General features: G+C 44.2%; 5 protein-coding genes across 7 annotated transcripts; 3 read left to right on the top strand and 2 right to left on the bottom strand.

Annotated features, from left to right (window-relative positions):
* Positions 1 to 1540: 1540 nt before the first annotated feature.
* LOC310964611 (G-protein coupled bile acid receptor 1-like) lies at positions 1541 to 2548 on the bottom strand (the record flags this gene model as incomplete). Its single annotated transcript, XM_083937801.1, has 1 exon — positions 1541 to 2548. The coding sequence occupies one exon, from the start codon at positions 2546 to 2548 to the stop codon at positions 1541 to 1543; it is 1008 nt and encodes a 335-aa protein (XP_083793927.1).
* A 6235-nt stretch (positions 2549 to 8783) lies between these two features.
* Positions 8784 to 16267, bottom strand: aamp (angio-associated, migratory cell protein). Its single transcript, XM_083937800.1, has 11 exons — positions 16052 to 16267; positions 14669 to 14815; positions 14462 to 14581; positions 13368 to 13507; positions 12844 to 12988; positions 12660 to 12743; positions 12122 to 12237; positions 11934 to 12028; positions 11484 to 11574; positions 10623 to 10777; positions 8784 to 10515 (listed from the first exon to the last, which is right to left on the bottom strand). The coding sequence occupies exons 1-11, from the start codon at positions 16140 to 16142 to the stop codon at positions 10440 to 10442; spliced, it is 1260 nt and encodes a 419-aa protein (XP_083793926.1). The 5' UTR covers positions 16143 to 16267; the 3' UTR covers positions 8784 to 10439.
* An 11905-nt stretch (positions 16268 to 28172) lies between these two features.
* On the top strand, positions 28173 to 81735 carry LOC310964606 (histone deacetylase 4-like). 2 transcript variants are annotated; one of them, XM_083937795.1, is made up of 27 exons: positions 28173 to 28312; positions 30597 to 30921; positions 42757 to 42825; positions 51445 to 51755; positions 56274 to 56424; positions 57614 to 57737; positions 58997 to 59115; positions 65503 to 65631; positions 65741 to 65850; positions 66501 to 66635; positions 66770 to 66962; positions 69085 to 69308; positions 71927 to 72151; positions 72575 to 72770; positions 73389 to 73522; positions 73623 to 73725; positions 74192 to 74238; positions 74371 to 74478; positions 74665 to 74720; positions 75011 to 75098; positions 75199 to 75318; positions 75559 to 75656; positions 76092 to 76210; positions 76387 to 76520; positions 77143 to 77227; positions 77345 to 77489; positions 78494 to 81735. In XM_083937795.1, the coding sequence occupies exons 2-27, from the start codon at positions 30870 to 30872 to the stop codon at positions 78534 to 78536; spliced, it is 3318 nt and encodes a 1105-aa protein (XP_083793921.1). In that variant the 5' UTR covers positions 28173 to 28312; positions 30597 to 30869; the 3' UTR covers positions 78537 to 81735. The 2 variants fall into 2 exon arrangements, with proteins under 2 accessions (XP_083793921.1, XP_083793922.1); XM_083937796.1 differs by lacking the exon at positions 28173 to 28312 and adding an exon at positions 28426 to 28489.
* A 1773-nt stretch (positions 81736 to 83508) lies between these two features.
* On the top strand, positions 83509 to 92899 carry LOC310964491 (ribose-phosphate pyrophosphokinase 2). Of its 2 annotated transcripts, XM_083937627.1 has the most exons (7): positions 83509 to 83770; positions 88470 to 88653; positions 89712 to 89810; positions 90391 to 90515; positions 90741 to 90914; positions 91375 to 91534; positions 91786 to 92899. In XM_083937627.1, the coding sequence occupies exons 1-7, from the start codon at positions 83649 to 83651 to the stop codon at positions 91876 to 91878; spliced, it is 957 nt and encodes a 318-aa protein (XP_083793753.1). In that variant the 5' UTR covers positions 83509 to 83648; the 3' UTR covers positions 91879 to 92899. The 2 variants fall into 2 exon arrangements, with proteins under 2 accessions (XP_083793753.1, XP_083793754.1); XM_083937628.1 differs by lacking the exon at positions 83509 to 83770 and having other exon boundaries at positions 88620 to 88653; positions 89686 to 89810.
* A 1820-nt stretch (positions 92900 to 94719) lies between these two features.
* On the top strand, positions 94720 to 96187 carry LOC310964899 (thymosin beta-12-like). The gene is made up of 3 exons (XM_083938208.1): positions 94720 to 94867; positions 95922 to 96034; positions 96129 to 96187. Exons 1-3 carry the CDS (start codon positions 94752 to 94754, stop codon positions 96158 to 96160), a joined length of 261 nt encoding a protein of 86 aa, XP_083794334.1. The 5' UTR covers positions 94720 to 94751; the 3' UTR covers positions 96161 to 96187.
* The last annotated feature ends 21047 nt before the right edge of the window (positions 96188 to 117234 follow it).

The raw sequence follows: 117234 nt of genomic DNA, 5'->3' as shown, positions 1-117234 counted from the left end.
ACAGCTAGCCTGGTTCGGTCTTAAGGTTTCCTTTAAAACGTACCTATGAACGCGCTTTATCCCATTAAAAAAATAGCTAAATTTTAATTTTTACACTTTGATTTTGTACCGTTTACACAACCAAGATACAACCTGTTATCAATTCGCTCTGGAGGTGGTGGAGACTAGCTGTTTTACCCATAAACTAAGGCAACGTAGCGACATGACAGTGATTTAAATCTTCTCATTTCACCCTCAGAAAGAAAGCCAATAAGTGTATTTCTCAAAATGTTGAACTATTACCTCTACATAAAGAATCCAGACACAATTTGGGCACAGTGTGTTTGTCCCAGGGTCACTGTCTCTTGGTATAAGCGTTATAGGACGATGATCGGATGTGTCTAATGCCGTTTGGATGGTAAAAACACATTGAGCCATTGGAGATGTCAGCGTCAAATCAAATCCCACAAGTTTGAAGGAGCAGGTTTCCACTCGAACACCGCTGGAGCCTGACAGACTCTTCCTGTCTTCATTTTCCCCCTCCTCCTCCTCCTCACACAATATTCCGATGTGGAAAACAGACTGGAACACAAAAGACGTGCAGACGGTGTACCCTGACCCCATGATGCTATGCCATCTCTCCTAATATCCCATAACAGTTCAGAGCTCGTTGTTGCTCTTTAATCTTATTAAAGTCTGCTTCTCCTCTCCTCGGCGCGTCTCTTTTCCACCCACATACTGTACTCTATGAACACAGTTAAAATCGCACTTTGATCGGGGGAAACAAATAGCATAACATATTCTGTGTTTAAGCCTCAAATAGAAATATCTCTTTACAACAAATACAACTTTATATCTTGGAAAACAAGTACTGGGAAGCAGCAGTATTTTACCTTCCTGTAATCTAAGTATGACAGAAACTCATTTCCAACTTTAACACACAAACATGTTTTTTTCATCTCGTTTCTCTCCTGCATGTTCTCGCAGAAACTTCCTAGCGTCACGTAGATTAATTAGGCCCTGTGGATGCATCGCTCTCTCTGCTCCTCCGCTTGCATACCAGTATATAAACACTAGTGAGGGAAGTAGGAGTAAACATTGCAGGCAGGTGGGTGACAGAAGGAGGAAATTAAACTGATATCCAGAGCAGGCAGCACAAAGACAAATGAGGATATACTGTATGTCTGTATGAGTTATATTAATAGGGTGTACAACACTTATACAAGGGTAGTTTTATTTAACCTTTCTTCAGATATTACTATACCTGCTCAACATCAGCACGTCAGCATCGTGAGCAAGTAGCAGGGTGCCTAAGTCTTGTTTGAGACGACGACCGTCAGCCAAATTATGAAAATGTGACAGAAAGCGAACAGAAACGGGGAGTTACAGACATAAATTATATTTTCAAACCCAGTGGTAAAACAACTGATAAATAAATTGTGAAATTGCTACAATGCATTACTCCCTCCTGCTGACTTTGGTCCATATGCTGTAGATATCTTCAACCGGAGCAACATCGTTTTCTAGAGATTCATCTGCATAGAAGTTCATCGGTATTTTCTCAGACTGCCACCTCCTCTGACCTCTGCGTCCTTCGCCTCCACCTGTCTCGTAGTTTCTGGAGAAGCTTGTATGCAGGTTCTGTATACTGCCTGTTGGCCAGGCCAAGCACCAGCGGCACCACTGCCATGCTCCCGATACCGGTGCACGACAGCACGATGTGAGTGGTGGAGTTCCACTTGGTGTCACTGAGCAAGAACGCTATGCAGACGTGCATGTAAATGAGGTAGGGCACCCAGCATGCCAGAAACGTCAGCGACACCGCCACCACGCAGCGGGTGTAGCGCAGGTTCAGCCTCTGCTCTCTGTCTGAGGCCTGACTTCCCCGCTCCACGGAGCGATGGAGGCGACAAATGTCCCTCAGCTGGCCTCGGGTGATCCACAAAACACGGCCGGTCATGGCAGCGATGGTGAGAATAGCAGGTAAGACGAGTCCATACACCTCCAAGTAGATAAAAGCATTGGGGAACACTCTCCTGTACGAGCAGCACGTGGTTTTGTTGGTCGAACAGTTTTGGCTAATTGCACAACAGCCGTTCCAATCGGGCCCTGTCCAGTTGTTCCACCCAAAAGCAGGTAGCGATGCATACAGAAGTGGCGGCGCCCAAACCACGAGCAACGCCAAAGGAAAGCTGCGATGCATCCACAGGTTGTTGTAATGCAGGGAGTCAACGATGCAAATGTAGCGCTCGTAGTGGACCATCACCAGATTGAAAAGGAATGCAAGGAAGAGGAAGTTTGGGAAAATGTGAGCCACCAGGCAGGAGCTAAAACTCAGCTCCCGCTGCAGACCCATTAATGGTATGAAAGGCAGCGCAACGCCGGTGCACAGATCTGCAACTAACAGGCTGAGGAAGAAATAGTTGGGCGTGTTGTGGAGCTGACGGTTCCAGGCGATGCCCAAGATGATGATGAGGTTGGCCAAGATGATGGAGGTCGACAGCGGCACGGTGATGGCATAGATGAGATGCTCCCCAGAGAGCAGAGCACGGGAGTCGTTGCAGTCCATCGTGGGTGAGATCGGCAGGCTTCCTCCCCTTTGCAGCCTGGCTCCACTCCCATCAAGGTACAGCCACCCTGCAGGGGAGGAGAAGCACGGTTACAGTAGCTGGAGAAGCCACAAAGGCCCAGAGGAAGAGGAAATGCAATTGAGCGGAGATGACAAATGAGATTGAATAGATAATGTGGAGCAGAGTGGATTATCAGAGATTGATTGTAGAATCGAACCAGAAAGAGAGGAGGTGATGAATTGTGAGCGTCGTATACCTCAGATATTCAATAAGATACAGTCAGGGAAAAGCCAATCAACGCTAAAACAATCTCACAGTTAAGTTCACATCAAGCAACGTGGCCTTTCACCAAACTATCATTGGGAGTAAAGACAGAGAAACCCTCCTTTGGTGTCAGAACTTAACTTTAACCTGCTCTTTTCTTTTTCTGTCGTCTCTTGTCCCCTCAAACAAATTTCACCCCTTCAGCATCCAAGATTAGAGCGCGTGTTAACGGACGTGAGGCGTTCAATAATTCATCAGCTGCGACTCTGGAGTTACACCCCGCTTTGTATCTATTATCTATTTTAGAACTCGATACACACACTTGATGTTCTGGAAATCATTCAGTCCGGAGCGGCGAAATCCTCAAAATGAACTGCATTACACTTAGTTTTATGTCTATGTGCTTTATCTGTGAAAAGCAAACAATATATATGACAATGACCGGACGAATAAATAGTGCAATATGCCATGTCCACATATATTATGAACAATATGCAAGCAAGCTCAACGGAGGGGATTTTATGGTATCAAAGTCCTGTTACCGTTTCAGTAAATACGCCCTTTAAATGGCTTTTAAAGGGTGAATACACAGAAGCAAATTGGTTATTCAACAACACTGATTTAATGCCATTCATTTGACCTGTTCCGCCTGGTTTTGATGGATTTATCTGTATTTTTACAACCATTTTAAAGAACTTAACACTTGTAAAAGGAGCCGTTTTTTTCATGCAATAAATTCCCAATACAAATGGTTAAAATCATGTATGAATAAATAAGTAATCTCACTAGAAATGCACAATGATCTGTTGCAAAAAGGAAAAAAAAAGCAACCAACCTAGAAGCCTTCTTGCCTTTTTGGGATAAATCCAGTATCCTTTGACAGAGGAAATGCAAATGCAAAGTTTTTTATCACTCCCCTGACAATGTCAAGCCTTTCCCCCCGCATGTCACATCCGCACGGACCACAAACTCCAGGAGCTTTATCCCCAAAGATCCTCAGTCAAGTCAGCCACAGCATGAACTAGAAGGGAGACCAAGTGTGCGGCTGCTCCTCTCACATACTTAAAGGGGAAGTGCACAGTGAGGGAGGGAGGAGGTAGCAGCAGTTACTGTATATCTGTCCTTTCCTGATGGGGGTCGCTGGTCCACTCAGCCGCAGCGTCCACTAACCCTTCACCTACTAACATGTTTATTTTGTTCCCTTCTTTCACCCGTCAGCCCCTTGCACTCTTTATTAGCTGCTGTCCAGGTCTGGCGCTCGCATCCATGAATGCACGGAGGATGGAGAGCTGTTATCACTGCAGCCTGGACGTGATAAGCACATTCCTGGGTAACATCAGGAGGGGCCCGGCATGTGGTTTGCTTTCACACCCTCCGTGACGGCCCCCGGACGCTCCTGTAACAGATGATAAGTGTATGATCTTCAACTTCAAATCTCAGTTAGACAACCCGGGGAGGAACATGTCAAGTGGAAAAAGAAACATGTCGCTCCAGGAAATTTACATGTACTTTTCGTGAAAAACAATATATATTTTTAGAACATTAAGAAGCAGCACAAACACTATTTTCTTTATAAATGTGGACAGAAAGGGGGGTTTGAGGAAGTTGGGGGAAACTTCATTTTTACTTTTATCAGCTTCAAAAGTGACAAGGCAATAAATAAATGAACGACTAAATAAATGGGTATGATATAGAAGTGTATTTAAAAAAGGAATACAGTAATAGAATATTATCTTGCCCTTTTTAATATTGAATTATTCTTTTTTCTGCAAGATTTTTGGTCAAACTTTTGATTTATCGATGTATTTTCTGTGTTATTTTTTGTGAAAAAGTAACTAAACTAAAGTACTACAATGTGTGTGTTAGCTAATTGGAGTTAGCTTAGCATAAAGACTGGGTGCAAAGCCCAAAAGTGGTGGTTTTAGTGGAACTGTGGCCTGATGCAGAGACCTGAGACTGTAATGTAAGCTGGTCCAAACAAATGCTAAGATGTATTTTCCCCATTTATTTGGCCCTGGACTGACCTAAACACATACGTGCAACAGTGTGTACGTCAGAATTCATAACAGCTGTCACACATGCCCGCTGTTTAAACACAGCGTTGGATGGAAGGCCAAAACACGGGCTCCTTGACTGATTAGTCCGGAGCAGACCTGGTGCAGGCCGGGATGGACGAGCTCCAGTCAGATAATGGTTTTAAACAGAGATGTTCCTGAGCCTGGGAGCGTCTGGAAAGACACTACGCAGGGAGGACAAGCTGGACAGGAAAGCACAACATCTCTTCACATTACAAAGGAGAAAGACGGAGCGTTGGCTTTTCCGGGAACGCCGGGCCCTTTTCATTCATCTGTGATCTAATCTTTATTTTTTATACACAGTGGAAATTGAATGTGATATGATTGATTAAAGGTAACCTGCGGACCTCGGTTTGCAAAAGAGATCAAAGCTTTTAGCCGTTAGTTTAAAACATGAGACTTCCTGTCCTGGTACCATAGTCTCTGTGATGTCACCCAGAGGTTTCTGAATGTGGCCGTTGCATCCTGGCAGTGCCTGACGCCGCCGAACAAAGCCGCCAAACCTTTCATCATCTCATCTCATCTTCAGCCTCTTATCCGGGGTCGGGTCGCGAGGGCAGCAGCTCTATTAGGGGACCCCAAACTTCCCTTTCCCGGGCCACATTAACCAGCTCTAACTGGGGGATCCCGAGGCGTTCCCAGGCCAGTGTGGAGATCTAATCTCTCCACCTGGTCCTGGGTCTTCCCCGAGGCCTCCTCCCAGCTGGACGTGCCTGGAACACCTCCCTAGGGAGGCGCCCAGGGTTCATCCTTACCAGATGATCCTGAACCACCTCAACTGGCTCCTTTCAACGCAAAGGAGCAGCGGCTCTACTCCGAGTTCCTCACGGATGCTGAACTTCTCCCCCTCTCTCTAAGGGAGACTCCAGCCCCCCTCCTGAGGAAACACATTTCGGCTGCTTCTACCCGCGACATGGTTCTTGCAGAATTTAAAGCCTTTATACCATTTAAACAGGTGAGTTATATACAAATTCACTCCCTGTCCAGTGTCATAAACGGGAGAGTTAGCTGTAGAGGCCAAAACTGTTTTTTTGTACCTCACTGTGACATTTATTTCTACTGTAAAGTTGAGCTTTTGAACATGGAGGTCGATCAACATAGGCTTGTAGCTGGATCCAGCCTCGAGTGGACATCTGAGGAACTGCAGCTTTTGGCACCTCTGCGTTGGCTTCATTTCAGAGGTTCCCACTTACCTGGAAGTCAAATACAGTAGAACAAATACAATTTCTATTTAATAATAAAAAAATTACTTTCATTGCCTACACTTCCTTATGCTATTATCTTTCACCTCAGCTGGCCTTTCAGCTCCTTCCAGCACTTTAATTCTGACTGATGCATCAATTTTACAGCTTACTTGCTGGTTTTAACTCACTTTTTTTATACTTTATTGTCTTGTGCTTGTTTTAATTCGTTATTCTCTGTATTTAGTTATTTCTGTACTGCATGACGGCCTGTTTTTGCACAACCTGAAAGGAGGAGATTAACAATACATTTTCACTTGACTCCAAACTGGGCAAAGAGCGAGCCGACAACCACAAGTCCTTAGTACAAATGTATGTTTACGATATGCTCCTAACAGAGCACCTGAACCCCTTATTAAGAACATTTTTAACCATCTGTTGTCCTGATTTCTGCAAATGTCACAATGTGTTTTTGCCTCAGCCCGTTTTGTGTGAAGCAGATGTGTTTTTAATGGGTCTGTCACTTGCCTCCTCTTCCTCCGAGCGTGTTTACTTTGGCTTCAGCACCCACCTCTTTCTCTGCTCAGCCCATTTGTTCAGCATCTGTCGCCAGCGCAGCGGCCCTCAGAGAATATAAGCTGCAATTTAATGGGTCGGGCTTTGGCCGCGTCAAGGTCTAAAGGTGATAATGCTTAAGTCTTCAGCCTTTGTCTTCACGCAGGCTGACCTTTGAGGCCAAACACGCCGCTGTGACAGATGAGGAAAATATCAAGCTGCCACTGAACGCCACACTTGACAGGTGTTATTGTCACTGCAACACTGCTGCTTAAACGCTACTGGATGAGTTTCGTGCATCATATTTTAAAATGCAGAAACTTACAATAAAACATGCTGTGACTGCTTTTTTCTATATGTATATTTTCTGCTTCATCTTCTGACGTTTTTTACTTTCAAGAAGCACACAAACATGTTTGTGCGTGTAAGTGTTTTACCGCCTGCCTGTGTAGGGCTGGGTTACATGTGCACATTTAGACACACACACAATGACCGCGTGAGCTGAGGATCTAGGCCCGAGGAAGAAGCACTTGTGCACAGGATATCGATTGATGGATGTTTTTCCTCGGTGCGATGGACGGCCGAGAGGAGAGGAAAAAATAACAGAAGACAATGGAGTTAAAGCAACAGTTTAGGCCTTGAAAGACGACTTTAAAAGCTTTTAATTCAAGGAGCAGAGAGGAGTGCAGCAGCAGTGTTAGGAAGCCATACATTACACTGAAGCAGAGGCAGCTTCCTTTGTGTTTAGTCTGGTCTCCATCATTGTGTGTAACCAATCAAAGCACTGACTCCCCCCCTGAATTTCATATCCATTAACTGGTCACCGCATAAATATGTTGCAGTGAGTCACTGCTGAGGTGTTTCTGACGTAAGTGCAATAAGTTACAACTGAGTGAAACACGTTATTTTTCTCACACTGTCTGTCTGAATATACAGTAACTATATTCACCCTCTGTCTGAAACGCTGTCTCTTTAAGACTCCCACAGGAAAGAAAGCCCAGTCTGCTCTGATTGGTCAGCACTTCCGGGTCTTCCCCATGTACGCTCTCTGCACTGTCATTGCAGCAGGGGAATGACTGTAACTGCACTGTATTAGCACTTTCTACCTTTATATAGTGTAGTTGTGACATCACAGCTGTACAGAAGTCCTGGCAGCTCATTTAAAGACAGTTTCTGAATACGGAGTGTGTACATTTCTCAGTTTTGACGGGGGGCACGGTGATGTGGTGGTTAGCACTGTCGCACTGTCACAGCAAGAGGGTTCCAGGTTCGAATCTGGGCTGGAACAAGCTGTTCGGAGTTTGCATGTTCTACCCGTGTCTGCGTCGGTTCTCCGGTTTCCTCCCACAGTCCAAAGACGTGCAGGTGTTCGGTTCATTGGTGACTCTAAAATTGCCCGTAGGTGTGAATGGTTGTCTGTCTCTGTTCGTCTCTATGTGTCCTGTGATAGACTGGCGTCCTGTCCAGGTTGTACCCCACCTCATGCCCGATGTCAGCTGGGATTGGCTCCAGCCCACCACCTCCCAAATATTGACAAGGGGTTGAAGATGGATGTATGAAAATCTCACTGTTTTTAAAATATGGGACCTTTAAAGTTGATTATAAGCTGAGCAAAGAAAAAAGAAGCCATTGAAGTGAAAAGACAGTTGGATACATGAGGTATTCAACAGGAGTGATGATTTAATAAAGCTCCTAACAGGATCTGTGTGGTGCTGGAGACACTTGTGCTGGAGTTGACCTAAACTATTAAATGATAATAAATTAAATTTGGTATAAAAGGGCAGGGTTATAAGTATTCAGGCTTAAGTCTGCTACTACGGCTGTGCCACCTTCACATCTACAGTTTTCTACCTTGAATCCTCTCAGCTGTGGAACTTCCTTTAGGGTCCTGTCATCTCCACATTGACTCAACTCCTTCTCTTACTCATATCTGATCAAATAGATACAAAAAAGATCTGAGTTTAAACTGAGGCTAACAATAGTCTAAACAAGGGAAGAGAATTCAGATTTTCCCATCTCTACATGTCACCGTTACCCACAAAATGACACACAGACGAAAACAGATGCATGTATAAACTGCTTTGATGCAGATGAAGTTTTAAGACATGGGGGTGAGGCACAAATGACACAGTCCTTGGTTGAAGATGAATTGACATGCATTTCCAGAAGAAAGTATACTATTTATTAATTGTATTTACACTTGAGTTCGCATCAAAACCTTGGTGAGATAATCCCTGACTCATCAGTGTGTCTCGGAGCTGGAAGATCCCACGGTCACAACAAAAAACTCCAATTATGGGGAAATGATATTGGAGACCAAAGGATATTCCTCTTTTCCGTCTTGTGTTTGGTCTCTAAAACATCTTGGACAGAACATTAAAAGGGATGTCAGAGGAAAAGGAGCCTGTAATGAATCACTCTTTAGGCTCTTTTCCTCTGTTTAGTCTCTGAGACTCTTGAACAAGAGCACAGCCGAGTGAGTGATGAGGAACGCCACTCTTCACTTGAATGATCTTAAACTGATGTCCTGATGAAAGGAGAAAAAAGCATCTTTTGGATGCTACAACCCTCCTAAAGCGGGGCGGATAAGATGATGAAACCACGTTTTAAATGCTGAGGAGAAGGGAAACATGTTCTCCAGTGTGACGCTGCATTTCCACTGCACGGCTCAACTCAGCGCTGGGGCTACAACTAACAGTCAGTTTCATCTTTTGGTCAATAAAAGGTCAGGAAATATTGAAAAATGTCTGAGGTGATGTGTTTAAATGTCGTTTTCATCCAAATATATTCAGTTTAATACAATATAAAATGGAGAAAAGCATCTTTGAGAGACTGGAAAGAGCATTTTATGCTTTTTTTGATCGAAAATCGCTGTAACTATTAATCAATTATCAGAATAGTTTTCATTTATTTGAATTTGACTGATTAGTCAGCTAATCGTTGGAGCACGTGTTTGTTTTGTTTTCACAAAAGTTAGCAAAGGTTGTGGTACTTCTTTGGTAACCTTTGGTCGGCACTTTAAGGCAGCGTAACCGTTACTAAAAGGTGGAGTTAAAACCCTGCTGACCACTGATTGGTCACAGCCTGACACGGACACCCTGCACAAACCCACCGTTTTGGAATAACAGAGCTTGCATAAATAACCACCGCAATCTTTTTGTTCAGTCAAACAAGATCTTAAACTACAACTACAGCCTCTGCCAACCAGTTAAGTTGAAGTTTACATCTAAACTGTCCACACTTGCATAGTATGTGTAGTTAAATGTTTGAGAGAATTGAATAAAAATAATTTTAAGTGTATATTTTCTTCAGATCAATACAATCACCACAGTTTCAAGATTAGTCTCACCGATTTTGTTATCCCACTGAATGTCTCCAGGTCTGTTCCTGAGTTACTGTCAGAAAAGTGTTCTTGTAAAACATTAGGCTGTCACGGTGAAGTTGACCTTTGACCTTTTGGATATAAAACATCATCACTTTCATCTTTTTTATCCTATTAGACATTTGTTTGATATTGTGTCAGAATGAGCTTAGGAAGTCTTGAGTTATAGTGGGAAAAAAGGGTGTTTTGAGAGGTCAAAGTGTTCTTGACCTTTGACCTCCAACATCTAATCACTTCAGAAGAGTGAGATAGACGGACAATGTATGGCAACGTCTGAAAATGGTTGCAGGTGAAAAGATCCATCGTGTCGAGCCGAAACACACGGTGGAAATGGGGCTTTTGAAAACAAAAACTCTGTGGACAAAATGCCTCTGTTGTTTCCCCTGAAAGATTTCCTCCACTCCTCTTCCTCTCTCCTTTCTTCCTGCTCTCTTTACCGATCCGGTCTTTGGAGGCAGAAGACCTTCGCCTCGTTGTCTGCTGACCCGGTTACGGCGAGAGATCCTTCCCTGAAGCAGAGATGAACAGAATTTAGTGTTTGTAGAAACAGACTATGAATAACAGAAGAAATACATCAACGCACATCCATGACAAGTGTGGGTAACGACAGCCTTACCTGTTGATGGCGAAGCTGAGGATCTCTGCGGTGTGGCCGCGGTACTCGGACAACAAGCTGCCGGAGCGAGCGTCCCACAACCTCACCACTCCGTTTAAGCAGCAAGTGGCCACCACAGGAGAAGACTCTTCCCACTGCAGGCGAACAATACCGGCCTGGAGGAACACACACAGGGGTTTAAGGTGATGATGATATCTGCTGCTCGGGTAACTAAGAGCGCACTCACACTGTCCATCTGTACTGTGCCCAAGCATGTTTCACGGTACCCTTGCCGGCCACGGCCCGTTTGGGAGAGGTGGGCTTTAGTAAAGCACGTTTGCACATGTATGAGCACGAGCGTGCACACGTGTACGAGCACGAGGCCTACGGTGGTTCTGAGGTAATTTCCTGTGCGCCTGTTGGGACGTAGAAAAAAGAAGGAGGGACCACGCGCGGACATTTAAAACAATGGCGGTGAAAGGTTCACGTTGGTGTGATTTGGAGGTGGAGTGTTTACTGCAGATTTGGTCGATGAAAAGATTCAAAAACAGTCGACAAGACACACAAAAACTCAGAGGTCTATGGAAAGATTTGTAAACAAAGCCACGCATCGCCATGACGTCATCAATGCGTGTGACGTGTTACGGTGAGATGACGTATAGGCAGCAAGAAACATTCGTGCAAGGCCCAGGTAGTGTGAGTACAAACGGGCCTGGAGGGGGGGACAAGGACCCTAAAGCACGGGACACGGTATGGACGGACAGTGTGAGTGCGCCCTAATTCTCTTACAGGAGCCTCTGTATGTAAATGTTAGGACGTTCTCTGCAGCTGCTCGTGTACACAGTGATGACAAACGTTGGTATGACACGGGGAAGCTGTTACCTCATGGCTGCACCTGTGCCTCAGGACCTGCGTTGACATGTCATATATGGCCAGGGTCCCGTTCAGGTACGCCACAGCTACCAGAGGCAAGCTGGAGAGGACGACAGACGTTCAACTTTTAACAAACTTTCAAATGTGCGAGCATATTTTCTCATATTCGTAGTAAAACAGACATTTTTCTACATGCTTTTTTAAAAAACAATGAATTCATTTTGTGTATAAAATGTCAGAAAATGGTCAAATTGAAAAATCTCAGTCCTTCAGAGTCCAAAGTAATGTCTTTGAATTCAGTTTAATTTGATGTTAAACTGAATTTAAAGATTAAAAAAGGAGGAAATCAGGTTTTTGTCGACCGATCACTGAATCGACTAATCCTTGCAGCTCGAGTGAGGATACATGGAAACTCTATGCAGTTTATCATGCACACACACTCAACACTTCACAACTCACGTGTTGCAGAATCCCACAGATTCCACAGCGTTGGTTTCGTTCTCGTCACTTGACGCCGTGGCTTTGACTCCCTCCACCAAGTACTCGCCCACCACCTTTACACACGAACGACGCACATTCAAAGCTGATTAGCGACACTTAGAAAAAGTACAAAACAGGATATTTTACCATGTTGCTCTGACACCCACCTTGCCTGTGGCGGTGCTGATGAGTTTGGCAGCACCGTCCACTGAACCCGTCAGCACCAGAGAGCCGTCTTTGTTACATGCCAGGCAGGTGAGCGCCCTCTGGTGTTGGCTCTGACCTGTTGAACGAGATGAAACCAAATCCCTAACTATTTCAAAATCAAGGCTTAGGACTGCGATAGTCTTACATAACTAGTTCACAGAGTTTATTTTGGCTGCTCTTGACCGTTTTATTGGGCTGTAACTCTGTTTGACTAATGCCTGACACTCGCACAGTTTCACTTAATGGCTTTGATTTATTGTGGTCTTCTGTTTGTGTTTTCCCATTGAACCCTGACCTCTTTCTAACCCCGTCTCATCACGATAAACGCCAGAACGACTTTTCCCATGGAGCAGCAGAGTCACATGAAATGATCCTCGAACACGTTCTCGTCTTAAAAAAACAAATATCTGCCTGTTGATAACAAACATCTACGAAAAGCCTCAGATATAAAAGGCACCAGCGGGATAAAGCTACACCTGAGAGAGCTTCCACCCTCACCTTTGATGACGTGGACGGCGTTCCCCTGCTTCAAATCCCACACGCGCACCGTTCCGTCCCCGTAACCCACCACGGCGCGTTTACCTGGAGAGGGATTTCAAAAAGGAAAAACACACAATTCATTTTTTTTCCCCCACACACGATGACTTCTGAAGACTTTGTAGCTCGTGTTCCTGCCTCTTACCGTCGGGGAGGACTTTGCCGCTGGTGGACCGGTACGCAGAACTCTGGAAGGTTTTACAGTCTCCTGACGGGATCTTCCACATCCACACGCTGCCGTCGGTTGTTCCCGCCAGCAGCACCGGAGCGCAGGGATGCCACTCGAGCCACTGAGGAGGAAGCGGGTCAGACAACCGCACATTAACAGCTACTTTACGCGCACATTATTCCCCCAGGGCAGTTTCCTACTAGTGGCCAATGAGCAGATCTCATAATTATCGTGGGTTGTGCGTCTTGCTAAACTCAGCAGCTGCGGTCGCCGAACGGGAGAATGTCTGATCGTGTACTTCCTCCGCGAGACCACAGAGTCTCAGCCCGAGCGGTCATCCCCTCTAACTTTCTCATAAATTCCTTCAGCCCCAATAAAAAGACTTTACACAAGTGCTTACAGATGCACAAACTAAACACACACGTTCAGGCTGACGCAGTATTTTTGGATTACACACACACACACACACAAACACACACTCTGCACGGGAGCCCCATTACCTCCAGATCTCCCACTTTGAAGGACCAGATCTCCTGTTTGGTTTCTACTTTCCACACTTTGATAATGCCGCTCATGTCGCCTGAAGCCACCATGGAGGAGTCGTGGCTGAACATGGCGCACGTCACAGAGTCTTTGTAACCTGTGGAAACAAAGGGAAAACACCGCATTTGTAGCGTGGATGTAGCCTTGTATATTTATTCTCAATGTGGCTATCCAGAAAATAACACTGACTACATTTAAATGCAAAAATATTCAATATTGCTAATGATCCGTTTACATGGCCAAAGAAAAGAAATCTCATCTCATCCTTAACTGCTTATCCAGGGTCGGGTCGTGGGGGCAGCAGCTTTAGCCGGGGACCCCAAACTTCCCTTTCCCGGGCCACATTAACCAGCTCTAACTGGGGGATCCCGAGGCGTTCCCAGGCCAGCGTGGAGATCTAATCTCTCCACCTGGTCCTGGGTCTTCCCCGAGGCCTCCTCCCAGCTGGACGTGCCTGGAACACCTCCCTGGGGAGGCGCCCAGGGTTCATCCTTACTAGATGATCCTGAACCACCTCAACTGGCTCCTTTCAACGCAAAGGAGCAGCGGCTCTACTCCGAGTTCCTCACGGATGCAGAACTTCTCCCCCTCTCTCTAAGGGAGACTCCAGCCCCCCTCCTGAGGAAACACATTTCGGCCGCTTGTACCCGCGACCTCGTTCTTTCGGTCCTGACCCAGCTTTCATGACCACAGGTGAGGGTAGGAACCAAGTTTGACCTGTAGATCGAGAGCTTTGCCTTCCTCAGCTCTCTTTTCAACGGTGCGGTAGAGCGACTGCAGCACCGCCCCTGCTGCTCCGATTCTCCGGCCAAACTCACGCTCCATCGTCCCCTCACTCGTGAACATGATCCCGAGGTACTTGAAATCCTTCACTTGGGGTAAGGACTCGAGTGAAGGAATAAGGGAATGAGGGAATGAATCCTTACCCGAAGTGAAGAAAATAAATATTCCACTAATATTCAGCCGTGCAAAAGAGGATTTTTCGGGGGCGGACTTATTCAACCTCGCGGCCTCTCTTTCATTCCTAAAAAATAAAAGAAACTAAACTCACCTGTGCACTCGAACAGAACTTCCCCGTCGCTCACTCTCCACACGTACGCCTTATCGTCCTCCCCTCCCGACACGACCATGCTGTTTGTCGCAGGATCCAAACTCACGCAAAACACAAAACCTGCGCGGTGAAAAAGGGGAAGTTTAACCAACGGAATCTGCCTGGTGAGAATAACATCACAATACTCAATTGAAGGGGAGTTATCACCAGTGTGTTTGGAGAAGGTGAGCTCGCTGTCATCCTGCTCTGACTCAGCCTCCATCTCGTCCTCCGTCTCCCAGCTGTCGTCGTCTTCGTCGTCTGCGTATCCGGGGTCTTCAAAGTCAACGTCATCCAAGACGTCGGCCAAGTCGTCTTATAGAGAAAGAAAACTTCAGACATTATAAAACAAAACAAAAAAGCTTTAAAAGACACCCCTGCACCTTCTCCAAAGACAAATTCCGGACCTAAAATACCCCTTTTCGATCAACGAGAACCCAGTTCTAGGTCTGGGCTGGTGCTGGTTCACAGCTGGTTCAACCCTGGAACCATCTCACGACCCGTTTGGTTTTCCACAGGCTAGATAGAGCTGCGTCTGAGCCCGGAGAGCTGCGTCTGAGCTCCTTCCTTTGGTCCCTGCAGTCTTTTCTGAGCGTCTTTAATTTGTTGGCTATCTGCTCAACAGTTCTGCTCAACAGTTGCAGCCAAAACCTCCAAAACAGGTTTGGTTCTGGAAGCTCCCTCCAGTTTATTCTGGACCTGAGAGGAGGACCCTACTCCGAGGAGGCAGAACGTCTCCTCCTTGTTGTCCACTTTTTTTAGATGTTGATATCGATTTGTTGTTGTTGTCACGAGCGCTCACAACATTTCTGTTGCTGGTCACGATGACCGTGCCCCCCCAGACCTTGTTCTGGTGCCAGTTCTAGACCACTCCCCAGGAGCTGGTGCCATTTAGGAACCGGTTTTCCTGGCCGAGAGCAAAGAACTGGGTCGTGTTTAGGCACCGGCTCTGAACCGGACCTCAAAATTGGTTGATCGAAAAGGGGGTCCACAGATACCCCCTTTTCGATCAACCAATTTTGAGGTTCGGTGTGGATTTTGAGGTCAGTGGAATGGAGTGTGGACTGGTGGCTGGAGAGGTGCAAGTTCATCTCCTGGGCACTGCTGAGGTGCTGTTGAGCAAGGCACCGAACCCCCAAACTGCTCGGGGCGTAGATCCATGGGCAGCCCCCTCTTAATTGCACGTATATAGGTCCTGTTTGTAAATGGACTTGTACTTATAAAGCGCCTTTCTAGTCTTCTGACTACTCAGGGCGCTTTCACACTACTTGTCACATTCACACACCCATGCGCAGCACGGGGAGCCATTCGCGGTTCAGTGTCTTGCCCAAGGACACTTCGACATGTGGACCTGGGGATCGAACCGCCGATTTCTCGAATGCCGGACGACCCACTCTCCCACTGAGCCTGACTTTCTTTCTAAATGGAAAGTAACTTCTGTCAGAAACTAAGTGATACATTTAAGTAAATAACTAAATCAAATACATATAAATAACCTGACACGTGTTGCCAGAAGTGACTTGTAAAGTAGTGTATCGTAGCTGAACCCACCGGGACCAGGCTCGTCCCCGTCCAGGTCGATGACTTCAATGATCTCCTCATCTCCGTGGATATCGATCTCATTCCCCTCCGTGTTGTCCATGCTGTCACTTTACCCACTTTCACGCTAATTACGCGATTAAATGGCGCACAAACGTCTTCTATTGTGTTGTGTGAATGTTACTAAACTGTGGTTAAGTCTCAAAGTAACTGTAGCGCCATGTTTTCTTCACATGCTGCGGAGGAGAGAGACAGGCGCACAGTGATGACGTGTCACACCTCCAGCTGTAGTTCGCCGTCACATCCTGCAGGTGGAGCTGTTGGACAAATGTGGATACATGATAATACTCCTCAGGTAATACTGCATAAGATAGAGACATACATAGATATTAATTATTATAAGACAATGAAACACATTTAGCAATTTAAATATAAAAATATCTTAATATAAAACATCAAAATCAAGATAAATATACACATACACAATGAGGTAAGGCTAGTTTATTTGTATAGCCAATTTCAATAATAAGGTCATTCAAAGTGCTCTCATAAAACATTAAAAAGCATTGGAAAAACAAACACATAAAAGGTCATTTAAATGATATAAACTATTGTTACAGTTACAGAAGTTACAGTGCAGTTTTCTAAGAAAAGTCTACCCATATAATATATATATATATATATATATATATATATATGACATATTTCCTTTTTTGTGCTGACTATTTTGACCATAAGGAAGCAAAGTTCCCTGCATCTGCAAAAAAAAGCAAACCAGGGCCATTTACTCTTGAATATCACAGAGTGAAGTGTTCCTGTAATAATGTCCCTTTCAGTCTCGTTCTGGCACGTTCCCTTCTCTTACAATGTCACAGAAATCTTTCTTTTTTATTCCCTCTGTGATGAACACTCAGTGGCCTTCACCGAGCAGCTCCAGCACTTATGAATCATCATGCATCACTACTGACGGGTGTAGTGTCACAAAACGGCAATGTACAGGACATGTCTGTTGTTATGATGGTGGTGTGGTGGTCAGCACTGTTACCTCACAACAGTAGGGTTCCTGTTTCAAATCCCCTTCTGTGTGGAGTCTTCATGTTCTTCCCGTGTCTGCGTGGGTTTTCTCCGGGTTCTCCGGTTTCCTCCCACAGTCCAAAGACGTGCAGGTGTTCGGTTCATTGATGACTCTAAATTGCCTGTAGGTGTGAATGGTTGTCTGTCTCTATGTGTCCTGTGATAGACTGGCGTCCTGTCCAGGGTGGACCCCGCCTCACGCCCGATGTCAGCTGGGATCAGCCCTAGCAACCCCGACAAGGACAAGTGGTCGAAGATGAATGAAACTGGCCTTTCATGACAAAATCTCACGTGTATTTTGAGTTTCTTCTCACCGTCATTGCAGCCAGGGAATGACTGTAGCGACACTGTTCGACACTGTAGCGCCACTTTCTACCTTTATATAGTAAAGTCGTGACATCACAACCGTACAGAAGTCCATATGGCTCGTTTAAAAGCACAGTTTTTGAATACAGGCCGTGTGTATTTCTCTGTGGATTGAGTTTTTTGATTTACAGAGCACCCCGACCGGCTTTTTCCTTAAAAAAGAAAACCATGGAGATCTGACTTTTTAAAATATGGGCCCTTTAAAAAGTGAACGAGATCACTCTGACCTCCCTGCGGTGTAATAATGAGATGACAAACGTCTCTTTACAAAGTGACATTTGTGCGAGTGCAGTAAACCACAGGCCTAACATTAGAAACAGAGCGGTAATCTCTCCATCAAACGTTCCCTGTCCGGAGACATTTTATGAACACTTAACACAGTTTGTCTACTTCAGGTTCGGGGGGTTTTATGTCTCTTGCTATATGCTGCTGGCAGGGCCCGCGCTCTCAATGCCCAGAGAAGTTTTACTGGCTGCCCAGACCCTCCACTGCAAGCCTCTCCTGGAAAAACACAAGCGTCTCATGATGTGGTAAGATGTGGAAACATCAGGGTGTACATTATTGAGACGTTTTGAATCTGCAGTGAGTGAGAGATTTATAAACTCTCCGTTCAGCTCTGAGTAACGCTCCAAGAGGCCGCTGAACTTTCATGGTGGAAAGTTAGACGACATTAGTTACGACGCCGGTTAAAGACGCTTTATTTCATATTTCATCGTGTGCTTTGGCAGTTCACCAGCTCTAGTTCACAACTTAAAAGCCTCTGACATTGTCGGATTAATTTGGGAATATTTATCATGTTTTCGGACAGTGGGTAGCAGCGGATTTGGAAAGATGATAGAAATATTGAGCTGATATTAAATTAACTAAAATGTTCATACCAAAACATGGCAAGGAGTCACAGTTTGTCCAAGAAAAAGACTTTGAAACAACAGTTAGACCATCATGAGACACTCAAAGCCTCAAAGCATGTGGCTCAGTAGAAGAGTGGGTTGTCCTCCATTTGAGAGATTGGCGGTCCGATCCCCACCTCCCCTGGTCCATATGTCGAAGTGTCCTTGGGCAAGACACTGAACCCCGAATTGCTCCCCGTGCTGTGCATGGGTGTGTGAATGTGGTTTGAGTGATTAGATTAGATTGTCCGTAGATGTCCGTTGCCGTCTGTGTGAATGTCTGTGTGAATGGGTGAATGTGACAAACACGGTGAAAGCGCCTTGAGTCAGAAGACTAGAAAGTCCATTTACCATTAAAACCCAGACTTAGGAAATTCTTTTAGGCTTAGCGGCTCTGTGAGGCACTGAGGTCCACAAACACAAATCAGAAACGTCCACTAGAATAAAAGGAGAGTGCTCATATCAAAGGCGGGCAACATGACTGAGGGAAGCATGGAAAGGTTGGATATACAGATGTAATCCTGTTCAGGAGCAGTGTATGTATGTGCTGTACAGTCTGTGGTCAGGAGGAACAGGAAATACCATCTATGCAACAGCGATCATGAGCTGGTTTGACCTCAGCAAACACGTGATTCAGTGCTCTGAGCAACAGGACAGACAGTTACACATCAATCATGGACTAAGAAGTAAGTTATTTCATCTCTTTCCATTGTTTAGTTGCTGAGTTCTTGTGAGGTAACGGACAGATCTTCTTTATGATTTTGGAGTATATAGACCACAACAAGATGCATTTGCAGGTTCAGGAAAACATTTGAACTTAAAGGTCCCATATAATGCTCATCTTCAGGTTCATACTTGTATTTTGGTGGTTCTACTAGAACATGTTTTCATGCTTTTATGTAAAAAAAAACATTATTGTCCTCATCCTGTCCGTCTGAATATCCCTGTATTCACCCTCTGTCTGAAACCGCGCCTGTCTCTTTAAGACGCCATCCTGTAAAAGCCCAGTCTGCTCTGATTGGTCAGCATTTCCGGGTCTTCTGCATTTGCGCTATCTGCATCTCTGCACCATCACTGAAGCCAGAGAACCGCACTGTAGCAGCACTTTCTACGTATATATAGATTATATTTGTGACGTCACAACTGTACAGAAGTCCTGGTGGCTCGTTTAAAGAAGAAGAAGAAGAATGACTTTATTAATCCCGTAACGGGGAAATTTAATTTTTTCACTCTGTTATTTTTCATGTTACACACACAGGCCGGAAATACACACACATGCACAAACAGGACCTACATGCAATTAATGGAGAGATGTCAGAGCGAGGGGGCTGCCAGTGACCGGCGCCCCGAGCAGTTGGGGGTTCGGTGCCTTGCTCAACAGCACCTCGGCAGTGCCCAGGAGATGAACTGGCACCTCCCCAGCCACCAGTCCACGCTCCATTCATGGTCCACACAGCGACTCGAACCGATGACCCTCCAGTTCCCAGCCCGATCTGAGCTACTGTCGCCCCAGACACAGTGTCTGAATACAGGCCGTGTGCGTTTCTCTGTGGATTGAGTTTTGATACTTTCACAGTATTTAAATAACACCTCGACCTGCTTTATAATAAAATAAGACAACTAAATCTTGCTTTTTACAACATGAGACCTTTGACTCTGGGGAATTGTTCAGCGCTAGTGGCGGTTTTCCTGCTGGGAGTGCTTCCCGCTCCGTCTCAGCCTTTTGAATCTGCCTATTTTTACCCAGACGCCCTGGAACAGCACGCTGGGTGGGCTCCTCTCTGCCGTCATCGGGACAGCAGAGACCGGGAGCGACCCGTCATAAAAACATTTCCCGCTTTATCACTCCGGCAAGCCGGTTGATGTCTGAAAAGCAGGACACTGTGGGGTGCTTTTACTTTATAGGCAGTGTGTGTGTGCGCAGTACATGCACCTTTACACGCACACAAACACTATCGGTAATAAGGCCTGGGAGCTGTTGCTGTGTGAGAGGTAATTACTCCATGCAGCTCAGCAAGGCTTTGATGGAAAGTTTCAGACTAACTGGCTCGATTGTAAGAAGCCTTGACTCTGTTTTTTTTCCCGTTTTTTGTTAAACAAGAACTCTTTATGGCTCCTTTTGCTTTATTTTCCCTCCTAAACGCCGCAGTCTTCACGGCATCCCGGAAAGATTTGATGTCTCATTTTAAAACGTAACATACAAGAAAAGGGCTTAATTCGCCCCATCGATTGATGTTGGAAGCTGCCGTCGCACAGTCCCATCACACGCTGTTAAAGGCACTGTGAGATGTTTCAAAGTCTTCTCTTTCTCAGAGCAAAGCTTCTTTACGACGCTGAGGTCCGCCTGCTTTGTCTGCACGCTGCGTCTGACTCATGTGGGACCGTGTTGGGTGAGATGACGGCTTCCCTTCTCAAACCACTAACAGCCAGTTGTGTGTGTACTGCAAGTGGTCTGGTCCACAGCCTGTGTGTGATGTGTCTGCTGTGGTAGCAGAGCGGTAGTTTGCGCAGGCCGTACGCACTCGCCTGTTGACTCTCGGGCCCGATTGCTGCTTCTTTTCCAGCCACTGGCCAAAAAACATGAAGTATTTTTGGAACATCATTACTCAGGATCTGTGGTTTCAACCAGAGCCATGTAAGGTGCTTTGGTTCAGATGCTTTTAAAGGCACCACGTTCTAAAGAAGAGGATCTTTGCACAAACCTGTAATGGAAGGAGGTGACGGAGATGGCGACTGACCCCTGGATGCAAAATAGTTCCACTCACATAATCAGTGATTTGGCAAAGCAAGTGTGATGCTTACTGAATTGCAAAAGTGCTGCTCTGGGCAATATAAGCCAATTTAATCCCTGCTTCGACATCACTGCTCTGGACACACACACACACACACACACACACACACACACACACACACACACACACACACACACACACACACACACACACACGTACACACACACACGTATACACACATTTGACTGTTTTATGTATGTCTGCGTCAGCAAAAGCCCACAGACAAACAATACACATGTCCAAGAGCGATTTGTGCTCCCTGACAGAAAAGTGTAAACTTTGAGAGGAGATGAGAGGATTGGGTTCAACAATTTGAAATACTTATCTGTAAGGACTCATCGCTAACATAGTTATTGGTGTAGGTGTTATTTTTTGGCCCTGTATGCTCGCACTGTCCACCACTTGTACAAATATCAAAACAACAGCATTGGATGGATTGACAGTAAATACACAAGCATTCATCTAAGATTGATTTTGATTTCATTTTTGGCCAAATACGCCCAATATTCAAGGCATTCAACTAAATTGCTAGCATGCTAACATGCTAAACTAAAGCAGCGAACATGTCAAACATTATAGCTACTAAAAATAGCAGCTATTATTAAGCTGCAGTTGTTGTTTTTAAGTATTTGAGAGAGATTGCTTCATAATAATAAGAAAAGACATGTAACGTTCCCTTTTGACAACATGGGACCTTTAATCAAACGATATAAACACTGTAAACGGTTCATGAACGCATTAAATCTCCTTTAAGTGGCTGAAAATGAACATAACACCCAGGACAAAGAGCAGGATTATCATCCATCAGATAAATATCTTATTCTCATAAAACATATAGAGAGGTCGGTGCAGCCGTGCACGCTTCAGCCCTAACAAACAGCTTACTCAAGCACAACAGCACCAGAGATGCCTCCAAGACCGACCGCCTTACGTAACCGATGCTCCGTAGCTCATCCACAGAAATTCTAATCCTCTGTTGCCATGGATACGGCTGTCCCGACGGGCCTCCCCTGTACACCAAAAGAGGAGCGACCTCGATTAATAAATGCAAGCGCAAAGCTGGGACCAAGTTAAAAAATAATAAACAATAATAAAAAAGTTGTGAAAGGGAAAGAGGGGAAGGTCAGGCGGGTTAAGCACGCACCTGAGCTGCTGAAGTTCCCTTGAGCAAGATGTAGATGTGCTGGTGACCCCCTGACCCCTCTGCTCTCCCTGTAGAAGAGGAGTAAAGAGACGGTTTCTTTCCCTTCTCACAGAATAAATGATAATGAGCCATTTGAATATGAACGTTTTAATGATGTTATTATAATCAGGGTTGGATAAAAACAGATTCCCAGCTGGGGGTTACTTCCTCATACCGTTGCCGAGGGGTTGCTACGTGGAAAGATTGTTAAGTAGCCGGCTCAGAAAGCATTATTTGGAAAAATGAATGATACCAGTGTGAAGACATATCCACAAAGGCCTTTTAGAGCCCGCTGTAACATGAACACGGAGCGAGGCTGCATGGAAACTTGTTAGAAAGTGAGAAATAGATCGCTCACGTAAAAGTGTCATCTCATCTCATCTTCAGCCTCTTACCCGGGGTCGGGTCGTGGGGGCAGCAGCTTTAGCTGGGGACCCTAAAAGTGTTTTAGCTAAATTGACACAACTAAAACATTCACTCTATTTTTTCGTTTTACACACACACAGGCCCGAAACACACACACACACACAGGCCCGAAACACACACATGCACACAGGCCCGAAACACACACATGCACGGACAGGACCTATATAGATACAGATGTTAGAGCGAGGGGGCTGCCAGTGACCGGCGCCCCGAGCAGTTGGGGGTTAGGTGCCTTGCTCAACAGCACCTCAGCAGTGCCCAGGAGATGAACTGGCACCTCTCCAGCCACCAGTCCACGCTCCATTCATGGTCCAGACAGGGACTCGAACCAGCAATCCTCCAGTTCCCAGCCAAGTCACCTATGGGCTGAGCTTCTGCCGCCCATGTAATAATGCAATAATGGATGAATCATCACAACAGAAACCTAAACTGATGCACAATCAAGTGAAGGCACCGTGGATTTATCTGTATAGATTTGCACCAGTTATAAAACACATTATAAAAGAGACACAAAGCCGTAAAACAGGAGAATTAAAATCACATTGCAGTGCACGATATAAGCACATTGTTGTAATAGTTGAAAGTATTTGATTAAGGGTGATAAATTGGTCGAACAGTTCAGCTTCTTCCACTCTGTGGTAGAAGTATAAATGCAAACTTGATCAAACCAAGTGAAATATGAACAGCTCCACCGTGTGAATGAAGAATTACAACATTTAAATAATGTTAAAAATGAAGTTCAAATGAACACAAAGATAATGAAGGGACATGTATCCTGGAAAGAGGTTATTATCATATTATTATTATTATCATTATTATTATTATCATATTATCATTATTATTATTAGCATTAATATTATTATTATTATCATATTATCATTATTATTATTAGCATTAATATTATCATTATTATTATTAGTAGTAGTAGTAGTATCATCATTATTATTATTATCATCATCATTATCATTATTATTGTCATTATTATTAGCATTATTATTTTATTAGCATCAATATTGTCATCGTTATTAGCATTTTTATTGTTATGCTATTGCTTATTAATGCAGTTTTTATTATTATCCCCTTTTTGTTTCCATTTAATGTGCATAATGTGCGATTTTTTAATTTTTAATTTATTGATTTTATTCTATTTTTATTATTTTTAACCTTATTTACCCACTTATTTCTCTCTTGGAGGATTGTTGGGAGGGATTTCCGACTGTTATCGTGTGTTCGTTGTGTATTGTTGATTAATAACGACCAAAAAAGTAAATAAATAAAGTTTTTAAGAAAAAAAGAAAGAAGAGAAAACGAAGGGTGTCGACTGAATGGTACTGAGAACATGTTTCAGCACATATATTATATATTATTATTATATAAACTAAAGATGCCTGCAGATACACAAGTGATTAGCATATTACTGTAATCAAGTCAGCAGAGGGAGCAGCGCCGGTGCTGCAGTTTGCCTGTGGGCGGCTGCTGAGACGCAGAAATCAAATATAAAGTCATGGAAACAAACGCATATTGGATTTGAGCAGGCAGTGGGGAAAGGGCTTCATTTCATGTTGCAATGAGCGAGAATTGGATAAAAAAACGCTTGTTTCATTTTCACTGAAAATGATGAATAATGTAAGTTATAAAAGCTGAGTCGATGATAACAGCATGAAAAAGATGTGTCACTCCTCCTTTTACCTTTAACACTGACTTCTTTAAGCTTGTTGCGCCTAATAAACACATTATAAAGCATACATTAACACTGCGTTACTGCAAAAGTGGTGCATTTTGCAGGTAAACTACAGACAAATCCCGACAAAATGACACAAGCAGGCTGTAGGAATATTAGTCACAACATTCGATCAGAAACAAACATGTAATCAGGATGAAATTGGTATAAAAATCAATGTTAGAGTAGAAAAAACAACTAAAAACAAATACTCCAGGAACATTTGAGCAGTGTTATTCAAGATTCAAGATTCAAGAAGCTTTATTTATCCCGAGGGAAATTACTGTGCAACAGTTTCAATACAAAGATGGGAAAGGATCAGAGTAACAACAAACATGAAAACATAAATCAGATCAAAATAAAGCTAACGTAAATAAATCAAACAATAACCAGATGTGACAGAGTGCAACAGACATTGTGGTTAAACGCAGGTTTATACAATATACAACAATACGCAGCGTGCAGTTTAACAGCATGTTGAAATAAAATAAGTACAAACTAAATAAGTGAGAAGGAGCGATGAGTGATAACAGTGTTAAAGTGTAGCAGCATTTCCTACAGAACTAAGTTACAAACCAACTAAATAAAGTGATGCAGTGATGATATAAAGTGATATAAAGTGATATAAAGTGATGTAGTGATGATATAAAGTGATATAAAGTGATGCAGTGATGATATAAAGTGATATAAAGTGATGTAGTGATGATATAAAGTGATATAAAGTGATGTAGTGATGATATAAAGTGATATAAAGTGATGCAGTGATGATATAAAGTGATGCAGTGATGCAGTGATGATATAAAGTGATGCAGTGATGATATAAAGTGATGTAGTGATGATATAAAGTGATATAAAGTGATGCAGTGATGATATAAAGTGATATAAAGTGATGTAGTGATGATATAAAGTGATATAAAGTGATGTAGTGATGATATAAAGTGATATAAAGTGATGCAGTGATGATATAAAGTGATATAAAGTGATGCAGTGATGATATAAAGTGATATAAAGTGATGTAGTGATGATATAAAGTGATATAAAGTGATGCAGTGATGATATAAAGTGATATAAAGTGATGTAGTGATGATATAAAGTGATATAAAGTGATGCAGTTATGATATAAAGTGATATAAAGTGATGCAGTGATGATATAAAGTGATATAAAGTGATGCAGTGATGATATAAAGTGATATAAAGTGATATAAAGTGATGCAGTGATGATATAAAGTGATGCAGTGATGATATAAAGTGATATAAAGTGATGCAGTGATGATATAAAGTGATATAAAGTGATGCAGTTATGATATAAAGTGATATAAAGTGATGCAGTGATGATATAAAGTGATATAAAGTGATGCAGTGATGATATAAAGTGATATAAAGTGATGCAGTTATGATATAAAGTGATATAAAGTGATGTAGTGATGATATAAAGTGATATAAAGTGGTGCAGTGATGATATAAAGTGATATAAAGTGATATAAAGTGATGTAGTGATGATATAAAGTGGTGCAGTGATGATATAAAGTGATATAAAGTGATGCAGTTATGATATAAAGTGATATAAAGTGAAATAAAGTGATGCAGTGATGACATAAAGTGATATAAAGTGATGCAGTGATGATATAAAGTGATATAAAGTGATGCAGTGATGACATAAAGTGATATAAAGTGATGCAGTGATGATATAAAGTGATATAAAGTGATGCAGTGATGACATAAAGTGATATAAAGTGATGCAGTGATGATATAAAGTGATATAAAGTGACATTTGCTCAGTACACAGCGTCTCCACTGTTCCTTACCTGACTGGGGGGAGATGTGGTGTAATAACGACACCACAGCACATAACCCTATAATAAACTAGAATAAGGTCATTAAACACACCACTGTGATTATGATAAAGGTTAATAAAGCTTTATTGGTCACAGTGCTGTTATTAGGTTACTGTAAACAAGCATCTTAATATTATTAATGTAACATATTATAGTGATGTTATTATGGGAAAAAAGAGTATTGAAGTTACAATGAACTCGCTATTGATACTCTATAAATCCTTATGTTTATATTAGTATTTAGTAAATACTTTGTTTTATAATATACAGTATATGTTCAAGAAAAAGGTATTTATCCCCAATTAAAGGTACGGCACAACGACAAAAAGAAAGAAAAGAGTGACTAGGAATAATTAGATGAATAAGTTAGAACAGAATAATAAAAACAAATATGTACATGTTAAACAAATGGGCAATGAGGTAGATATGATAATTAAATAAGAATAATTTGGTGTATATGTGGAAACTAATGTAATTATAAGCAGTGGAATAAATAAATAAATATTTAATAATAAGTTCTGGCTCCTTTTCAGACACATATGATTCAATTATCTGTAAAAATTGTGTAGGACACTTAGTTTTGTGTGTTTTTTTGCTGTGTCACACTTTATTCTTATTTTATTATAGACTACAGCAGCAGTCTGGGTTGTAATAATGCACCGCAGACAGTTGGAGGAGGTGTACGCACCACACAGTGAGATAAAGTGATTAATAACAAAGTACATGTGGAAACTGATGTAATTATAAGCAGTTGAATAAATAAATACATAAATAATAATAAGTTCTGGCTCCTTTTCACACACATATGATTCATTTAACTATACATATTGTGTATGACACTTAGTTTTGTTTGTTTTTTATGCTGTGTCACACTTTATTCTTATTTTATTATAGACTATTCATAGGTTCTGGCTCCTTTTCACACATTTATGATTCATTTATCTGTAAATATTGTGTGAGACACTTAGTTTTGTGTGTTTTTTATGCTTTGTCACAGTTTCTTTTTATCTTATCTTTTAAATTTGTTCGAAATAAAGAAATCTATTATGACTAATCATGAGTTCTGGCTCCTTTTCACACACATATGATCCATTTAACTGTACATATTGTGTATGACACTTAGTTTTGTGTGTTTTTTATGCTGTGTCACACTTTATTCTTATTTTATTATAGACTACAGCAACATCCTGGGTTGTAATAATGCACCGCAGACAGTTTCAGGAGGTGTACGCACCACACAGTGAGATAAAGTGATTAATAACAAAGTGCATGTGGAAACTAATCTAATTATAAGCAGTTGAATAAATAAATAAATATATAATAATAACTTCTGGCTCCTTTTCACACACACATGATTCATTTAACTGTAAATATTGTGCATGACACTTAGTTTTGCTTGTTTTTTATGCTGTGTCACACTTTATTTGTTGAATTTGTTCGAAATAAAGAAATCTATTATGACTATTCATATGTTCTGGCTCCTTTTCACACATATATGATTAATTAATCTGTACACATTATCTATGACACTTAGTTTTGTGTGTGTTTTTTATGCTGTGTCACACTTTATTCTTATTTTATTATAGACTACAGCAGCAGTCTGGGTTGTAATAATGCACCGCAGACATCTTCAGTGGGTTTAAACCCCGCACAGTGAGATAAAGTGATTAATAACAAAGTAACAGTGGAGCTGGAGGTGACACTGATATTTCCTCTAAAGCGGGACCCGCCCAGAGTCTCCGGGCCGTAATAAGAGCGCAGAACACGGCACATAACCACATTTTCACCAGGCTTAAAGCCCGCCCCTGGTAAATGCAGGGGCGCTCCATGTGACGCTGGGGCTGTAACAAAAATCCAGTATGGCGGAATCTGTCAGGAGATGAATTTCCTCGTCCCCCCCCTGAAAACCCTCTAACATGGGCGCGAGATAAGACGGAGGCCCGCGGGACACACGGTGGGACGACTGGCTTCCTGCTGGCGCGTAAAGGTGAGCTCGCGGTGCGTTCGGGTGCTCTCGGGATGAATGTGTCGCCTTTGATGTTGAGGCAGGGATGCGGCGCACACACACACACACACACACACACACACACAGAGACGTGGATTCATCAAAACAATGTCCGGCTGAAGTTTCCACTCTGCTCCCGCGTCTGCCTCGGCTTCCCCGGTGGGTTTCTCACGGCTGCGCCTTCGCTTCACTCGTACACACTTCTTCCAGGAGGGTTTTGACACGTTAAAAAACATTTTACGACATATTTCCAGACGGTTTTTCTCGCGCCGTAGCGGGCGGGAAGTAAGGCAGCGAGGGAGAGGGGAGGGAGGGACGGAGGGACGGAGGGAGGGGGGAATGTTTATTACGCCGATTGTTGCGGAGCTATTTTTAGTGCACGGCCGAGCCTTAGGCTTTAATGCAATATACATAGCGCCAACACGCCTCTGCCGCCGTATACCCGTGTTATTGGCGAGCGAATGCGTAAAAGAAGAGGTACGGGCCCGTGGGAGTGTGTGTTTGAGTGTGTGTGAATGGTTCGGGATGGGCGGTGGTAAGTCTCTGCATGCGTCAATCTTTTTTTTTTTTTTTTTTTTTGTGAATGGGGGCGTACGAGCTGTTAAAGCGACATCAAAGCAGCATATTAGGGCCGCGTTCAGGGGACTGAAGGTGTGTGTAGCAGCCAATGTGAGTCAGAGGTGGTGGATTTGGAGTTGGGGACCGGGGTGGAAGCTTTAAGAAATGAGTGTGTCCACCTTTTTATTCGGGGACAGGCTCATGTAGCAGCGAGTTAGCTTGTTTTAGTCATAATTAACGCATGTTGTTGGCGCTTTATTTTGGAGAAATGCAGCTTTTTTTGTGCTGATTTGACACTTTTTCTTCTTCTTTTTTTGTTTAACCCATTTCCCAGATCTGTGTTTTTAGTATTTCTTCACTCAGGGGCTTCAGGGCTTGTCTCCCCAGATCTGTCACCCTGCATCAAGCAAGCTCTTTTAGGGACAATGGCCTAGGACACACACACACACACACACGCACACAAGCACACACACACTCACACACACACACACACACACACACACACACATGACTACCCCTCCCAAGACAGATGAGATGCCCTGGGAGAATGGTGTTGCATGCAGCCCCCCTGGAGTGTCAGCTACTCCCCATGACACACACGTTCGCCCCCCCCGTCCTTGGTTTGCTTTTCCATCACAAAGCACAAGTGTGCGTGCGTGCGCTGTGCAGTGACCGACTTTTCGGGGGCAATTCGCCCCGCGGCTGCACTGTCTGGCCCTCTTGTCTTGAGACCCACCCCCCCCTAAACACACACACACACACATATGCATCCATCCTGCTTTAGAGGACCTCTGAGACCTCTGCCGGCACAAACACAAGTGCGTGAACATGCACGGCCACCCCCCTTACCCCTACCCACCTCGCCCTGGGGCAGTTTTACCCCTTCTATTTGCGGCGGACGTGATGCTTTGGTCTCGAGCCGTGATTGCATCTGACACTGCCGCTCCAGGCACGAGGAATTCAGGCTACGTCTCTGAAAACAAAGACAATAGTAACTTAAAAAAAACAAAGAAAATATAATTTATCCCCTAAACTAAATAAAGCTCTTTAAAATGCACATGTTCCTGAGACTGATGGGACTTTTCCGCCCATTTCCACAGTAATAAAAAGTCATACATCATACTTTTTTCCATTTTTTTTTCTTGATCTTGGAGCGCCCCAGTCAAAAGAGAAACTATGTCCGGGACAGGCGATTTATTGCCCGATTGGTTTACAGCTTCTTGCAGTGTAAGCACGAGGTTGAACTTGAGGTGGTTTGGAGCGTTCGATGTGGTCTCGGATCTGCGTGGAAACAGTGTTTTACTTTATAAAACCTTTCAGGAGCAGGAGTCCACGCATGGGCAGAAAAAAAATGTCCTAAAGATGTCGATAAAAGCATGTTTTAAGTGATACTTTTTACCACGGTCTAACCAACGTCAGGAGACAACTTTGGAAGTCTGCGGGCGCTCGTTAAGCATTTCAATGCTATTAATCTTTAGTTTCAGGCCTCGCTTTGATGAACATTAAACCGTTTTTACACTTATAGATGACCCAGACATCAGCTCTAAGTGTAATGCAAGACTTCAACAGTTGTTATCATCAGTGTCAGTGAAAGATCAATATTATAAATAGCTGGGAAATTAGCCGTGTGTGTGTGTGTGTGAGACATAGTTATGCAGCTTTTATCTCCTGATACTTATTCCCATCCCTCTTTTATGATCCTTCTAAGGTTGGTACCAGCCACTCTGATTGGAGGAGCCAAAACAAAAGCCTCATGGGGATTGGATGCTGCTGCTTCCTGTTTCCGGCCTTGAGGGATTCTTGAAGGACCGTTCAGCCTGAACACACACACACACACACACACACACACACACACACACAAACACACACACATTCAAACGCTCCTGGAGATCCACAGTTTTAAATGTAAATCACATCTGCATTTGCAAACACATCTGCGCTGCAATACACACACCGATCTCGGGGTGCTCACCTGCCGTACATGGATACCCACCTGAGCGACATGTCAGAGATGACGTCACACAGCCACCAAGGTAAGAACTATGTCATTACCGCTATACTGAATTAGTAGCACATACGTGTTTCCTTGTGAATGTTTTTGTTCAAGGTGGAAACTTAGACCTTTTACTCTCTTTTCGTGTGCTAATAGCTACTAAAAAAGCTGTCAAATCCCTTTTTGAGGGGTTCATTTCACGCCTTATGTGACCACAGATAGAAAAGTTCGATCCATGCATCCAGGTGATGTTGACCTTTTATCAAATAAGCAAATATTGAAATCCACATCCTGTTTTTGGAAAATACTTCTGCATCTAAAAGCCTAATGTGTCGGTCGGATAGTGAAGTCGGTCACTGTGAATTAAGGAATTTTACCAGTCTGACTTTTAGCAAAATGCCGGGACAAAAATGATCCAAATGAAAGATTTTGATGATGCGCTTAAACGTTTATTTATTTGTGGTTAAAGTGCACAAAACTGATACAACACAAGGTTATGTTAGCTAATTATTCAAAGTGAAAGAAAGGCATATAATGGATGACATTTTGCAGCCTCTTCCCTGCCTATTTACTGCGGAGTAATGAGTGTTTAGCTCCTCACTACAGTCGCATTAAGGGAAATCTCTGCAGCTACATCCTCCGTATTGATGTGTGTGAACATTTTGACTTTGAGCACGGACAGATCGCGGCTCGCTAAAACGCAATAAAACATTTTAATCCGGTTTTATGACTGTTAATTGGCTTGATTCAATATGAATGAGCTCCGGAGAGCGAGGGGGAAAAAAAGTCCATAACACGGCTTCATTAAGAGAGTCTACTTTCCTCTCTGACACCCAGTCAAGCTCAGTTTTGGAAGCTGGTGTTTTAGTGAGCTGATAAATTATTCGGAAGGCAACTGGCGGATGAAAAGGTTAGCTGCCCGTCCTGGTCGGTGTGCGGTACCTGACAGCGTCGACTGTGTTTACTTTGTACACCTGGGAGTGTGTGCACTATAAATACCACAGCTGAGGTAACCACCGGTCCTCCCGGGAATAAGAAGGAGCTGCAGCCTCAGCCGGCGCCCCTCAGCCCTCCAACATCTCCATCACTGACACGTCTGAACACACCACAGACGGCAGAGTGGATATTTAATACTGCGGGGTTGCTCTTTAAGTTGCATACGTCCCTTCCAGAGACGACGCAGACATCTCACCAGTGGTGTTGGCTCACTTGCCCTGTCCCTAAAGTAGATCCAATCGCATTATATTGTTAGATCAACCTGGGATTAGTGCGACTCAACAGTTCACAGCCCAATCGTATTCCTTCACACGTTCACTCAGGGCTGACGAGATGAATGCCCTGCTGCGACTTGGACGTGATTTTGACAGTTCTGACACACGCAAAGTGACACGTTAAATGATCGGAGACGAGTTCATCACCTTCAGATAGATGATGATATCCTTCTAAGTGGGAGGATATATTCAAATGATGTTCAGTGATCTGTTACTGGGTGTGATTAAACTACCACATCTGAGTTTTTATACCACGATATACAAGCTCCAAAACACTGATCCTACAGTTCCCACAATCCAACTCCATAGCGTCTTTCATCAGACCCACCCTTCCTCAATGAGTAAACTGAACTTCATGTGTAAAATTGGCAAAAAAAACCTTTAAAATTGAAATGACACCAGTCGAACGGACTCACTTTCACTGATAAATAAGTGCTTTTATTTTGTAAAATGATAGCTGCATCATTATTTTATCACAATACATCTGTTGGAATAAGACAAACAGTGATATTGAATCAATGCCCCGGTCTGAACACAGCCAAGGCAGAAAACTTCACTCTTTTCTGGCCAGGGGGCTGCAGCAGCTCACAGAGCAGATAAACTAACCAGCTCCTGTCAAAATATAATAAGATTTAGCCCTTTTTAATTTCCCACGCTGCCCTCCTCTACCTCTCATCTCCACGGTTTGCTCCCTACCAGAGGGCCAAACAGGACTCGCGCCCGCGTTAACTCACCTCTCACCAAAACAAAAAATAGCTGTGATCTTTTTTTGCGAGTCCAGGAGAGACGATTCACACCGGCAGCTGCTGTTTCTCACTGTCTCGTTTGCCTCTGAAAAGCCTTCAGAGGAGACGGTCTCGGTCCTCGGAGTGCTGCCGAGTGTGGGCGTCAATTTGAGGTGTTGCTTCTCTCGTTTGAATGACAGCTTAGAGACACACTTGTTGGATGTCGGTGCACACAGAGAGACAGAAACAGGCAGCCGAGAAAGATATAAAACGGGAAAAACGGGCAACACTGTGGCCTCGTGGCGCTTGTCAAGCTTCTTTTTTTCCCACTGAAATGTTCACGGCAGTTATGTTTACAGAAGTGAGAATGTGCAAGGGCAGGTATCTGCTCTGTTTTAAGAGATGTGCAGTTTGGTTTCTCCGTTTTAATTGTTCTTTTGTGAAATAGATGCAAGGAAATTGATCCCGTGGCTTCAGGTTCATCGGGTCTCCCGTTCGTTGTATAATGAGTGTCATTAAACAACATTGGCTTTGTTCTCGGAGTAACAATGAGACTTTCAGATCCACGGCTTTGTTGTACTCTTGTATTTGCAGCGCGACCCCAAAGCTGCCAACTTTATTCTGAGCTTGCTTTGCACTTATTTCCAATCATGTACCAGCCCACTAAGTAAAGCCTTGCCTGTGTGTGTGTTGGTGTGTGCGTCTGCATGTTCACACAGTTCATGCGGCAGCTCTGTTTGTGAGCGTGCATGCGTGCCGGCCTGCCTGCGTGCCACTTTTGTAATCTGTACATGAGCTTACTAGCACGCACGTTTTTGATCCAGGACTTACTCATTTTCTTTATTACAGCAGCGGTGGGATTTTTAGATTAAATATCATTTACCATAAATCTCTTCCTAGAAAAGGGAAATTTTAAATGCTTTGTCTGGTTTATATTTTTCAGAACATAAAGGGGGTCAGGCTCATGCGACCTTTCGCATCAGTCTTTTTGCAGGCAGATCAGCAAACAGGCCGGAGTGTTTGCACGGCAGTGATTACCGTGTGTGCTGAGAGCTTTTAGCACATTAGTTTTACACTTGTGCTTAGCAATGAGCTAACATGTTGTGGGTTGAACAGGGCGGCTTCTGTAGATGTCACAGGATGAAGTGTGCTTTTTTGATAGCAGTTAGGCTGAATTAACGAGCGCCGCCCGCTTGTCAAAGCCGCTCAGAGAACCAATGAGTCTACAAACTATTACTATAGCATGTCAGAAGTATTTTTTAATGTGTCCTTGGTTACAACCCTGACAAACTTGCAGCAAAGTCATGTGAAGTATGTATTTCGTGATTCAGTGACCCTTTATGTTTATTTTGCTGTAACTTTTCCTTTACTCAGAAATGTCTGAAGTCAGGCTTCGCCGTCAAGCGTTTCCCATGATTCTCTGGGGCCGCTCTGTGGTTGTGGTCACGCATTAGCAGCTCTTATCAGTTCCTGGTGACAGTCTAGGTTTGCCCCGTGTCTAGATAAAGGGGGCGACCGCACAAAACACATTCTGGAGAGAAAGAAAGGGCAGTGACACAAACAGAGGTGATCCCCTCCCGGAATACAATGTGTAACGTACAGAGGGGAACGATATATTATAAATACACTAAAGTATTTATTTCTCTGTACAAGATCAATGTTGAGAGTGACATTAGACTTAACTAACTCATATTTACAGGGAAAGAAAAGGGTTAAATCCAGATCATTTTGTTTTGAGTGTCGTTATTTCCCCATTTTGTTTGAAAGGATTACCAATATGTCACTTTAGGTAGCTCTTATCACGCGGATGCTTTTCCAAGTGTGTATTTTTCCAATGATTTTGGTTTTAATTAGTTATTTGATGCTATAAAAACGGCACATTGAATAGAACTGCACAGTCACTCCTGCACAGGCGCTGGCTCAAAATGAGCAAGATGGCGGCACCTGTATCCGTGATATTTTAGTTTTGGGGTACTTTTGTACAGTGGGAGGAGGTGGAGACGCGTTGACCCTCTATATATATGCAGTCTACGGTCCCTAATCATCACTTATGTTGGTCTTTTACCACCATTAGAAGTCAAGCCGCTTCACCTCAGGCGCCTCATTGTGAAATTAAAGCAGGCAAGATGAACTGTGAATGGAAATGAAGACATATACGTTTAAAAAGGAAAGGAAAGGAAAGGAAAGCCTCCTCAGGTGTTGAAGTATCTGATTAAAGAGGGAGGGTGATGCCACTAGCTGGCAACGGTTTGTTTTTCTCTTTGTCAGAAGTGCACAGGCTTTCCAGGAAAGTCTGCAGTGGTTGCCACTGGAGGAAGAACTGGATGTGCACATGAGTCACCCCCACACACACACACACACACACTGAGGCCATTTAGTGGTTGGTAAGTAAGTGCCAGGTACTGCTAGTGGTTATTTGTAAATGAGAGTTTTGAACTTTACATTGTTACTATGAAAAGCACGTCTGCAGCAGGATACACAGTGCTCAGATGAGATTTTTACTGCTGTATTTTTGCAGGGTCTGTGTGGGCGTGAGCACCTTTTATGGCTCTGAACCGGTGAACTTGACACAGTGCTCCCTTCCTCGAAGGCTCAGTGGTATCTAGGTTACAAGCGTAACCGTTTCCAGGTTTATACAACTTTGAAAGACAACAAAAACAGTGGGGAAAGCAAAGTGAAATAACTGTAATGAGTGAGGTCGGGAGATTGCATCGTTTGGGCAGGTAGCCAAGTTTAGTCTCTTAAGGCTTCAGGTGCTGGTAGATGTGCTGCGTTGCATCGAAAGATTTATCTTGGGCAGACTAGTCAAGATGTTTGCATTAGTCCAGATATATGGACCCTGGTTAGAGAGAATAGCTTTGTTCGGAGAATCTACACAGTTGTGTTTGTACACCTGCCAGGTTTCATTTGAATATCGAAACTAACTTTACACAAACTGCCGTCCTCATCAGCAGATGCCTTAAATCAAGTTATACAGCATGAGGTGGCGTCAAAGCTTGTTCATTTCCTCATAGTGACTTTCCATTTCTTCCTGAGGCTGTAAATGTGACGTGACATTGGTATGAAACACAAACACTGGGAAATAATAAGTACTACTCTTCGAAAGCTGGGAACAGTAATAACTAGATATAAAGGTGGAGTGGTACTGCATTTATATGCTCATAATGTTGAACTATTCCTTTAAGTATCATCATCTGTTTCTTTCTCTGAATCCCAGTTTGAACTTGGGTGTGCTGCAGATTATCTGTGTGTGTGTGTGTGTGTGTAACTGCGAGTGCACCTTTACTACCTGGTCATTGGGGAGTTTTGGCAGAATTGGCAAGAGACCGCGTCTGACGTAAATACTACTACCGCCAAGGTGGTGACGCTCACATGCATGTACCCAGGTGTAGGGTTGTTAAGGGACACAGAACGCTGTAACACACCGCGCAGTACGAGCAGGTTTGTTCTAACAAATACAGTTTTTACTTTTGCATCTTTAAAGGTCCCATATGATCCTCATTTTCAGGTCTACTAGAACATGTTTACATGCTTTAAAGTTCAAAACACATTATTTTTCTCATTCTGTGTGTCTGAATATACCTGTACTTACCCTCTCCTCTGTCTGTCTCTTTAAGACCTGCTCCCGTCAGCGCTCATTTTGTTGACGACATTTATGACAAAATATATCAACTAACTTTTTTTCCATGACGAAGACGAGACTGCACCATATCAGTGTGACTACAACTAATAAACATTTTCATCTAAGACTAAATCTCAAACAGCTGCCAAAATGACCTGCACTGTAGCACCACTTCCACGACTTCACAACCGTCCAGAAGTCCTGACGGCTCAATTAAAGGATCAGTGTCTGAATACGGACTGTGTGCGTTTCTTCGCATGTGGATTGAGCGTCTGGATACTTTCACTGTATTTATAAAGCACCTTGACCTCCTTTATGATCAAAAATCGCATGGAAATCTCACTTTTTGCCAGTGTCTCACACGCTCATGATTGTGACCTCTTGGATCGACCACGCGTCTCTCTCTCTGGGTCTCAGACTTTCAAGGTAATCGTTGTCAAGGCCTAAAAACTAATCTTGTAGATTTATTAGGGCAGGCTCAAATAAAGCTTGTGCACCGTAACCCTGCTGCTGACAGCCTTGTATTCGCGGGGACAGAAAGAAGGCGTTACATTCATTTTGACTTAAAAGTTCATGTTTTTTTTTTTTGCCTTGCGACTTTGGATTGTCAGTTTTAAAAAACCTGCAGCTTCGGGTGGTAATCTCTCCAGTGTGACTTGAAGGCCCATTGGGTCTCACCCCTGTCTTTGATAAACACTGCGGTAGAGTACCCTCACAGATCTCTGGATACCTATAAGTCTATATTATGGATTTGCTTTTTATTACACCTGCCAGAAACTATTAACCGGGCAGCGGTGGTATAGAGATTTAGGGAACAGTCTTGGGGCGGGAAGATCACTGGCTTGTACTGGCTGGTAAATGTAAAAAGTGCATGAGAAACACCCCCCAGTGAAAGAAAGGGAGCAACCTGAGGTGCCCTGGAGCAAGACACATCACTCTTAACTGTGAGGCTGTGGTTTATCTGGGCATATGTCAGATATAAAACTGTTGGGAGGAACTGTGAAAAAAGGAAGCTTCCTAATCAATCTTCTTCTAAAAAGTTTAAAGTAAAGTCAGAGTAAAAGCTTCTCTGCAGCGGTTGCTTCCCGAGATGTGAATACAAGGCCAAAGTGTATGACGGTTCATGCATTAAATTTACATTTCTCTCAACCTACTCTCCATGCGGGACCCCGTCGGTGACCCCCCCTATTCATCCTCTTATCCAAATGCACGCAGTCACACTGTTCAAATCCGGGGGTGAGGGGGTTAAAAGTTTTCGCTGCAATAAAGAGGGCCCGGCTTATCCCTGAGTCTATTTTTAGAAGCACACACACAAGATATGCGCACGTGCATGCATGGTGAACAAACAATCATTATATTTGGTCTCCTGTGTTGATTCTCCTCTTCACGATTGAGCGGTTTGTTGCCGTGTGTCACGCTGCTAAAAATGGAGCGAGGGACGAGTGCATGCGTGACACAACCTGCCTCTTTTGTGCGGCGGTCAGTGTGATTGGAGCATGAGCCTCATGAAGGATCATTTGGAACCTTTATTGTCACGTTTGTCTTTCAACCATGTGTACTGACATGTTGTGTCTCTCACCAAGTTACGAAATTGTGGAAGATTGCAAAATGCTCTTCGGCGCCGTGTTCCCACCCTTGCTAAGGCCGGTAAACAGAGCCAGCCAGACAGTTCGTCAGTTCTGACTTCCCATGGGCCACCGACTTGGCCGAACAGGACACACAGTTCATCCCAGAACAAACCCAGGGGGGTCTCTTGTGCAACGACCAACCCCCTACGTGCACAAGCTCTGCTTTGTCCTCGTGCAAATGGAGCGCAGCACCCATCTCGTCCTGCCACACCCATCCCCCTTCCAAAAACAAACACCTAATCATGGCCTTTTACAGGGTGTATGTCTGGGTACACTAGGAAAGCTCTGTTTTTAATTGCTATTAGGACAGAGACAGCAGCGAGGGAACATGAGCTAATGAAAGGAACGGGACGCATCTTTTGTCCCAGTGTCTTTTGTCTCGTCCCAGCCGAGAAACGGGATACACTGTGTTCTGCCAACGAGCTGTCAGCGGCAATTACGGTTTACACTGCCTCCTCGGAGCGCTATCCTTGTGCCTTTTGACATAGCGCTCCACAGTGCTTGACACGGAGCATGGATGTCTGGCCTGGACATCAAGGAAATACTACTGTTACACAATGTATGTTCATTACTGGGACTGGAAAACACAAAAAATGTACTAAATATTAAATGTTACACCTGTTACTCTGTATGCATAGTAGCTGCAGAGCAACTGCCACCTCACATATTGTGGGTGTTTGTTGTTATAAGGCATTAAGCGCAGCTACTGAGGCTTTACAGTTGCATCACAAATCTCCTAGCAACCATGTGCGGCATTCACGGCCATTAAGATTCGACTGTGTGCTAATAAATAAAGCATTTTGCGTGGTGTAGGGCTGCGTGAGGAAAAGGTCTAATTGCGAACATTTCGACTGATATTGTAATTGCGATAGGATTCCCGATAATGGAGGGAATCATTATTTTTGCATTATTTTTATATTTATATATTATTCTTAAGGAGGTTGGCTATAACATCTCTGCAGCACCACAATCATTTCAGGATGGGATTTACAAATATTGCGCCCTGCTGTGATTTGAATCTCGCACTAGTCCATATAGCTTTTTGATCAACTTCATTAATTGTGTGTAGTGTAAAGTGTAATGTATCTGAAAAGTGGTGTGTGTAGGTCAGTTCAATAATTTATACATGTTCCATTTTTATACCTAATTATTGCTGCAGCGGGTCACTGCAGTCTATCCCAGAATGCACTGGGCCAAAGTCAGGGAAATAACTTTTAACATCTCCACTTATACGGTTAGAAATGAGTCTGTATTGGCAGTGATGCCCACTTGTCCAGGAGCTTTGGACCTCCAGTTTGGCTGACTAGAGGTGTGTCACAACACTCTGAGTGCTGCGGCTTTGTGTAATTATGTTGCGTAGTCCCCACCAGCAAGCATCATCGAAATCGTGTAAAAGATTAACACAAAAAACAGTTAATCTCGATCAAGATGCAGCCCGTTCCCATATATCTGCTGCTTTTTGAATAGTAGTCCTAAGCTTGCACCCCATACATTGTAAATGAGCTGATAAATGACATACAATTCCTTACGAACAGTCCCCAATATATTAAATTCATAAATCTGAACTGCAGACACTGTAAAACCAACGCTTTGAATCGGAGGCTTGCTCCTGTGCGTGTTTTTATCGATGCACTTCTAGCTCCGACATCTCTGCAGCTTCCGTTCTTGGGTTCTTCATCGGTCTACTGACCCTCATGACTTTAATGGGTTTTGGACATGCAACAGCCACCCACAGTCTAATTACCAATTTCCAAACTAATTTGTGATTTTATATCAAATGACGGCATTCACAGAGAAGCACAAAGAAGCACGCCAAATTACATTACCGCTGTGTTTTTCCGACTCTCCCAGCATGAAATGAGGTTCAGATGGTTGCTTCCGAATGTTCTCGGGACGCAAACTGTTGCCGGCTCACACAGGGGTCAGCCATTCTCTTTTATCAGTCGCTGTGACGTCAGCCGGTGCCCTCGGGAAGCAAATTTGCGACCCAGAGGAAAAGGCTCTTCAAGGAGAGGCGTGTTTGATTAATCGTATTGTTCCTGTCTGGTTCACCTTGCTCACTGAAGTCACCCTGGACGAAGCAGCCAGGACGGAAGTGCACTGAATGTAATGAGGCTGGAGCGTCCTTCCTCCCTTTCTCTCTGTCACTGTCTCTCTTTGTAAACGCCACAGCGGCACAGACGGACGTTTCATTCCTGCTACATAACAAAGGCCTCTGTCAACATGCAGCACGCAGTCAAACTCGCCTGTCTCTCTGTGTTGTCACACAACCACATTTAGCATTGCAGCAGACAGAGCTCTCCAACATTTAGCTCATTACTCCTGCATCACTCCCCGTTTCACAGCGACGATCGTAACATGCATGTTTTCAACGAGCGGTAGCTGCATTAGCTGGAGTTGACTGACTCTCTGCCTCAGGCTAGCCGAGGCTATTTTTAGCTCCCTGTCTCCCGATGCTTGCCCAGTGGGACTAAGAAGAGAGGAGAATGGAGAGAAGGACACAGAAGGAAAGGAGGGAGGAAAGAGGGAGATGGAGAGAGAAAGAGAGGGGGGGGGGCTGCTGGGTAACTAGGCTGCATTCAAGATTGATGGACCCTGTTGCCGAGGTATAGGGCACTTCTCTGCAAGTGTGTGGCGGTTGTGTACGCGGTTTGTTGCTTCATTATTGTCTATTTAGCCTCCTAATCTCGCGTATGTGTGTTTTTGCACACCTGTGCTCCCTCCACGTGCGCCTCAGGTATCAACTGCGCGGTCTGAACTGAAAGCTTATACGTTTTGTCTAACTAACCGCAGACAAACACATCCGTCCCCCCTAATTCCCCACACTTAGGATGGAGATGTTAAGCCGCAACCAGCAATTTGCGCAAAAGCCGGCGTAGAATCCCTCCGAGCCACAGGTGTCATCACACAGCTCATTTACATTGCAAAAATCCGCCAGCGTGTGTGTCATTTGATCCGGCTCGTCCAGAGATATCAACCATCATTGATGTGTGTTTGTTTTGGAGGGGCACGGATGTGTGTGGCGGCCTGTTCTCACAATATTTCCTCACCTTTTACATAAAGTCCGACAGCGTCTACGTGAGACCGCAGATTTGACCCGCGCCCCGCGTCTCGCAAGAGTTTGAATAGCGCCTGTTTTGAGGTTGTTTTTTTTTATCATTGATACATCATCCTGCAAAATCTGGCAGCTATTCGTGATGAGAGGGTTCAGGTAAACAAACATTGTGTGTTGAGATTCATTTGAACAGGACCAAACGTGAGTCCACACCCAAGTCCTCCCAGGGATTGGTGCATCATGGGTGCAGCCATTCATGCAAGGTGGTGTGAGACGAACACACACACACTCATTATCAGCGCGCCATGCATCTTCCAGCTTCATGGCTAATTAAGTGTGTGTGTGTGTGTGTGTGTGTGTGCGTGTGTGTGTGTGTGTGTGTGTGTGCGTGCGTGTGTGTGTGTGTGTGTGTGTGTGTGTGTGTGTCTGGTCCAGAGAGAATTCCAGAAATAGATCATGCACAGTGAGACGCTCGCCTGTTTTTTCTCTCTTTTCATCCCTCCAAAGGGATTTTACATGGGTTTTCATCTTCCATCCAAAGGAATAATTGCATGTTTGTGCGCCTCAGATGTCTTGAAGCCTTGTGCTCAGAATATATATGGATCAGGTGCTTGCGATTACTAAAAATACATACATATATATAGAGAACGTGTGTGCCAGTAGTCACAGATTTGTGTGCAGTCGCGATGCATGTCAATTCCATCCTCTCCTCTCTCCTCCCTTTTTTGCGCCTTATCGTTGTTTTTCTTCCATCGCCTCCTCTCTCCCCTCCTTACCTTGGTCTTCCCCCTCTCCCCCAATACCTCCTCCTCCTCCTACTCCTCCTCCTCCTCCTCCACCACCCTTTTCTGTCGCTCTGCTTTTTATAGCCATGTCTTCCCAGGGCTCGGCAGCTACAAAAGCCTTTTCATGTTGCCACTATAATTACAGCCTACACATTTGCACACACACACACACACACACACCCACGGACATGCATGCATACACACACACACACACACACACACACACAGGAGAGGAGCGCAGCTACAGCACTGTGTCTTTGTGTCTGTATGTGTGTGCATTGTGTGTGCGTTCTCCACATGTGCTGTTATACACAAAAGGGTGAGCTATTTTTACCTCTCTCCCTCCCTCTCCTCCTCTCCACCCCCACCTCCCCACCCCTCATCCCTCTCTGCTGCTGCTGCCAGCCACATTTGCTATGCTGAGCACAGGCAGTATCAGTCGAGCCCCAACATCCCTCCTCTCGCACACTGAACTCACACACAAGCACACAGGAGCTGATGAAGGCTGCTCCCTCGGTATCCCTCACATTTCAAGCTTTTTTTCGGAGCACCTCTGCAGCCAAGCATCTCTGCACATTCACAGCTCGCTCCTTTCGCCGGTCATGGATCGGGCAGCCGCTCAGGTGGCGGTAGCCGCGCCGTGGCATGTGCTCGCAGCTTTGCAAATGACCTGAAAGCCACGCTCGCTTGGACTGTGGTCTTAACTGCCTGATTAGCAGGTTTGTTGCAGGAAGCTTGTCTCAATGTTGCGGACCATATTTGAAGCGGAGTGTGCTCTCTCTCCCACAGAGGGGATCCTGGGAAAGGAGCAGCCGCTGGAGGTTCTGAAGACATCGGCGCTCAACCACATCCCAACAGGTTGGACACTGTGTGTGTGTGTGTGCGTGTTTGTGTGTGTGTGTGAGTGCATGGGCTTCTTTAAACCAAAGCCTGTGTGTGTGTGTGTGCTCCTACGTGATTTCACTATTAACCACATCCCGTATTACTTTGCATGCATAGGTGTTGTTCGCAGGATGTGTGTGATTGACGTGATTGTTGTGTTTTGTCATGTGATCTAATGTGGGAGCACTGTGATGGAAACAAACATGCTTAATAGATGTAAGTCTGAGGAAGAGTCCATGCTTACTCCTGCACGTTTTATTATTGCAGTGCCATTTTGTTGAATGAAACTACAGCCGCCCGAATTCAGGCACTGTGAGCTTATGGGAAATTGTTGTTAGATGAATGGCTGCGAGAAATACAATATACTGTAAAGCTAAATTGTGCATATCTTTGTGATGTGTTTGCAGCAAGTTCCTGAGGCAGGCGTCCCAAAACACATGAGGAATTGCTTTTTTAGGACCGAAAACATTGAGAAAAATAGTCTCTTCACCTCCATCTGCTGAAACCATGCCTTCTCCTTTGCTGGTGCACAGTCAAAACACCTCTGAGTTTTGTAGTGTATTTACAATAGCCTCCTCTACCTCCAGTCCATACAAATGAAGGAGTGAGGAAGAAGATGAAGCAGTGCAGAAATGAAAGGGGGCACAGATGGAGATGAGGTAATCTGAAGGAGAAATGAGTCTGAGGTAATAAATGCATAATGCATTTTCTAATTCCATAATGAGGGAGCTTAAATTGTCCTGTGCATTTCATTTCCCCCCCCCCCCAACAGAGAACAATTTGGATTTTCCGCTTAAGAAATAATGGAAATAGTAAAACGTGTGATTCATAATTTACTCCCTGTGCCGCTCTCCGGCGCTCGGTTTCAGTGATGCCACAGAGGCAGCGGTAAGCAGGAAGGCGCTGTTAAACACTCAGCAGCGGTGAGCTCAGCCAGCCTGTTGCTTTGGAAGAACAAATAAATAACTTCCTCCTTACTTTGACCCAAAGTGTCTTTCTCACGTCCCAAACCGGCGGAGGCCTCACATGTTCTCTCGTGTTGCTGTTGGGGTTGTTGTTCCGCGTGCCTCTGGCTAGGCTGATAAAATATTGAAATTCACTGGAGTGACTTCATCAGATATTCTCGAAATCTGTCGTCTTGGATACAGAGCTGCCGGGGCGTCCACGGTGGTAAGCGCGTGTGACCCAGGACAGTTTGGATGTGCACCTGTCTAAGAGCATTTAACACTGAAGCGGTTTCTTCGTGGAGATTGTTGCACATGTTGTAAAAGTCTGAAACGCTTTGTCATGTAACGTGTATGTGAGCAGATCCTGGTGGATACATTTAAGAACAGAACGTGCAGTTTGATTTCACACCAAATAGTGCTGGTTGTGTTAAAGTTGTACTCCATGAAAATTGATATACGTTGTTTCTAGCGGCCTCTTTGGCGGTTAGATGTAACTGCAAGCGAGCTCCATCTTTTCACGGTCACTAGTGGAATTTTTTTTTTTGCTCTTTTGTAAACTTTATTGAAACACATTTGCCTCTCCACTCCCAGTCCGTCCCCTATATGTTGCCCTCTTAAATCCACACACACACACGCACATGTTCCTTTTACACTTCTGCCCTTACTACAAACCTGTCTGAGAAGTTGGAATTTTTGATTACAAGTGAATGCAGCATAACTGTTGGTGACAATCTAGGCCGACAATTCAACGGCTGTCAGCAGAGTCACTAACATGGCAGCTTATTTACATCTAGCCCGAGAATGTCGCCACAGACACGCATATTAAAATACTCAGCACACAGGCAAGTTAAAGTGAACTCACTATTGGATAGATGAGAATCTCACAGTACAACTTTTAATAGCTATGCTTATGATTAACCATTAACCTCATGGTAAGGAAGGAGAAGCCTGTTAGACAATCGTTGAACTACTTTATCAGGCAAAAACATTCTAGTTTCTCGGATGTCAAGAGTGTTCTCTGTTGTTAATGTGTTATTCTTGGGTTAGGGCTGTTTGATCCTTCGTGTCACCTTTGGGGTGACGGTTTTATCGCTACTTTTTCAAGCTGGACCCTCGGTGCTGAAAAATGTAGCCAACATGAAAGTGCCACAGAATGGCCTGTTAAGGCTGGCTCCAGAAGTGAGTCATTCCTCATAGACCCCCATGTTAAAATGTCCAACTTACAACAGAAACATGTTTACAGTCTGTTGCAAACAAATGTTTTTGGTCTTTTTAATTTCCCCGTTCTTGACAACTTTACAGGCTGAGCTTCATTTTGGCTCCTTGGACGCCTGTGGGTCACATCACGGAGACTGGGTCCATATTTTATACAGCCTATGCCGTTTTACTGACAATTGATAATGTTCTTGGCTGATCGATTAATCGTTTGGTCTCGTCTTTCTGGAGTACAAGAGATTCTTAGTGTTTCTAACTCAAGGTCTTGGTTGTTTGTCTGACCAACCGTCCAAAACCAAAGTGACGAGCTGGAACAAGGGGACGTTTGTACGTGTAATCATATGATAATGGATCAGTTCAGCCATAAACCGACGTTCATCTTCTCTATTTGATCTGAATTCTTCATCTGCCTGCATGCATTCAAGATCGGAGTAGGTGCTTGGCTACAGGGATCACCTCTCACTAAGGCCAAGCGTGCTTAAAATACACTCACAGACCTGAACATGTCCCTGCACGCACTGCACCTCAACCTTCACACGCCGTCCCCACTCTTCGTCTCACGTGTTATGTCTCTGCCTCGCATTCAACCGTCTCCTTCCTCTTAATTTGCGGTGCAGGAGACCGTTGTATGATGTCATTCAGGCCGCGACAAGTCGGAGCTCGCTTTTGGCAGAACAAGACTCGCTACACCTCTGCGTGTCCCTCCGTCACGCCCTCGCTGTTCCCTTCCCTACCCTGTCAAGAGTTCTGTCTCCTTTCATAAGAGTTCACAGTGATCACAATCAGACTTTGTTGAAAGCGTATAACCAGGATTATCATCTCCAAGAGATTGTGTGGAGGCAAAACTCTTAATTCACAGCAGCTGAGAGAGTCAGCGGGAGAAAGTAACGTAGGCGGATGTTCACGCAACCCACCCTCAGAGACCAATCAGTAAGCCGACCGCAGCTATTTTCCACCATCAACAGATGTGCTACTTGTTGCCTCTCATCTCGCCCTGCTGCTAAATTCGCTGTGAAACCTTAGACAGAATATCTCCTCTTCTTTGTCTTCTTTTTGCATGCAAAAAAGGGAAAAGATGTCAGCCACATTTTTACTGAGGCTCTGCTAAGCTCAGTATGACATCTATTAAGCCTAACGAGTGTGGGACTGTGGGATATACTCTCTGCGAATCGAGTCTCAAATCAGAGACGCCAGCCCTCTGCATTGTCTGGTATAAATAGATCTGCAATTGGAGCCAGAAGAGTTGTGGAGTGCGCCCGAGGGGTTGTAAACAGATTGTGATTTGTTGCGGGGAGATGGAGGGAAGAAAGGTGGGAGGGAGCCACAGAAAGGGGAGCGGGGCCGGAGGATAGGGCAAGAAATAGGAGGATGGAGGGTGGTGAGGAGAGCAACCTGCTGAGAGGGGAAGCAGTGAAAGAGTACAGGTTCAGCGGAGGGAAGAAAAAAGCTTACAAACAGCAGAATAACCCACAGTAATGTAAGTGAGATGTTCAAATCCTGAGTAAATGTAAGTGTCTGGGAGATTCCCTCTCATGCTTCAGAAATGTTCCATATCAAACTGAAGGAAATTGTCAAAGGAAAGAAGAGAATTGGAGCAGATATGTGAGGTCTCTGCTCTGTTCCTGCATCAGTTTTCTAGAGAAAATAGCTTCGGTTTGACAAACTGGAATTGAACTGAAGTACCTGCTCTTGTCAAACTCGCGACGCAGGTGAGGTTGTCAGTTGTGCGAGACTCCTGGAAGCTCCTCCGGTCTCCCTCGAGACGGCGGGTTTCTCTTTGGTTTTCTCTGAGCGCCCCCATAGTGTCTTCTATCCGCGGCGCACATCAGTGAACCGAGGTACGTGTTTGACGTCACTGCTGGTACACAAAGATGCGCTGATATCAGAGTTTGTCTTTGTCTAGTGGCGGCCAAGTTAGTCTCATGGGCTTCTCATTGGTCATGAATAGCTATCTCTAGCTCGGGGTATTTTCAAGCTAGCCGGTGTAAATGGCTCTTGGTCGCAAGCCAAGGGAACAAAAAACATTTCTCATTAATAAAGCAGCAAAAATATATTTTGCCATAAGAAGATATAGTGGAGTAATGTTGCCTGTGTGCTGTAATCTGAGTTTATCTTTTGTTTGTTGCCAAGTGTCCATGTGGCTGTGAAAAAACATCTGTATTTCACGTATTGGAGAACGGTCTGTGAGAGCTTTGGGGAGACAATCGACTCCTTTAACTAATAAATAAAACACGATTTAGCAAAATGCAAAGAAAATAAACAATAAGACACGCAAATTCACCAAATCAGCACATAACAATCATGTTAAAAGAAACAGAAAACATACAAAATGTGCCGATGCATGTACACACATAAAACATTTAACTGAACTTCTGTAACAAAACTTCACAATAAAAGACTTACAATACAATACAAAGACTAGTACAATAATGGGATAAAAGACTACATTCACAAAGACATAATTTTGTTTAAAAGGAAACAACAACTAACAATTATCGAGTTCTAATCCCCTCATTTTCTTATGATCCTCCAGTATTCAAATATCTGTCGAGTGTCCATGCGGGGAAAGTCCTCACTCGGCTTCACCTGGAACCATCTTGTAGTTTTATTTGTTTGGGAAATGCAGGCAAATTCCAGGCCAGGAATTTGAGCGCACGGTATTAAACCACATGAGAGAGAAAGAGAGAGAGACGGTTGTTATAAGTATTGAGGGGGGGGGGGTGCGACTGAGTGGGAGAAGGAGGTATTCGATGCATTACAACTGGCGTGGAGGGTTTTCCTTGGCCTTAGAAGCAAAGAAAGCAGGTCGAGCGGGGAAGAGAGCAGAGAGGGTGAGGAGAGAGAGAGAGAGTGAGTGAGTGAGAGAGTGCTGTGTGTGTGTGTGTGTGTGTGTGTGTGTGTGTGTGTGTGTGTGTGTGTGTGTGTGTGTGTGTGTGTGTGTGTGTGTGTGTGTGTGTGTGTGTGTGTGTGTGTGTGTGTGTGTGTGTGTGTGTGTGTGTGTGTGTGTGTGTGTGTGTGTGTGTGTGTGTGTGTGTGTGTGTGTGTGTGTGTGTGTGTGTGTGTGACGTTGGTTCCTGGAAAAGCAGAGGGCTGCAGAATAAACAGGCTGCATGCCTGAGACTGCCCTGTGATGTCACCACTGGGCAAACGAGGGAGGAGAGAGAGAGAGAGAGAGAGAGAGAAGGAGGAGAGACGCCCATCAGGTTAAACAGGAGAGGGGATGAACGGAGAGCAAAAAGTGACAGAGGTGAAGAGCAAGAGGAGAAGTCAGATGAGCAGGAAAGGGAGCGTGCTGTCATTACCCTGTAAAAGACTGACGGAGGAAGGGAGGAGGAGGTGCAGTGATAGAGGAGGCTGTTGAAAAGAGGAAGAGGAGGAGGAGGAGGAGGAGAGCACTGATGGGTACGTTTAACGACACCACAGATTCCCACCTCTCTCTTTCTGTATCTCCCTCCTTTTGTGCGGCGAGCAATTAGCGCTGCCGGTGTGACAGACGCCGTACGAGGTGCGTTTGTGCATTTGCGTGCTTCACCATCAATAAGAGCGCGAGGCTGTTTGTGTTGTCAGGGACTCAATATCTGGAGAAGGAACATTTTGTACGGGGGGGAGAGTGTGTGCGTGCACGCGTATGTGTGCGTATGAGTTATGGATTTGCATTAGCCAAGATTGGAGCCGCAAGACGCTTTGACAAGTGCGGTTTTCTGTTCTCCTGTCCTGTCTCTCTTTTCCTTTTCCAATACCTCTGACGTTCAAAGACTGGCTTGCTCTTCTCCTCGCTGAAACTGATGTTAAATAAGAATAAAAAGGACACAAATAGAGAAGAAAATGTAGTTTTTTTTGCCCACACAGACGTCACCAGTCACAGTGCATGTTTACCTTTGACGTCAGCCCGAAACTGACCCTGAAGACTTAACATGGAGTCCTTGCTACTCTCAGCCTTCAGCCAAGACTCCTTAATAGCCGGCCAGACTCAGGATCTCAAACTGCACAGTGACTCATGCAGATCCAGGTAAAATGGTGACCTAGCTGCAGCAGACGTTAGTGAGAAGAGTGAGTTCAAAAAACTTGCTGTTAAAAGAAGTTTTCTACAAGTGGGGTTATTTCTGTGCTTTGTTTCTAAAGCAGACGTTCTCCGCGTAATGATTCATGATTGTAGGAGTCAGACTTTACTAACAAGCCCCCTCTCTCCTCCCCTCCTCGTCTCATCAGCTGCCAGCCTGTAACCGTCGTCGTCTCTGGAAATGAGCAAGGGCCAGGGAACAGCCAAAAGTGAGGGCGTCACTGCGTCGCATTAAATATTGGGTACCTTGTTAGTCAGATTCGCAAATGGCAAAAAGCTCGAGGCTCCTTATGCATAGAAGGAAATTAATAGTGGAAGAAAGCAAGAGTGTGAGGTGAAAAGGGGGAATGAAAGGAGTTATCTTATGACAGGGAAATGTCAAACCTCATGTCCTGGGGGCTGAAACAAACGGACAAATTTCCACTTTGTACGCATTGTTAGCAGATGAGAGGACCGTGCAGACTACTGGCTCACATGTTGTTGTTATCCCCGACATGACGGAAGCCCTTAAGGACCTGTTGCATGTTGTTGCTCTCTTCTTCTACGGCGTGGATGACAGTAGCCGCAAGGGTTTGTTTCACCTGCCGCACGGAAAAAACACAAAAGAAGACATGGGGCTTTTAAAGGCAAGTGAAGCCGTTTGGCTCCAGTTCTTCCGCATTCAGGAGGATGTTCAGAAGAAGTCCTTTCTAATTTGCATCTACCATCCATTTAAAGGATCTTCAATAAACACTTAAGGCTTTATTTTTCAAACGTGGCACGTCTCAGGGAATGATGTATCACACATCAAGGCGGCCCGACAAATGCAGGATACTTGGTCCTGTCTCAAAACTTAGAGAAATGAAAAGAAATCAGCAATTTTCCAATAAAAACAGATCCAGCAAGAGAGATGTGTCTGATTTTTTGTTAGACTCCCCTTGAAATCAGTTTGTCCTATTGGGCCTGAGTGGCTGTTTGACAACTAACGTGTATTTATGTTCATTTAAGCCTTCTAAAAAGCCACTTTCACACTTCAATTTGTGTGATTTTTGTCCAAGGATGGAGTGCAAGTGTGACGTCCTAAAAATAATCATAAGAAATCTCTCCAGGTTTTAGGCATAAGTGCTTCCAAGTGCCACTGGATAATGCTGGCTGTGTCATGTCTCCTGTAAGTGGCTGTGTGAGTGTATCCGCGTTTGTTTGGGCGTGCGTGTGGCTCCATAATCTCACCATTAAGTGTGCCAGCGATGGCGTGTTTGCCCCTTTTATTATGACAAAGTTCCAGGCAAGTATATCTGGCTCTCTCCGCGCTCTCTGTAAACATGTAGGTAAATAATCAGCCAATCGACTCCTATTTATTCAGATTTAATGGAGAGGAAGCGGCGTGATTGGAGGACTTCCTGTGCAGTGATTTGTGGGTGGTTTGGCCTGGCTCAAGGCCTGCACCTTTCCGGGTCAATGCAATCTTTGTCAGATGTCGCCCGGCTTCATGTGTAACTGCGGCATCAGTAATAGGTTGTGTGTGTGTGTGTGTGCAGCGTTCTGTTTTTTTTTAACTGACATCGATGCCTTTATTCCCGTAAGAAGATTCTGCCACATCTCATTCACAGAGAGGTCAGAGGTCAGGGTTAGCTGTTGAAACATGTTGATTTAAAAAATGGAAGATGGTCAGCGACGTGTGGACTTGAAGCTGCTGGGAGCACCACACCGCTGCTAAACGCCAGCTGATGCAGAGCACAGATTGATTAGTTGTGACAGATACTAAAGATTTGGACCGATTGTTTGGGATGGCAGGTCAAATAACAGCCAATACCATTCAATTACAGACATCTGTTACGTTGCCCATGGCTATTTATAGGTGTTTTATTATTCATGATTGTCCTGACGGCAGTTTCTGAATGCGGTCCGTGTGAAATCTCTCTCTTTGTGACAGTACTTGCATAAAAAAGCGAGAAAGTTTTGAAGCGTGGTGTTGAAAAGTGTTGAAGCATCGATGCTAATGACAGCCTTGCTCTTTACAATATGGAACCTTTAAGATTGCAAAGTTTTTAATCACTTTTGAGATCCTTTCATGCTTCAGAATTGGTGTTTATACCGTTGGCAGATGTTTCGTTTCTTCTGTATAACGCTCAATCTGCATCCTTGAGCTGGTACACGCATTAAATAACACTTTCAAGAGCTTTGATTCGGTTCCATTCAGCTCAACAATGCCTCTCCTTGTAGTTGTACTAACTAACTAAACACCAAAGTGTCTTGTAGGGTTTTTAAGCTTCACAGTGTTTTGGTCCCGTCTCCTCACATTGAACAGTTAGAGGGTTGATCCAACGTCGAAGAACACACAGGTGCGCTGCATGATTCCAACTCTGTCTCAGCCTCTCTCCATCTCCCTTGCAGTGGACATCAACTCGGCGCTGCCCCTGCGTCTCCCTCCAGCCGCCATCCCCATGGACCTGCGCGTGGATCATCATCATCAGCAGCAGCAGCAGCAGCAGGTGTCCTCGCTCTCCCCGTCCGGTCAGCAGTCGACGGGCCAGGCCGGCGGGGGCGGGGCGGGGTCCTCGGTGCGAGAGCAGCAGCTGCAGCAGGAGCTGCTGACCCTGAAGCAGAAGCAGCAGATCCAGCGGCAGATCCTCATCGCCGAGTTCCAGCGGCAGCACGAGCAGCTGTCCCGCCAGCACGAGGCCCAGCTCCAGGAACACATTAAGGTATATTATTTACATTGCTGAAGGGTCAGTGGATGCGAGCAGTGGCAGGATGGAGTTAAGCACGTTTACTCAAGCACTGTACTTAAAGTATAATTTCAAGGTACTTTGCTACTTAATGCTTCTACTCCACTACAGTTTGGAAGCAAATATTGCATTTTTTATTCCTCTACATGTATTTGACAGCTTTAGTTACTAGTTTGCAGATTTATGGTATTGATTCAAATCATAATCAACCAATCAGATAGCATGTATTAATGTAGCTTTAGCGACCCAACACTATAAAGCCGTTTAGCATTTTGCATAAAGAGTTCTTTAAATTTATTTGAATGCAGGCCTTTAACTGTTTAACATACTTACATGGCCTTCATTTTGTATTTGTGGATATGCAGCATATCCACCTCCTCCTCCTAAAGGCCAGAGTTGAGTATATTCGGCCTTTATTTAAAGGAAGATAGCGTCATCAGTTAATAAAGGAGTAGATCAGCATCAACAATGTACACGAACAAAAGTTGTACAAAAGAACCAGAGTAGGTTTTTACTGAGCTCCTCCAAGAGGAGACAATCCCAGTTCCCAGCAGCATCCTCGCAACTCAAACCTGTTTAAACTGAACTAAACAAAAGCAGAGGCAGCTCGTGATTTAGTCTGCCACAGGATTCTTCATTAACAGACTCAATTCGGCTCCGTCGGGTTTAAATCACTTCCCTCTGAGCGAGGAAGGAGCTTAATTTGCTCCAACTTCAGGGACGGATGAAAGCGATGTAAGGAGGTGTTCAGATCCAGAAAATGTGTGAAAGACAGAGCTTTTACTGCGCTGCTGCTGCTGCGTTACATAACCAGACCCTTATGCACCGGCCTTACTTTAAATATCCGCACCCAGCCTCACAAACTGTACATGAAGGAGCGAGCGTTTGACCCTTTCCCTGGATCAATCCTACAACGCGAACGGCACTTTGAGTCAGGATCGCTCTCCGCGTGGTTGAGCAGAACGAGACACATAAAAGAAGGAGCGGCGGTCGCACGCCCGCGTCGTAGTGACCTGGAAATACAAAGTGAATCTAGATCAGCACGCCCACACCCTGTAGCTCTAATACATCGGGGCCACGCAGCGCTCCCGCGGGGCTGAAATGTCATATCAAAGTACTCTAGTGTTTGTTCTTCTTTTAGATTACTGCCGCTGTAATGTGTTTTACGCGCAGGTTCAGCTGAACTACTTCTTTTTTCAGGACGTAGAATAAAACGTCTGGAAATGTTGGGATTAGATCACAATGTGCAGGTTACATTAGTGTGAATGGGAGGATTTTTACTCCTCATGTGCAACTCCATTCATATTTTATTCCTTTCTTTCTTACGTACTGTTGCTTTGCTGCGTTCCTCTCTTCCCTCCTTCCTTCCTGTCTTCTTTCTTTGTTTCCTTTCTTCTGTGCCTTCGTTCTCTTCCTACGTTTTTCCTCATTTCCTGTTTCCCTTCTTTCCTCTTTTCCTGCCTCCTTTCATATCTTCCATCTCCTTTTCCTTCCTTCTTTCCTCTTTTCTTTCTTTGTTTCCTTCCTTCTCTTCCTACTCTTTTACTTCCCTCCTGTTTTCCTTCTTTCCTTTTTTCTGCCTCCTTTCATATCTTCCATCTCCTTTTCCTTCCCTCCTTCCTGTCTTCTTTCTTTGTTTCCTTTCTTCTGTGCCTTCCTTTTCTTCCTACTCTTTTACTTTGTTCCTGTTTTCCTTCTTTCCTCTTTTCCTGCCTCCTTTCATGTCTTCTATCTCCTTTTCCTCTTTTTCTTCCTTCCTTCCTGTCTTCCTTCTTTTTTCTGTCTTACTTCTGTCGTGTTTCCCTTGTTTTCTTGTTTCTTTCCTCTCTTTCTTCTTTACTGTCTTTCTGTTTCCTTTCATTTCTCCCTTCCTTCCTTTGTTCCTTCTTTCTTTGCTTCCTTCTCTCCTCAATTCCTTCCTTTTTTCTTACTATCCTCCTGTTTCCTTCTTTCATATTCCCCTTCCTCTCCCTTCTTTCCTCTTTTCATGTCTTCCTTTTCATTCATTTATTCCTGTCATCTTGTCTTCTTTCTTCCTTCTGTTTTCTTGTTTTTTTCCTCTCTTCCGTCTTTACTGTCTTTTTGTTTTCTTTCATCTTCTCCCTTCCTTCCTGTGTTCCTTCCTCTTTTTTCCCTATCCTCCTGTTTCCCTTCTTTCCTCTTTTTCTGCCTCCTTTCATGTCTTCCATGTCCTCTTCCTTCATTTCTTTCTGTCATCTTTATTGTCTTTCTTCCTTCTATCGTGTCTCCCTTGTTTTCCTGTTTCTTTCCTCTTTTTCTTCTTTTCCTTTGTCCTTTTATCTTCCTTTCCTCTCTTTCTTCTTTACTGTCTTTCTGTTTCCTTTCACCTTCTCCCTTCCTTCCTTTGTTCCTTCTTTCTTTGCTTCCTTCTCTCCTTCCTTTTTTCTTACTATATTCCTGTTTCCTTCTTTCATATTTCCCTTCCTTTCCCTTCTTTCCTCTTTTCCGGCCACCTTTCATGTCTTCCATCTCCTTTTCCTTAATTTCTTCCTGTCATCTTTATTGTCGTTCTTCTTTCTATCGTGTCTCAAATGCTCTTTTTTTTCTTTCCTCTTCCTTCCCGTCCTCATTTCCACACGTTCTTCTTTCCACCCACCCTTCCTTCCTTTCTGTCTCTTCAGTTGCTCTTTTATCCTTTCCTCTCTTCTTTCCTCAGTGTTTTTTATGCCCTTCCTCTCTTCCTTTCTGTTTTTTCGTTTCCTGCCTCCCTCCTTTTCTCCCTTCTTCCCTGTGCCGTAGATCATCTGTAATGAAAAGGCCTTTTTTGCAGATGCTTCAGGCACATCTCACGTTGTACTTTGCTCCTGCAGGTCAATAGTATTTATGGACTATAGTACCCACTGTGCTTTTCCTCTTGTCGGACCGTTGAGGCGACTCTTTTGGGTCATCCTGTGATGTAGAGGGATGAGTGATGCTGTCTGAAGGGCTGTCTGGCCTGTGGTGGGGCTGCAGGACCACTCAGGTGGAGGCCAGTGACGCACAGCCGGAGCAGGGAGGCCCGTCCTCAATCAGCCCCATTCACAGCCCCTGTGTATACACACACGCACTGGCATACAGGCATTAAAACATACACATCCTCTCAAATGTCAGCAAACACACAGTCACACGCATGCCCAGTCCGCTTCCACATTAGGGGCAGCCACACACACTCACCCAAATGTCTGCAAACACACACAGTTCTTGCATGTTGACAACAGGGAACCCTCATAGAGTGAGAGCTATCATGAAGCTCCTCGCAGTCAAAAGACAAATGCTGTGTGTTCTCTGGTCTGTTGAGCCACAGGGGTTTTGGGTGTGTGTTTGTGTGTGTGTATGTGGGCGAGGAGGTTACTTTGAGCCTTCCCGCCCACTCAATCCCTTATCCCCAATGTTGATTGAAAGACAAAAAAAAAAAAAAAAAGGACGGAGGCTCCGGGCTGGAAGCGGGCCAGAGAGCCGATGTGCTTTTCTCACGAGCCCCTCCTCACCTTCCTCTCACCTTCAGCCGCTAATTTATTCACAGACTCGACTCCAACATTTGACTCACCCTCACGGTAAACACAAGAGCATGTCCCGGCTACTGAGCGTCTATTTACTGCGTTTAAAAAGCGTCATCAGAAGTTGATTACACACAGTCACAGTAAACTGATCAAATATTGCCATTGGGTTTGTGATGATAAGGGGAAGAAGCGGGCAGAGCGGCGGCTCCTTGGCACATCAGAAAGAGGTCATTATGGAGCTGGCTGACTGCAGCACAGACAGCTTGCCTATTTATTGTATATTACAGAGACATTTAAGAGTAATTGGCATTCTTGATTTGGTGCCTTAGGTCGGAGAGATGTATTAAAGCTCAGAAGAAGGTGAAAGCAGCTTTCAGTGTGCATTTGCAGCATTTAATTGATGCTCTTATCCACAGTGACTCACTGTGAGTCTCGGGTCTCATCTAAGGACACTCTTCACACGAAGAGGCGTTCGTGAGCACTTTTTGGCTTTTATGTCCATTTTCTTTTTGACCCTTTGGTTACAGGACAACCTGAGAGGCACAGTTGGGTTTGTTCTTTCAGTATAAAGACCTGAGGAAGGCAGATTTCTACACTGAGAGCATTTAACAGATGCCCCCCTCTGTCTTTTCTGGAGTGATTAGGAAGTGAGCAGATTGGACTATGTGTGTTTCTAAAGCCGCATCCACAGTTAAATTGTTTATATTTATTTAACAGCTTAAGCTCGTGGCCTGAGGTTTTTATAGAATTACAAAGGTTTTATTTTATTGCGTCAAACAGCTGTCAGACTTAATTATTTCAGATGGCAACTCAAGCAGACCAGGAGTGGAATGTAAATCGATGTTTTAAAGGAAGAGGAAGTAACGAATTAATTACATTTAGATCAGAAAACACGTTATCTTCATGAAGTGATCTTATCTCACAGCCAAGAGGGCTCAAGGAGTGTCTGTTGAATATATTTTTGCTGACACGATTCCGATGTTTCTCGCCACAGCAGCAACAAGAGCTCCTGGCGTTGAAGCACCAGCAGGAGCTGCTGGAGCACCAGAGGAAGATGGAGAACCACCGTCTGGAGCAGGAGCTGGAGAAACAGCAGAGAGAGCAGAAACTGCTGCTGCTCAAGAACAAGGAGAGGGGACAGGAGAGTAAGTGGACAAGTAAAGGTTTTTTTGCACATATCCAACAAGAAGTAGCACTTTTCGGGTTTAAACCGTATCTCAGTCTGACACCTTATTCAGATAGGAAGGTTTTCCACCTCTTGTTGGGAAAGATATTGGGAAACAGTCGGCCACTGTGTCCGTTAAACATCACATTTTAAACCCCAAACTGCCTGCTGTCAGAGCGCATTAGTAAATGGACACTGCAGACGATGGACAAAAAGTTTAGTTTCCCTGTTTGGTGGCATCTGCTTAGCAGGGACTGTTAATTCAAAGCGCTCCGTGGTTGAAAGGACCGTTGAGATCAGTATTTGTGTGTGCGTGTGTGTGTGTGTGTGTGTGTGTGTGTGTGTTTGCATGTCTCTGTGTTTCCATTTTACTTGGAGAACCTGCGTATTTACTGTGGTAAATGAGCTGTATTAGCCGGTGGCCTTGGCGGGGGCTAAGCCAAGTTATTACCGCTGCCTGCTGGATGTCTCTCAACAGTTCATTGAAAACGAGTGGACAGGAGTCCTTGAGAGCAGTTTACACACTATATGGAAAGTGGTTACAGATTGAGGCCGCATCCGTGCGAGTCCAGGGTGTGTGTGTGTGTGTGTGTGTGTGTGTGCGAAAGATGAATTTGCAATTCTATTAAAACAGAGAAGTCATTTCTCACAGAATGTTTGGTGGATTTGATTGAACTATTATCAAAATAGTCGTCTCAGCGCTGCATAAAGGCATCACCTGAACAATCCACTATGTAATAAAGCCAAAAGTGCCCTCCCAAAATGTAGAAATTGTCAATATTTCTGTTATTAAATAAGAAAAAAAAACTCTTAAAACTCACTAAACCGCTGGTGGTTCAGTCATTACAGAGTCATGCTGTGCAGCCACATTTTTGCAGCCAGAGTTTCCTCTTTGGGTTTGATTTATTTCATACATAAAACTACCTGAAGGGACATAAAATGGGAAAACTGGATGTCGAGTTAAAATTGAGTATAATTATGGTGAGACGTTTGGATCATTGCTGCTCACTACAAGATAGCACGGGCCAACTGCTCATGATAACTTGGCCTCTTTTTCACGGACCTTCTTCAAGGTCTTGACAGCGTGTTACAGTTTTGTCAAATGTCAAACATTTTGTGTGGGATTCTTTTTTTGCGTCGTATATCTTAATTTCTTCTTCCCTCCTTAGGTGCGGTGGCGAGTACTGAGGTGAAGATGCGGCTCCAGGAGTTTGTCCTGAACAAGAAGAAGGCCCTGGCCCAGAGGAGCCTGAACCAAGGAGGCCTCCACAACGACGCTCCCTACTGGTACCGGTGAGTGACCGCTGCTGCTGCTGCTGCTGCTTGAATAGCTAGAGACAGAGAAAAGTAGACAATTTGAACGTCATGGCTGCTGTTTCTTTGTTAGAATTGTAATCAGCAGAATACGTTAAAGCTACCTGCAGGTGATTATAAGGTTGGGTGGTATTTCTCGCTCTGACAGCAGCTGAATTATGTATTGGATTGTGTCTTAATCTATCAGCGACTTCCCCTCTTCCTTACCTGCCTCGCTGTGTGGCTGAGAGACAGATTGAACAGGGTTATAAAACAGAGATGGGAATACACGTGCACGCTCGCTCGCATACACACGAGAGCCGGATATTGGAACTTGATGATAGGGGCTCTTACGCTGAAGGCTCGGCCTTGAATGTTTATTGTAGCATCTCTGGAGCCCTTTGCAGGTGTGTACACTTGCTGTTTCCTCTTTGTTTGCGCCGTCACATGCTTTCATTGTGTGAGTAACACGGAAACACGGTTATGCAAACCAAATTATATTGTTCATTTATATTATTTCCTTCTTTGTGGTTTGGAAAGGAAGTCTGAATTAAATACACCATCTATTTTAGTGTGTGTACTGTCGGGAGGGAGGTTTAGAGATATTATGTTGTAAGTCAAGGAAAGAACAAGTTCATTCACTGTACAGTTTACAGTATAAAGTGCAGTACATGTTACTTTTCATACCTGCTGGTTTGTGATATCCCTAAAGTATTTTAATCATCATCATTTCCATGCTTTTGTTTTTCATTCGGCACAATAAAAAAACACTCAAGCCGTTAAATGCAAATACATAACCAAATAAATAATGTTACATAATCTTGATGTGTGACCCAGTGAAACACCCACCAGTGTTGACTCTCAACAGCTCAAAGTGATACAAACTTTCTCATTCTATATCGGCCGTTTTCTCCTTTCTCTCACCACTCATTGGACTCATCCGCCCCCTCAGTTTTGGAAGAGAAAAGTGTGTACATCCACTGGTCAGGAAAATGCATTTTGGCCTAAGCTAACTCGGCTTAACTGTGCCTACAAACACCACCTTATTCTGGAGGCAGAGAACAGATGGCAGCACGTGTCTGCGGCCTTTCCAAAGGGATTTGCATGATGCCTTAATCATACAGATCTTTGACGGCCATGAAGTTGGTTACTCTGTTACTTATTTAGTCACATGTCTACTAAGTTCAGAGTGTTTGGCCTTGTTTCACATGATTCTGTCATCTTGGTGGCTCCTTAAATGCTGTTTTTTTGCTCTATAGAAAAACCCAACACAGCTCTCTGGACCAGAGCTCGCCTCCACAGACTGGTGTGTCCACCTATAACCACCCTGTGCTGGGTGTCTACAACCCCCGGGATGACTTCCCTCTGCGAAAGACTGGTACATAACACACACGCACACATGCTTACACACTTAGTTTTGGCAATGCAGAGCTGTCTATTTGCTTCTATGCAGGCTCACATTCAGGGAGGATTACACACACACACACTGTGGAACTGTAACGTCCAGTAGCCGCTATGCAGACTCACGTCTAGCATAATTTAGATGGCATCAGAGCTCTGCACCATTAATCACATCCACATTAGGCTGTCAGGGGTCTCCCAGCAAACCCCACATGAGAGTGTTGGAGAGAGTAGAAGTGTAGGTGGTTCAAGAGTTCAATAGAGTGAGGGAGGTTTTAACATTAAAGCACCTGATGTTTTATTCGTTTTTAATAGTCCCTCATCAGGGTCTCAGTGTTTGTTTTTTGTTTTTTAAACCAGCTGTTGTTCAGTAACACTGTGAAAGTCTTAATAATCATCAAAACAATCAAAATTACTCTTTTTATCCAAGAGTTTAGAGAGCGCAATATACATGATTAGCTCATGTCTTTTTAAATTGAAGGTTGTTTGATCGTCTGATGCTTGCTGTTGTGTTATTTTGTGTTACTGGACCATTTCACTGCTTTTTATTTGTTTGATGATTAAATCTTAAAACTAACTGGCTCTGACAGATCATATCTGAGCGCTGTGTCAGTTGGGAACATCTCATCTAGCAGAGCAACAATTACTTTTGGGGTTCCCCAGGGCTCTTTTCTGGGCCCTTTATTGTTTTCAATCTGCATGATACCTCTGGGTCAAGTAGATTACAACTGCAGTGTTTCTTTTCAGTGCTGTGCTGATGATACACACACATTTAACCCATGAGACCTCTTCTCTGTTACTTATAATTTTGTGATATTAAATATGGATGAAACCTTTGGGCCTAAAATGAATACAGAACATGTAAGCATTGATCTGCTTCTGTTGGGTTTATGCTCCAAAGATGTCTTTTTTATGTTGTTTTTCATGACTGACAAGCCTTTATTTATGTCTGCGTCCATCCATTTGACTTATTATTTGTTGCACTTTCTGATCAGCTTGTAAAACATCCAGCTCGTACATTTCAACCCATTTTGGGTCCAAGGGGAAGTTATAAATCCTTGGGTGGTTTTTGAGTCTGATTAAAATTTCACAAAACATTTTAGGAGCAGCCGTTTGTTAACTCTGGAGACTCAGTGAGAATAAATCAGTGTCTTTAATTTCAACTTTTAATCATCTTTTTTTATGCCCAGCCATGTGATTATTTATAATTTATAATTATTTGCTGTATTTCCCAAGAAGTTAATTGACTACCTTCAGCTTCAAAAACCCAGCAGGCAGGGTAATAACGACATCTGGTTTTATATTGGCTTTTAATTAGTTTTACTTTCTCTTTTACTGTTATCTTATTGTCCTTTATCTTAAGGACGTTGTACTCTTGTGTCTGGAAAAGGGCGCTATATGAATAAAGAGTGGGTGCACTTGAACCCAAAAACACAGCTGCTTGGAGCAGTTACCGTACCACTGCATAGAGCGCCGTGTTTTCTTTTAAAAGGGTGACAAATCTTGTCAAAAGTAATTAGAGCTGCTACACACTGCAGAACGCACCACTGGAATAAAGTTTCTCTGTGGCCTGCAATCGAACGTCTTCAGGCTTCGGTGCTCAAAGTACAGAAGCCTTCACAGAGTAAAACCAGCTGTTTGCAGCGTTTTTTGTCAGGTGTGTGCATGTGTATAGCTATGTGTGTGTATGTGTGTGTGTATAGTGCAAGTGGTGTGTGTGGTGGTGTAGCCGTGAAGCAGCGGTCGTCTTACAGTGCAATTATTCACTTAGCGCGGCGGCGGCAGGCGGCTACAGCCAGCGTTCCAGCCCTGTTGACTCTGAGACTTCGGGCTTCTAGCCACGACAGCAGATAGACCACAGTTGACACTGGCCCGCACAGCCGCATTCCACCCTGGGAGAGGAGAAGAAGACGAAGGGAGGAAGAGGGAAAGAAAAGAGGAGAAATTGAAGAGCGTAAAGGGAGGGAGGTCGAGAAGATAGAACAGCGATACTCAGGACGATGGATAGAGGAAGATGAGCTGCTTCTAGTGGCTTCACTGACCGTTTCAAACACCTCCAGACGCTTTTTTTTGTTCTTGCCAATAAAAACATTTGAGGTGGAGGATGGAGGGGTTTCCTTTTAAAAGCAAAGCAATAGAAGATGGGAGCACGGCAAACTAAACTAAATCCAGCAAGTGGAAAGATGATGCCATGAAAACTTCATACAGAGAAAGAAAAAAAAGGTGTGGAGGATGGCGGGGGACTGAAAAGATCGCCCCCCGAGTGTCAGTTCGTCCCCTTGATTGCTATAAGGCTGCTGCTTGTGTTCGCCTGCCGGGAGAGGAGAGAACCTGTGCCACCCTGATATTTGCCCATAGCGATGACGTGCTTTGCGGGGTTTACTTATGGTAATGCCAGCTCGGGAGAGGTTAGAGGCTCTTTTATATCACCGCCTGGCCATAAAGTAGAGGACTGGCACCCCGGGCTCCCAGCAACGGTCAAAGGGAGCAACAGCGCTCTTTTGTGCATCTCCCATCTCCTCTTTTACATTAAAAAAATGTAGTGTAGCTGACACTCTTATCCACCGCACAATGAGAGCAGCAGGACAACAGATTAATGTCAAAATGGTTTATGGCGGCAATTGGATACAGCTCTGATAAGGTGTGTGCAAAGTGAACGATACAGGGTGAGGCTCATCTCAATGACAGTCACGCTAGTGAGTTACCTGCTGCATCCTTTTAAAAACGCCTGTACGGAGAGATAATTAGAGCATAAATACGTCGAAAAGTATAAAAAAATCTAAATGTTCGGTGGAAAAAAAGTTGCTTGCTGAAAACCCGAGCCCCTAAAACCATGAGCTCTTCTTGTACAGTAAACAATAAGGGGTCAGTGAGTGTCACAAGAACATACAATATGGCCTGTCTGTAGCATGTTCTCACTTACACATGAATGCCTCCCAGAGATGCAGACGGTGGTGGGAAAGTTGGAGGCCCTCTGACTCACTGCGCTCAGAGCAAGGCACACTGTTCCTGTCTTTTCACTGATGAGCAAATGTGTTTTATTGTCGCCTATCTGGGGCAGCCAGTCCTTCACATCGATACAATAGCACATAGGCAGAGCGCCACTGTGCATGGCGTCGCTTTATAACCATACTGTCCAGCCCGCCCCGTGAATACAAAGCAGCATGTGGCTGTCTGAATGCAAGATGTCACTCACATGCACAGCCTTTCACCTCGGCTGTGAGGCACATTTTAACATGCCGACAATGCACCATCTGTGCACTGATATCATGAATGATTGGGGAAGTTTGGAGAGTTCCAGATTTTAAACTTTCCATGGGAATTCATGTGAATTATGTGCATTTATGTGAATATATGGGGATTCACTTGAAATCAGAGGGTAATCTAAATGAACTGTATCATATCCAAATATAAATAGAGACATTTTGTTGTGTCGTAGGCATCCATGCAAAATAATACAATGAAAAAACGTACATTTCAACACATTTATATGTAAGAACTGTATCAAGTTTTAAATATTTTATAGAGCAATTAATTATTTCATTGAAAAACAAAAACATGAATCTTGAGTAAAATACTATTCATCCCCCGACACCACCCATTCAAAACTTTAAAATGAAAAGAGCCCCCACTCCCTCTAAAAAAATCCTGTTCAACATGTGAATCAAAAGTGCATTTTATGGAGGAACGCACAGTGCATGCAGGGGACACGGCCTCAATACCCCTGCAGGACGCATTGTGCTGCGTGCATGGGATTGATGAATAGCAGCAGAGATATTCTCAAGTAGGGCCGTGCGATGTGACGATATGTAGCGTTTCATATTTTGCTCTTTCGTGCACTTTACATGAAGACAAAGTGATTCATGCATTGGAATCATTTTGAGAATGAGACATTTGGAGTGAATTAAGGATGATGTGTTGTATGAAAACTGTCCTCTTGAACTATAATCTTTTGATTTTGCAAGCTATTCATATTATTACAAAAGCTTTGAGGCTACACACTGTTGCTAAAAGTGTATAGCAATTTGTAAAACTTTATCTTATGCTTTTTAGGATAAATATCGCCCTTCCCGATGAAATGAGTAAATGTCAGACTAGATCAGATACGCCGTATTGGGACAATTAAAACCACTAAAGCTAAATATAAGCTTTTAGCAGGACTTGTTTTTCAATTGTAGGAGAAAAATGATCAATTAAATCACTTTTACCTGTCTTTGTAGGGCAACACTGCACGTTTTGTTCAGTAAAAAAGACGTCTAAAGGTCTTATTATTTATTGCACCTTGGCCTTGTTTGGCCTTGGCCTTGGCTAAATGTCCACTATAACCGGTCGACCTAGATTTTTGAGGCCCTTGTCATTCTCTCTTGCACAATCATCTTCATGTTTCAGATGATCTGAAAAACAAATTTGAAGGACAGGGAGCCTCATTTGACGTAAATTGGCTCCACAAACTCCCACCAACATTAATTGGTTTGACTCCATCTGGACTGACTGAGCTCTCCCTCCCACTTTGTGCTGCTGTACCTTCACACCTAGAAGTTCACACTCTTGTCCACACATTTATTTTTGCCTGACACTGTGAACGGGAAAAGTGTTTGCTGAATGTTTCCCTAAAGGACATTTTTTCAGGGAAGTTTGCTCCATCGGAAGTTTCAGTATATCCGTCCCCGCAGTCAAAATTGTAGTAGCAGATTAATCTGGTTATGTCATAATCGGGGTTAGTGATGTACCACAGTTGGATTTAGCTCTCCTTTGATGATTAAAAATTAGATAATGAATAGTGAAATTATCCAAGGCTGCTGATTGGCAGGGCAGTGTAAACAGAGCATTAGCCTAATGTCTGGAGCCAAGGTGACATGCTGTTCCCTTCTCCCTGTCTCCATTGACAACACTTTGACAGCGTTCACAAAAGACCAAAAGGCCTGTAGGCAATCAGACATGGCTCCCAAATTGGAGCTAATTGCTCTTTAGCCGCAATGTCGTTGGGAATCTGGCATGTTCAGAGAGCACTTACAAATAGGAGGGAGGAACGGCGCGGTAAATGAGAAGCGTTTGTCTCCCAAACAGGTTTCATAACAGAGCGGCTCTGTGGAAGGCGCTCCACAACAGATCAATGCGTGGAGCTCCCAGTTTAAGCTGAAAGCCTGTGAGACTGTAGCTCAGGTAACTCTCCCACCCTTTGGATTGATTCGTCCAAAGATGCACAGTTATCTGTTTGACATCAAGGAGGCCCGACAGGGGGGTTGGCGTCTGAGCCGGAGCTGGCGAGGATGAAAAACCCGCCAGCTAGAGGGGATGCGCGTACATGACGATGCTGTGATTTAATAGTTGGAACGGCACGCCACGGTGCAGAGTAGCGTCTCAAAAAGTCAACGATGAATTCAGTTTGTACACACGGCCGCTCCTGACCTCTGTCAGGCTGCGACAAGAAGCAGCAACACGCCTCGTTAAAAGTGCAGCAGATCATCAGACGCAGGTGTGGCTCCTCATTAACAGTCATTATGTGAGGCGACATTTCGCCTCGTTGGAGAGGTTCACTCCAAATCATCATTTACATTCAGGAAATCCCAGAATTTAGATGTTTTTTTGTAAATATGTTGCGACAAATTATGATGAGGTGAGATTTCTTTCACTCCTGTCCCATATTTACTCCATGTGGGCTCATTTTTCTGCAGCACAATCATTGTTGGAAGTAAGGAAAAGTATCTTTTGGTGCAGTATAACATAGTTATGATGCCATAAATCATGAAAAATGAGAAAAAGCTGGTTGAATATAAAATTAGAGAAAAGATGGAATCTATGTATAGAAGTGTAAGCAATAATGGTGGAAACATGCTAACATGGTATACATATTGAGCTATTTACACTTTATAAACTCATAATCTCTGTGCTCTGTAAATAGCCTGCAGCCCTCATTGCTTCCCAGAGTTAACTGTGTTTTATTCACAGGATCTGGATGTAGAATACAGTGATATTGATAAAATATCACTATTTTAACTTTAGAGTTTGTTATGTTGAAGTGTTCGGCACAGATGATGCATTCAAGGGCCGTCAGAAAGTAAAAATATGCATGATTATGTCGGATTGCACAGTTTCTGCGGATGGTAAATGGTGTAATGTTGGTTAACGACTGGAAAAACTAGCAAAAATGACTAAACAGAGGTAGAAGTTGTCACTATTGCGCCCTGCTACTTTCCTCAACTGTATCTGCATGATGGCGTGGTCGAGGATGAAACTGCAGAGTCAAACTTTTACTTCCTTTTTATGTTAACTCCACCATATATTGTATCAGTTCAGCATTCAGACTGTGACTGAATAAATCAATCATGATGTTGTGTTGGTCTTTCCCCATCCTTTCTCACAGCCTCGGAGCCCAACCTGAAGCTGCGCTCCAGGCTGAAGCAGAAGGTGAGCGAGCGGAGGAGCAGTCCGCTGCTGCGTCGCAGGGACAGCCCCATCACCACCGCCAAGAAACGCTCGCTCGACATGGCAGGTGGGGGGGACAACACAGACACGCAAACACACAGCTGTCTGGTGCTCGAAAAGTTCCTTTTTCAGGCTGATTGATTTTCCTGTGACGTTTTGATTTGTGTGTGGTTCAGACTCTGCGTGTAGCAGCGCCCCCGGCTCAGGCCCAAGCTCCCCGAATAACAGCTCCAACAACATCCCCAATGAGAACGGCATCACCCTGTCAGTCTCCAACAACACGGAGGTAACACACACACACACACACAGACACACACACACACACACACACACACACACATACACCCTAGGCTTAAACCGATAAATGAATTTATCTGATTTACTGAGCTGTTATTAACACACACACATGTGAAACCTGCACTTTTTGTTCAATATATACAGTTTATTCTTAACAGCAGTTCTCTAACACTCTATATTGCCACTCGTAAATATTTGCAGATGCTTATTATTTTCTCCCCTGCTGCAAATAAAATTGTTTGGAAACACTAAATACTTTAACGTATAACGAAAACAACATTTAAAGGTTATGTATCACAACACAAAAAAAGCCTTTTGCTGTCAGAGTGGCCTTGCTTTTCTGTGTGGGTGCTGGTCTACAGGTGCTTGTTATTAGCTTGTAAACTTAGCCGCCTATAAGGCTCTGAGTGAGGGATGTTCAGATGATGGGTCTGCAGAGGAGGAAGACAGCCGAGGAGCTGGCAAGATGCTATTTGTGGCAGCCATTAGAGGCACTCAGGCGGCGTGGAGGAGGCTGATGGCCATGACGATCTTATATCGTAGCGCTTTCCCCATGTGTGGACATCCACAGCTGCAGTGTTTGTGCTGTTCTTTTCACAGGGCTCAAACTCAGATTAATCATTTAAATGTGCTTCCCAGGCATCTCTGGCCCAGAGGCTGTGCAGCGGTGCTGAGCGCGGCTCCGTTAACCAGCTGTCCCTCTACACTTCGCCATCCTTACCCAACATCACCCTGGGGCTGCCCGCCACTGCCACGGCCACTGCTGCTTCCAATGTAAGAGAGAGGAAACTGCTGCCAAGCTGGCGCAATGACTTGCAGACTATTTATCTGTGAATTGGTTTATCTGGAGTGTACTGTGAGCATTTATTCAAACGCAGCCCTCCTTGTTCTCTCTCCCGCTTTCCAAGGTGACCTCAGCCCAGCAGGATGGAGGTCTGCAGCCGGCCCTCTCCCTCAGCCCTCCCTTCCTCTCCGGCGGCCACTTGACCCCCTACCTGGCTGAAGCAGGAGCGGGAACAGGCGCTCATGGTGCACACAGTCCACTGCTTCAACACATGGTGCTCATGGAGCAGAGCCCGGCACAGAGCCCCCTGGTGACAGGTAGGAGTAGTAATGGATATATAGACATAAACGGTAGCGGTAGCACTATTTGTGGTGGTAATTTTGGCAAAATTGATGGTAATAAGAGGAAAAACGGCAAATCACCTGATTCAACTCTGACTGAAAGTTAGAGTATTGAGGTTTGAGATGTGTCCATGGTACACAGTGTGCCCCCTCACACTGACAGACGTCCATTCACTAGCTCAAACTAATGAGCTCCTTTCATATGTCAGGGTGCGCTATGAGAGTGTGACATGGTTGCATTGTGCGTATTTTCCCATCAACTCATTCATTGACTACCACTTTGCTGCTATTTTCAGCGGTGGCACTATCAGTGAATGGGCAATGACGCACGTACAGACGCACGCATATGCGCAACCACGCACAAAAAACCTACAGACAAGGACGTGTGCACGCCCACACACAGGCCGAGAGCCGAGGATTTTTAACAGCCCAGATGCAGTCATGTACTTCTCGGCTCAGACAAGAGAAAGTTCCCAGCCGTCAATAAAGCCTCTCCACATTCAAGGACGACGCTTCGTATCAGCTTCCTTCTAACTCCTCCACTTTGCCGCGTGGAAGCATGAGAAAGCTCTTTTTTATCAGAAAGAATTTGAAAAACACTCCGGTTGTGAAGTCGTTTTCTCTGATTTTCAAGCGTCTCACTTCATCTCACTGTTGATCGAGGCTGCTTTCTCCTCACACCCGGATGATACAGTGTAAATTGAATAATCTGTTCACTTTTCCCCCTGCTAGTATCATCACAGTAAAGGAAAGGCAGTATGGCAGCACAGATGGCACTTTTTATGTGGTTCACAAATACATCTGCTCACTAATCTCAGGTCCAACACCAATAAGAGGGAAAAGAGGAATCCGTTTGTGGATGTGAACACATCATAGATTCATCTTTGAAGTCTCATCAGTGCAGCTTACAAAGGTCCGGGTCTTTGTCACTGTGGTCTGACGAGGCTCCAACAGATGATATACAGTCACCTCTCCAGACTAAGGTTGTCACCATAGCAGAATTTTAAACTTCAACAACTCTATCAACTCTAGTATTGCATTTTTGTTCCTTTATGTCCAGTAATACAGTCCCTCTATTAAACACACAGTTGAGTTTCTTCCCTGTTGTTTCATCTGTGCAGCCTTTGGTCGAAAATCTGATTGTAGAGCTGCTTTTTTTTATTCTCCTTTTATTGAGACGAATAAACACACACAAATAAACACACACAAACACACAAACTTAAATCAAATATGATATGAAGACACCACTGTATGTATTCACTGCATATTTGCTCCGGACACGTTCACGCGTACATATCCATCCATGCGTTCTCAGCCACTCATTTCGATTAAAAGGGGCATCAAATATAAATATAAACATATAAAACAAAATGAAATAAATAAATAGATAATAATTCTCTACTCCCTGTTTTTCAGATCTGCTTCTTTTAGCCTCAAATGTGGTAATGTTCAAACATGTCGTAATGTAAAAGTATTGATTCTTTTGACAACCTTAGTCCCGTCTGAACAACCACACTAAACAGTCTTTGCTTCCAATTTTCAATCTGGAAAAATGTGGCAGCTGTTGTGAAAAAGTCCCATTTCTTCAAAGCAGACGCAAAAAAACAAACCCTGCAGACACACACCTATGCATCATAATGACACAGACTCTAAATACTTCATAAGGTTCAGCTTTTTGAAGTCAGGTCATCATCAAAACACCTCCGTTTTCTTTCTTTGCAGGTTTAGACTCAGTCCTTCTTTTTGTAGTTCATGATGCAACAGTCAAAGTACGATTTCATTACAAAAACTCAAAGAATGGAAAATCTTTGAATAAAAAACCTGGATGTTTACTTGCAAACAAAGAGATGGATGCACCGTGTTGGAGCAGTACTGTCACTCTGTAGTACAAAGGACGAACGCCTCTGTGTCATACAACATGAAACACGCAGCCGTGTTAGAATCAAACAATGCATTCTCTGTTCTTCTTTCCTTGAGAAGTGAGCTTTCTCCTAGACGCCACATGGAGAAAGCTCTCCTAATGCACGCAAGTTTACGCTCTCTGCTCTCAGGTTTCACCTCCTCTTGTGACTAAAATCTTCCTTGTTTGTGTCCCAAGGTGTAAGCGGCCTGTCTATGTCACCGGCTGCATCCATGGCCAAGCTGCAGCGGCAGCACCGGCCCCTGGGGAGGACCCAGTCGGCGCCTCTGCCTCAAGGGAGCGCTGCACAGGCTCATGCCCAAGCCCTGGCCCTGCAGCAGCTGGTGGTCCAGCAGCAGCACCAGCAGTTCCTGGAGAAGCACAAGCAGCAGTTTCAGCAGCAGCAGCTCCACCTCAACAAGGTGAGGGGCGGAGACACTTGATGCTACCTTTTTACCTTATCCTCTACTTTCTGTTGCCACGTTGTTGTTGTTAAAGCTTTAAAATATCAAAAACAGGAAGACCTTTCTGTACATGGGCATCATGAAACTGTCAGGCTGGAAAACAACACATCTTAAACAAGAACAGTGTGCATTTTACAGAGGAATCTGCAGTATTTTCTATACTACCGTCATCCTGTTTGAAAGCAAATCATGCTTTTTTCGTGTAATTATCATTGAGTAGTTGTATTAATGGAGGCAGGTGACGGAAGGGGCCACAGATCTGGCATCACATTCAAATAAGCCGGTAATTAATTAGAGCTGTAAGCCACCGTGGGCCAGCACAGCAGCTGTAGTGTAGTTGTTTGTGTAGGCGGCAGCCAGTAACACAGCCAATAACGTGTTAGCTGTGGAAGTCTGTGAAGTCCTTGATTTTATTCTTTTTTTCTCTCTGTAGTATTTTTGTTTGCAAGTAGGCGGAGGCAGGTATGGGTTAACATGCATAGCAGTGTGTGTGTGTGTGTGTGTGTGTGTGAGTGTGTGTGAGTGTGTGTGTGTGTGTGTGTGTGTGTGTGTGTGTGTGTGTGTGTGTGTGTGTGTGTTTGCATCCACATCTCTGTGACTGTGGCCGAGACAGTTGCCACGGACTGCGAGGTAACTGTGCGCTGCCATGGCAACAGCGTGGAAGCCTCTGCCTTATATGGTCAGGGAGGAAGCGAGCAGCCGCCGCTCTGGACGCCTTTTACCTTTTTCGAGCCGAGTACTCGCCGGAGGAGCGGTGGGTGGTTGAAACAAGGGATTTCCTCTCCTCCTCCTCCTCCTCCGCCTCCCCCTGCTCTGCTCCCGCTCTCCTCTCACTCCCTCCATATGTTTCAGAAGTCTCCGGTGGCAGCGTTTCACACAAACATCTCTATAACAGCCTCTGGCACGCAGAGCACGGATTCTGCAGGAGTTTTTGTCAGGACAAAAATGAAAAATATCCGCTTCAAACATGGTTTTATTCTGAGAGATTCATCAGAAGACAATAGTTGTTGTTCATATCATTGTAAACTGAACAAATCTTTGGGTTTCAGACTGTCAAACTAGGGCTGCACCGACATGAGTATGTTGAGTACCAAGCTAATACCAGAGCTCTCTTTGTCACACATTTAAAGAGATATTTCAACATTTTTAGGAAATACATTGATTTGCTTTCTTGCTCTCGTGTCTGTGTCAGTAAATATGGAGCTACAGCCGCTAACGCCTCCTCCACGTGGTCACGAATATTTTAGTAAACAGCTTTCCCTCCTTCTGATGCAGGGATATAAGTCTAACTCCATGTTAGCCAATCAGAAGCCTGAAAAGCCATTGCCAGTTCCGCAATATAGTGAAAGGGTAACTCTACATTTCTTTGTAAACGTCCTGTTAGCAAAGTTAGCACTATTTTGGCCACGTCCACCATCACACGAAATGTCGACCTCACAAAGAAGATAATGGTGCAAACTCACTCAAAAAATACCTGTCTAGAGCTCGCCACGTAATCCACACAAAAACATCAAAAAAGTTTAAGAAAACATAAAGTTGTAGGTTTTTTTTCAAGAAATGAATCAACAGATGAAACGATAAATAAAATAATCACATTATCACAGAAACATGATAAATATTTTGTCTTCCTCTCTTTCTGCAATTTCCCGGCTTGGGATCAATAAAGTATTTCTATTCTAAGTATTTCTATTCTATTCTATTCTATTCTCTTCGTATCTCTGTTTTAAGATTAATGACGTATCAACAGAAACTCGCTTCAGTTGGATCGCTAAGGAAAGGCAGAGCATGAGATCAACTGGAGGTTTTCTGTGAAAGTGGAGTAGAGGAGGGTGGTGGAGTCAAGGGAGGGGGTGAAAAATGGGAGGACAGAGAAGTTTGTTTGGACGCAGAGAAGACAAGAACAGTGGAAGAAGGGGAGGGTGAATAAGAGCTGGCGAGTGCTCTGACGTCAATGCTGCACCAGCTCTGTGCCACTGGACCCGAAAGCTCACATCCCTGGGAAACACACGCACACACACCTGTAGCTGTATCCCACTCTTGAGACCTCCTGCAAACAGCGCTCTTTCTCGCTGCTTCTCTCAGCAACGTCATACACACTCACACACTCTAGAGGCGCGTACTCTTGCCGCCGCGAATGAGACTTTGAACGGTTCATGTCAGTGAAAAGTGAATGAATAGACAACTGGATCAGTGCTCGGTTAGCAGCAGGCCCCAGAATCAGTTGATGAAAAGCAGCACGGCGGGGAGCGCGGAGCATCTCTGTTCGTTGAGACACATTTTTGCCCCGGAGTACAGACGGCAGAGCGGCCACTCACATCCAATTAGAACGGATCGGTTTGAAATGAGCAAGACACCAATCTGACTGAGTAATCCAAATTAAGCTTGTTAAAAGAAGAAAGGAGTGATTTGCCAGGAATTTGATTCAGGGGAGAGCGTGCCCGTTTGTCTGAATGCAGCCTCACGCGTTGGCGGGGATTTGTCACATCCTGCTGTTCAATTGTGAAATAAATTTCACATCGCAGCGTCATCAACCTCTTTCTTTCTTTCTCCTTCCCTCCCTCCCCCGTGTTATGCAGATGATGACCAAGCCCAGCGAGTCACCTGTGGGCCGTCAGCACCAGAGCCACCCGGAGGAGACGGAGGAGGAGCTGAGGGAGCACCAGGACGGGGGAGCTCTGCCGCCGGGGGTCACCATCAAGCAGGAGCCCCCCGACCCGCAGGAGCTGCAGGAGGAGGCGCTGCAGCAGCACATGGAGCGGGAGCGGGAGAGGCAGGCGGAGCAGGAGCTGCTCTTCAGACAGGTAGAGAACAGGGAGTGGGAAAAGTTGCGCTCTCATGTGCAGCTGTAAAGCAACGTAGGCCGAGAGAATCGATACGTTTCAAGGAAATTGATTCTTCTCGACACTAATATGTGCTGTAGGTGTTTCTGGGGAAGTCCTGGAGAGGTGAAAACTAAAAAACACAGACACAAACATGTATTTAGGGCTGCTTTTTTGACGTCTCTGTGATGAAATGAGGGAAAATCGAAGCTGTATCATTTGTTTTGGCTGCCATCTTTTGGCCATACCTTGCACATGCAATACAGAATATATTGCATCCATTTTTCTCCCCCTGTACTCCGCTAATGCATTTACATATGAGGAGTTTCACTAAGCAACTCACCATGACAGCTGTGCACTTCATCTTCTTTATTTATGTTTCTGTTTTTCTCCGTGTACAAGCAGCAGGCGCTGTTGTTGGAGCAGCAGCGCATTCATCAGCTGAGGAACTATCAGGCCTCCATGGAGGCTGCCGGCCTGTCAATCTCCTTCCCAGGACACCGCCCCCTGTCCAGGGCCCAATCGTCTCCGGCCTCAGCCTCCTCCTTCCCAATCAGCGTCCCCGCCCAGGATCCTCCCGTCAAACCTCGCTTCACCACAGGTCAATGTCACCATATTTCATTTAACTCCCTGTGGTCTGCCTCAGCTTTTGGCTTCGGATTTCACCTCCTTTCTAATGCATTTTGGGACTGAAAGGAGACATTTCCTCCACAAAAGCAGGTTAATTGGCCAAACGATGGTGTCATGGTTCCAGCCTCCATCTGGCAGCAGCACAACAGGAGCTAATTTTGCCAAAACCATTTCTTAAATCCCTTTTTCTTCATCGGACTCTTTAAACAGAGATGAAAAAGGCAAAGAGAACAAGTCATTTATGAATAAAATGAAGCTCCTAGCAGCTTCTTCTGTTTTTGTGTTATAATAATGTTATGATGCCTCCTGCTGCGGCAGTTTGGCCTACTTTCCTCCCACTCGGCTCCAAACTGCATAGAAAGTCTTTCATAAACTGTTTCATATTTATGTGTGTTCAGAAACAATGTGAGAGCCAAGATGAAACGGGAAGAGGCTTCTGCTTCATGTTCTTTGGTGTCAAATTAAAACTGCATTTCACTGGAATAAAAAGTGATTGCTTATATGTTCCTGTGTGTGTGTGTGTGTGTGTGTGTGTGTGTGTGTGTGTGTGTGTGTGTGTGTGTGTGTGTGTGTGTGTGTGTTTCCTCAGGCCTGGTGTACGACTCTCTCATGCAGAAGCACCAGTGCATGTGCGGAAACACCAACAGCCACCCGGAGCACGCGGGCCGCATTCAGAGCATTTGGTCTCGGCTGCAGGAGACCGGGCTCAGAGCGCTGTGCGAGGTATGCAACGAGAGGAAAAGACTGCACCGTGAACATCACACAAATTTTGTGAACTGCATATGAGAGTTGTATCCCTCTGTGTGTGTGTGTGTGTGTGTAGTGTATCCGTGGGAGGAAGGCCACGCTGGAAGAGCTGCAGACGGTTCACTCTGAAGCCCACGTCCTTCTGTACGGAACCAACCCTCTCCGACAGAAACTTGATTGTAAGCTCACGCACACACGCACACACACACACACACACACACACACACACACACACACACACTTGGAAGTACAGGTGCTTGAAATCCTTGAAAATGCTTGAATTTTAATGTTGTGTGCTCAAGGTTTGGAAAAGGCGCCTATACTTGAAAATGCTTGAAATTGTATCCACATTTCTTTCACAACAAATAGTTATAGAATAGAAATCTAATTTTATTTCTTATCCTTCTGGTATTAAGGACAGTTTTAGTTGTTTGTAAAATAATACCATCTCTTTTAATGTGATTTTAATTTAGAAAATAGGAATAATCATTTTCAATATCTATGTATCCGTAGAAATATGTCATTTACCTCAAATGTAAGGTGATGGAAAAGCTTGGAAATGGACCGTGAAAGTGCTTGAATTTGACCTCAGAAAAGGTATACGTCTAACTGTTTCTAATTTAAAATGTACTTCCTGTTCACCAGGTTCAATCACTCCCATGTTCGTACGGCTACCGTGTGGAGGGGTGGGGGTAAGTTACACCATGCAATCCACCCAATAATATTCAAATATAGTGCTTTACATACAATTATGAGACTAAAAATACTGTTCATAAATTGAATTGAGGAAATAAAAGTTAATCAGACAGTTGTTGTGTCTCCAGGTGGACAGTGACACCATCTGGAACGAGGTCCACTCCTCCAGCGCGGCGCGGCTCGCTGTCGGCTCCGTAGTGGAGCTCGTTTTCAAAGTTGCCACCGGAGAGCTGAAGGTAACCGTGATTACACTCGTCTGGAAGCTGGATTTCATTCAATCTTTGTGCTTTGAGTGCGTATTTGGCCAAATGATGGTGTTTACCGCGGCAGTTCACCACCACTTAGTAAACAGAGGTAGCACTGAGGGGTGATCAGTGCGGCTGTGGCTAACAGACTCCTGTCCCTCCTGTCTGTCTTTCCAGAATGGTTTCGCTGTGGTCCGGCCTCCTGGACACCATGCAGAGGAGAGCACTCCCATGTAAGGCCGCAGCCGTCACCACACTCAGTCAGAGACACTTAATCTGCGCACATACAAACACCAATGTTGGAACAGGCTCCTGTGGAGTAGAAATCACACAAACCATTGGGTTTATTTGCATGTAAAATGCCTTAATTCTACCAGCTTTATTTATTTCTCATATCCTCCTCAAACATGTTTAAAATGCTCAATAAGAACATGAAAATGTGGCGAGCAAAGTGCTTCGGCAAAGTTGAACTCCATAACTCACAGTAGGACTCAGCCCTTCCGTCTCTTTGCTGCTGTTTCAGGGGTTTCTGCTACTTCAACTCTGTGGCCATCGCAGCCAAACTGCTGCAGCAGAGACTCAACGTCAACAAGATCCTCATCGTGGACTGGGTCAGTCTCCTGAGTGCCCGTGTTGTGACGTGGTTATTTTGCATAGAAGAGGACATGTCAAGGTTTGTGATCATATCATGTGTGTACTATCTAACCTCAGGACGTTCACCATGGCAACGGCACCCAGCAAGCGTTCTACGATGACCCCAATGTCCTTTACCTGTCTATTCATCGCTACGACGACGGCAACTTCTTCCCTGGAAGTGGAGCACCTGACGAGGTGAGTGTGTTTCTGTGGCTGTGACCTGATGCAACAACAGCTGTTCTCCTACTAAAGAACTACACTCAGTCCCAATAATCTTAATCTAATGATTTTACGTGTCTTAATGATAGTTTAAGAGCTGCAAAATACAAATACGCAGCAATATTTACAAATACAGTTTACAGCAGTGGTACTTTTAAAAAAAAGGATGGTGTCTTCCTGTACGTATGAATGTCTCACGCGTGTTTCTCGCTTCAGGTGGGCAGTGGGCCCGGAGTCGGATTCAACGTCAACGTTGCCTTCACTGGAGGCCTCGACCCCCCCATGGGAGATGTAGAGTACCTGGCTGCCTTCAGGTACCAGATCCAATATCATCAAAGCACACAGAGACAATCCAGCTTCACTGCAGATGACAAAAGTAGAGTCTGATGGTTGGACAGTTGAGACTTTTCCATTTGTAGCTCTTATACACGGTGCCAGAAACAGGTTGGGATAATGAAAAGGAAAGAAAAATGAATAAATCAAGAATACGGCAGAATTGTGACCTTTTTAAAAATGTATAAGAATGTATAATTAATATATATATACTGTATATTTATATTTATTTTATTAATTGACGAACTGTTTTGACTGTAAATGGTTAGAAATGATCCTAACGCTGTAGGTGACGCCATCAAAAGTCAAATATATTTATTTATTTATGTGTTAGCTCATAAAATGTGGTCAAATGGATCATTTGTGTGGGTGTGAGCGTCTTCTACACTCATGACTCTCACTCCACCCTCTCTCAGGTCAGTGGTGATGCCCATAGCCAATGAGTTTGCCCCGGACATCGTTCTGGTGTCCTCCGGCTTCGACGCTGTGGAGGGACACCCTCCTCCACTGGGCGGCTACACTTTAACGTCCAAATGTGAGTACAAGATTATCTGAAGTATGCTCCTTATCTCGCACCCCAGCAGTCGACCACACAACACAAATAGTCGGCTGCTGAGAAAGGTTCAAAATGTCAAAGTGCTGAATTCAACTCTCCCACTGCAGATTCATTTGCATACAGTCACGTGTTTTTTTCTGTAACCCTCTCCTCAGGTTTTGGCTATCTGACCAAGCAGCTGATGACTCTCGCTGGAGGCCGGGTGGTCCTGGCCCTGGAGGGGGGTCACGACCTCACCGCCATCTGCGACGCCTCTGAGGCGTGCGTGGCCGCCCTGCTCGGCCAGGAGGTAAGGAGGTCACTTTGAGAACACACGAGACCTGAATCCTAATCAACGGCCTTTATGTTTTATCAAAGGGCGGGAGAAAAGTGGGTTTGACGTTCGTGAGTTTGTCTGGTTATCAGCCAAGTGCTTTCCTTCCCTTGATGGATGTGGAGACATTTTAATGTGCTGTGTAATGGAGGAACAAACAAACACAATAATATATCAGTTTGAGGACAGAGCTGCACTTATCGCATGCAAATGTGTCAGTGCATCGGCTGTAATTTGGTCGTACTTCTTCCAGATATGTGACTAAACTATTGAAAATACTGGAAAGCTCTCAGACTGTTCCCCAGTACGTAAAATACCTACGTTTTTTTCGCAAACGCCACTATATATCTTTGCACAACCGCTGAACCTTGAACCTTATACACTTCAAATCAAGTATACATGATTATGCTATTATTTAATCATTGGTTTGTAGCCTAGTGTACTTTTGTATTCAAAAACATCCAGTCTTATAACTCAGGTCGGAGCATAGCCTGGGAGTGGGATGAAGTGATTTTTATTATTTCCAGGTCAAAGTACTCTAAGCGCAGCGTCTTGCACACTTGTGTTTACATTTTCTGTGTGTTTTTGTCCCGCGCAGCTGGACCCGCTGCCAAAGGCCGTCCTGGAGCAGAGGCCCAACCCCAACGCTGTTCGCTCTCTGGAGAAAGTTTTAGAGACTCACAGTGAGTTCACCCTCAGTAACACAACACACTGGAGCACACAGAGGGATTATTATAGAATATTACATTATTATAGAATATTTCTCTGGAGATGTATCTAATAATGCATTTTGGATACAGGTAAGTACTGGCGCTCGGTGCATCGCTACTCGCCACTGCTGGGGCTTTCCCTGCTGGAGGCCAAACGAGGAGACTCGGAGGAGGCCGAGGCCGTCAGCGCCATGGCTTCTCTGTCTGTGGCCAACAGCAACGCCATGGATCAAAGGTAGAGCATCCAAAATCACTGCTCACTGGAGAATGATCGACATATTTTACATATATTTATACGTTTTTACCTTTCAGTTCTCCAAGCCCTGTGCCTGCCTATAAAATCACCCACTGCTGTGTACTGTAGCTGTGTTTAAAGTCATGGGATATTATATATTAAGGAAGTGAACTGAACTGAAAAGTCATATTGCACCAAAGAAAATCCCCTTATTATCCATAAAAATGCATCTAATCCCACTGTTTCAGGGGTTTATTAGGTGAAAACAAAACGTTTAAAATGTTGGAATACAACCTCAAAAAAAGAAGTAATAAAAAATGTATTTATTGGTTTATTGAGGGTCCAAGCATCTGAAATGGGTTTCCTCAGGAGGGGGGCTGGAGTCTCCCTTAAAGAGGGTGAGAAGTTCAGCCATCCATGAGGAACTCGGAGTAGAGCCGCTGCTCCTTTGCGTTGAAAGGAGCCAGTTGAGGTGGTTCAGGATCATCTAGTAAGGATGAACCCTGGGCGCTTCCCTAGGGAGGGGTTCCAGGCACGTCCAGCTGGGAGGAGGCCTCGGGGAAGACCCAGGACCAGGTGGAGAGATTAGATCTCCACACTTGCCTGGGAACGCCTTAGGATCCCCCAGTTAGAGCTGGTTAATGTGGCCCGGGAAAGGGAAGTTTGGGGTCCACTGCTAAAGCTGTTGCCCCCGCGAACCCGACCCCGGATAAGAGGCTGAAGATAAGATGAGATGTTAATGAAATTGAGGCATGACAAAGAATTAATATTGGCCTGTGAGTTTAGTGGGAATGACTTGAACAGGCTGATCGTTTTACAAACATTTCTTAAGATTTTTTTGTATTTATATCCCAAAATCAGTGTGCTCCCAAAAATGTCTGAAAGGTGAAGACGAGTGCCGTTAAAATACTTTGTCTTCCAAGTTATCGTAGCTGTGTAGGTGTTCTGGAGGAACCGTGTCGAGCAGCCTGGTGTAACATCTGTTGATGTGTGTGTTTGTCCAGCAGGCCCGAGGACGAACCCATGGAAGAGGAGGAACCACTGTAACGGAGGGAAACACGAGGGTGTCGCACTGTTACCATTGACCTCTCCGGAGAAGAGTCTCGACTGATCCCTTCATTTAGTCCCCCTAACCCCACTCACCACGTCAGTCACCTTGATTGGCGGCCCCTCGGTCAAAACGGGGGAGAGGGGGTGGGCTCAGCCTCAGAGTAGGGAGCCAATCAGGAGACAGAGGACTGAATTGGAAAAAAAATTAAACCTAACAGCGCTGCTTGGAGGCAGAGAGAGAGACACTGATTTTTTTCTGTCAGTCTTCGCAAAAACCCCCACGTTAGCCCACAGCGGCTAACCAAGGGACCAGCGGGGGAGAGGCCGGTATTTGGAGTCGGGGCGGGATCAGGTCTCGCCATAGAAAGGTGTGACCAACTGCAGAAACATACGGTGCTTTACACAGCTGCCCTCTGACCACAAGGACACCAGGGACGGCAGACGTCCCCAGCTGTCAAACGCAGCTCGGGGAGTTTCTTTTCTCTTTTCTCGACTATTTTTCCCGCCACAAACAAAAGGGCATCGCGGCAACTGAGATAATATTTTACGAGATGCGTTCACTGTGGACTTTGATTGGGCCGAAGTTTGAGTAGGCCCGTACGGAGATTTGACGAGGAGACTTGTCACCTCGCCTGTCGTTGAACGGTTGACGAGTGAGAGGAGTGCCTTGGTGAGGGGTCCGCTGGATTTCAGGATTGTTCAGGAAAAGATTGCCTTAAGTGAAAAAAAGATTCCTCTCGCCGAAGAATCGGCGCGAGGGAAGGAGACGGGAGAGTTTTCTCCTCCGCGGACGGGCGAGAACGACAAAAATAAAGCAAACAATCTTTCAGCATGTTTACTTGGAACGTGACGGAGACACCATTTACGTCTCCCACAGCCTCTCTTGAAGACTTTACTTTTGGATGGATCTATTTTTCTGTAAAAAACAAACGAAAAAAACGGAAAGCGCTTTGTAAAAGGTAGTTGCCAGCTTCAGTAGAAAAAAACGGTGCGAACGCGGAGGACCTTCCGACAAGGAACGTTAGCTTGAAAAAGGTTTTAGCCTTTGATGTAGCTTCCCTTTAACTGAAGTCATCGCTTTGTAAACACATGAAGCATGCATCTGAGCGAGGGGCCGGACATATTTCGCGAGATTTGTTGAATGTTATCCAAAAGAGAAAGCCAAGCAAGAAAAGCCAAAGCATGAGTTTGCATATACAGTAGTACTTTCACTCCACTTAGCTGACGAGTCGACAAACATTTCTCGTGCTGGCCCTTTAAGATGAGGCTCAGCACCCGGTTCAATGTTTACTAATTTAACCTTCACACATCGAGTGAGCATTTCTTTACGTGTGCCGATCGGCCTCCCACGCTCCGCCGGTTGGCAACTACCTTGGTTGCGAGCGTGAGCTACACATCAGTGATGTACATTGAATTGAATATATTTTGAGAGGCAGTCGTCGAGGATTGCCCGTTTGTATCTACGTGTATGATTTCCACATCGAGTTGTTGATTTACAATATCGGAAAATGTGTTTGGTAAGCGTGTCCACGTTTTGTTTTTTACCGTACAAGATTATTTTTCTAAATTTTTTTTTCATCCATAGACTTTGTTTTTCCGTGTTTTTATCCGTTTTCTGGATAGTTATAGGGCTGCCACGCGCATACTCAGTACTCTCGTCACCTCTTCAGACACTTTCTTTCTTGTATTTATCAAAAATAAGGAGCAACACCCTTCTTACTTCCTTTCTTTCTTTCTACGGCTCTCTCGGCCTTTCCGCATTTTCATCAATCGTGTATTTATAACGTACTGTTTATAGGAGATTTGTATATGGAGAATTTATAAATGTACTCTAACTAATGACAGCTATGATATTGTGAGCGGACAAAACAGTATGGTGTACGACGCTACTCCATGGACTTTAAAAGAAAAAAAAGCAGCATATTTAACTTGTCATCGACTGCACTGTTTCCAAGTTGCCCCTCAAGTGAAACGTGGTCATTAACGCGGCACTGCAATTGACTTTTCTGGAGTCAGACGTTCGATCCCTTTGTTGCCTGATTGATACATTTTCCTCTCGTGCACGGGTGACAATGCACTTAACCTTTCGACTGTGACGACACCACGCATCCAGGAAGAGGTTTAGAGGCCGTTCGATGTAGCTAGCTGTGTTTTTCGTCGGCGGGAAAGGAAAAGGAGGGGACACGGGCGTCACGACAAAAGTGGAATCGAACTCGTTTGAGATGGAAAACACCTTAAGGATCTCTTTGTGAACGCGTGTCGCACTATCGTGTTTGACTGTCCATCGCGTCGGTGTCTCCTTCTTCCCCTTTTCCTGCTTCACTTCCTCCGATCCGACACCAGTAGTTGATCAAACTACGTTCAAATGAACCCGAAAAAACCCGTCAACTGCTTCGTTACACCCGATTCAAGACGACCATCGCGTTTATTTTAAGTTATCATTTTATAAATTTGTCAAATTTAGAGATGAGTTGATATTTTTCCACGTCTAACAAAACATTCCACTTGTTACTCGGTTAATTTGGCTGAACTTTTTCTTTTTTTGTAGAAACTTTTAACACTTTCTTTTGCCATGTGCTCGCGCCAACTTTAACTCTTTGCATGGTTTGTGAGTCAGCATGCCTGCTTGTCTATGTATCGAAAATGTATTTGCACAATAGAAGAAGAACACTGGAGGACTTAAAAGAAAAGAAACGACCTCCCGCGGCAACTCCCGAGAGCACCAGGCGGGGACCGTTTTCTTCCTCTCTGGTGTGCAAACACTTCAAAAGACTTTTGTCCACTGAAACATTTGATATTGTTCTTATTGAATATCGTTTCCAATAAGTGATTTTAACACGATTCAGCACTTACAACATGTACGGACTGTGTTAAGGAGAAACGTGCTCTCGCTACATCCACACCTTAAACAGACTCTCCCAAAGAATGTTCCTCTTTCAAAGGTTTTTGAACGGGCGCCGTTACGTCAGAGAGGTGACGGAGATCGGTTTGGAGAAGAAGAAGAAGAAAAAAGGGCATCGTCGTCTGATTGTCACACCCACCTCGGCCAGTTCTATATATATAACCACTGTGGCTCAAGAGCAATTCTCGGTTTACATGTAAATGGATAAAAAAAAACGTTATTTTTTGTTTGTTGTTTGTCTCTATTGATGAAAACTGTTATTCTTTCTTTGGGACCTACGCTTTGGACATTTCATCTCTGACATCATCTATAAAATATATTTCTGAAAAATACATCCATCTGGTGGGGTTGTTTCTGTCTCCACATCAAAGCTGCACAAGACTTTAGATATAGTGTAAAGAAAAGTGAGATTTCCATTTGTTTTTGTTTCATTATAAAGCAGGTTAAGGTGTTATTTATTAAATAATTACACATGTTGTAGTAGAAAACCAAAATACAAGTGACCCTGAAAAGGATCACTATGTGGCACCTTTTAAAAAAGGTAAGGATTGAGAAGTTTTTGGTGCTATTTCAGGATTTAAGTCGCATCAATTACACGTCTTTTGGGCACAATCAATGCAGCAGATACACTCACAGTTAACAGAGATGCTCATATCACTTGTGAAGGCCTTTTGAAGTGTCCTGGGAGATTGTCCAGTGTTTGCTGCACAATCTGATCACCAGCCAAATGATTATTCAAAGTCCATGTTGGCCCAGTGTTATTAAATAATCAATAGTGCCATGTTGTGGTTGGATTCCTGAGAGACAGCTGCTCAACCTTTGTATCACCTGAGAAACTGTCCTTGTTCCTCCAGTACAGCTCCTCCGTCCTCTGAGCGCAGCTGGAGCTGGAGACCAGACAATTGGCTGCACATGACAGCAATAATGGCAGGAAGGCTGTCCCCACTGAACGCCTCAGCTGACCGAGCACTGAGTGGAAAATCTAATTACAAAGCAAACTCACTATCACAAGTGTGTCCAAGCGTCAGGTGACCTCCTCTCAAATGTCCCAAATGGAGAAAAAGGCCCTTTTGAAATATTCAAACAGTTTGTTTTGTTCTTTAAACTGCAGAGAAACGCAAACTAATGTACAGTTCATTATCATACAAGACTTTTAATAAGCTGGAGACACAATTTGTTTTATAAAGAATTGTGAAAAAATAGATTTTGACCATATTTAATCACTGCATTTTATATATTTATATATAAAAATACAACATATATATATATATATATAGGTATAACATGTCCAGGCAATAATAATAATAATAATAATAGGTCAGTGTGTTGTATTTTTAGAATAAAAAAATTACAAAAAATAGTATTTAAACATATATAAGCCCTGCATTTTATATATTTATATCTAAAAATACAACAAATATATATATATAGGTATAACATGTTCAGGCAATATTAATAATAATAATAATAGACAATAATAGGTCAATGTGTTGTATTTTTAGAATAAAAAAATGACAAAAAATAGTATTCACTGCATTATATTATATATAATATAATATATATAATACCTATATATTATATATAATACCTATATATATATATATATATATATAGGTATTGCATGTCCAGGCAATATAATTATTAATAATAGACAATAATTGACAAAACAATAGGTCTATACTGAGTTATTAATTAATCCGAATATTTAATAAATAATTATTTTGGAGTTTTTTTAACAACCCTAAATTTTAAGATTTCCAAAATGAGATGATTTAGATATTTAAAAAAATAAGATTTAAAAACATACATCATAAGTGAATAAAACAGAGTAATTCAGAAAAAAACACAGATAAATGAAGGTGGTAAAAACACACTAAAACATTAGTGGGTCGAGTTTAGTGCAGTTAACAGTGTTTGTTGATAGTGTAAATGCGCCTGTACGTGTTTAGTAAACACCACAGCGGCGTTAGCGTGCATGTGTGGCGCTGACCAATGAGGGGAGGGCACTTCCCTTTTACCGTGCACAGCCTGACCCGAGATTTCCTCTCTGCCCACTAGCACCAGTGCTGCACCACTGCAATGCCAAAGCTGCAACATTAGCACGCCACTTTCCCCGTTTTCACCACCCTTCAGTCGCAGTTTTCCCTCTCCTTTCCTTCCTTTTCTCAAGCCGACTTGCAGCTGTGTGTTTTTTCTTTCCGCCGGACATGCCTAACATCGTGCTTTTTAGCGGGAGCTCCCACCACGACCTGTCCCAGAAAGTGGCCGATCGGCTGGGACTGGAGCTGGGGAAAGTAATCACCAAGAAATTCAGCAACCAGGAGACATGGCGAGTAGTGTTTCGATCCGTTTGGTCCTCTGTCGATTGTGTCATTAGCGCGGACGTTCTGTTGCTATAGCAGCGGCTAAGCTGCTCCAGCCTCGCTTTCACATGTGGTACGGTTAGCTTGGGAGCTAACAATAGTTTACTCTTCTAAAGTCAGCACGTGACGAGCTAGCCACACGTAAACACACTCGGGCTAACGTGCTCGTAGCAGGCTAACACCACAGAGTCCTTTATCGGACAGCGTTGGTAGCCATGTTGGTAATAAATGCGTTTTAAATGAGACCGAGTGTGTTTTTGTAACCGTTAGAATGAGCCAAACTCGCAGAACCCAGAGCAGTTGTTGAATTACGTAACGTTCTATTTTGTTCGCTGCGCGTCACGCAAACTACGCAAACTACGCTAACGGTACGTACGTTTCCCGGTGTACTGTCACTTAACTTTGTGTGTGGTGTAAGATTTCAAAATAAAAGACAAGAAATGCAACAATAAACACATTTAAGGGACAGTTTTCCAGTATAAAAGAGGAAAGTTTTATTGGCACTCTCATTTAGAAGACATTGGGGATAAAACATGGCTGTTGCCTCACAACTATTATAACTATTGTATTTAAAATAACCTAAATTCAAAAGTCTTCACTAAATATATCCTGTTATCCTGATAATATAAGATATTCCTTTATTAGTCCCACTAAGGGGATACTTCCTGTTTACAGCAGCAAGTGGAGAGCAAACATCAATAAGACACAATGCATTGTAGAAAATATAGAGAAATATGAACACAGGGAAATATAAAATATAACAATAACAGTGCAAATTTAAAATGTCTAAAAAGAGTGTATATACTGTTCCTAAGGCACAGAGGAAAACTATAACTACTGCACATTGAGATTGAATTCACCTGAGCTGAGTGTTCCAGTTGGTGAATATTAGAGTACGGTTATAGTCATTATTTATTATTATTGTTATTTTGGTGTTTTAACGCCCTCATTACTAAATGTATGGATGTGACAGCTCTTGTGTGTTTTGTGGGCATGCTGATGAAACTTTAGACCATCTTTTCTTTTTAATGTAAAGCCGTTTTGGTCGGACTTGTGTTCTTGTATATTCCCATATTATGTCAACACATCACACTGCTTTTCCCTTAAAGATGTCATATGTTGTTATGTCTTCGGTATTTAGTTAATTCTTAATTTTATTTGGTAAATATTTTATTCACAAGCTAAAATGTTCAGCCTGCAAACCAACTTTTTCCCATTTTTAATTGAATTAAATTCACTTTATATCCCTAGTCTTAATCAAAAACAAACTATGAAAAGATATTTGATATAAAACCCTAGAATTTAATGGAATTTATGATAACAGATTACATACATCTATGTGTTGACATGGAAATGTTTATTTATTCAAATGAGATCCTTTCTGCATTTATTGTTTTATTGTTTTTTTGAATGTGAAAAACTCACCTGTTGCGTTATATGTTAGTGTTTGACACTTTTTGTATAAATTGAATATTTAAATAGGAAAAATGAGGATGACGCACAAAGTGCACATGTGAAAAGGTTTTCCCCCAAACTATGAGCAATAACCTTTTTTATACTAGAGGAGAAAGCTGCTTGTGCTGAAGTGGGAACAGATTGTTATGGGATACCAAATTTGACGTGACACCTAACTGTCTCCTAGCAACATGAAGACAGTTAGCCTGCTAGCTTAGCTGCAGCCCTGCAACCTGTTGATGTGATTGAAACTGTGTGGTTTAAGTGAGCCACCACTATTTAAAATATATATATATTATAATACGTGTGGGAAGATAATGCTATCTTAATGTTTCCTGTCATTTGACATGGATATATATTGTTAAACATTTTATTTCAGCCTGGTATTTATCACAAATGGGAAAATATGATAAGAACGAGAATTAAAGTAGATATAAAAATGTGCATTTTTGTAAAAATCTGAGGATAACTGAGTTAAAAAATAATAAATTCATGTATAGGCAGCTCTCATTACTGCCCTACAGTCACACATATTTACACATGTCATATACAGTCATACATATTTTATCTTCTACATCTCCTCTACATTTAACTTATCTGATTTAACTTTACGTGAATTTTATTTGACCTGTATTCTTAAGTCTACCTCATATATATTTGACTAAGAGTTTATTGCTTACTGTTTATTGCTTTTTATACGTTCTGTATTTATTTAGCTAAGAGTTTATTGGTCATCCTTTACTGTATTTATTTATACCTCCAAAGCCTAAGTGCAGTAACTACGAAGTCACTAATAACATGACTTCTGCACACCTTATAGCCTGAAAGTATGGATGTATGGATTCATTTGGATAATAATTATTAAATGGCAAACTTGTAAACCATAATCCATCATCGGTGGGGCAAATATTAATTTGTTGGTACCATAAACAAACTTTAAAGACTTTTTTTTGTACCTTTTTAAATGTTTTCGTAGCTACTGCACTTAGGCTGTGTGGGGCAAATTAGCTTAAACCACATGCACTACATTTGTCCTAATTTCCAAAGCAACCAGTTTGTTGAATTACTGGCGGCACGCTAGCGGCTAACCTCGCTTTATTTCGGCATTGCAGATGACTTTCATTCATTTGCATCCTGGTACAGACCGTCTCTGCAGCATGATTGCATCACAACACACTTTATCCGATGCAGCTTTAAACTCTTCTGCCTATATCTGAATGCATCCGCGGTTTCCTAACAATCTCATCTAAGTGCGTTTTATTCTCTGTGATTCCATAACAGGAAACCCCGCACCGCATTAGTGTGCTTTTGTTATGATCCTGTGAGCTTTAACATTGTCAGAGTGGGATTAAATTCCCGCCGGGATCACTCACTGATGCACTCGCTGTATTGAAATCCACTCTGGTGGTTAAAAGCATCCACCAAACGGCATATGTTGTTGTGTAATCTTTCCGTTGCATGAAATTAAAGTGCTCTCCGACACTAGTTTCCTGAGTTAAACAGGGCTCGCAAAGATGTCTTGAACCCTTTATTCCCCGTAAGACCCTCTGCTGCTGCTGCCGGTGATGTTTCCGCCCACAGCTCTAAACTCCAGGGAAAACTCTCATTATCTACGCTCGGATTTCTCTCAAGGGAACACAGCTGTTTGGGCGACACAAGGTGCAAAACAAAGATTATTTGTTTCATCCTCAGACTAACGGGGAGGTGAGAACGACGCGCCTATAACGGCTCTTCTCACGGCTCCGACAGGTTCTGCCAGGGGACCGAAAGAGGTCAAGGACCAACAGGGAGACTAGATTCCTGGGAATGTCGTAATAAAATAAACCCTCTGCAGTGTTTGCTTTAGTGTAGGGCAGGGATCCAGGTGTAATGCATGTGTCCCCTTTTACGTATAAACTGATACATACAGTGCATTCAGGATGATGATGGTGATATGGTAATTTGTCCAAGGTGATGCTCTTCTCTGTCTTTTTCCGTGTCTGTGTATTGGAGACATCAGTGTTTGACCCGGTGTTGTGCTTCCTGACGTCTGTTTAATTTTAGCCTCTGTGACAGGAAATGTTTTGCTCACCGCGGTAACTATCCGTCATGAATGCCTCAACGTACAGTATGAACGTTTTAGGGTTTAATTGGAATATTAGCTTATCTCAGGGCCGGGTGTTGAACCATGGGACTGTCTTGGTTCTTTGAGCAGAAAGAACGTCAGCACCGGCTGCTGAGCGGGTTGGTAATCCTGTTTACCGGTTCTTTAAACACAAAGGCTCAGATTTAGATACAAATGTTGAGGATCGGAAGAGTCATTGTGCAGCAAACTTCAAGTCAGGAATAGGAAAGTATAAATATACAGTATGTATAATAGTATGTATTAGGCCTCTGTCACTTTTCAAGCACAAAACGTTAAACATTTGCTTGGACCAGTGTCTCAAGCGTGAGGATTGGCTGCCTTTTTTGTCTTGGTCGGACAAAACGAGGCATTTGAAGACATTACCTTTGACTCTGGGGGACCTGTGGTGGACATTTGTACTTTTATTGATGAATTAATTAAGTGGTAAAGGCTTTTTACTTGCAGCTGTGTCCAAATGATTGCCTAACTAGCCTCATTAACAGGCTTTGGTGAGTTTGGCCGCTGGTTTCAGTGACTTCCAACAATGTGAGCGTCAGCCCTTCATTTGCAACTTTTCACTACCGTTACAGAGGGATTTGTAAGTGCCTGTCTCTTTAAAGAACCAGAGGCCTCGTGACCACACGGGCTCTCACCCTTTACAACTGTACATGTCCAGTAATCACTGGACTGAGGCCTGGGAGGACCGGTCATCACCCCACAAAGGAATGTTTCACACACACACGCTGCCTGCTCCAGTGTCTGTCGCAGGTTGACTGTGTGTGTGTGCCTGTGTGTGTGCGCACTAATTTTTGTAAGTTATTTCTCAAACCTCCTCAGATGAGCAGAGGGACTCAAGCCCAAACGTGTTCCCTGACATTCAAGGCAGCTCTGTCGTAACATAACTTTATGGAGCGGGTCATAACTCACTGCTCAGAAATGTATCACTGGAGTTCAGTTATAAGCTGTGTGGTATTTTAATTAGTAAATGTTTAATGCAGGATGTCCAGAGATGGTTTAATAGTAGTAGTTAACAGTTAGTCTTTATTTGGTACCCGAGATCTGTAGCCCTAAATCTGACGTGTTTCCCCTCTCTGTCGTTCAAACAGCGTGGAGATCGGGGAAAGCGTGCGCGGCGAGGACGTGTACATCGTGCAGAGCGGCTGCGGCGAGATCAACGACAACCTGATGGAGCTCCTCATCATGATCAACGCCTGCAAGATCGCCTCGTCGTCCCGCGTCACCGCCGTCATCCCCTGCTTCCCGTACGCGCGGCAGGATAAAAAAGACAAGGTAGACGCACACAAATGCACACGGCCGCTCGGAAAACAGACGTCCCGTTTGTTTTGATAACTCTTTATGAAGATCCTTTAACAAGAAGGCTACAAAAGTGACAACATGCATGGCTAACAATACTCCCCTACATCTAATACATGATTTATAACACTAAATGTGCTTCTACTGATAGCAGAAATATGTGTTTATTTATGTTGTATAATGTGGGAGCCCAGAAGTGGAGGCTGCTGTATAAACGGCTAATAAAACAGTTATCTTTATATAAGATACGTCTTCATAAAAGTGAGAATTGCTGACAAATCTAACACACACTCAATGTCTTTACATCTGCTAATGTTCCAGTTTGTTATTCAGTGTATAAACGACAGATAGAATGAGTCAGTGTGGGTTAAATTGATAAAGAGAGTTTGTGTTTCCCCTGTAGCGCTGCAGGTTGACATGTTGCATAATCTGACAGTGACGTATTAAAGGGGAACGCTGGCATGTACACGCTGTACAATGTACACAGTGTTTCTGCAGCGCTCCGCTTTGCACTCGCTGCTCTCCCGGAAAATCTGAAAATTGACACATCAGGCATTCCCGCCGGCTGAGAAAGTGGTTCGCCCGACCTGCTTATCTTGTAAATCATTATCATGTGTTGCCGCAGTTGTTTGTATAACTACTGCAGCAAATCAGGTCCATATGAAGCAACAAGAGAGCCGCGGCGGTTGGCACCTCCGCCGGCTCCCGAGCGTCGGTTCTTTACTTCTTTTTGTATTTCATTCTTCTCCCATGAGAGCGGGACATGTGGAGGTCAACGCTCTGCATGATTTCACTCTGTAAAACGTGCAGGCTCTCTGCAGGACTGTTTGTTCCCTGCATAAACCCACTTCATATTGTTATTATTAGTAAAAAATGTGGGATTTCTTGTTACTGAACCCTCGTGTACAGCTCAGCCATCACCTCCAGGTCGTCACGGCAACACCGGACTACGGATTTACATTCTATTTTTAAAGCTCCTATATTTTCTTCTCACTTACTTACCTCAAGCGACTGTGTCTTGATGCTTGTCCCAGAGTCGGGCGCCGATTTCGGCCAAACTGGTGGCCAACATGTTGTCCGTGGCCGGAGCCGACCACATCATCACCATGGACCTCCACGCGTCACAGATCCAGGTTAGTACGCCGCAAATACACGACCACGTGGTTAAAGAGGGGCTTTAAGTCGGCAGCTGGTTGTTCGTGTAACTAGTGCGAGCTTTCATTGATCCACCGGCGACAGAATAGAATATCTTTATTGTCAGTGTACGAGATTAAGATTGAAACCTTTGGTATTGAGGATATACGGAAAAGGTAAAACTGGCAGTAAAGAAGTGCAGTGGGTTTTGAGCGACCTAGAAGAGAAGGATGCTGTGGTATTTAATAAATCTGTTCCACGGGAGTCTATTTCCTCGGTCTTAGACATGTTCTCGTGTCCTGCAGCTAGTATTTATTTCTGTATTAGTGACATGGGCTTGTAGTTCAGGGGGGGGATTATCTCAGGAAATGGCAGAGCTGTTTCAAATGGCTTCTGTTGCGATCCAGGACCAATTGGAAATGTAGTAAAGGAACCGTACACACTTTCAGTCGCTCGTTACGTTACAGTTGTGCTGTGTAATGTGCTTTAAAACAAGGTGAGGTGGCGTAACGTCTGCATGTTATTAATGTGTGTGGATTGAGTTGCACTGACTTTAGTGTAAACCTGTTTTTCTCCAAGGGCTTTTTCGACATCGCCGTAGACAACCTTTACGCAGAGCCCGCTGTCCTGCAGTGGATCCGGGAAAATATCCCCGAGTGGAAGAACTGTATAATCGTGTCTCCAGATGCCGGCGGTGCAAAACGGTAAGATGCAGTCAGACAGCAGAGGCCCCTTTGTGTGAATGCGAGGGATTCAGCTGTGAGGCTCATATTCAGAGGCGCCTGCAAAACCTGGTCGTTGTGCAGATGTGTCCCCATTTCGCTCCGGCTCATTTCCTCCGCGAGGTCAACTCGAGAGTCAACAAGTCGTCTCGTTTGAAGAGCAGTGAAAGTGTGTCTAATGGGTCCTTCTTCCTGTCCTCCGTCCAGCGTGACGTCCATCGCCGACCGTCTGAACGTGGACTTTGCCCTGATCCACAAAGAGCGCAAGAAAGCCAATGAGGTGGACCGCATGGTGCTGGTGGGTGACGTCAAGGACCGTGTGGCCATCCTGGTGGACGATATGGCCGATACCTGTGGCACCATCTGCCACGCCGCCGACAAGTCAGTATCATTTAAACCCCTTTCCTCAGGGCTCTTACGGGTGCTTGAAATCCTTGAAAATGCTTGAATTTCAATGTTTTAAGGTATGAAAAGTGCAAAAATGCGTTTTATCTCCGCATTTCTTTCAACAACTAGCTAGAAATATGATTTAATGTCTTATTCTTCTGATTTTACACAACAATTGTAGTTGTTTACAACAGAACACCATCTCTTGTGACATCATGTTAATTTTAATAAAAAAGAAGTATGTTTGTTTATGTATTTGTATAAATATGTAACTGTAAGGTGCTAGAAAAGCTTGAAAATGGACCTTTAAAGGGCTTGAATTTGACCTTAGAAAAGTTGTAAGAACCCTGTTTTTTATTTTGTCTGTGACAAGTGAGGGACATGGACGAGCTTTAATCTGTATTTAAAGGTCCTATAGTAGAATAAATCCATTTTCTCCCCTTTTCTCCTTGAGGCTGATCGATGCCGGCGCGGTAAAGGTGTACGCCATCCTCACGCACGGCATCTTCTCTGGCCCCGCCATCTCTCGCATTAACAGCGCCCCGTTTGAGGCCGTGGTGGTGACCAACACCATCCCGCAGGAGGAGAAGATGAAGGCGTGCCCGAAAATACAGGTACACACATCCCGAACACACACACAGTCACAAGTTTTTGTTGTTTTTTGTAAGGCTGCACCAACACTTGAGTCTTGTCATGTCTAGATTTTTGGTCTTGACGTATTTCTCTGCTTTAGACGCCTCAAATACTTGTGTACGCATGGAGGGTGGTCATGTGGGAGGGTTTCTTTACCTGGGACATGAAACTGATGTCAAATGCAGCAGTAAAAATGGAGTTTATCCTCACATGTTGGCTTTGCTTCCTCCAGGTCATCGACATCTCTATGATCCTGGCAGAAGCGATCAGGAGAACCCACAACGGCGAGTCTGTGTCCTACCTCTTTAGCCACGTTCCGCTGTAGAGAGAGAGAGAAAGTTCTCTCCTTTTTCTCTCTCTCTCTCTCTCTCTCCGTCGGTTCTTGGCCCAACCCCCTTGTGACTGTTTAAAGCTCACGCCCACACACATCGTCTTTTCGACATCTTCACCCAGGAGACGGAGAGAAACATCACTTTCTGCTCTGAAGACCCAAGTTTGTATTTATGAAAATCTCGTTTATTTTCTTCTTCTGCTTCTCGTGTTTCAGTTTTTCGGTCTCGCCAGCCGTGATCACGTGAGGCCCGGCCTTCACCGTAACCAAAGGCTCCATTATGTAACTATTTGTACCTCCGTATACAACTCTCTTTAAAAGAAACATTCCACTTTGTGTGATTTAGAGATCTTTTGGCTTCTTTCTGCTTCACAAAGTCATAAAAAGGAGTGAAACATATACACTTTACCCCCTTTAACAGCTGCTGAAGTATTCAAATAATTACCCGTTATTACCTAATGCTGTATTGATTGATTTAGTTTCTGCGCCACAAGATGAAATATGCTGACACACAAGGGAGTACATTAAAGAACACTTAATGAACTCTCTTTTTTAATTATTTCTTTAGTGTTGCATCTTATCCTCCCGCAGCTAGCTGCTGTCCCCCGGTGGCGGCTCCTCCGTATGACAACCGTCTCCCGAAACGACTGTGCTTTAAAAACCCATCAAACGTAGCTTTCCCAGCTCTCCGACGGGTCCGCCGTTGATTTAAAAGTGTCTAATACGAGGTGTAGCTGGGTGTTTTTTGCCCGCGTTCAAAAGGTCATGAAATCAAATTGAGCCCGAAGCTTGTTCTAGTGTTATGATCTCCGCCGTGACTTGTCATGAGAACTGTCATCTATAATGGGTCACTTGTGTCTGAACGAGGCAGGCGTCACCGTTTGTCTGAAGGTGGATTAAAAAGGTTTTGTTGTTGTTTTTGTCTTCTGGTGGAATGGCGTGGTTTCATTCTTTTTTTTAATATGCAACACTTCAAGCTGTTTCTCTGACAATAAAGCTTTGACAATGGCTTACAGTCACTCGTGCCTGGCTTTTCTTTTTCTCAGGAACTTTAAAGGGACGTTAGAGAAATGTAGTATTTTTAAAAAGGTGTTCGGTTCATTGATGACTCTAAATCACCCGTAGGTGTGAATGGTTGTCTGTCTCTGTTCGTCTCTGTGTCCTGTGATAGACTGGCGTCCTGTCCAGGGTGGACCCCGCCACGCGCCCGATGTCAGCTGGGATCGGCTCCAGCCCCCCGCGACCCCGACAGGGACAAGAAGCTGAAGATGAATGATTAATGAATTGTTAAAGCAGTAGAGGCTGATATATCCTGACTTTTAGTCTCCTGCATCTCCAGAAATGCTGCATCCTACACTTCCCATAATGCAACTCAATAACATCCCCATCCTTTTATTAGAAATATGAATAAAAGGGTCAGTTTAACTCATTTTGATGCTCTTAAGCTTTGAGTTATAGCACAGTGATGAATTTGACCATGTGGGTAAAGTAAAATATATAAGATGTGGATCACGGGTAAAGATTATTTTAAATTGCCTCATTTGGAACAGTATGAGGTACTCAAATCATTTAAATAATCTACTTTAATCACATTTTCAAGTATTTCATTATTCACTCATTTGAGTTAATGGACTCTGAGTCCAGCCAGCAGCTGATGCACAAAGGCCCATAATTAGCTTTTTATTTATTTACTTATTCCACTGTGTCCACTTACACTCACCGGCCACTTTATTAGGTGCACCTGTCCACCTGCTCGTTAACACAAATTTCTAATCAGCCAATCACACGGCAGCAGCTCAGTGCATTTAGATGCATGTAGACATGGTGAAGAGGATGTGCTGCAGTTCAAAGCAGCATCAGAGCAGGGAAGAAAGGTGATTGAAGTGACTTTGAATGTGGTGTGGTTGTTGGTGCCAGACGGGCTGCTCTGAGTATTTCAGAACCTGCTGATCTACTGGGATTTTCACACACAACCATCTCTAGGGTTTACAGAGAATGGTCCCAAAAAGAGAAAAGATCCAAAGACACAAATGCCTTGTCTTAGCCAGAGGTCAGAGGAGAATGGCCCGACTGGTTGGAGCTGATGGAAAGGCAACAGTAACTCAAATATCCACTGGTTCCAACAGAGGAATGCAGGAGAGCATCTGTGAACACACAACACCACCTACTTTTCTAGCACAGGAGTGGGAAATTCCAGTCCTGGAGGGCCACTGTCCTGCATGTTTTAGGTTTCTCTCTGCTCCAACACACCTGAGTCTAATGATGTGCTCGTTATCAAGCAGCTGAAGCTCGTCACAGGTTTGGAAATCTTTAGACTCAGGTGTGTTAGAGCAGAGAGAAACCTAAAACATGCAGGACAGTGGCTCTCCACCCCTGTTCTAGCAGATGGGGAACAGCAGAAGACCACACTGGCACTTTATTAAGCACCAGGTGTGCCTAATAAAGTGGCCGGGGAGTGTGACTTCTGGCTGGTAAAAGTATTTGGAGACTTCCCTCTGAATGTGCTCGGACATGAATTGAGTGCCTGAAGTTGCCACCAGGGGGTGCTCTCCCTACATGAACGTGCAGCCAGATACAAAAAGTCATGAGGAGAAATAATGTGGCATTAAAATCAAAAAGTCTCACATTAAATGACACATTTGAATCACAGCAGCTGTAGTGATGGTGCAGGAGTGTAGAAGTGGTGTGCTCCTATCACATCCTATAAAAGCTGGAGGGTCATTCAGCTTCTGTACAGCCTAGGAATCCTTTTCTTTCCCTTCCCTTCATGTGGGAGATGATGTGAGGCTCCTCTCGGTGGGGTTTCAGCATGAGCGTGGAGGGTTCGCGTCTCTCCAGCAGGGGGACACGGAGGACGGGAGCTGGTGATGTCAGATGTCATTAGCATATTTCGGACTATATCTAATGCTTGCGCAAAGACGCGCCACTACTGCTGCAACGCACTGACCAGAGAAGACCCAGCCATCCGCCGACACTTCCACCGGTGAGCTCCACTCAACAAATCATTTCTATTGTTTGAGCTTTATTGCCCGCGGCCACAGGAGAGCGGGTCAGTGTGAGGGTGGGATCCGGGAGCCGTGGAAAGATGCTGCGCCAAATGGATAACCAGGGACAAAACCTATGAGACATAATAGGAGATAATTAGATATTTAAGTGAACGCAGCTTTTTTTGGTATTTGAGTAACTAATGAGTGACTGTGGTGTGACAGCGGGGCAGGCATGTGTGGCACGTCTTTGTCTGAAGAGCACACAGTCGCGCATATCAGCCGATTTTCTTTGTCTGCGCTCCAACTGCGCGGTTCCGTTATTACAAAATGACGCTTTAACGCGCGTTTTGTGCCCACGATAACGCGCGGAGGGCTTATTTTGAAGCAGTGGAGTTGAACTTGACTAAGTATGAACGTGCACGATGCGAATCTGGGCGGTGGTTCCTTCAGATTGCACACCGAGGGGAGAAGAAGTACGTGACAAGTGAATTTGCGCATGGTGCACAGCTTCCATGTGGACACCAAACATCTATATTTTACCTTTTAGTTCACTTCATTTTTATCCCTCTGGTTATTTTTAAAGAATATCCGCACCCAGGCCTTTTTTTTTTCCTTCTCACCCCCTCATCTTTATTTTCTCTCGGTCAGCCCAGCATGGGAACTCCTGTTGTTATGTAAATGTCGGGTTTGAACGCATCGGACCGGCCTCATTGTCTGGTTGTGTGCAACATCAGCTGCGTTGGATAACGGGACGGATGGCAGGCAAATCACGCCGGGCACAGAGCCGCGCACAGACAAAAGGAGGCGGACGCACATTAGAGGGGAAAGTAGTCCGCGGTTGCGCATATGCACTTAACTGGACAAGTGATTTGTCTTTTTTGGGAGAGATTCAGGCAACGCCCTGCCACTGATGGGTGAACCACGTGCTCTGTTTCTTTTTCTTTTTTTTTTTTTGCATAGTTTCAGGAATCATTCCAGCAGCCTATTGAATACAAACAGAATCTATTTCCCTGGCCTGCTTTCTCACTTGACTCCTACTTTGTCTTCCAGACTACCTGCAACAATGAGTGACAAGCCTGACATTTCAGAGGTGGCCACATTTGACAAGACCAAGCTGAAGAAGACGGAGACGCAGGAGAAGAATCCCCTGCCTACAAAAGAAAGTAAGGCTCTCATTCCCCCGCTGCTGTTCACCTGTGGACTAAATGCTTGGCACAGTGATCGGGACTCTAACGTCTCCTTTCTCCCCTTCCACAGCCATCGAACAGGAGAAGGCGGACACGTCGTGAAGCCCCTATCTCCCGTCATGCACTGTACACCCCCCCCCCTCACCCTCTCCTCCCCCCCTCCCGCATTGCCTTGTTTTCAGTCACTTCTTTTTAGCCGTATAACTTTGTAACCTGAAATTATGAAACGACGACAATAACCAAGCTGCACAGCCTGTGGACGGATGATGCTCTCGTCGGGGCGGTCGGGCCCCGTCCCCTCCACGAACGCCACCCTCGTGCTCGTCTCTGTGATGAGGAGGAGGATTTTGTGTGAGGAAGAGGAGGAAGTGTCTTCTTCAAAGCCTCCTCGACAAGCAGCAGAAGAGGCCTAAAGGACGGGGCGTGGCCTGCGTCCCAGGAAGCTCATCACCGTCTCACACACACACACACACCGAACACCCAACTTCCTGTGTGGCTGCTTCTGCGCCCCAAGCCGAGGCGTCAAGCTTTCTTTTTTGTTTTATTGTTTCTTCGTCTTCTAATTTTCGGAAATGCACAACTTTGTTTGTACGCTGGCCAAAATGTAAATGCCCCAAAAATTGATACTGTTGTCTGTCACGATATGTTTTTTTTTTCTTTTGTATGTTCACGAGGATGACGGTGTAACGGAGTCCATCTAGATCTGGAAGAGGCTCAAACGGACCTGATTTCCGGTTCCATTTTAACGCCCTTTTGTCAGAGGGATTCGGGATAGCTTTGATGTTGAAAGCTGTCTCTGAATCGTCTCGAAATGAGGAAAAGGAAGCGAAATCTACCGGCGATTGAGTCCATTTGTTTGCTCTCGACTGTAAAGGCGTTCCAGTAGTCGTGTTACTCAGCCACAAACCATTACAGAGATGGAAAACCGTGAAATGTTGTAATAAAAAAGAATTTGTTACTAAAGAATTGTGTTGTTTCTGGCCTTTCCACACGCTCACTCACATCGCTGCACATTGGAACACACAATCCTCCCACCACAGTTGGACATTGGTAATATTGTAACTCGCAGTTCGACTGCTCACATGTTCCTCTCTTTAGATGCACAACAGTCTTGAGCGTTACTTAAGGGATGAGGCTGTGCACTATTAAAAGGCTTAAATGTTTCAAGCCCTGCAGGGATTTACAGGCGCAGGAGATGAGTTGCCTATCCCTCGTGTTTTCTCGAGGTTGTGATCAGTGTCGGCGCGCTTTAAAGCCCGTGATCAATGCAGAGAAGCTGGTCCTGCAAACAAGAAGTAGACCTTCTACCTTTATGCTCTTAAAGCGGGTTTTTCTTTCATGGTAACAAACATGAAGCAAAGAGGAACAAAGGTGTATCAGTAACATCGCTCATGCATGTATCATGTGGTGTGGTGCATTGGTGAGCAGTGGCTTATGGGACAGCGTGCCCTGACCCAGAGTACAGCCTCGGCAGGAGATTTACATAACCCTTCATCCTAAATTAGCCACCGCCTACACAGCCTTAATGTCATTACCATGACTTTGCTGACATTTCCTGTAAACTGTATTCATTTATACCTATACAGTATGTAATGCCGTTTTTATTCAATACCATGGTGGCTTTGAGGGAGGAGAGCCCCTCTCAGGTTTAGTCAGCATGGATGTAGCAGTTTGAATGCTAAAGCTATTAGCTCGGAGTGTGATCACGTGGGGCATGAGTCGACATTTTTTAAGCATGCCAGATGCATCTTCATTGCAGTATTCATCTTGTAGGTGTGTTATCGAGTTTACTCAGCTATTTCTTCCCAGGCCGACAGTGAGGTTGATTGATAGGCCAAGTGATAGTCCACAACTTGTGCATGTTAGTGTAAGTGGATTGGTGTTAAGTCAGTTGCTCTTAATAAGGCATTAATCTGCGTGGAGGAGGAAGGGTAGGCGCGGAGGTCAGTGGGCTACTGCAGGGAGAGAGCCTAGGCCAAAGCCTCGCCGGTCCTCCCTCAGATGGGATTAACATCTCTCTCCATGCTGCATGGCTCCACACGGGCCTGTATCACAGCTGCCAGTGAATCTGACAGAGGATTTAAGGTGGAACAGCAGATGGGGTGGAGTCACCGTCCAATGCCTGGTATCCCATGGCAACAGCTGCTGCTGAGTCACTTTCTGGCGTTGGGCGGTGGGATGCTCGTTATCCTCATGGGGGCCGTTTCTCCCTGGAAAGCATTCGTCATTAAAGCTGCACTGTTGGCATGTGTCGAATAGCTAAGAGATTATGATTGCAGCACATTCTGTAATTAGACATATTTGACCATCTGTCTCCTGCAGCCTCCTGTTTGAATAACCAAGGGATCGGTTGATTAATGGTTCCTGAATGCGCACGTGCCACAGTTTGAAGCTCCAGAAGCAAACTGTGGCCACAAACGTTATTTATAGCCATGCTAGCATCAGTCTTTGGTCTGATGCTAGCATGTCATTTGTGGTTTTTAGTTAAAGGACCCATAATGTAAAAAAATGGATTTACATGTCTTTTGATTGTAAAGCAGGTTGAGGGTGCTGTGTAAATACTGTGAAAGTATCAAAACTCTCAGTCCACAGAGAAACACACACAGCCTGTATTCTTTAAACGAGCCGTCAGGACTTCTGTACAGGTGTGATGTCACAACTATACTATATAAAGGTAGAAAGTGCTGCTACAGTGCCATTACAGTCGTTCCCCGACTGCAGTGACGGTGTAGAGATGCTGAGAGTGCAGATGTGGAAGGACCAGAGATATTGACCAATCAGAGCAGACTGGGCTTTTCCAGGAGGGGGTCTTAAAGAGACAGGCGCTAAAACAGAGCGTTTCAGACAGAGGGTGAACACAAAGAAAAATACAGAGACACACAGAGAAAAATAATGTGTTTTTTTCAACTTTAAAGCATGTAAACGTGTTCTAGTAGAAACACAAAATACAAGTATGACCATGAAAATTATCAAAATATGAGAGCTTTAAAATGTATAGGTCAGATTTTCAATGTTTCCAATAATTTGACCAAATATAAACTACACTTTCTTCTGTTAATTATCATTTGTTAGCGTGCTAACATTCCAAACTAACATTATACCGGCTAAACAATGGCTAGTCTGGGTTTTAGTGTTAGCTCAGTTAGATCTAATTCAAAGTCAGAGTCTATCTTTGTGGCACCAGCAGCAGATTAACTCACTCAGACACATTTGATTGTTCTTCTATTATCTGTGTTGTATATTATCTGCAGGTTGCTTTTCCTCAGAGCCGACAGACAGAGTCAATTATCTTTGACTATTATCAGTCTCTGGCAGAGACAAACACCGGGTCTGCTGTCGATTTCCATGGCAACTACCCACCCAGGAGCTACATTTGGCATAGCGAGTGAAGGGGAATGTGTCACATGTTCACACCTGGCCATTAGCTTTAATGTCCACTGTGTGTTTGGCTGCACAGTGTCTGCAGCGAACAGGAAAAGCATGTTTGAAGGAGCGTGTTTGTGTTATTATTGTGGTTTCCTGTCTAAACCTCTTCTCTCTAGATTTTCTGCGGTGCAATTGTCGAGCGCTGGCTATCGCAGCCATCAGCAGAATGAGGTTAAAGAAACAGAGTTAGCTGTACCATGCAAATATGCAACATTTGTTCCCTCTCTGCTGTCGTGTTAGAGGTCATCGAGAACAAACGCACAACACATGGCAGTGACAAGCTTATGAGGTATGAGCAGCCACGTTATTAAGGGTCAGGCCATGTGTATGTTAGCTCATAGGATGTGACTTCAGAGTGTAATTCAATACAGCTACGAAAGAGCCCAGGGACTCCCACTTCACCTTATGGATGAAACTAAGCCTTAAACTAAACAAAGGAACCGTTTTGAGGGGGGTTTTCACTCTGAGCATGCTCATAACAAAATAGCTCTATGTATTCATACGTACAAGTCAACAACATGACTTTTCTTTTCTTTGGTGCTAGTCATGTATCGCCAACACGTCGCACAGCCCTGCCTTTGGTTATTAAATATTGATTTTTAAGATAATATGTTAGACGCGGCCTCAAAATGTTTCCCCAGTCATGTCCTCTTTGTGCAATGTGTTTACAGATAAGTGCTGTTATGCATCCGGACTCCGGAGTGAGCAGGGAAGCAGGAACTAACTTATCATGGCATTTTTTTCTGCAACAAAGACACACAAAAAGAAAAAGGAGAGCAAAACAAGCCCATTAGCCGACACTTACAGTAGCTGTAGGAAGCACAGGAACAGCACAAAAGCATCCACAATGTCAGTGCTAGCTCTCTGGTTGCATGAATGATATGTACATGAGATCCTGTGGATTGTTGAAAGTCTGTTAAACAGCTGTGTGGTGGATAATTACAGCATGAAACCGATGCATTAAAGTACAGCTGCTTGTTAAGAATCAGTGGGGCAGAAAGGGGGCGTGGCCCTACATTATCGCAGCATGCTGGGCTGCCTGTCTATAGTTTGGGTTGATTATCACAGACATGCTCTATTAGTCTGGCCCCAGATGGGCCCAGATCAATGCTGTCTAAATGACGCTCCATATTGCTTGTAAATGCATTAGTCAAAGGAGCATTGCACAGAATCGATGCATGGACAGCAAACACAGCAGCACAGACACATCAGTGTGTCAGATCGACTCATTGGGACTTGATGAGGTGGGCCTGGATACATCCACTCTGAGGTGACGACTGAGAGTGTGAACCAAAGTGAGTGGATTTTCTGCAGCTCACAGCTGTGCATGCAAGATCGCACAGGATCCTATGAACCGATGCACGTGCGACTCGCCTTAATGCGTGCGTGAGTCACCTCGGTGCATCCATGGAGTGTAGACACGGAGAAGCACTCAGTGGCTGCTCTCCTGAGGGTTTATGCAGAGCGACAGCTTTGACATTTCCTCTGAGCAGAGAGGGGGTGGCTGCCCCACTGCAGACGAGACGCCCCCTCCCTCGCCGCAGGCACACTCTGCATCTCCTCTTCCTCCTCACAGGAGACGATATCGCTGCTGCAGACACCTGCTACTTTTGGTTTCTCTTTTACAGATGCTGCAGAGAAAAAGCCTACGTATAGAGTTAATGCTGTTGTAGCAGAAACCCCAAATGTGAGGCTTTCTATCTTGTAGTTGTATTTTCAGAAACTGGAAGTGCATTTAGAAATATGTGCATGTGGTTGTTTTTACATTTTATAAAAAGAATACATAAAAATAATCTATGAACCCCGTCCAAAAAGACCCATTTCCCAAATGTCAAAGCCTTATTTTTACCTCTGCTTTGCTGCGCAGCATCACTAAAAATGCAAACTTCCCCTTTTCACATCTCTCAAAATAAGAGATTGGTACACGCTGTGCTTTGGGCTAACCAGAAAACATTTGAGAATCTTTGTGAGTTAAAAGAGAAACTCACCAAAGTTAAGCTATTTCTGCTAAATGAAAGTTAAACCTGAGAAGAGTTTGTGGCGCCCTGAGACTCTTCAAGGCCGAGCTGCTCGCTGGAACGATGTTGATCATGAGTTAATTACCCTGGCAGTCCCTGTAGAGAGCTGCTTAATCACGGCCCCCTTGCTAATAACAAGCTTAATCATGTCATTTTCTCATTTGAGTTGGATTCATCAGCGTGAACGCAAAGGTCAGGACACAAACCTTCCACAGTCACACTCTCATCGATGGCTGAAAGGATGTGATCACAGATACAAGGCGGATACATTTCAACTTAAACTCAGACCTATACGGCCCTCGCGTTGGACTATCTGTGAATCAAACTGATTTATTATAATGTTCTTCTCTATAATCATTCATTCATCTTCAACCGCTTATCCCGGGGTCGGGGTCGCGGGGGGGCTGGAGCCGATCCCAGCTGACATCGGGCGTGAGGCGGGGTACACCCTGGACAGGACGCCAGTCTATCACAGGACACATAGAGATGAACAGAGACAGACAACCATTCACACCTATGGGGGATTTTTAGTGTAATCAATTCCCCTAACACGTGCATGTCTTGATATTTCTCCTCTGTGTGTGCAGGTAGGGCTGTAGTACTTTGAGTCCTCTCTTTTTTTTGAAGCCTTGGACTTGTCTCGGTCTTGTGTTGGACTTGTTTGAATTGACTTGGACTATTGAGAAGTTGCTCCTGGTTGCTGATTAGAGATCAGTTGTACAGAACAATGCCTACATGCCATGTCATGTATTGATTAATCTGATGTTAGAAGATAGATGAGTCTTGAAATGGAATGGATGTTGTCTCTCAGAGGAGGTTTGTGTCTGTATCATCATGGTGACATTAACTCACTGTTCCTTATTCAGCATGGCCTGCAGCGTGCATGCTTTGTGCCATCTATCAGCTCATTATGTTTGTTTTCAGGCCCTCAGGTTAATGCTATGCTCATGCTGCTCGAGCTAGCATTCAAGACCGCCCGGCCTGCTGCTCCTCATCTCATTTTCTCTTCGGGGCATCGATAAAGCCGCCTCATGGTGTTACATCATATGGTAACATGAGACTTGCTAAAGTTGCTCACACAGTGTAGCTCAAAGGCTTCATTGTGCAACACCTCGCCGGGGCCGGGGTCTGACACGCAGGATACAATCACCATCATCACTCACGCTGTGTGATTTGTAGAGTTGTGTTAAATATGGTGTTCACGGAGGAATCTCACACACCTCTGTCAACACCACACCCATAATAATCCACTTAACCTCGCTTGTCATAGTTGTTAGAGAGGGTGCTTATTTTCTATTTCCCGTTGGCAAGGTCAGTGCAGTGGCGATAACGCCTGCTGGCATAGCAGTGAGTCACAGTGGGCCGAGGTCGGTCCGAAGCTGTATCAACAGCAGCGAAGCAGCACACTTACAGTGCAAGGTAAAACAACAAGGAAGCTGGACTCCTGCCAAAGCATCAGTCCCTGTAGTTGTCAGCATTGCCAATGATGGTTAAACTCATCCCATTAATTATTCTAGTGATGAGTTTAACCCATGAAACAACAGCGTTTTTTCTAATATGTGATACAACACAGTGTGAGATGTTATTTTAAATATATAATATTTGATCCATTTTGTTAAGTGTAAAAATTACAAGAACCACACCAGCTGTTTCCTGTTTACGCAACGCTTTGTGCAACGCTAAGCTAACCATATCTTAGCTGTAGCTTTATACTAATCTTTTGTCTACTTCATATTAAATAGACAAAAAAAGGTTTCTTAAAGGAATAGATTGTGATAATATGCTGATTCACCTTTGAGAAGGTTGACATTACTGTCAGGTACAATAAATATGAAGCTACCTAGTTTAGCTTAGCATAAACACTGTATACAAGGGGAGCAGCTAGCCTGGTTCTGTCCAGCACCTATAAACGTAACTATTTAACACACTGTTTGGAGTTCTGTTGTTATAGTGAGAGTGATCTAGCATTTTTTTATGCTAGGCTAAGCTAACCATGTTTTAGCTGTAGCTATTGTGGCGTCAGTCTTCTAGTTTGACTCTCAGCAAAAACACAAATGAGTGTATTTCCGCCCCAAAGTTTTGCCATTTCTGTTAAACTTGGTAGTTTGATGTAGATTTTCTCCTGGGTCAGGGTAAACCTCTGTTTGAGCACAGACATGAGTCTTCATTGAGTGAAGAAAGTCATGGTTACAGGTGTTTGGGTTTAAAGATGGACTGAAATGTGGCGTATCCCACACACACACACACACACACACGCACCTGCATTCATTCCCACAGACCCAGACACACTCGCTCATAAATGCAAAGAGATTTTAATACCTGGAGAGCTGATTTTCCCCGTGTTAGCGGAAAGTTTTGCCTCATTCTGAGATTTATTGAAGCTTTTACACCGGAGAACAGGATGCTGGGGGTGTGTGCATAGAAATATAATGATGTCATTGATCCTTTTAAGCTAATTTCCCCCCTCAGGTACATGTCTGCAGGTCGGATGTTCACGAAGGTTTGTTTTTAGAAGCAAACCCTAAAAACCTTGAGGTTTCTTTTAAATTAATCCGGTTTCTCTGGTCAAACAATAGCCGAGCTGAAATTCCTGGTCTATTTTTTGTCGAGCTCAAGGCCGGCACAGTCAAGGACATGGACCCAGACACAAAACATTCATTTACCAGTCTCTCCAGACATCCCAGGAATCCTGGACCACATGTTGTTTTGCCTTAAGGAAGTGAATACTCTTACTGAGAATGTTCATTTCTGCCAAACACAAATGTTAGCCCTGAGAAAAAGGACGTTCGTATATGACCCAAAATGAACTAAGATATTATCGAATGTCTTTTTGAAACATCACTTCCTTACAGGCCTTTCTGAGGAAGCTGCAGGTTCGATCACAGTGGGAAAAACAGTGATGGTTTGGAGAAGGCTTGTGGTGTCGTGACTACGGAGATCATCCATGCTTTCAAGCCCTGTTTGCCTCACGAAAGTTGTTGAATCTCTCTAAATCTCCGTGGATCACAGAGCCCTGGACTTTGACCCTGCTGTGGTTGGCGGCGAGGGAATCCAATTTCCCACCAGGGATCAACCGACTGTGATATTTGTTATCATGCAGGCCGTTTGCGAAATTGACCTGGATTTGATTTCTTATGTTTCAGCAACCAAACCTGCACCTAGTCTGGATAGATATTTGTCAATTGTGGTCTTTATCCAGTTGGATGCTTCCAAAGATCGTGAGTTGACAACATGACAACATGACAAATACATCTTTCTCTTGTCTTCGTCCACTTCAGGATCCTTTCGGGGTTTTTGCCCCACGTGGAGGAATGAGCCTCTATCTCAGCCAAAATCTGCTCTGCTTCCTCCACCTCCTGAATGTCCCAGCATGCCTTTTTCAGTGCTGTTTTTTCTTTTTTTACTAAAATGAATAAGGCCTTTTGTTTGTTTGCTCTGTCCAAAAAGGGAAGTCTGGCTGCACTTTACTTCCTCTCACACTGTATCAGTGATTACTGTGGTCGCTGCTTTTGGTGGCAAAGTTTCAGTAGACATTAGTTTGTACCATAAAAAACTATTTATAATCTCATAGGGTGTATAATCTTTAAGAACAGAGCATACCGATTAAGTAAGAAGTTTTCAGTCACTTTATACCAGCAGTGACTGTTGCATCATGTGTGGTTCAAGTCAGTGTCCATGGCAACAGACGTGCAACCTCGCCATGGATACGTGACTGAAATGATGTGCAGCCTGTTGCTGTTTCATAGTCACTGATACAGAATAAATGTATTTCATGCAAAGTGTTGCCAGATAGGGTTTATGCTCCCCCATCAGGGATGAACACTGTGCGTAAAACGGGAAACAATACGCTTTCCGTTCACTTTGTATGCAAAATGTGCAGGCGTAACTGTCATCTGCGACACCGGGGACTGAGAAGCAAACAAACTTCCCAGACTGTGACTCACTGATAGTGTGAGTAATTGAGGTCAACACCCAATCAATAAAGATAACGACCTGATTAACTTACAGTGTACATTGTAATCTCAGTTATAAAAGTACAGTGAGTGACTGTTACCCGGGCTTTTCATTAGTGGAGATTAAAATAGTGTTTGTGTGTAAGGGAGCTAGCACATTAACGTGGGTATGTCTTAATCTTTGCAATATAAGAAGGAATCATAAACGCTTCTGTTTCTAAGTTTGGAAGAGTTTAGTTTAACAAAGCCCTCGAGGCCTCTGCAGGTTCTGTCCACCAAAATAAGACGTGAGTCGATTTTCTGTTGTCAGTGCAAAGGGAAGTCAAAGAGCTGATTGCTCTTCCTGTTTTTTGGGTGCAAGTCTTTGGCTCAGCTGCGCTCCTTTCTGCCAAGTTTCCTCCATCTGAGTATCAAAGGTGAAACCGTGTCGTGCTGCGGTCTAGATTAATGAATTATGGAGGTTTGTGAGCAGAGCGTTTTGTTTAGAGCAGCCGCGAGTTCCCATGAAAACAGGCCAAAGGGACAAAATGTGAAGAGGTTACACACGACTGGGGAAGAAGAACCAATGGGAGAGCAGTAATGAGAAGAATATATGGTCATGCCTGTACTGTAAATCAGCAAATAGGACTTCTAGCAAGCTGCTGTAATTCCCCTAAAACGCTCAGTTTAATGGTTTGAGCCGTTGCTGGGTGAATAGATTCCCAGATGCCTGCGTCCAGGGGGAAACAGCCGGTCCCTGTGTCTTTTTGTCCGTTGAGGCCCCCTCCCTACATAAAGACTTTAGTCAGACGTGTGCCTACATTCTCTCGCCCCCCACCTTCACCGTCCCAATCCAAGTTTGACTGGACTCCTGCCCAGATGAACACCGACTCACCCTCTTTGTCTGCCGATCTGGCACATGACCCGTTCTGGCAACTGGAACCGTGGGCCAAGCTCCAAAAACGTCACCCACGCCCCTATTGTTCCCCGTGCCCCATTTTGGCCCCTAAAAAACTCATTGCACCCCAGCGTAGGCGCGCCGCCAAGACGGGCACAACAACAACAATGGCGTCATTGCTCATGTTGTGAGTGCGCAGTAACGGCTTTATTGGAGAGCTTCGGCGGGCACACTTTGGCATTGTTGTTGTCTGGATTGTCTCAGCGTGGCACAATTGTGACAAATTTTATTTTGAAATGATCGTAATCTCTTGCCAGCAGCAAGACCCACAGTCATGTCTTTATCACCTTTGTTTTGGGGCTGAAACATGACACATGAACTCTATATCATCCCTGCAAAGGCATGGTTTTTAAGGTAGAGAATAAGCAGTTGTGTTCTCACACCAAAGAGATCCCCTTAAAGCATGTTTTCATATTTGGACTCTTCACTTCTCTAAATAGAGCACCACCTAACCAAAACCAAAACCACTTGATCCAAAAAAAAAGCCCCTAAAATCCCAGAGATAACCATCTTTTACCACAAGACGTGTCGAAGCCTCTGGCTGAAATATCAGTGAAATGTGTGAAATGATGCAACACCGTAACAGCACGCTCCTCTCGTCTCTCCAGAAACAGCCGATTTGTGTCGATACAGGTGCTGTGCCTTCAATAAAAACTGGCACACAGAAAAAAAACCCAGATACAGGCCTCATCTTCTGACATTATTCTCACGAGAGTGTAAATGTTTAGCTTGGCACGGGAGAAAACCGAGGTTTCATGCCATCTGTTACACAATAGATCAGCGGTGCGATGTAGTTCGGACCACACTGATGTAGGCAGGATAACTGATGAGGGAGAGGAGGGAACGTCAACTGTGAACTTGAACTTGTGCCCAAACCAAATCTATGAAGAGAGATGATGGTCGGATGATACTTCCGATAAAGGCCTCTTTAAGGGATTCAAAAACAAAACTGCTCCTGTTTCTTTAATAATCATTTTACTCAAGTAAAAGCAGCTGAACGAAGCCTAAAGTTGTGAGTATGAGGGTGTGTGAAATGAAACCCCTGCAGCCAGAATATTGACCAGCGAGAGCCAACATGAGTGAATCCCACCTCAATCTCCCCCTTGTTTTGATTCGATTAAGAGGGAGCATTTCTCCACGCTGTGGTTTGTCATGAACATTGCCTGACCCTGGGCTCTGATGAGAAACTGGAGACAAAACAGCAGAGGATTAACCGGAGAAACAGAGAGAAAGAGGGATGGGGAGGAGGCGCGGAGAGAGAGGGCTGCCACAATCCAAAAGAATCCTCCTCTCCTTCTTCATCCACCCTCCCCCCGGCTTCTCAACGGAGGTCAGAGTGGGGTTGCTTCCAAGAAACAGGCCCACCCTCGATCTCTCTCTCTTTCCATAACAAATCTTCCCAAACACGAGAGCGCCCGAACCCCGAGGAGCTGGGAAACTCACACAGCTACAGAGTTGTATTCGAGGAGTGATATGCGTCATCTTAACGGCTGTAGTGTTTCTTACTTTCTTGGGTTCTGTCGTCCTTTTGTCATTTGAAACAACACTGAAAAAAAACCCGATCATTTGGTGCCGTAAGGTAGTGAACTACAGTAAGGAAGCTTAACTGGCAACTGGCTACCAAGCTGGGATCATTGAAATTACATGATTTTGCGGCAAAATATCCCTTGTTTCTGCGTCGGCCGACAGAATCTTGTCGTTTCTCCAGTTAAACATTTTCCCTGGTGTCTTCGGGTAAATCCCCCTTTCTTCCTGACCCTTGGATGTTTGTTTTCTTCCAGTTTCACGCCAGGTGCATGATAGAAACGTCATCAACGCGCCCATTCGCTCGCTGTGAATTCTGAGCTGCTCTATCAAAACACATGGGCTCCATCAGACATCACAGAGCTAGCAGGATAAAGTCCGATCGCTGTCCAGTCCAAATGATTGGGACAGTTGCGTGTCAGATAATGTCTAGGGGCCTTATATTCATCTGTATATTGTTACATGTGTGTAGTCCGGTGCAGGAAAACAAATCCTGCTAACTTGCTTTACCTGAACTCTTGCAGCCTGAAGACAAAACTAGGGTTGTTACATCATGATGCGATTACTTTTCAATGTTTAGTTAAGTTGTTAAAGCTACAAGACTTCAAACAAAGAGTTTTATTAGTGTAACTTAGGATGGAAAATAATAGCCTTAGTGAATCCAGAGGGTATACGCAGCTTTTGAAGTCACGTGCGTCTCGCTAGAGGAACATAAACAGCTCGGTAAGTGTGTTGATACTGTGGCGGGAAGTGGAGACAAACACCAGAGCCTCGAGCTAAAGTGGAGACTTAAAAGGTAAAAAAAAAAACAGGGTCTTTAAGCAGCAGAATGAACCATTTTAACCATTCAAACATTTACATTCCACCAATGAGATGAGATGAGATCCGATCGTGGTTAAGTCAGACCTCAAGTTTCCCCACAGTGCAGTCTCTATCAGCTCTGGAGCATCTGATATGGACACAAAAGGCTAATGTTAGCCACTGGCCGCCTCTCACATTCCTGCATCCAGCAGACGGATCAGTCTGTGGACAACATGAAGCCATTAGAAGCTAATCAATTTGCACAGTGACAGGAACAGTGCTGCTAAATGGACTGTGTCTTTTGCACATCTATGTCATATCAGGGCTCGGCAGCAGCAACAGCGTCTGGTTGCCACAGGGCTGAAAAGGTTTAGTGGGATTGCAAGGCCTGGCTCGGTGCCGATAAATAGGACAACTGGTGCTTCTAGCTACACTAAGGCTGCATGTGGTAAAGCTCTCTGCACGGCGACGGCTTAGTTTTTTTTCTTATTACTTTCAATAGAATGGACATGCTGATATATGTTCCAGACAGCAGAAAGAGCTGAGTGTGCTTTTATGGCAAACTGTTGGCTTAGGAGCATAATGTTTGATATTTTCATGCAGATTGACTTATTGGTGGATAAACCTGGCCTTCAAGCTAAAGATTCAGTCCCACTGCAGTGCAGAATTTATTGTGTTTTAATAACCAGTGCAGTGCCCGTTCAAAGCATGCCTGCTCGGAACGGGACCATCGCTCGGCCTCCGGTGTTGCTGCCTGCAGCGTTCTCCAGAACCGCTTGGCCAAACGACTTCGGTCACGACACCGTGGTTCGTTGGGTCCTGTGCAATACACCTGTCATGACATAACTGCGTCTAACACCTAGCTATTTACAAAAGCCTTACCGGTTGTCGAGAAATTCGAAGGACGGAAAGACATCGCCTTACTCGGTGTGTTAACATGCAGTTTACAAACCCGATTATATTCGGGTTAAGGGCATACCCAGGTTTCTTAAACACCATGTAAACACCGTACCCCGGGTAAAATCGGGGTTCTCATACCCGGGTTAACAGACATAGAGAACTCCTTCAGTTCCCCAATTATTCTCGCATGCAAACAGCGTTTTCGGGTTATTATCGGTTTCTCGTCTGCACATGCTCCCCACTCCCCTCTCTTTGACCAGGAAACAGAATAAATCAGGAAGCAACGGTGGCGAAAGCAATATGAAAAAAACAACAATAGAGCGTTACCTTTAAACCAAGGGAAGACTTTGCAACGGCAAGTAACATCAATAATACCAATAAGACCTGTTTTCGTCGTTATTCTGTCCAAAAGTCGGCCGTTTGTGATTTTGACAACGGTGAACTAGAAAAAAAAGCTGTATGTTGAGAGCCACCTATTGTACCAGAGGAAGAGTTACTCCATCATCAACCCCCGCTCATGTACACGAGGGGAACTTCAATAATCCGATCATTCCCTTAACCAGGGTAGGGCCATTTTCGGGTTACTGATGTGCATGTAAACACACTGACTGTTTTTATTTGGCTGTGCTGAGCGACGTCTGCTCACTGAACCTAATCAACAGTGGGCATGTCTTAATTGGCAGCGACTTCCCCAGCGCTGACTGTGAAAGAAAACACACAGAAACAATAAGTGTTGCATGACAGCACATGTAGTTAGATGTGCAGGTCCTGTCAAACCTGTGATGTGTGTCTGTGTGAGTCCTCAGGCTGGATCTAATACAACTCATGACAGACAGACAGTTGCGGTTGCAGACAGGCGGTATTTGAGCTACCCTGAGGCTACGCACTCCACTCCTACTCTCCTGCTGTCGTCAGAGTTGACACGACTTATCTACATTTTAAGCATTTATCTGATGCTGTCACCACGCTGACATGTATGCTGAGTTGGCAGGCAGATGTCCCAGGAAGGACGAAGTGAGAGGAAAAAGTGTCCGACTCAGAGAGAAGCTACTGTGACTTTGCAGCAAATTTTGCTTCAGCAGGGTTAAAATTATTGGAGTTAAAACTGTGTTAAAGGAAATATACTTATGTTGTCTTGGCTGTAGTTTAGTATCAAAACCTCTAAACTAGAAATAGACTTTGAAATTTAATTAGCCAGTAACTGAAGGTTCTGATCCGTAAATAAAGCAGCTATACACTTAACTACAAATAGACTTTAAAATGTAATTAGCCAGTAACTAAAGGTTCTGATCTGTAAATAAAGCAGCCATACACGAGTGGGAGTAGACGAAGCCCGGAGGAATTGAAAACTCGTGGTTGAAATGCAAGAAATAAAGGTCACAAGAAAGAGGATCTCTTTGCAGACAAAAGGAGAGCAACCTGTTTGCATGGGAACTGGAGCAGCGGCGGGGATGTTGTGTTTTGTGTGCTGGGCCTGCGCCGTGTAAACTTCCTGTAAATCCTGAACGATACTGTGATCTGGTTTACATTTGAACAGAATCACAGCAGGCTACAAAGCAAAGTAGGTAGGATGTTTCTCGTGATCATAATCTGGTGAGTTTCATGCCTCAAAGTCCCTCAGTATCCTGTCTAAAGTCAAAAGGATCCATGTAAACAAGTTATTTTTCATTCCTGAAAGAACGATGGGCTTATGTTCCCAATAACAGCGCGTCCCCCTCTGTTAACAAAATGTTGACCCGGGATTACGGCGCTGTCAGGGCGTATCAGCGGCCACCGGCAGTTATTTTAATAAACATACAAAGGAAGCAGCAGAGAATTAACTTCACCGCATGAGCAGATTGCAGACTTAAATAAGACTCTCCTCCGTTTATCAACACTGCGTTGTCATGGAAATGTTCACCGGGGCCAAAAATGAGCAGATGGCTCGAGCAATCAATGGCTGGGACTCAAACTTGCTGATCCACCGATTTGCTTCAGACCCTGGGGGAGTGTTTGGACTCGCAGCCAGCTTGTGTTTCACCGGCCGTGTGTTTGTGTGTGTGTGTGTCGGTCCTGGTGGGGAGACAAACATGCGCTCTCTTGCCATTGTCACCCAGGAGAAAATGTTTTTGTTGTTATCTGTGGTTTTCTGGCCCCAACAAGTCTGAAATTCCTTGACGTACAATAAGCATGTCAAGAGTGTGTGTTGAAACTTTTTGGTCTGTTTTAAGCTGAAAGTGAAATGGTGAAACCAGTATAGGCCAAAACATGTGCTAAAGTTCCCTCTAGGAGCCAAAACATGTGCTAAAGTATCATCTAGGAGCCAAAACGAGTGCTAAAGTTCCCTCTAGAAGCCAAAACGTGTGTCAAAGTGCCCTCATGGGCGCCAAAACATGTGCTAAAGTGTCCTCTAGGAGCCAAAACATGTGCTAAAGTGCCCTTTAGGAGCCAAAACGAGTGCTAAAGTGCTCTGTAGGAGTCAAAATGCGTGCTAAAGTTCCCTCTAGGAGCCAAACATGTGCTAAAGTGTCCTCTAGGAACCAAAACAGGTGCTTAAGGGTCCTCTAGGAACCAAAACAGGTGCTTAAGGGTCCTCTAGGAGCCAAAACGAATGCTAAAGTTCCCTCTAGGAGCCAAAACATGTGCTAAAGTGTCCTCTAGGAGCCAAAATGTGTGCTATATGTGCCCTTTACTTGCGCACGCCACTGCCTATTAATATATCTTGCATACTGGTAAAAATATATATATATGATTACCAAAAAGAAGACATTTCAATTGTATTTATTTAATTTCATTGGTTCAATATCTCATCTGTGTGCTTTAATTTCAACGACCAGTAAGGCAGTTAAACAACTTTGGGGCTGACGTTGTTTGGTTACAGGAGGTTACAAGAGGCACCAAGGCACCAAGACCTGTTGCTGTCAATTTTGTGTGGTTAACGCAGCCACAAGCACACACAGCCACAGCACACTAGCTAAACCCCACAGCCACAGCACACTAGCTAAACCCCTCCTGAATATAATACTGTATGTCACAAACACAGCAGACTATGAAACAGCTGTGGAAGCTAGATACCATCCACTTTGAAAGGGAAATTCAAACTAAGCACAGCAAGATGGATCTCAAGTTTTCAATATATACGATAAAGAACAATCAGTCCATCAGTGTAGGCCCATATGTGCGTATCCTAGCAACTCTTTCCTCAGATCTTAGTCGACCCCTGTCATGGGAAATGCTCACCAGAGGCTCGAAGCACACTGTTTCCACAAATGAGCGCCAAAGAATGGGCTGCAATAAAAGCTCCAATACCAACACAGTAAAATCATATATAGTTTGAGTTCAGGTTTAACGATCTGACGATGTATGGGGACACGGCCATGAAAATCCACCGAGCCAATCTACTCAAATGGATTTATAACATCCATCCTCTGATGTGATATAATCTGCTCTCAGCTCCATCACTAACACTGTCACCGTCAATCACATGGACTTTCCCCCTTTCCTTTTGAAATCGGCTGCACAAATAAAGATTAATCTCATTGTTTTTCTCTTTGTTTATTGTGTTAATATCCAAAGTGCAGACAGACAGACAGACAGACAGATAGGAAGGCAGGCAGGCAGTCTGCCCTTAATGCAACTTTCCAATATTACCCATAATCCACCGGGATGCATCTGTGCAGACCAGTCGCGTTGTCATGATCAGAAGCAGCCAATCAGACTTCATCTTATGTAATCCCTGCATCCATCGAGCAGCACAGTGAAGGCAGACAAAATGTAGGGGAGTGGTTTTTGCATGTGGGAGCACACACACGCACACACACACACACACACACACACACACACACACACACACACACACACACACAGACACACACACACACACACACACACACACACACACACACACAGACACACAACCATCATTTTGTAATGCAATCTTGAACTACACTGCCTTTGTCCCTCCTGACACATTTTTCTCTTCCTTTGTCCGTCAGTCTTTCAACCCTTTTACATACTCTCTCTCTTTCTCTCTCCTCTCTCTCTCTCTCTCTCTCTCTCTCTCTCTCTCTCTCTCTCTCTCTCTCTCTCTCTCTCTCTCTCTCTCACACACACACACACAAACACACACACCCTGTCCACGAAGACCAGCCATAATTGCGAACATTCCTCCTCCCCGAGCCAACGTCTCCTGTTGTGCATTCCTCAGACTTTGGAGCGAGCGCCGCAGCAGATGGGCAGTCCTGTAACCGCTTCACTTCCAATTATGTCATCATCCACGTTGAATGTGAATTAAGAGTGACGTATACATCTCTGGATGTTTGGGATGTTATGGATGATGATTGTGTTTTGCTGACTCTGTGAGGCACTGGGCATGTGCAGTAGGATGTCCAGAATATATTTACATATATATGTGTGGAAGGTAGCACCTTTATTTACTATACAGCAGAGCAGTAAAGTGGTTTAATTCTTCTGGTCACAGTTAATCTAAAGCGCATTTTCCACCATGTCAGTCTAAATCTTTGATGATTTCTATGATTTCATGCAGAGGGACAGTTCTGATGGCTCATTTTTCTACCTCTTAATGCCTTTAAATAGGAATAGTTGTTGTGTGTCGGTAACAGTCCTGATGAAACCGCAGCAGGAAGTAGCCTTTAAAACGACACATGTGCAACATGAGATAGAAAGTGAACCGTCTTTGTGCGCTGTATTTGATATCACCCTACAATAGTCTTAAACATAGTTTGGGTTTTAACAGCAAAGTTTGTCGTCTTGTGGGAGCTCCTCACCCGTCACCCACTTTCCCCTCTTACTCCCCCCTACAGCTCCTTTCTGCCCCTTCCCTTTCCCTCTCACTGTACAGTAATCACACACCCATGGCGGGAAAAGCCAGGCGTGCCATTGTCTGATTGGGGGCACCGTTGGCTGTGGACAACAGCCTACCAGTGAGAGGGACCCCATGCTGCGACAGCTGTCGTGCTGTTTCACTGATCTGTGGGCATTCCTGCTCATTAGCAGCCTTTGTTGTGTGTGTGTGTGTGTGTGTGTGTGTGTGTGTGTGTGTGTGTGTGTGTGTGCACATGCATGAGTGATGAATTGACTGGCAGGTAAAGTAAGAGGAAGAAGATGAATATGCATGTGACGTCCTGGACTGCCAGAAAATATGTGCGAGGGCATCTTTGTGGCTGAAAACAAGACGCCTGTTTGTGCACAGCAGGTGCACCGAGCAGCAACTTATCAACGCTTTTCACTGTTTGAAGTGTGACTGCTTTGAGACTCAGGGGTCTCTTCTCATGTTATCGTAGCGTGGGCGTCTGAAAACGAGCTTTTTTTCCTTCTGGGACGTCAACGCGGAACACACACACAGCCTCAAATCTGTCGCTCTCGTCTCAGTTTCAACTTCTTGCCAAGTGCCAGCATTCAACCATATTTGGACACAAATGTGCCACCATTTTCTGTGCAGGAATTTCCCCTAACAGAACAGTATCTCTGGTAATCGAAGCTGTGATAACACATCTTTCAGGGGAGAGGAAGAGGAAAAAAGTGAGAAATAAATAGTGTTTCTTCGTCACATAGCTCCCAGTAACTCCAGGGGATGTTAAATATGTTTATCTTCTCCACTCTTCGCAGGAAGAAGGAGCTCTCATTAAGAGTTTATGCATTCTTTTACTCAAAGCTGAGCTCCTTTCATCCTTCACACACTTTTAATGTGAAATTGTGGGCCGAGGAAATTAAACAAGGGGCAGCAGATAATGCATCTCACCCTCAGTTTTTGGATTTAGCCCCTCTTTGGTTTTTAAGGCAGGTTAAATGGTTTCCAAACGTGAGGTCAGCTCTCAGGAATGTGGGACGTCCCTCCCTCTGCTCCAGATAACCTTCCCATTCCAGGCACAATATGTTACCACATCAAAAAGGTTTCCTTTTTTTTTACTTCACCACACGTCCTTGAGCTGAAGAACCGCTGTTTTTGGTACAGAGAGCAGCCATTGTTTCAGGAATGTGGGAGGGATGATGCATTTATTTAGGCAAGGACAGACAGCAGTATCAAACTTTGTGTTTTTAATGAGGAAGTCTTCTCCCCATACTTAAATGAACTTTCTAGATATAACTATTATATCACTGTGTAATGTTATTATTGTCATACTGTGTATCTTTAAAGGTCCCATATGATGTTATGTTATGATGTATTTTGGGTTTCTATAATAACATGTTTACTTGCTTTAATGTTAGAAACACATTATTTTCCTCATCCTGTCTGTCTGAATGTACCTGTATTCACCCTCTGTCTTTTTAAACGCCTGTCTCTTTAAGAGCCCCTCCTGAAAAAGCCCAGTCTGCTCTGATTGGTCAGTGTTTCTGGACCTACCTTCTGCATCTTCTGCATCTTCTGCATCTTTGCTTTCTGCGTCTTTGCACCATCATTGCAGCTCGGAAATGACTGTCACTGCCCTGTAGCTGCACTTTCTACCTTTATATAGTAAAGTTGTGACATCACAACCGTACAGAAGTCCTGACGGCTCGTTTAAAGACACAGTTTCTGAATACAGGCTGTGTGCATTTCTCTGTGGACTGAGCGTTTTGCTTTGATTTTCATAGTATTTATACTGCACCTTACCTGCTTTAGCATTTCAAAAAAGACATGGGAAAATATGGGACCTTTAAAATCCTGTTTACTGTCACAAAGGCCATGGATAGTTGGATAGTTTAAGTATGTTTTATATAATTATTCTCCGAAGTTTGGTGCATCATGGGAGTTACATTTACACTAAATGGGCTCAGAAATGTGACGCACACAACAAACAGTGTGCTTTTATTGGAACTCTTTTGTTCAATTCAATTCAATTCAATTTTATTTACAGTGCCAAATCATAACAAAAGTTATCTCAGGACACTTTACAGAGCAGGTAAAGACCACACTCAAAAGAAGAGGTTCAGAGTAAACCTCTTTCAAAGTGCATGTATAACAGTGTGGAATAGCCCTTTATTTGTGGATACTTATCACAAGAGGTTCACTTAGAGAACTGAAAGTGACCTTTCTCCAACCTAAACCATCTCCACTTCTGCATTCGCTCTTGCCAAGGAGGAAGTGGGAGCGCTGACTTCCTGTTGCCCGCAGAGGTAGGCGGAGGAGGGCCCTCCTGTACCTCCAGTCCTTTCCCAGAATCCCTTGCGCGAATTCAAGCAGCAGAAAGACAGGAAGTGTGACCCAGGCTTGATAACAGCGGGGGCGGCTATTTCTGAAAACTGCGAGCAGCGAGCAGACAAGGAGGTGTCTGTTCTGTTTCCTGTTGGTTGTTTTGTCAGATGTGAGCGGCTGAATGTGTCTTTATGTGTTCAAAAATGAACTGTTTGTGCCCCGCTCGCCACGCCGAATCAGCGGCAGACAAAGAGACCTCTACACGAGCTCCGAGATGACTTAGGATGTGTGTCTTTTTGCACTTTACTCATCTTAAACGTATCACTCAGGAGCACGAGTCATTGCTTTCATCAGGAGGCGAGAAACGTGTCTTTGTTTACTTTAAGGAAGGCCTCAAAATGGCTGACCTGATAGCCTCCAGGTTGCTGTTATTCAGCTTTAGCAGCAGACAAGCAGAGGATGAAAAGCTGCTGCTGCTGCCGCTGACTCTTGCTGCTGCTAAT

Source organism: Echiichthys vipera (assembly GCF_963691815.1).
Source record: "Echiichthys vipera genome assembly, chromosome: 23".
NCBI lineage: Eukaryota > Metazoa > Chordata > Actinopteri > Perciformes > Trachinidae > Echiichthys > Echiichthys vipera.
Note: the sequence above shows the minus strand (reverse complement) of the source record. Positions and strands in the feature narration are given on the sequence as shown.

Bases quoted from the DNA above. Each gene is read 5' to 3' on its own strand.
- aamp (XM_083937800.1), bottom strand. From the start codon at position 16,142: ATGGACAACACGGAGGGGAATGAGATCGATATCCACGGAGATGAGGAG. The intron at 13,508-14,461 runs GTGAGTTTAGTT...TTGTTTCCACAG, and splicing joins AGTTCTGTTCGAGTGCACAG to GTTACAAAGACTCTGTGACG. The intron at 11,575-11,933 runs GTGAGTTGTGAA...CGTCCTCTCCAG, and splicing joins TCTGTGGGATTCTGCAACAC to CTTGCCTCTGGTAGCTGTGG.
- LOC310964606 (XM_083937795.1), top strand. From the start codon at position 30,870: ATGGATACCCACCTGAGCGACATGTCAGAGATGACGTCACACAGCCAC. The intron at 65,851-66,500 runs GTAACACACACA...TGTGCTTCCCAG, and splicing joins CAGTCTCCAACAACACGGAG to GCATCTCTGGCCCAGAGGCT. The intron at 69,309-71,926 runs GTGAGGGGCGGA...CGTGTTATGCAG, and splicing joins AGCAGCTCCACCTCAACAAG to ATGATGACCAAGCCCAGCGA.
- LOC310964491 (XM_083937627.1), top strand. From the start codon at position 83,649: ATGCCTAACATCGTGCTTTTTAGCGGGAGCTCCCACCACGACCTGTCC. The intron at 90,516-90,740 runs GTAAGATGCAGT...TCCTCCGTCCAG, and splicing joins GATGCCGGCGGTGCAAAACG to CGTGACGTCCATCGCCGACC. The intron at 91,535-91,785 runs GTACACACATCC...TGCTTCCTCCAG, and splicing joins AGGCGTGCCCGAAAATACAG to GTCATCGACATCTCTATGAT.
- LOC310964899 (XM_083938208.1), top strand. From the start codon at position 94,752: ATGTCAGATGTCATTAGCATATTTCGGACTATATCTAATGCTTGCGCA. The intron at 94,868-95,921 runs GTGAGCTCCACT...TTTGTCTTCCAG, and splicing joins ATCCGCCGACACTTCCACCG to ACTACCTGCAACAATGAGTG. The intron at 96,035-96,128 runs GTAAGGCTCTCA...CCCCTTCCACAG, and splicing joins TCCCCTGCCTACAAAAGAAA to CCATCGAACAGGAGAAGGCG.